The 127,239-nt window shown below is 42.9% G+C and overlaps 4 protein-coding genes across 5 annotated transcripts; 2 read left to right on the top strand and 2 right to left on the bottom strand.

Moving 5' to 3' along the window:
* The first annotated feature begins 13,056 nt into the window (after positions 1 to 13,056).
* On the top strand, positions 13,057 to 17,542 carry ITPRIPL1 (ITPRIP like 1). 2 transcript variants are annotated; one of them, XM_080931583.1, is made up of 3 exons: positions 13,057 to 13,252; positions 14,260 to 14,500; positions 14,748 to 15,150. In XM_080931583.1, the coding sequence occupies exons 2-3, from the start codon at positions 14,274 to 14,276 to the stop codon at positions 15,010 to 15,012; spliced, it is 492 nt and encodes a 163-aa protein (XP_080787709.1). In that variant the 5' UTR covers positions 13,057 to 13,252; positions 14,260 to 14,273; the 3' UTR covers positions 15,013 to 15,150. The 2 variants fall into 2 exon arrangements, with proteins under 2 accessions (XP_080787709.1, XP_080787708.1); XM_080931582.1 differs by having other exon boundaries at positions 14,260 to 17,542.
* A 10,601-nt stretch (positions 17,543 to 28,143) lies between these two features.
* On the top strand, positions 28,144 to 46,254 carry NCAPH (non-SMC condensin I complex subunit H). Its single transcript, XM_080931581.1, has 15 exons — positions 28,144 to 28,206; positions 28,552 to 28,687; positions 29,287 to 29,411; positions 30,527 to 30,716; positions 32,264 to 32,355; positions 33,089 to 33,291; positions 35,469 to 35,617; positions 36,116 to 36,222; positions 37,035 to 37,157; positions 39,170 to 39,283; positions 41,307 to 41,480; positions 42,541 to 42,657; positions 43,795 to 43,886; positions 44,221 to 44,296; positions 45,797 to 46,254. The coding sequence occupies exons 1-15, from the start codon at positions 28,159 to 28,161 to the stop codon at positions 45,854 to 45,856; spliced, it is 1,806 nt and encodes a 601-aa protein (XP_080787707.1). The 5' UTR covers positions 28,144 to 28,158; the 3' UTR covers positions 45,857 to 46,254.
* Positions 46,255 to 47,961: 1,707 nt separating this feature from the next.
* BLVRA (biliverdin reductase A) lies at positions 47,962 to 66,970 on the bottom strand. The gene is made up of 8 exons (XM_080931072.1): positions 66,908 to 66,970; positions 62,898 to 63,023; positions 61,186 to 61,304; positions 59,914 to 60,033; positions 59,108 to 59,205; positions 53,595 to 53,702; positions 49,181 to 49,352; positions 47,962 to 48,319 (listed from the first exon to the last, which is right to left on the bottom strand). The coding sequence occupies exons 2-8, from the start codon at positions 62,907 to 62,909 to the stop codon at positions 48,064 to 48,066; spliced, it is 885 nt and encodes a 294-aa protein (XP_080787198.1). The 5' UTR covers positions 62,910 to 63,023; positions 66,908 to 66,970; the 3' UTR covers positions 47,962 to 48,063.
* A 3,483-nt stretch (positions 66,971 to 70,453) lies between these two features.
* Positions 70,454 to 126,030, bottom strand: AP4E1 (adaptor related protein complex 4 subunit epsilon 1; the record flags this gene model as incomplete). Its single annotated transcript, XM_080931138.1, has 21 exons — positions 70,454 to 71,355; positions 72,791 to 72,948; positions 74,199 to 74,389; positions 75,739 to 76,266; positions 77,080 to 77,338; positions 82,813 to 82,936; positions 84,712 to 84,826; positions 89,200 to 89,502; positions 91,683 to 91,801; positions 91,886 to 91,998; positions 92,499 to 92,638; positions 95,028 to 95,137; positions 95,241 to 95,363; positions 100,279 to 100,352; positions 102,125 to 102,291; positions 103,549 to 103,708; positions 108,752 to 108,873; positions 115,017 to 115,090; positions 119,818 to 119,941; positions 123,118 to 123,189; positions 125,884 to 126,030. The coding sequence occupies 21 exons, from the start codon at positions 126,028 to 126,030 to the stop codon at positions 71,195 to 71,197; spliced, it is 3,384 nt and encodes a 1,127-aa protein (XP_080787264.1). The 3' UTR covers positions 70,454 to 71,194.
* Positions 126,031 to 127,239: the final 1,209 nt, after the last annotated feature.

Below are 127,239 nucleotides of genomic sequence, written 5' to 3'. Positions count from 1 at the left end.
ATCCTGGGTATTTCTAGCTCATAAAATGCAAAAAATAACCAGGTTATTGCACTGGGCCTGCTAGTATGAAGTCAGTCCTCTGAGCGGAGAGTGAGGATGGGTTTAGAAACTCAGAGACAAAAGTTAGAATTGGAAAGGCTGCAAGTCAATACCATGTCAGCCTTGAGTTTACTTTTCCTAGCCTTTTCATACTTTATAGAGGCATGGGGAACAAAATCACAAGCTGGCAGAGAAAATGGCTGATGTACACACAGGACATCTGGTCCCATCTGGAGGCATCCCTCTTCCTCCCTGTTCCTTCCTCCAAGATTAATAGAACGTTCAGCTCCTCACCTTGAGCCTCAAGTTTATCCCCTCTTATCATTCCATGCATTAGCAGACCAGGAAATCTGTCAGCAGAGCCCAATCTGCTTTGTTCTTCCTGGCAGGAAGGCTTTCACAGAAGCAGGTGAAAGAAATGGCTCCCAACAAGGTATAGGTTTGGAGAATTAGCTTGTTGATCAAAATCACTTGATACTCTTGCAGAGGCCCCAGGTTTGCTTTCTAGCACACATTACTAAACTAAGAGAAGCCCCAAGCTCCAGAAAGAACTCACCAACATCTGAGCAATAGGGCACCATGAATGAATGGCCACAGAGCACTAGGTCCCTAGTGCTAATCTGGATGACTTCTCTGGTGAAAATGCATCTCCCCTTGGGGCCTGATGTTCATTTGGGTGCCCAAACTGTCACAATGCTCTTACCTTGAGAGGAATAAGAGAGTTTTTGTTTTGTTTGTTTGTTTTTCGAGACAGGCTTTCTCTGTGTGTCTTAGAGCTTTCTCTGTAGTCCATGTTGGTTTCAAACTCACCTGCCTTTGCCTCTTGAATGCTAAGATTAAAGGCAGGTACCACTGTGCCTGGTTGAAATATTTAATTAAAAAATATTTATTTGATTCTATTTTATATGTGTATGTACATATGGTGAGAGGCCAACCCTACTCTATCTTGGAGCTGACCTCCATCTTAAAAGAAAAAAGAAGCCTGAGAACTTGGCCTGCAGCTGAATCCAAGCTGCACCCAAGTGCCAAGAAGGACCCCATGGCTTGTCCTTGGCCATAGTTACTCTCTAGCTACTTCCTAGCAATAATCAATTATTATTCATTAATCAATCAAAAAATAATCACAGATTAGTCTGATTGTTTCAGATGTGACTTCAGACCATTTGTGATTGTATACAGTCTTGCTTCAGAGCACCACCTGTCAGCTTACAAGAGACATTCAGTTAGATGCTTGCCACACTGGAACCCCTCTTTATCCCCCCGCTTACTTCCATTCCTATAAAACCTTGCCCCATGAGAGTTGGGGCTGCTTTGATAAACTGTTCTTTGGACCAGCAGTGAGTAAGCCCAAACAGGGTTTGTAATAAAGAGACCCTAATACGATTATATCGGAAACTGCTCCTTGGTGGTCTTTTGGGGTTAACGGATGCTTTTTGACTCAACATTGGTGCCTGGGGAGGACACTCAGGCACCCGGGGGGAAGACAGAAAAGAGTATCAGAGTCCCTGGAAGTTGAGTTACAGATGGTTGTGAGCAGTCATATGAGTCCTGGGACCCCAACCTATGTCCTTTGTAAGAGCAGCCAGTGCTCTTAACTGCTGAGCCATCTCTCCAGCGCCTGAATAAAAGTTCTTGTCACCAAAAATGAATGAACATGACCTGGGAATACACACTCAAGTTGTCCCCAAAGCCATGTCTATTCTCTGACTATGTGAGATTTTTACTAGCTTGAGAACAAAGAAATTCATGCATCCCTCCAAGGTATTACCTTGATGGAAACCACAGGCAGATGGACTATATAGTAAGCTGGGAAAACTGCTACATGTTTCACAAGCTGTGTGATGAGTCTTAGCTTTTTCCATTGGAAGAAACTCATGGTCTGCTAAGAATACATTTTAAAGGTTTTAGTAGTCAAAAGGATGTTAGGCCAGATACAAGGGTGGGAAATGGACATCATTCAAGGAGACTAAAAATAGCCCGAAGTGATTACACTCCAGCTCTCCAACATTTAGTTCTCCACAATCAGTGAATTCAATCCAGTCATTTATCCTTTTAGCCTCTTCAGCACAGGTGTGGCTAATTTTGTGGGAGTCTTCTACTCATTCCTTCCTACCATCTAAATTGGTTGCAGACTTTTATGCTAATGGCTTTTATTTATTTCTCACTTTTTAAAATATTTTTTTTATTTATGAGTACACTGTAGCTGTCTTCAGACACACCAGAAGAGGGCATCAGATCTCATTACAGATGGTTGTGAGCCACCAGGTGGTTGCTGGGAATTGAACTCAGGACCTCTGGAAAAGCAGTCAGTGTTCTTAACCACTGAGCCACCTCTCCAGTCCCCTATTTATTTCTTCTTTGAGGAGTGTCTCTATAAACATAAGTACTGCCAATACTGATATTGATCCTCAAACACCTGCTTTTCATTGGAAAATTATTTATGTAATTACATTTATTTATTTTTTCCTAGGCGAGGTTTCTCTGTGTAGCCATGGCTGTTCTGGAACTCAATCCATAGACCAGGCTGGCCTTCAACTCAGAAATCCAACTACCTCTGCCACCTGAATGCTGGGATTGAAGCCACTCCCCAGCTCTATAATGGGTTTTTGATATGTTATTACTTTGCAGACTACATGTTCCTATTTGAAGGTCAGATGGAATCCTCACAATTGCAAAGCAACATTTAGAGTGCAGGATGGTTCTTTTTACCTGGGTGATGTCTGAAGCATACTGCCGGAGCCAGAGCTCAGAAAACAGGAAACACACCGGCTGCAAACTGACATTAGAGTGATGAGGCCTTGCTTATTTACTTTCCACAGTGTCACCAGTGGGTTCAGCAGCTTCACAGTACACGTCAAAAGTTAGTGTTGAAGATGCTTCACCATGGTATAATTTCACCTGTGTGCAGTGTTTTGCTTTGTGTTTTTATTTAAAAAGTATCAAATCTGGCAAGACATGGTATTGCATGCCTGAAATTATAGACAGAATATTTTATGTATTGTACATATTCATCGGTCAATTAAAAAAAAAAAAAAACCTGTGGCCTATAGGAGACGGTAGAATTCTGGGAGCTTTGGGATGGAAGGAAGAACCAGGCTCAACTTCTGCAAACGGTTCCTAACTTATGGTAATTAGAACCCAAAGCTTCCAGCCTGAAAAGGCCTTGGGGGAAAGATGGGAAAAGTTGGCCAGATGACAAGAGGCTTGGTCTATTTAAAAGAGAATGGAAGCAGACCAAAGCCAAAGGGCACAGTAGCTGTGAGTCTCCCAAGCATCCCACATTTAAAGCAGCAAGACCAAGTTCAGTTTAAAGCCACAGACTGAAGCAGCACAGGCTGTGCTCACAACCATCTGTAATGAGATTTGATGCCTTCTTCCGGTGTGTCTGAAGACAGCCACAATGTATTCATATATAATAAATAAATAAATCTTTAAAAATAAACAAATGAACTGGTAATGTATACTGCTAAATACTCCAATGAAAAACTCTGGAACCGACTGGGACATATATATGTCTCCAGCCAGAACTTCAGCTTACATGGCCAGTAAATCTTGTTGGCTACAGGATTCTCATGACTTAGTATTACATTATCATCCTTTCAGATGGTATGAATGGGGACTTATATTACAGTTTGATTACATAGTCAAACTAACTCAAAAAGAAGACAGATGTCTTTCACCTGCTCAGACGGAGATCAGACAGTCACCTTTGGCTAAGCTGTGCACCTTGCACATTCCATACATTGTTAGTACAGAACTATGTACTGCTTGTAAGAAATAATGTTTTTAGAAAATGACAACCAGGGAAGCAGCCAGAACAAGATCTACCCTCAAGGATGCTGGGACACCTGATCCTGCCTCAGACTGCTTCCATGTCATTCCTCAGGAGACTTGCTTCCAAAACAGTTTCAGAAAGCTGCTGACCCCAATCTAGCCTTACAAGCTGATCCAGTCAGGACTTCATTCAAGCCTGAATTTTCTCTGCATTCAGAGACTATGACACCAGCTAGCTTTTTTTCCTTTGCTCCCCCCAAAGTTTCTCACCCAATTCATCAGGAAGCAATTATAAGAAGACCGTCATTCCAGTTCCTTAAGTTGGGGTGGATGGCTTTGATCACTTTATGAATTATAGCTATGTTGTCATTTTAGGACATGATTACAAGTAATTATGATTTTGGACAGAGAGGAAGTGAAGTCAGAAGTCAGAAGGAATATCTGTCTTCCTTTTCTCCATTCTTCTCTCTTTCTTAGATAAAGGGAAGGGGGTTGAGAAGAAAATGAGGGGATATAGAATTATCATATAGAAATAATAGAATAAAGGGGGAGGTTATTGAATCTACTCTTCGATTTAGAGTGATTACTATTCTCAAATAAGGTTATTTTTGTTTACATTGATAGGGATTGTTATATATTGATATAAATTTAAGATTTTCGTTGATATAAATCTTTGTATATTGATACCAAAGTTTTAAGGTTAATTTTGTTATAACATACTATATACTATGTTCCAATTCTTTTTTTAGATTTATTTATTTATTATATATAAGTACACTGTAGCTGTCTTCAGACACACCAGAAGAGGACATCAGATCTCATTACAGATGATTGTGAATATCTGGGATTTGAACTCAGGGCCTCTGGAAGAGCAGTTAGTGCTCTTAACCACTGAGCCATCTCTCTAGCCCATGTTTCAACTCGTAGATAGGCATTGTGCCTGTACAACTTTTTCAAAAATACAAGGTTTAGTTCCTTTAGTTCTAGTCCTTTTGATAGCTGTTATTACAAACGGTTTAAGATAATTAAATAATGCAAATTAGTAATCAATCAAACTCATGGTCTTGTCAGACACTAGTCTAGATTATCACAGAAATACACATTCTCAGTTGAACAGATAATAACTAAAAATAAGCAAAGTTTGCTTGCTCAAATGTGTTATAAATAGATGATCTTCAAAAACCTCAGAGAGCCACAGAATGTGGCATTTAAGCATGTTTCTATTAACTGAAATCTCTTTGACTGTGCGATGGGTCTGTTCCTGACAGTAACCCCATCCAACTTCAAAGAAGATGATGAGCATCAATAACATCAATAACCTCTATATGGAGTTGCTTCAATCATGGCAAGCTAGCCACTGGGCAAAGAAAATGCCCATGCTTCAACTACAGACAAAAAGTTATCCAGAAAGGACAAATGAATACAGGGAAGTTGACTGCCAAGCTCTGCCAAGACAGGGTAGGCAAGTAATTCATAATTCCTGCTTCACAGAAGTCTGTCAGATATACTGGGCCAGAAAGCTAAAAATGGATGCTTCAACATTATAGGGGCAATTCTGGGTAGCTGTCCAGGCATCCAACTGTCTGTCATTTCTATAGTTTTTAGAAGGTGTGTCCCTGTATTTCCTGCATACTCAGTTAATATTTATTCTTTCTCGGGTCTCTGATGGGATTGAAGACTAGATTATCATAGTCTTACTATAAGTTTAAGTTATTTAGGATTTAGGAAGATGTTATAGGTCTAAGAAGATGTATTTAGGTTGATAATGCAACTTAGGATAGAAATTGATTTAGATACAGAACTTTTAGGATAGGTAATAGAATCCTTTCTTCAGACTTGCCAAATACAAACAAACTGGACTTTTGCATGCAACTCTTACTTTATAGTTTCAAATTGCTATAATTGTATTAAGTTCATATTTAAAAGATAAAGAGCCTTCTATTGGACTAAAAGGGGGAATTATAGAGAGAATATCTTGTGTATTGTATGACTGCTACACCTGTCAATTAAAACCTATAGTCTATAGTAAAGGGCAGGATAGAAGGTGGGACACATCCGGGAAGCAGAAAAAATTCTGGGATAGTGCCAGGCATGGGAGAGTCACCCTGGAAGATATGATGAGACAGACACATGGTACCTGAGCACAGGTAACCAGACACATGGCAGGATGTAGGTTAAAATAAATGGGTCGTTTTAGTTATGATTTGTAGGATGATGCCATTATGCAGGAAGGCAGGTCCAGGATAAGGCAAAGTCTATCACTGGATGAGGAGGAAGGTAGGTGGGGAAAAGTCGAGGAAGGAGAGAGAGGAGGAGGAGCAGGAAGAGAATCAAGATGGATCTAAGAAGGAGGATCTAGATCTAGGTGGTCTTAACTGGAGATAGGTAGATATGATTATTTTTAAGGGTTTCTATAGGTCAATTTGTCTTATCTAGGTGGGCAGATTATATCTTTGTCAACTGGTTGTCAGCTTATTGTGTGGATGTACTGTGGATTGAGAATTTAACATATAAATCCAATTGATAAATTATTGATTATTGAGTCATGATTTTACCGGGCTGTGAGAATGGGAGCAAAGTTCCCAGCTAACAGAGAGACATCTGGGAGAGGGCAGCTCGCAGACCACATGATAGAGAAGCAGCCAGGGGAGCAGTTCCAGCTCAGTGGCCAGCAGCACATGGAGTGAGAATGCTTGGGAAGCCACCGATAATTTTTTAATACTTACCACAACAACAATTCTAGTCAGAGAAGAGACTAACTATATGGCCAAGGTATTTATAAATATATTTTGAGTCTGAGTCTTATCTCTGGGAGCATTGGGAGGAAAAACCAGTGCAAACTTCTACATGAGAGATGGCTCAGCGTTCAATTACCAGTAACCACATGGGTGGCTCACAACCATCTGTAATGAAATCTGATGCCCTCTTCTGGTGTGTCTGAAGAGCTACAGTTTACTCACATACATAAAATAAATAATTCCTTCTTAAAAAAAGGACCATAAAACCAAGTCCTGCTTGGTCCGATAAAAGATATGTAAATGAGGAATAAGAAGGCAAAATGGCCTGTAACTTTTTCAGAATATTATTTGCAATTCTAGCAGCATCAAAAGACAAAGGCATTGCATTTCTTACACTTACAACCTCCTTATTCAGGGCTAACAAATCTAAAGAAGGATTAGTGTTATGCCATATACCTTGAAGGTGCCATTTTTTTTACTCTGGTCCGATTATGCTAACTCTTATTATCCATTTTTGGAGTTATACAAATCCAGAGCTATTGAGCATGACATTCCATACGGTTTCTGACTTTCATTCCTGTACCTCATCTCCCATGATCTGCACTCTATCATACAAAGCACTAATTCTTTGTTCTCACTCTCCAAATCCTCTTGTCCACTCAGGGTATTGGCTACATTTTCAGCAAGTTGATTAACAACACCATCTGTCTGTCCCTCTTGTGATAAAGTTAATGCAGTAACGGTGGCACTGGCTGTAAGTGTCATGAGGGTGACAACACGGACAATGATCAGCCCAACCATAAGTCTGCTCCTTGCCAGGGTGTGATCTAATTCTCCCAATATTTGTAAGCCTTTCTCAGAGTACCAGGGTTCAGAGAAATTTACAGGAATCACAATAAAAGCTGGTTGATGCACTACCATTAACAGATAGACCATTGTCCAGTGTTGAAACACAATTGGACAAAAGACAACTAAAACAAGAAACATTGAACTCATTATCAGAGCCAATAACCAAGGTAACATTCCCAACTAATAAAAGATTAGGTGGGGTAACACAGGATGTCACATTTACCTTAATCCCAGAAACTGTTCCATTTATGTCCACAGCAAACACAACATCATACAAGGCAGCTGCCAACTTCTAAATATGTCTCTGAAAATGTCCAGAACCGCCCTCCAAATGCTTGCTGTCCTTTCCTTTTGTCTAATATTGGATTGATTCTCAGACCAGTCCATGATTGAGTTGGAATAACTGGTCACATTAAAGGAAAGAGGAGGCTCATTATAACTTCTCCATGTGGTTGATTTTTCGAAGGCAGGCTCCACAGTGTCCACGTGCTCTGTCCTGCAATGCAAGGCAGCTTGTCCAGTCTGAGATATAGGGGTTTTCATCTTTGCACTACAGTCCAAAGGATACTCTTTTTCCGAGTCTGAGGGTCCACAGAAACACATCCAGGATTGGAACTATTTCTAGCAAAACAAACAGGTAGGCCCTGGCCCGTAGCACTTTAATTCACGAATTTGGAATACTCTTTACTCTCAGACCAAGGAAATCCTAATAGCTGACTGTTATTAGAGGTCACAGTACTTCTAGCACCAGCATGCCTCAACAATGCTCTGGGAGCCACTGCACTCCATCAGCATCCTGCAAAAAAACACACGAACATGCCCTTTTCCCCATACTAATACCAGATCAGGACCATGCCGAATGCCAGTAAGCATATACTTCCATTTCACCTGGGCACATGAATGCTGGCCAACTTGTAGTGTGACACTCAGCAGTAGAGTCCCTTGAAATCCAAGATCAAAATTTTCAAAATAAAATGTTGTGGTGAAGGAGTATACAACTCCTTTTTAAAAAATTATATGTGGCTGATTTTATGAGAGCTCCATGGGCTTGTTTCATAATTTCTTGTCCTTGAGGACATGTGAAATTATGTGCTTTGTGTAGATTATAACTTATATTTTATAGATTTAACTCATATTTAATTCACATTTTAATGTATATAATTAATATTTAATATGGATTTTTCATTTAAAGTATAATTAATATTTAATGCATATTGTTTATATGTATTGTATATAATATATTAATATAAAATATGTGATGTGTATAATTTATATTTAACTTGTATAGTTTACATTTAATGTATACTTTACATTTAATGTGGATAATTTACATATACACATGCATTTCGAACATGTTACAATGTATATAATTTCTAACTTGTATGATATGTTAGTTTATATAAATTATATTTAGGGCCATCTGCTGGATTGGATCAGAACAGACAGGTGTACTTATCTGGAGTCTATTTGACCTCTAATTCTGCTAGACTATGTAACATCTAATTTCTCATTAATTATAAAGTCTGAATTGGTCTCATGGATGAAAAGCAACAACTGAAGAGTACCAATAATCTTTTGATTGAGAACTGAGGAAAACAATACAAATTGCCTTTAAAGCAATCACTTCTTGATATTTTATTGAATGTCTAAGTGACTGTTAGACATTCAAAGGGCAAAGGGATTTAAAACTGAATCAAAGTATTATGTTGGTAGCTACTTCCTGTCCTCCTCCCCCCTTTTTTTTTTTTGCACCGCCATGCCTGTCCTGTTCATATCTTTCATTTAGTGTGGTGTGCTTGTGTATTTGTGTGTGTGTGTGTGTGTGTGTGTCACTGGAAGGGTGTAGAGGTCAGAGGGCAATCTAGAGTGTTAACACATTAGTCCTCACCCTCCACCTTTCTTTGAGACAGGGTCTGTTATTTCTATGCTGTGTTCACCAGGCTAGCTTGCCCCTGAGCACCCAGATATTCCTCTGTCTCTATTTTCCATCTCCCTGAATGAGCAATGGGATTATACACCCCCTCCTAGATTTCTGTTCATTAGGAAGGTCCTGGGATTTAAACTCAGGTTATCATGCTTGCACAACAAGCACTTTTACCAACTGTACCATCTTCCTTCTTTCCCTCCCTCTCCCCTCCCCTCTACTCCCCTCCCCTCTCCTCCCTCCATCCCACCCTCCCTCTGTTGGTCTGTCCGTCCCTCTCTCTCTCTCTCTCTCTCTCTCTCTCTCTCTCTCTCTCTCTCTCTCTGTGTGTGTGTGTGTGTGTGTGTGTGTGTGTGTGTTTGTAGTGGTCTTTGCTAACTCACCACCAGCAAAGTAAGGGTCTACAAGAGGCAAGAAGAAAATCTGGTCCAACACAAGTCAGCAGCTGGTATAAGTTCACAACTTCTAGACACCAACTTCCGGTTCCATTGGGCTCAAGTCTCTCCTAAGCTATGTGTCTCTATCCTCTCAAACCACCATCCCACAAACATGGATCAGGTAATTCCGTTTATAGAGCCAAGTTGACAGTTTGTAAAGGACTCAATTTGGTTAAAAGATGTACCTACCAAACCCAATAGAAAAGAATTCTAGATCACCATGGCCACAGCGATAGGATTTGTTATCATGGGATTCATTGGCTTCTTTGTGAGACTGATCCATAATTACATCAAAGTGCTTCTCAAAGTACTTGTCACTTCTTCCACGAAGATGGGCTCTAAAGATAGGCCGCATGATAGGGGCCTAAGGGGAGGATCTGAAGTGGTCTCAGTCATACAGACAGCACAGAGGTCATGGAGACTATTAGTCACCTCCATTCCCAGCCTTCTGTGCAGAGAACAGTTGTATATCCATGGAGGAGACAGCCCTGCACAGCAGGTAGCACTCCTGCTTTCCCTAACGCTTGTCTGTGAACTCAGGGACCTCTGTGCCCCCAACAACAGCTGTGCAACTTTTGTAGAGGCTCATGTAGCTCAGGCTGGCCTGGAACTTATCCCCTGCCTCTGATCTCCCAGAATTCTGGGGTTACAGTCCTGTGCTATGGTGTCCAGTTTACAATATAAGCATTTAAAGGCCACGGCTGAATTTACTTCACAGAAGATCTGCCGTATTTTCTTTCTTAACAAGGGTTAATACCCAGGGTTAGAGTTCACTTGTTAGAATGAGTAATTTTACCACTTAATTTTAAAAAAGAGATTTGTTTTGAAAGACCAGGATAAATCCTGACCCCCTAACAAGTAAAGTAGAAGACCCCTAGCAGATAGAGTAGAGCCAACAATGTAGGACAGCAGGTTCAGTGACTGTTTCAGGAACTGGCTGACCATAAAGAATTTATGGCCTTAAGGCCAGAGTGACTTTGTTTCAGAAACTAACTGACCATAAAAACATAAAAGTTAAATAACACATTATAAACAATCTTGAGAAACCAGATGGTCCCCTCTCAATTCTTCACTGGTAATTTTCACCTTATAGGCAATCTTAAGAAACCAGGTATTTCCCCTCACAATTCTTCACTGGTATTTTTAGTATTCTCCAATGACATACTCCCCCCCCCATTGTGCTTTGTTTCCTTTAAAACCCCCGTCTCCCAGCCACTTGGGGTCAGACTCCTCTATTCTTGTGTGGGATATGAGTCTCAACCCCAGTGCACTGGTCCATTAAAAAAACCTCATGTAATTGCAGCAAGGACGGTCTCTCGTGAGTTCTTGGGGGGTCGTGTTTTCCTGAGACTTGACTGAGGGTCTCCCCTCTGCGGGGGTCTTTCAGTTTACTTATTATATGTTAGTACACTGTAGCTGTCTTCAGACACACCAGAAGAGGGCATCAGATGTCATCATATTCTGAAAAAGTTACAGACCATTTTTTCTTCATGGCCCTCGTTTACATCTCACTTATTGGGCAAAGCAGGACTTGGTTTTATGATCCTTTTAAAAAAAGAATTGTTTATTTTATGTATGTGAGTATGCAGTAGCTCTTCAAACACACCAGAAGAGGGCATCAGATCCCATTACAGATGGTTGTGAGCCACCACACTAGGTGGTTGCTGGGAATTGAACTCAGGACCTCTGGAAGAGCAGTCAGTGCTCTTAACCGCTGAGCCATCTCTCCAGCCCTACAGCTTACTTTCACTTGCCAATTGTAAAATAATCACCAATTAGCATGAACTATGGAGGGTTTCCTATTTATCCTACTACTAAGTTAACAAAATACAGGCTGGAGCAGGCTGCAGGAACAGCGCAGCTGCCCTGTTGCTCTAGCAGAGGACCTCAGTTTGGTTCCCAGCACCAGTTTCAGGAGATCTGGTTTTTCTTCTGATCTTCGTGGGTACTAGACACCATATGTAGTGATATGTAGTGCACATGAATACACACAGGTAGACATTCATACACATATAAGTAAAAATAGAAATACAACTTGGAGCTGGGTGTGGTGGCACATGCCTATAATCCCAGGACTTGGGCCAGCCAGGGCTAGAACTCAGTGAGACCCTGTCTCCAAAACAAAACAAGTTGGGAGGAAAAGGTAAGGGGGAGGGGAAACAAAAGGTGTTCACTGATAATGAGCTTTTTGTTAATTCAATTGTGATCTTTAAGTGGTGGAATTTCCTTTTTTTTTTTTTTTTTTTTTTTTTTTTAAGATCGATTCACTTTTAAAATCTCTTTGCTAAGGATGTTGGATCAGCAGGGCTGCCTGAAGGCTTAGAAATTTTTGTTTTGTTTTTTGAGAACCAGGTTTCTCTGTGTAGCTCCGGGGCTGTCCTGGTACTCTCTCTTTAGACCATGTTGGTCTTGAACTCAGAAAGGTGCCTGCCTCTGCCTCCTGAGTGATAGGATTAAAGGTATGTGCCACCACTGCCTGGCTAGGTTTAGGATTCTTACTTCTATGTGACTAATGTGTGGCAAACAAGGCTCCAAGGCAGGTCTCTGAGTGATAGATGTTCTTTCCCTAATGATTAGGGAAAGATACCTGATTTTGGGAAGTGATGTCTATAGTGGTGTATACATATACCTGTGTATGTGCATGTGTGTGTGGTATTGCATGAGTATTCGTGTACCTGCCTCCTGTGTACTTGTGAACAACAGACAAGGTCTCTAAATAAAACCTTATACTAGCCACTTAAGCTCCGTGGATCTGCCCAGCTCTAGTGTTTCAACTTTGAGGTTTGAGCTGTGTGGGCATGGGGATCCAAACTCACATCATCATGCTTGGGTAGCAGGCACAATACCCAAATGGGTCATCTTCCCATCGAGCGAGGCTTATGGTGCCTAAAAACATCTCATTTCCGTTTTCACCTTGCATAGAGCCAGAGGGAAGCGAGAATGGCTTTTCCCAGTCAGTTCTTAATTTCTTCATCTTCCCACCCAATTTCTCAGTAAGCATACATTGTCCTGGTAAGAGGAACTTGGTGCAGGGTGGCAGCAGACACTTCAGCTTTGTGCCATGGAGAGAAACAGGGCAGCTGTGAGCAGGTGGCCACAGATGCTCTGCTGTCCCTTCAAACTCTAGAGAGGAAAACTAGAAACAAAAGGTGTGAGCCCTGAGGAAGGGCCCCAGCTCTGGAAGAGTCTCTGCCCGGGGCCCGCCTCTTGGCTTTGAGCAAAGGGGTGGGGCTTGCCGGGGCGGAACCCCCGAGGCGGGAACCGCTGTGGATTGCTGGAGTCCGCCGCGACCAGCACCGCGTGGTAGTCGCAGCAGTCCGCTGCTCGCAGACTTTGGACGGTCGGAGACATGGTCTGTACTCAGAAAGAGCGCGTCGGGACGACTCCCGTAGTTTGTGCGAAGTATGATCTGGAAGCATCGTGTACGCCCGGAAGAAGGCAAAGGCGGCGAGGTCGCGCTGTCTCTTTAAGAACGCTCTCCTGCTGAGACAGTAAGTAAGGTGGCCCCCAGTCCCAGGAGAAACCCTTAAGTGTGGGTTTTTTAGTTGGGCCAGGAGAGATGGGTGGAGTTTGGGGAAATTACTAATGGTAGAGGGGGGCCTTCACTTTGAAGCCGGGCCAGTGGCCGTGGTATTTTGAACAGGGCTCATGGAGAGGGGCTGTTGGGCTTAATTTAAAGCAAGGAGAGCCCCCCTCACCCGGGCTCGATGGCCATGGTGCACTGCCCTTCATGACTCAAGATACCCCACAGCTGGTGAACTACTGGGGTGAGGCCCGGAAGCTTCAGGTTTCAGTGATTGGGCTGTGGGGCCAGGGGATCTCTGCTACTGCCTGTCAGTTGGGTCTTGGCCACTGAATTCTGCAGCCACTTTCCTGGACTGTGCTGGCCTGCCTCAGAAGCTTGTCATAGGAGTACCATGGAGTTGCTGGCATAGTGCCTGTCTGGTGCCTGCAAGGCAGAGTGATGAGGTTAAGTGGTCTAATGACACAAGGTGGGGTTGTGAAGTCACAGAGGAAGTGGGATGCTGCAGCTAGGGACTGAGGCTGGCTACCCAAGGATGGGGGAGACATTGGCCAAACAAGAGTCTGTGTTTTCTGCCTGTGGAAGGGAACCTCTGGGACTGGCAGGGCATATCTGGGGCCCGAGGTGGACCGATAAGTCGGGTGAGGCCACCCCACTGTAAGGGTCTCCCCCTCCCCATCTTCTACTGGAATAAAAACAGTCTCATGTCCACCCTCTGGCAACCTAAACACCACCCACAGTATGTGGAAGGAAAGCGGTTGACTCAGGGTACATCCTACGGTCTCCACTTCCTTTCCCCAAGCCTCTTCCAAGGCAGACCACTCTTGCTAACTCTGCTCTTCGCCCTATGCACTTTCTGTTCCTCTTGAGTAGCTGGCATCCAGGATCTGAGGTACCAGGGCTCTGGGGACTATGTGCTGGAGAACAGATGAGCCCCGAAAATCACCACTGATCCCAACCCTCCTACTCCTCCAGATGCAGAGGCCTCCATGGCTGTGATAAGCCTCATGTTCTTGGCAGTGATGTATGTTGTCCACCACCCCCTGATGGTCAGTGACCGGATGGACCTGGACACACTGGCCAGGAGTCGGCAGCTGGAGAAACGGATGAATGAGGAGATGCGGCAGTTAGACATGGAGTTCGAAGAAAGAAGTCGAGCAGCTGAGCAGAAGCAGAGAGCTGAGAACTTCTGGAGAGGGGACACATCCAATGACCAGTTAGTGCTGGGAAAGAAAGACATGGGATGGCCGTTCCAGGCTAGTGGCCAAGATGGGGGGCCTCTGGGCTGGATCCTGGGAAACCTGTGGAATGCAGGCCTCTTTTGCCTTTTTCTCATCTTTGAGCTCCTGCGACAGAACATGCAGCATGAGCCGGCCTTTGAGTCCAGCAGCGAGGAGGAAGAGGAAGAAATCCGCATTGTGCCTGTCTCCTCTTACACCTGGCTCTCTGATTTTCCCTCCCAGGAAGCCCTGGAATCCTTTTACAAACATTATATCCAAAATGCCATCCGTGACCTGCCCTGCACCTGCGAGTTTGTGGAGAGCTTTGTGGACGATCTCATTGAGGCCTGTCGGGTGCTCAGCCGCCGGGAGGCCCATCCACAGCTGGAGGACTGCCTGGGCATTGGAGCTGCTTTTGAGAAGTGGGGGACCCTCCATGAGACACAGAAGTTTAATGTCCTCGTGCCCATTGTCCCCCCACAGGGCACTATGTTTATCTTGGAGATGAGAGACCCGGCTCTGGGCCGTCGCTGTGGCTGCGTGAAGGTGGACTCTGAATGCATGTGCAAACACGAGAAGCTCTTGGGGGATGTGCTGTGTCTGGTGCACCACAGGGACCACTCGGCCATGTTGAGCAAGCGTACTAGCTCCATCAAGGCAGCTCTCTGCACCAGCTCGTACCTGGACGTGTGTAAGACTGTGCAGTGGTTCCGAACCATGGTGAGCAATGCCTGGGCGCTAGTGGCCCACAAGTACGACTTTAAGCTCACACTCCCACCGTCCACCACCTCCTGCAAGCTCAGGTTGGATTACCGCTCGGGGCGCTCTCTGTCCATCAGCTTGGTTCTAGGGGTGCAACGGGAAGATACCTTGGTCTACCTGGTGAGTCAGGCCCCTGAGCGAGAACAGCTCACCAGCGTGGATTGGCCCGAGTCCTTAGCAGCTTGTGAACACTTGTTTCTGAAGCTGGTGGGGCGCTTCGCCCCCGAAAACACCTGCCACCTCAAGTGCCTGCAGATCATTCTGAGTCTTCAGGACCACCAGATTTTACCCCCGGGAGCCTCCTGCCCCATCCTCACCTCCTACCACTTCAAAACAGCCCTCATGCACTTGCTGCTGAGACTTCCCCTGACAGACTGGCAGCAGAACAGGCTCTCCCAGCGGCTCCAGGACCTTCTCTGGTTCTTAGGCCGAGGCCTCCAGCAAAGGTCTCTCCACCATTTCCTCATTGGTAACACCTACCTGCCCCTAACCATACCAGTTCCTAAGGCGTTTCGGAATGCTGAGCCTGTCAATCTTTTCCAGCACCTGGTACTAAATCCGGTGGCACACTCCCAGGCAGTGGAGGAATTCCACAACCTTTTGGCCCAGGTGAAAACTCTGCCTTGCTCCCCAGTGCATGAAGGACTTTAATGGAAAAAGCCATTAAAAATATATGTATATGTATATATATATATATCTGATTCCTCAGGCTGCAAGCCTGTGGAGCCTGGTCTGGGAGGGCTAGGGGTGGCTAGGGGTTTATCTCCTGGCTTAATTTTAGTCATGACCTAAAGAAAGCAAAAGTTCGTGGAAATAAATTCTATGGGAGGATGGGGGGGTTGCTGCTATGGCATTGAGATCCTGTTAAGCTGCATTTCTGTATCAACACTGGAAGCCAGAGCTCCAGAGCTCCCTCCGTCCTAGCTCAGTTCTTTTTGCGATCGGTTCCGTGTTCCCAATGAAACGGTTTGTTGTACCGTTAGCCTAATTCCCAACCAAGCTGATGCATTCTATCTTTTTCCCTTGGAGCCACAACCACAAGTCTACGTTTTCATGACCCATTTGAAAGAATAACTGAGATGTTTCTTTTACTGTTTGTTTGTTTGTTGTTTTTTGAGACAGGATTTCTCTGTATAGCCCTACCTGTCCTGGAACTCACTCCATAGACAAGCCCGGCATCAAACTTATAGAGATCCACCTGCCTCTGCCTCCCAAGTGTGAGAGTGTGTGCTGCCACTGCCTGGCAAAGATGTGTTTGTATTTCATGTGTGTGAGTGTTTTGTCTGCCTACAAGTCTATGCATCACATGCATGTAATACCTGCGGAGGACAGAAGAGGGCATTAGTTCCCCTGGATTTGGAGTTAAGGATGGTTGTGAGCTGCTGTATGGTTGCTGGGAATTTAACTCGGGTCCTCTGGAAGAGCAGCCAGTGCTCTTAACCACTGAACCAACTTTTCCAGCCCTGTTCTTTTCTTTTTCTTAATCGGTGTACAAATTTATAGCTGTTTTTGTGTGTCTGAGCACCCAAATGTTTGTTAGTTTTGATTCATTATAAGTTAGTGGTGACCCATCCCATATTGAGAGAATGTGTTTCCTATACTTAATGAAATAAGCAGCCCTTGATGACCTTCCTCATTCCTGGAAGCAGTATTAGAAAGCTCTTCCTGGTGATGATTTTCTGGGGGCTTTAGGATGAACAGTTTGTTTCCTAGAGAGTGGCCTATTTGTTAAAGGGAAAGGCTAAGCTGCCCCATGTGCGTTCTGGTGTTTTCAAAGATGACAAAGAGGTTACTTGAATGAGGAGTCATTACAATCCAGGCCCATTGCCAGGGCTGGGCAGGAAGGCCTGTGAAGCCCATCAGCTCTAAGAGCCCTGATTGTAGTCAGTGATTGTCATGTTTCCCTCTTGTTCCAAAACCTGTGTCTTGAGGAGTATTAAAACATAGTTATGGGTGTGGTTGTTTTGAAATACCAAGGCTGTTCTGTACCTGACACTGCCAGGGAATCTGCTGGGAAGGAGACCCTGGCCCTCTGTTTGACTTGCCCGTGCAGTTGGTGAGGAAGGAGGTTTCAAACGTTAGCCTTTGGGGTTTCTGTTATGGAATCCCCACCATAGCAAAAATAAAAGAATTCTAGAAACTGATGTCAATATTTGAAATTCTTGCTATGCAGAGGTACTATATACTCCCATGCTACCTGCTTTCCAGGTAAGAGGATGAGGTAATGGCCCTACACTGGTGGGATTTCTGTTTTTAAGATGTCTGTAGACTTTTTAGAAAACTCTCTGCTTCTATATTAACTTCAATAAAAAAAATTTTGGAGGCTGTTCTTTGTATGAACTGGAATCTGTTCACTAACAACATTGGTACATACCTTTCCCGAGACAATGTGGCTCTAACAACTCTAGCTGGTATATCCTGGTGTTTCTCAATGCACCTTGAACCAGTCTGCCCTGTGGTTTCCAGTGGCATGGCCACTGGCCAGGAAAAAAAAAAAAACTCATAAAGTTAAGGAACTTCTACGTTATTAATTTCCACAGTGCCTAAACCTAGATTTCAACTAAATTAAAAGCTCTTAGTAACTAAAAACAGTATGCTGTAGGAATCTGCTGGGGCAGGAAGACGGTGCTGTGATTGCTACGTCTGCAGGGTTGTTTCTCATCAACAGACAAGAAAGAAAACATGAAATTATGAGTTGGGGGGTGGGGAAGGCTACAAAGGGAATAGTCAGCAAAGTTTGGGTGGGGCAGAAGGTACAGGGTGTGTGTGTGTATGGGGGGGGATGAGTAATGGAAAGAACAGACCTGTAGTGTACTGGGGATATGCTTAACAAATGGGGAACCACTCCAGATAAGAGGCTAAACTTGATTCTGACACAGAACTTGGCAAGCCCTCAGGATATGGCAGCAGCTCCTGTGATGGGATAGGGTTCTCTGAGTGGTGCAGGCACTGCTGTTTTCAGGAGGAACCGACTCTGTCCTTTATGATAGCCCATCACATCACACAGGCTCTGTATTGTGCACGTGAGAGACAGCGGTGCTGAGAGGGCGTGCAACCCTCCTGTGGTCGCACACTTAGCAAGTGGCCGCACCTGGAATAAGGTACGCCCGCCTAGCAACCTTTCACTGTGGGCTTTGGAATGAAACAAGACTAACCGGTCCAATAGCACTGAAAAGCAAATGTATTGTATTGGTTTTAAGAGTTCTAAAAATTAATTGCTAGTTCATAGACCAAAAGAGAGAGGGAGAGAAGAATGTAAAGCAATTTCCTCTTTTTCTTTTCAGTTTTTGGATACAGGGTTTCTCTGTGTAGTTTTGGCTGTCCTGAAACTGGCTCTGTAGACCAGGATGGACTTGAACCCAAAGATCCACCTGCCTCTGCCTCAGGAATGCCGGGATTATATGTCTTGTCTGTCTGTGTATCTATCTATCTATCTATCTATCTATCATCTAGCTAAAGGATTTTTATTTTTATTTTATGTGCATTGACATTTTGACTCCTCACATGGATGGACTAAAGGCACGCACCATCATAGGGCCAGGATATTGAAAAGTAATTTTAACAGCAATCCCTTTTGGTCTCAGTAACTTGATGATTTAAATGAGAAACTGTAAATCTGTAGCCAAAGGTTGCTCTTTTGGCCAATTGGTAACTGTTGTTCCTCACCCAAACAAAGGTTGTTTCTCTTGGATTTTAAGGAAGTAGAATCTGGTATACTGTCTTTCTGGCAGCCTATACGTGGGGGAGGGGCTGAGCACTTCACTTTTGTACAAACAGAGCAACTGAGCTTCACATGCCTCTGATGCTAGTGATAAATCACTTAATCTTTTGGCATCCTTCATAGCCTTAACTCCAAAACAAAGGAGGCATTCAGAGTGGGATGTGAAAGACCTGCCTGGACATGCTTGGCCTATAGACCCTGGGCATGGAGCTGGCACAGAGCCAAGCAGTCAGCTTAGGAGGCTCATTATTGCCCCAGCATAGCCTCCAGCTTCAGCCAGTGGGTCACTTAGCATCTTTCCTTTGTCAGAGGTTCCAACTCACTTCTTCACAGGGCCTCTTGTTCGGAGCTACCCACTCCTCCAATGCTTGTTGCTCTTAGTTTGTTTCCGGGACTGGTAGGAGCTAAAACCTGACTGGAGCTAACTGGAGGAAGATAAAGATAGAGAGATTTCTAAGTGGAAGAGAGCATTCATACAGAAAACTGTCCTAGGAGCAGGCAGGATGAAGACAAGTTTGAAAAAAGGACCGATAGGTGGAGAAGGGAGGTGACAAGCTCAAAACCAGGCTGAAGAGTGTCTCTCTCTCTCTCTCTCTCTCTCTGTGTGTGTGTGTGTGTGTCTGTGTGTGTGTGTGTGTGAGAGAGAGAGAGAGGTCCCTTTGGAAGTTCCCAGAACAATGGGATCTTTGAAGGGGTTTGAGACTTCTTGGCGGATGTGGTAAGCAGACAAATGGAGTGAGGTCAGATTTCACTTGGCAAATGCTACTCTGGGCTCACTGGGAAGGGGATCATGGTCTAGCGAGGTGATGTGGATGAAAAGGTGAGGGGCCTGAAGAGATTTCTTTTTTTCAGAGGCAAAAAGCTCAGTAATGGATAAGGTGGGGGAGTGTCCAGTCTTCCTAGGTGCCTGACAGTAGCATTCAGGAAGGTGAGGAACACTGTAAATCTTTTTCTTTTTTTAAAGATTTATTTATTTTTATTTATATGAGTACACTGCAGCTGTCTTTAGACGTACCAGAAGAGGGTATCAGATCTCATTACAGGTGGTTGTGAGCCACCATGTGGTTGCTGGGAATTGAACTCAGGACCTCTGGAACGGCAGTCTATGATCTTAACCGCTGATCCATCTCTCCAGCCCAGCACTGTAAATCTTTTCTTCCCATTACCCACTGTTGTGGGGCGTCCACCAGAGAGGACTTCGTGGACGTGGTGTAAGTCTTTGTTGGCCGGCTCATACCTCTCCTGAGCATCCTGGATTCCAGTGTAGCCCTGACCCTTTCTCATGGTGAACTTTTAAGAACAAAACCATGTTCTGGGCTGACATACTTCAGTTAACAAGAACTGTTAGCCAGAAGTGGAATTACAGAAACTAAAAAGCCAGATTAGAACATTTAGAGACTTTCCCTAAAGTGGACTTTGATGGATTAGGTCTTTTTTTTCCCTTTTGGCAGGTGCTCCTATCCACAGGACTGAATTGTCATGGAGTCAGTTGTGCTAAGGTCTGGGGCCTGTTACACAACTCTGCTTCGTTCCAAAGTGGTTTTGCAAATTTATGCAAAAAACTAAGTAGCTTTAAAGAGTAGCTTTTGGGGTTAGAGAAGGAGTTTGGTGGTTTGGAGTACTCCTTGCTCTTGCAGAAGACCTGGGTTTCATTCCCAGTACCCAGAGGGTGACTCATAAACATCTGTCACTCCAGTCCCAGGGGATCTGACACCCTTTTCTGATCTTAGGTACTAGCCGTGCATGTGGTAAATGTACACAGAGGAATGACTCATACACATAAAACGAAATCTTTTTTTATGTAGCTTTCAACAAAGGGCAGAGCTTTGGTTACCAAAATGAGAGGCACTGGTGACACTTAGTAGGGCAGGCAAATGATGTAAAGGATGTTAAACAGCTACACCCCAGCCCTCCTTTTAAAAAAAGGATGGTAGGTAGATGGTTTCCAAAAAGCTTTTCACTAGAATCTGGACAAAGATTTCGTTTTAAAATGTGTGTGCATGTATATAGATATATGAACACAATGCTCTGGTGCAAATATACATGCTTACACAATGCTCTGGTATGTGTGTGTGTAGACATACACCCACATGCATACAGAAAGCTCTTTGGAAGTGTGTACACACACACACACACACACACAAACTATTCTAGGCATGTAAACATAATTCTTTGGGTGGAGTATACACACGCATACACAATGCTTTACATTCTCTCTTACCTGCCTGGAACTTCTAATAAGGACACCGTTTTTCTACCCACAAAGAACGTCCTTTAAGGCAAAGAACCTCGATTCCTCAGAAACCCGCCTCCCCATTACAATGCAGATTCTAGGAAAGCACAGCCTTTGCCCGCCCAGATCTACACATCCTACTCCGCACTCGGCGCTCGGCGCCAGGGTTTCCAAACGTCTTCAGCTGGGTGACCGCTGCACCGAGCTCACCAGCTTAGACTTCAATGAAGGACTTTCCGCCAGCTTTCCGCCCGCCACTCTTTTAACCAGACGCTTAGGCGGTCTGCGCAGGCGCACCAAAGGCCACTCCCCCAGTGGCGTCACGCGGCGGTTACCGCGCTTGGCGCTCCGGATTTAAAACTTAAACGTGGAGAGCAAGATGAGAATTCCGCGCCCAGGTGAGCTCGAGTGGGTCGAGGCGCGGCTGGCAGGATCAGGACCAAAGGGTGCTCGCTTGGGCAGGTCCAGAAAGGACGAATGTGTTCGGCGGGGTTCGGCCGGGGGCTTTAGCGGGGGAGGGGAAGAGAAGGCTAGGGAAAGCGGGGCGCTGGGCCAATCAGAGTGCAGCTGCCAGTGGTGGCCGGGCTCTAATGCTCCCCGCGCCCCGGTTCTAATGTAGGATAAGGTAGGGTTTTTTTCCCCTCCTGGACTGGACGTTGAGTGGGGAGCTGTGGAAGCAAAGTGTCGACCCCTCTGTTTTGAGCACCAATACCTGTGTTTTGGAACTAATTCAAAAGTCTTGAGGGCTCCCTTTTGGGACAGACCTTCCGTCATATGCAGATTCTCAACAGAAGAAGCCTGTTGGAAGACTGAGGGATGGAGACTGAGTTGGAGACTGGAGGATCAGCAGTTCAAGGTTATCCTCAGCTCTAGGGACTTCGAGGCCAGCCTGGATGGATTACAGGAGACCCACTCTGAAAAGGGGCTGGTCGGGGGAGGAGAACAAAAAGGATAAATACCCTTTCCTCTTGGAGCTTGTGTCAAGTTGAGACCTACAGGAAATATTTGACAGATAAGGTCTAGTGCTGTGTGTGACTCCTGTCCATTATAGACTCGAGATTTGTAAGCAAACCTCGGGAAGAACGTTAAGGGCAGAACAGTGTACAAGAGAAGAGCCAGGAAGGAATCTGAACTGGTTCAGGAATTAACTGTCGCCATAGGTTTCTCAACTTGTGGGTGGCAGTCCTCATGGGGAGGTGTCAGATGACCTTTTCACAGGGTTCACCTTAGACCAGAAAACACAGATATTTACATTATGATTCATGACAGTAGCAAATGTACAGTTATGAAATAGCAATGAAAATAATTTTATGGTCGGGGGTCAGCACAATATGAGGAACTGTATCAAAGGGTCACAGTGTTAGGAAGGTTGAGAAGCACTGAACTAGACCATCATAGCTACACTTAGTGAGACTGACAGCAGGCAGAACCTGGTAGAGACCTAAGTAAGAGTTTTCAAATAATAGTTTCATTTTGGATTTATTGCCTGTGACTTCCTGGAGAGGCGGGCGCTCAGGTAAAGGGGTCCGTATCAATTGGATGAGTTTGACAGAGGTCCATAGGCTGAGAGGTAGATTTGTTTTTCTCCATCATGGAGATCATAAAGCCATGGGTACAGGTGAGAACACTAGGCTGGCTTTGTAGAGAGTATTCAGGACGAGCAACAGGTGGCCGGGTGAGAGGAGGAAAAACTCAAGTTACTGGCATCACAGGAGCCACGAGTTGCACAAGAAGAAAAAGAGATGAGTCCTGAAGTGTCCAGTTCAGGCTAACAACCAGAGCAGAGGGGGCTGAGTGAGTGGGAGGGGCTGAGTGAGTGGGAGGGGCTGAGTGAGTGGGAGGGGCTGAGTGAGTGGAAGAAGATGGGCAGAGAAAGTGCTCTTCCCGAACAATCTGTTGAATCTCTTGACCTTAGTTAAGTTACTTTCCTGGTTGGTCAGTAAGATCGCTTGTCTCCCTGTGACCTTTTACTTTCTTCCAGGTTCTTAGCAATACCCAGAACCCTGGTTAATTTAAACACCCCGTTCTGCGCACTTGACAGTGGCCGGAGAGAAGTACTCTGGGCTACTGAGTGGTTGGTTTGGGGCCCTTCAAAGCTGTCATCAGCTATGCCACACTCCCCACGTAATTCTTTTCCTAATTCTAAATGGCCACCTCTTCCTTTCCTTAGCTTTCCATTGCCTGCTCCCTCACTGCTGAGTTCACCTGCATTCTAGTCACAAAGACAGTAAAAGCCACAGAGAACATGTGACTTAGTTGGTAGAGCTTTGTTGGTTTTCCCCGACTATGTGTGCTTCCCCGGCCCCTTTCCTGTTGTCTAGTTTTGTGAGTATACTGGGACCCATCTCAGCCCTCAGCTCTCCTCTATTCACTTATTTCGTGAGCTCATCCGGTGTTACATGAATACCCACGGGTGACTCCCAAACTCACCTAGCCAGAAATTGCCCCCTGAAATCTACCATGACACCTCCAGCTGGGTGGCAGCTGGGTGGCTAGGAAATGTGAGAAGTCTAAAACTGTGGCCTTGCCCCTTGCCCCACAGCATGCTTCTTCTGTGGCTTCCTCGGTCAGCTGGTGATGATAACTCGGAGTTAGCCTCAGCCTTCACAATCCATATTTAAACCATTAAGAAGTCATGCTGACATCACAGAGACCTGCCCAGTGTCTGTACACCTCTTATCTTCAGTACTGCTGCCTGTCTGGTCATCTCACTGTCAAGATGGTTGCTTACTGTTAATTCCCTTCTGATTGGTTCTTACTTGGTTCTTACTATGACCACCAGAGGGGTCCTCTGTCATCCAGGAGCTCAGCTTAGCTCATTTTGTTCCTCCTCTCACTGTTACCTGGTCATGTCCTGTCTCCCTGTGTTTAAGATGCAGAGGTAGGGCTGGGGATGTAGCTCAGTTGGTAGAATGCTTGCCTAGCATTGAGTGACCCTGGGTTAGATCCCAGCACCACATAAACCAGGCATGGTGGCATATGCCTATAATGCTGGAATGAAGAAGAGGCAAGAAGACTAGAAGCTGAAGGTCATCCTCTCAGCTGTTGTTGAGTTTGAGGCCAGCCTAAGCTATATGAGACCCTGCCTAAATATTTGGGGGGGTGTGGGGTGGATGTAAAGTCAGTACAGTGGTTGTGTGCTCCTCCTAGTCTGTCTTCCATTGCTCTGACTAGTGTTTTTTCTCCTTGGCCCTGGAGAGTCTGAGACTTTGTTAGTCTCTGGAAGACCTTGCTGCGTCCACAGACTGCTGTATTCAGCCACAGTGGGCCCTGACATGTGCCTGCATGTTCCCACCTTTGGCCTATGCCCCCTGCTTCCATTTGGTTTTTCCAGATGGTCTTCAAGGCTTTGATACTTTCTGGTGTAACCTTTTTTGAAAAGCGTGCCCTGACCACTATATTTAAAGTGACCTCACTCACAGCTTCCATCTTTCTTATTCCTTTCCTGCCTCACGCCCTCCGCAAAATGTGTATATCCATCACACAGACCATCGGATTCCCAACTTTTAGTTGAAGTACCAAGACAGGAAATAATACTCTCTACCCACCACCCGAGTCTAACAATTGCTCATTCACCTTCACTGTGAATGGAAGTTACACTCTGCAGATCACTCCACACCTATGCTGTTTCTCACACATCTCTGAAAAGCAGTGAACTTCTACATCAAAATTTTACCTAAGATAATAAAAATCAATTTCCTAGACTAAGATCTAGACTTTATTCTAGATGGCCAAAATCACCCCCCAGATGTTCTTAGCTAACTGAGCAGGAATTGGCTGAAACCTTCTATGTTCTGCTTTTGGTTTCTGTGACCAGTTGGTTTCTTTTCATCCAAAAGAACTTCCCTAGCTTTTTTTTTTTTTTTTTTTTTTTTTTTTTTTGGATAATTTGCTTGTTACTTTTCATTTGTTTTGAGACTGTATCACTGTGTAGCCCCTGTCTGCCTGGAACATGTTGTACAGACCAGGCTGGCTTTAAACTTACGGTGTCTCAACTCCAGCCTTATAAGCTCTCAGCACTCAGCCCAGCCTGCTTTTCTGTGCTGCGGGGCACTGGTTCAGGCTGTGTCTCAGTACTGTGTATCTGAACCAGTGCCCCTAAAGATGTCAGAGGCACAAGCAGAGGCTGCTGTACCTCTGGCTTGAAGCAGAAGCCTTGTGTTTCAGCCCTTGCCAGCTTGTTTTGGGCATGGGTTCATCGGAAAAGCCTTGCTTCTGTCACAGTTCTCTTTAGTGACTCTTAAGTTTTCGTTTCCTTTTTGAGATGGCCTCATTATGTAGCCCAGGCTGGATTTGAACTCTGCAGTTCTCTTGCCTCAGCTTCCTAGATGCTGGGATTACAGGTGTGATCTAGTTTTCATATACAGTATCCCCATTCTTTTTAAAGTAAATGTGTGTTTGTATCTTTTAACTTATTCCTCTGTTCGTATATTTCTTCCAGGATGGTGGTAAGATCTAAAGTGTTAGTAACATTTAGATTAGATATGTTTGGTAAAGCCATTTCCTAGGTGATTTAAAGAATTTCCTGTAGTTGGGGGCCGGAGAGATGGCCCAGTGGTTAAGAGCACCAGCTGCTTTTCCAGAAGACCAGGGTTTAATTCCCAGCACATGCACACGGTAACTCACAACTGCCTGTAACTCCAGGTCCAGGGGATCTGGCACCTTCACACAGACATTTATGTAGGCAAAACACCAGTGCACATAAAATAAAAACAAGTTATATACAAATTTGGTGTTGAGTTGAGTCACATCAGAGGTAAAGAAACTTCGGTTTCTCATTTTTGCCTGCTTCGTTAATGCAGTCACTTCCCAAAAGCTTTTGCATTAGTATGTGATCTGTGGGCAGTTCTTAGAAAGGAGATGTGTGTCTGTCTGTCCGTCTCCTGTGTTTTACAGATTTCCAATCTTTTTTCTCCATCTTCCTGCCAAGATGTGGAGGAGCCAGGATTAGAGTCCAGCCTGTGTGACTGTAGACTAGCCTCATTGTTGTTTAGCCCCAGTGTCTCCCTGACCTGGGATTATGGATGACATGCTTGTTCTGCCAGTTTGTGAGCTTATCACAGGCAGTAGCATTGTCTCATCCATCGCTCTGTCCTTGGAAATGCTAGGGATGGCTCTCCTCAAGCATGCTCTGCCAGTCAACTCCACCCTCAGTCCTGCCTGCCATTCATATATCCTGTGGTTTGCTTGAATATACAGTAGCTTTGAAGTGGATATGTGTTCCATCATCCGTCTCTTTACCCCTCCACCCGACTCCATCAAGAAACCCAAACTGTAGTCATGAAGTCATGTAGGACTTCAAAGAGAGCATGCAGGGAGCCTCACAGCAGGGTCGGGTCCCTCTTCCATATAGGGCATCATTCTGTTGAAGCTTTCTTGAGCAAGTATTTTAATCTGTCACCAGAAACAATGAGTAACTCTTCTGTGAAGACCTGTGGACAACAGGACATTGTTTCCTCACCTTTGGAACGGGCGCTTCCCATGTCCCGGCCCAGGAAGGCCCCTCTCGGCACCCCTAAAACCCCAGTCCTTCAAGACTTTCCTCAGAATGACGATGAAAGGGAGCGTATGCAGCGGAGACGCTCCAGGGTCTTAGACCTGCAGTTCAGTACAGACTCAGTTCATCTGGCCTCCCCTAACAGGTGAGTGCACTTCTGTATTGGTTTTGTCAGGGTAGCGTGTGTGTGTGTGTGTGTGTGTGTGTCTGTGTGTGTCTGTGTGTGTGTCTGTGTCTGTGTGTCTGTGTGTGTTTATGTGCTCATGCACATGGGTGAGTATGTAAGTCAGAGCAGAAGTTACTCCTCCTCTACTTTGATTTCAGGATCAATCTTAAATCATCAGGTTTGGCAACAAGTGCCTTTACCTCCTGGGTTTGTGTTTTGAAGTAATTGTACTGTGGATCCTTACTAGAATTTTTGTTTTTCATTTAGGAATATTGATGTTTCAACTACCATATCTAAGTTTACAAACACACAGATTACAGAACATTATTCTACCTGTATCAAGCTTTCTACTGAAAATGTGAGTATTTGGGTTTTTGTTGTTGTTGTTGTTATTGTTGGCTTGGTTTTTTTTTTTTTTTTTTTTGCTTTTTGGTTTTTCTTGTTTGCTTTTTTGGCTTTTTGTGACAGGGTTTCTCTGTGTAACCCTGGCTGTCCTGGAACTCACTTTGTAGACCCTGAACTCTTAGAGCTCCTCCTGCCTCTGCCTCCTAAGCTCTGGGATCAAAGGTGTGCGCCACCATGCCCATCATAGTTTATATTTATTTAGGCAGGATCTTGCTATGTAGCTCAGGCTGGCCTTGAACTTGCAATCCTCTTGCCTCTCCTCCCGAGATTTCAGGTGTACACTAGTATGCCCAGTTATGGTTCGGGGCTTTCTTGGTTTAGGTAGGAGATATAGTGGCCTGTTCTCTAGTGTGGCTGTACTGTTTCTGAAAGAGCTTTGATGTTCTTATGAGTGCCTACTACTCAAAGTGCATCTCACACAACAGCATGGCTTCTAGGCACATGGTGTGAGTGTGGAAGCTATTGAGTTCTGGAGTCATTAGAACCTCTCTCTCCCACACATAAACTGACAAATTGCTGACCTCCCTGCTCCAGGTCCGTCCTGTGAAGGGGGAGTGAGGGTGGGGTGGAGGGTAGTTCCTGCCTCACAGTTCCAACGAGACTAAGTCCTCTGAGTGGAGTTCTTAGAGCAAAGCCTTAGAGCTCTCAGGAGGAGGGATCCATACAAGTTAGACTCTGTTATGGGAACTGAGATCAGTGTGTGTATTCGTATGTAAACTTTAGTGGGGTTGTTTACATGATACAGGTAATTTGTATGTAAACTTTATTTACGTGCACTTATAAGCCAAGCCTATGAGTATAAATCTTAAATTTTTTTCACCCTAGAAAATCACTACTAAGAATGCTTTTGGCTTGCATTTGATTGATTTCATGGCAGAGATTCTGAAGCAGAAAGACACAGAACCAACCAACTTTAAGGTAAGGAAAATGCACACTTCCGGGACATCTCACCCAGTGTTTATCTCCAATACTTATTGTAACACACTTGGATTCTGCACACACAGGAGCCCCCTGGTGAGACAGTACCATTAACATACTTGGATTCTGCACACACGGGAGACAGTACCAGGCTCTTTTATATTTATATTGTTTCCTCAAAGGGAAAAATGCAAAGAAAAAAAAGACATGTTTTTGTTTCTTATCATTTATTGAGCACATGTCTTTTTTCTTTTTTTAGAAAGTATTTTGTAAATCTAGCTGGATTTTACTTGTTCAAAGTGCTGTCCTTTCGTCTTCATGATTGTGGCCGTGCTTTTGAACTAGGTGGCTGCTGGCACCTTGGATGCCAGCACCAAGATCTATGCTGTCCGTGTGGATGCCGTTCATGCTGATGTCTACAGAGTCCTTGGAGGGCTGGGCAAAGAAACACCACCTCAAGAAGAAGAGAGCCACAGTGGAGGTACACAGGCTGGGACCTGGATTTAAGGGGCTGCTTCTAGTGTGTACTGGATAATCTTTGAGTGACATCTCAGGACGAGGAGACAAAAATTTGGAAGGCCTTTTTTTAAAAGGCATGGCTATTTCCAGAATGTGGGTTTTCATGAGAAAATACAGGAAAATCTAGTTTTTTTTGCTTCTGTAGAGAATTCTTGATGGATGGTTAATTATTTTATATATCTACTTGTCTCTTGGGATGGGTGGTTTACTGGAAATTGAACTGAGCCTCACCCAACTGACAGCCTTCACTTGTATTTTGAGCTAGGGTTTCTCGGGATGGTTTTCCTGGTTGTTGAGGGCCTTTTACTCTCCTTATAGGAGCTTGCTTTGGCAACACTAGTTCTAAGGACTGTATAAAAGCTTTTAGGAGTTACTTAGGCAAAACTGAGTAAACACTAGCTAGGGAGCTTCTGTGTGGTTTTTATTAGAAGTGAAATGTATTGTCTAGTAATCCAGTTACTCTGAAACAGCAGATTAGATCAGCCTGCCAACGTGAGGGGGTTTCCTGTTTAAGTTATGACTGCCCTAGAGGGTTTTTAAGAACTGATGTTACTCCTTTAGATGGAAGTGCTGTTGAAACAGAAAAGACTAAAAAGACTACAAAACTAAAGAAGAAACAGTCCGGCAAAACCATTGAGCAGAACCTAAGCAACATCAATGTCTCTGAAGCAGATGCAAAGTGTGCGGTGAGGAAGTGTGTGCTTCATGTGGTCTCTGGCAAATTCAGCAGGACAGTCGGCAGGGCCGGTGTTTACGCCTTAGCTGAGCTTTGAAGGAAGGCTAGCTTTGAAGGAAGGATTTGGATCATTAACTGCACACTCAGGACCCGTAGGTCCGGGCTGCACACAGGAGCACAGGACTGGTTACCATGTGAGAAAGGAACCAGCAGTGAGCACACTGGCTCTGGGGAGGTGGGTGTGTGAGTGGCCCTGGGGAGGAAGGGCGAGCTGCTCATGGTGGGCGCTGTGAAGCTGCCTGGATGGGAACATCTGAGAGGGTGGAGGTAGGGAGTGTCCATTTCTGGGACCCAGGATGCTGAGCTGGGATTGTGAAGACAGCAAAATCACACCCTCCTAGGAGGGCCAGGGAGTCACTCCTGTATTATCAGATCCAAGTCCTGCTTTTTCTGTATCCTGAAGTATCAGTGCTCACTGTTCCTTCATCAGGTGATGACCTTTTTTTTTTTGCCTCACATGCATTTGCCTTGCCCTGTCCCTATGCAGGGGATGTGATCTATCTTTGGGTTGGTATCATGTGACTGTTCTTCTTCCTGATCTAGCAGCCTCAGAGCCTCCTTGAAACTTTTGCCAGCTGTTGCTTTGCCACTAGCCCTTCTGACTCTGCCTGTCCTTCACCTAGCAATCCTGGGTGGGTTCTCCTAAATCTTAAAAACTCTGTTCAGAGAAACAGTAATGGGTCAGATGTGGTTTCACACACCTGTAACCCAGCGCTCAGGAGGCTGGGGCAGAAGGCTTCTGAGTAAGATGCCAACCTGGGGTAGAGTAAAACCCGACCTTAAATAGAATCCCCCAGAACAAATAGGAAGGATGGAGCCTGTGACTGCTCCATCCCTGTGGCCTGTTAAGTAAGGCAACAGAATTGGTTGTGATACCATTTATTGTATTGGGACTGTTAGATGTCTCCATTTAGGAACTTGTCCGCGTGTGGTAGATACTCTCTTCTCAACACTCATCCAACTGAGCATGCGCAGACATTGAGCCTTGTAGACAGAGCTGTGGATGAGCTGGTATTTCCTACTGCCACACACCGTCATGCTTTGGTTCCCTGTCCTTGCATGCAGGTGGATCCTTTGTTTCAGAAGACCGCAGCCTCCTTTGACGAGTGCAGCACAGCAGGGGTATTTCTTTCCACCCTCCACTGCCAGGACTATAGAAGTGAGCTGCTCTTTCCTTCCGACATGCAGACTCTCTCCTCGGGAGAACCTCTCGAGTTGCCAGACTTAGGTTTGGTAGACATGACAGATTTAAAAGGTGAGTAAAGTTGTCCTCTCCCAGGGCATCTTAGTCACTAGAGAGGCTTCTCATAGTCATAGGGCGGTATTCAAGTTGCTTCTGATTATACAGGTGGCTCTTCTGGAAAGCCACACTGGGTGTTCTTTGATAGTGCCTAGCAATCCAGTCTCTTCTTCCTTCTTCTGTGGTAAGGATAGACGGTAAGGCACCACTGTGTCTGTGTGCCGTGGTCCTCTGCTCACTGTTTACAACAGCCAACTGTGGCACTCACGGGCTCACCTGCAGGGTCAGTGTCTGAGCTGGGATGCAGGAAAGAGGCATCTGCTTGGCCAGAGACAGCTTGTTCATATTTGCTCCCAGTTCACAGGTCTTTTCAGGACCTGCGGGGTGTTGTGACTTATTCTTATGGCAGTTAAAAACTGACCTGTTCTGTTAGTAGTTAGTAGTTTCCTGATACTTGGCAGGATTTCAACATTTTCTCCTTACCCCCCAGTTCTCTTTCTTTCCTACTGACCCAGGAAGCCTTTTAAGAATGTTATAGGAGGCGCTGGAGAGATGGCTCAGCGGTTAAGAGCACCTTCCAGAGGTCCTGAGTTCAAGTTCCAGCAGCCACATGGTGGCTCACAACCATCCGGGATCTAATGTCCTCTTGTAGTGTGTCTGACAGCTACAGTGTACTCATAGAAATAAAGATAATTTTTTTTAAGAATGTTGTAGGGACAGCGTAAGGGACATGTGCACAGTGTAGTGACTGTGCTTGTGATTCCTTCTGTATGCTGAATGGCACTGATCTCCCTCTGGGCTGACCATACAGATTCTTTGGTACCCATTCTTGTCATTTGTTATTAAAAGGGGTCCTGCTGTTTACCCACACTAGCCTAGTATTTCCCTCCTCTTCCTTCCCCCTCCCGAGTGCTGGAATTATAGGCTCACACTGGTAAGTTTCAGTTGCATTCTTTCTATTTTTTTTTTAATGAGATAGCCATTTATTTTTACATATATGAATACACTGAAGCTGTCCTCAGACACACCAGAAGAGGGCATCAGATCCCATTACAGATGGTTGTGAGCTACCATGTGGCTGCTGGGAATTGAACTCAGGACCTTTGGAAGAGCAGTCGGTGCTCTTAACCTCTGAGCCATCTCTCCGGCCCTCTGTTCCTTCTATTCTTGTAGAAGTTTTGCTCAGCAAACTCTGCTAGCAATTTGTTTTCTGTGTTTATGGCCTCAGCTGGGGCTCTGATCCTCTGAGATATGTCATCTGTACCTGCTTTGGCTTCAGACTGAGAAGGAATACCGTTACATGATTACTGAAGAACTTAGTGTGCTTTTTCGAACTGCTCCTCAGATGAAATGTTCTGGTTTCTCCTTTGCATTTAACTCTGGGAATAGCATTAACTGACTCCGCTGTGAGTGTATTTGGTCTGTTTGTACCTGCAAATGGTCCAGTACCAGGGGGTTGGCAGCTAGCCAACACTGAGGTGACTGCCTCTCCCTATGCGTCATTCTAAAGCGTTGACCTTGGCCCACCTGTAATCGCTCGGTGATCTTGCTGTTGTCCCCAGCTCCTCTGCAGCAGTGTGTGGAGGATCGCCAGCTCTGCCCTTCCCTGGCCGGGTTCCAGTTTACTAAATGGGACAGTGAAACACATAATGAGGTGCGGTCAGCTTGGGGGTTTCTAAGGGCTCAGGGCATTTCCCAGTGGCTGGTGGTTTCAGTTAGCTAGCCCAAGATCAGTTCTGCCAGTGGGAACCAAAGCTGAGACATGGACTTTATTTATTCAGGAGCACAGAGACTATTTCCTTTGGCACTTGTGTAGGGATTCTCAGCCTGGCTGGGATGCTGGGGTTGTGAACCCCAGCTGGACCATCATACAGTTGTGGGTTCTGGGGTCAGTTCCCTGTCTCCTCGTTTGCTTCCCTAGGGTCAGATTTGCCCTTGAACTTGCTTATCACAGTAGCCTCTGGTCTCCAGCTACTGTCAAGCTAGAAGCATTTCCTTTGGGGGGGTTAAGTCCCTTGGCACACTGCTTCCTGAGAAACTGTCATGTTTAAAGCCTTCCTCTGTGTATTTTTAGCAGGGCCCCCTTTAGCCTACTTACTACAACTTCCAACATAAACGGTCTCCATGGAAAACTCTGTCCTCCAAACATGCAGTTAATGAATGCAGATTCCTGTTTAGTGTTCTGCAAAATGTGCCTAACACAATACAGTTTCAATCCGCACTGCACAATGTAAACTTCCCCTGAGGGCGCTGCTTCTGGCAGGTGGGGTGTGGGGGCAGGGTCCAGGAAAAGGAGATGCTGAAAATGGGGGTGGCTGCTTCCCAGGGATGAGCTGGGGCGATCCTGAGAAAGGGGACAGCTGGAGAGCTGTGTCTTCTCCTTGCAGTCTGTGTCGGCTCTGATGGACAAGTTTAAGAAGACTGATCAAGTATTTGATATCAACGCTGAGGTTGAAGATGATAAAGAGGATGTCCCTGATGGGCCCCTGGAGGAAGACTTTGTTGACAATGATGAGCCAGACCCTTCTGCAGCTGGGGACCATGAAGAATTCCGGAGCTGGAAAGAGCTCTGTCAGGTCCCAAGCAGCCAGTAAGGCCCCCAGGGTCCCAGGTTTCTAAATAGGCCTCTGGCTCCAGTTAGCTGGGCTGGTATACCGTGGTGAACACCTGGGCCAAGCCACATGGCTGACTCACGGGGGTCACACCAGCTTTGCATGTTGGGGATGCACTTCATTTTAGAACTGACCCCACCCAGGTAGCGCTCATTCCCACCCTGAGATTAAAGGAGTGAAGCATTCTGCTGGCTGGCAGTTGTCTCTGAGCTGGCTGGCAGGAATCATTAGCTCATGGCATTGGGACAACTACACTTGAAGGGGAGGGGCCCTGTGATGTCAGGAAGATGTGACAGAGATAGCCCCCTAAGAAGTGAAGATTGGGAGGAGCAACCTTAAAATGCAGCTATAGATTTTGTTAATTATAGAGTTGGGTGAGGGGAATCTGTCACCCAGAATGTGTTGAAGGATACTTTGGGTGACTGGAGAGTTCTGTAAGCCTACATGGCTTCAGCATGAAATCAGGCCAGGCTGTTGGGAAGGGAGGCTCCTCCCTTTGTCTGTAAATGCTTAACCTCTAAGAGCTGAGTGCCGGTGGGGACCCAAGAGGGGATGCTCTGAAGCAGTCTTGTTCCCTCTGAAGTTCTTGTGGAACTGCACATGTTAGTCTATGACATGGTCTAGGTCCTTAAAAACATTGATCCAATGGGCTGGAAAAGTGGGGGATTTGTGTTTTAATTTTTTTCTAAAGACTTATTTATTTTATGTATATAAGTACACTGTAGCTGTCCTCAGACACACCAGAAGAGGGCATCAGATCCCATTACAGATGGTTGTGAGCCACCACGTGGTTGCTGGGATTTGAACTCAGGACCTCTGGAAGAGCAGTCAGTGCTCTTAACCACTGAGCCAGCTCTCCAGCCCACATGTTTTCATTTTAAAAATTGACTTTGAAATATGTAGTTTCTTGGGCTTTTGGTTTGTTAGTGTTTTGGTTTATTTTTTATTTTTGTTGTTTTTGAGATTCTATAGAGGAAACCAATCTGCTTTTTACTGTTTTTTGTTTGTTTGTTTTTGTTTCTTTGCTTACCCTGTAGAGTGTGCCATAAGGATTTCTTCTCAGTCAGCTCAATGCCAGTACAAAGTCGCTCTCAGACAAGACTAAGACCTCACTCATCACCTTTATCCTCACAGGCCATCAGAGGTGCCTAGGGAGAGAAGGTTCCCTCACACCGGAGCTGCCCAGCTGGGCCTCTGTGCCGCACATAGCAATGCAGCTGGATGGCACAACAGATTCTATTAAAAAGGGGTCCCAAAGTGTTTGGGAGCTAAATATGTAAAGTGGAACTGAGGTAGTGTCTAGGGGCGGCCATAATCAGTGAGTGAGTGAAAACAAAGATTGTCATGTTGTGTAGCAAAACCCATACGTGTGAGAAGACCCACCCACATCTGGGATTCAGAGCACTGCACTCAGCTCTCAGCTCCGGCATCCTGTGCTTGCTTTTTGAGATTAAATATCACTGTGTTGCCTAGGTTGACTTCAAGATCCTCCTGCCTTATCCTCCCTATGTGATCCCCTACACGCAGCCCAGCATTGCTGTTTTCCTGGTGTAGAGAGTTTCAGGCTCTTTCGAGTTATTTAGGGACCTGCCCCAAAACACAAAAACTTGACTTTTCAAAATGTTGTTTTGTTTTGTCTTTGTCATTTAAATGGGTGCAGTTGTAACCTCTCAACAAGTAGAAACTTGGTGGTTTCCTTTGTTTGTTTGTTTGCTTGTCTCACTGTGTAGCCCTGGCTATTGTGGAATTCACTCTTTAGACCAGGCTAACCCCAAACTCACAGAGATCTGCCTGCGTCTGCCTCGCCTCCTGAGTGCTGAGATTAAAGGCACGCGGTACCATCACCCAGCTAACTCCCTGGTTTCTTGATGAAGTGTTTGCTTGGACTTATTCTTAGAAAGGCTTCTTCTGGGACTGAAGAGTCCCAATGGCTGCTCACACCACCTGTAAATCCAATCCCCGGGAATCAATGCCCTCTTCTGGCCCCAAGAGGTACCAGGCACGTCTGTAATTCATGTAGGCAAAACAGAAGGAAGTGCTCCTTTGTGGTAGAGGAGTGGCTAGCATTTCTGGTTACATCAGCTTCTTTACACATAAGTGTATGTTTTATATTCCATGCAGTATACAGGAACAAATGATTTCATATATGTTACAGGGAAGAAATGATTTCCCTCGGGGACAGAGACATCCAAACCATGTCCTCCTTTTTATCCATGAAACCTGGGGAATACTCCTATTTCAGTCCCCGGACCATGAAGATGTGGGCTGGCCCAGATCACTGGCGCTTTAGGCCTCGACTCAAGCGTAAGTCCTGTGGGTGGGGCTCAAAGACAGGGCTATGCAGCACATGCTGCCTGCAGTCTGCAGTGAGCAGAGAACAGAGATGCTGCTGATTCTGTTTGCATCTCCTGAGGAGGAGCTGAAGCAGGAGAACTGAGCCAGCCTCTGGCTGCACAGTCTGTCAGCTGCTGGAGAGTCAATTAGCACGGAGTCAGGAGAACAGGGCTCATGGCCCTACTCTGCTTCCATGTTCCTGTGCGACTTAAATTATTGGAGTGACACCAGGGAAGTCCCCTTCAGCTCTCTAGGCTCTGTAAGTGTTGAGTACTTGATGTGTGTTGCTAGCCACAACACAAACATTAAGTTTAGATGGGCGTGAGGTGTGATTCTCACTGTAGTGATGTGTAGCTGCCATAAATGCTACCTTGAGCTTGTCGAGGCCGTTGGTAGCTATTGGTAGATGTGAGATGGACAGTGTTGGCACAGAGGTGAAGAGTGTTATAACTGTGTTTGTTTCTGCAGGAGATACTGCCTCCTGCACAGAGAACAAGAAGAAGAGTGGGAAGAAAGACTTTGAAATTAATTTTGATGATGATATTGATTTTGATGAATATTTTAAGACAACAAAGGTTTGTGACAGATCTTCACACCCTTCTTAGATGACTCCACTCCTCTTGCTCTTTCAGAAATTACTGTAGAAGCTGGGTGGTGGTGCACACACCTTCTGCCCAGCAGAGGGGAGGCAGAGGTAGGCAGATTTCTGAGCTTGAGGACAGCCTAGGCTACACAGAGAAACCCTGTCTCAAAAAACCACCACCACCACAACAAAATCATTGTACAGCTTGGTGTAGTGGTGCACGCCTTTAATCTGCACTCAGAGGCAGAGACAGTGGTTCTCTGAGTTCCAGACTAACCCCAGTTTCATAGAGAGACCCACAACAAATGAAACAAGCAGAAAGTTATTGTATAGCAGTTTTTGTTTCTTAGAAATAGGGTTTTATGTTGCAGGCTGTCCTCAAACTTACTATATAGATGAGGCTGGCCTTAAATTCTTGTTCCTCCTGACTGGACTTCCCAAATGTGTCACCATGCCTAGCTATAACTTTAATTGGTAAACAAGTAGTCTGTTCTCTCACTCAGTCCCAAGGGACCATTGAGAAACAAAGTCAGTGGCAGGTTCACAAAAGTTTTAGAGTTTTAGATAGGGTAACACCATGTAGCCCAGTCTCCTGCCCTGTACAGCCCAGGCTGGCCTTGAACTCCTGTCAGTGTGCCTGTCTCAGCTCTCTGAGTACTTGGATTAAATGCCTCTGCTCATGCCTAGTACAACCACCTCATCATTTCACCATACAGACCCGAGGGTTGCAAGTAGTAGAGCAATGCCCAAGCCCTTCCTAAATGCTTTATCATTGTTATAAGATTTTTTTTTTTAAACAAATAGGCTGCTACCATTCTGACCAAGTTCACTTTGGAGAACCAGAACTGGAAAGCCAACACTCTTCCCACAGATTTCCACTATGAACCTGATACTCTGGCCCAGCTTTACCTCAAACCAGGCATAAGGGTAAGGTGGTGCCTCCCTTCCTCTGAGCTCCTGTGAATGGCCTGTGTGGATCAGGTGGCTGTCGTGTTGCTGGTGGGCTGTACCTGGGAGGGAAGGAAGGAGTCCAGGAGGGATCACAGGGGAGCAGATGTGAGGCAGAGCTGAGGAGGGACCGCAGAGTCCTCACTCAGAGCCACCCCTGGTTAGCGCCATTGCAGGGAGCGCTGTGCCTGGGACACTGTTGAACTGGTCTGTAGTTTCATCTGTATTTTGTCTGTTCCTCTGTTTGTGGTACTAGGGATTTTGTTTTCTTCTGTAGCTCAGGCTGGCGTTGAGTTCACTACATATTCCCAGCTTGCCTCTGGCTCCTCATGCTTCAGCATTTGAATTGTATCGTAGGACTTGGCTTTTATTCTTTGGTTGCCCTAACCCCAGTCAGTAGCTGATTTTCTGCAAATTGCTTTTTGTTTCTTGTTCCTGCCCCCCCCCCCACCTCCACTCCCACCCAGGATCTTATCCTGTAGCTCAGACTAGCCTGAAACTCACTGTGTAGCCCGGCTTCCTGTCTCCACCTCCCAATGCTAGGATGAGCCACCACGCCTTGCTTGTAATTGTTTGAGTGTAGGAAAGAACTTGAGGTCATTATTGTACTCAGAATTCCAGGAGTGGCAGGTCCGGCAGCAGGAGCTGGAGAGCCTTTGTTCTTCTGTGGAGCCACACTGTGTGTGAAAAGGACCCTAGAAGCCTAGCCGGGGAGCTCGAACATACCCAGAGAAGGACTTCATGTGTTATAAGAAACAGTGGAAGAAAGTTGGGCATTTCTTTTTCCTTTTTTTCCTTTTGGTTTTTCAAGACTGTTTCTATGCATAGTAGCCCTGGCTGTCCTAGAATTAACTCACAGAGATCTGCCGCCTCTGCCTCATGAGTACTAAGATTAAAGGTGTGTGCCACCACTGCCCAGCTAGTGACCATTTCTTACTCACTAAATGTTTGATATTAGTTTTGAATTTGTATTATAAAAATAGTGTTTCAAGGGGTTGATTTTTATAATTGTATTAGAATAGTCAAGATAATGTTGCAAGCTAAATCTACCTCCAGCCACATCCTCAACTCAAAGACATGTATCCCAGGAATAGCAGACATGGTAAGAGCTCAGATGTTGAGGGCTGTGGTCACTGAGCTCACCCAAAGGGTCACTATTCTGGGTGAGAACTCAGGGATAAGTAGAGTGAGGTGCTTCCTTCTGTGTAGTGAGCAGTGCTTGCTCCAGAAAGTGGTGGCCGCTCTTTTTTATTTGTGTACACACACCCACTCATGCATGTGTATATGCTGGGACAGATGTAGATGCTGGGTGTCTTCCTTGTATATCCTGTGTGGGAACATGAACATTGGTGCCATAGTATGTGTATAGAGGTCAGGGGATAACTTTACGGAGTTTTCTTCTACTACCATATTGACCCTGAGGATTGACCTTGAGTTGTCACGCTTAGTGGCAAGCAGCTGTACCCACTGAGCAATCCTAGCTTTTTCCTGGGAGTCTCTCACTTCACCCTGTAATCAGTTAGCTAAACTGGCTGGCCAGCAGAGTTCTAGGGATCCATGTCTCGGTTTTCCTGAACTAAGGTTAGACATGGGCAGCCACTCCTGCTTTCTTACGTGGGTGTTGGAGATCCAGCCACCTGCCTCATGCTCGCCCTCAAGTCCTCGCCCCAGGCCCAGCAGGCTGCCTTTAAGATAAGTTCTTAGCAGGGTTGTTCAAGTACAAGCTGTAGGCTGGTGGCCAGCTTTGTTTTTAAATAAATCTGCAGCCAATGCAGTTGCAGACCGGAGGAGGAAGTGTTTTGTTTGTGGGGTGAGTAGAGGCCGTGTGTCCTGTACTTCGTGTTCTGTGCAGTAGATACTTGTTTAGGCCCTACTCTAGGCTCATGTCATTCGAAAATGATACTAAAATAGGGAACAAGCTTTATATCCCAGCTTTGTCCAGTAGCTGCTTTTTTAGAATTTTCCTTTGTACACGCCCTCTTTTATTGTAGTCACTTAAGACGGGACAGAACCAGAAGGCAAAGAACCAGGAGCACTATGAGGAAATTGGAGACTACGATTACAACAACCCTAACGACACCTCCAACTATTGCCCTGGCCTGCAGGTAAGGGGAGAGGAGCTCTTGCCTCTTCCAGATGGAGGATGGTCTCCTCCCTGGTTTCTGTTGGCCTCTGTCTCAGTACATCCCGTGAACAGTGCTGATGAGCTCATCGTGGGAGATTTACTCATACTCCGGGTGCAGGAAGCAGTGGGCAGGCCCTTTGTTATGGTTTGTATGTGCTTGGTCCAGGGAGTAGCACATTAGGAGGTGTGTGGCACTGTTGTCTGTCACTGTGGGTGTGGACTTTAAGACCCTCCTCCTAGCTGGTTTGAAACCAGTGTTTTCCTAGCAGTCTTCAGATGAAGATGTAGAACTCTCAGCTCCTCCTGCACCATACCTGCCTGGATGCTGCCATGCTCCTGCCTTGATGATGATGAGCTGAACCTCTGAACCTGTAAGCCAGCCCCAATTAAATGTTGTCTCTATAAGACTTGCCTTGGTCATGGTGTCTGTTCACAGCAGTAAAACCCTAACTAAGACACTCTGCTAACGAATAGACAAGAGGATAGTCTCTGGCCTGTACAACACAGCACTAATCTTGGCTGTTCTGGGATTCCAAAGGAATAGAACTACACTTCCTGTTTATAGGAGCTAATATTATACCTATGAGATAAAACACATAGGCATGTATAAGTGGTCTAGTAGAGCCAAGAACTGTCTGAAGTACCTATCAGGAGGACTTGTACAAGCCATTACTCATCTTCGGACCTTGGTAGGCACTGATAATGTATTTTTCATTGTGAGTCTCCTGAGGGCACAGCAAATGGAAGCAGTGGGGAGGAGGACAGCCCCTGTGACCCTGTGTGCAGGGAGGACAGGCTGCCATCATTTGTTCTGCTTCTTTCCTTACTGTGGGGAGAGACAGACTTGTGTTTTTATGAAAATTGAGTCTGACTTTTTGGATGATGCTTCTCCAACTTCAGTGTTTGTTGAGAGTTCTGCCCCCCCCCCCCCCCCCCCACCTGTCTCACAGTTCAGATCGGTTCACGCTGGGCTTGGTTCTGAGAATGGCTTTCTGTGGGCTGAGACTGTAGACCAGCATGAATGAAGCCATGGGTTTGCTCCCAGCACCTTATAAACCTTATAAAAAGTCCTGTTGCTGTGAAGACCCCATGACCACGGCAACTCTTATAAAGGAAAGCATTTAATGGGCTGGCTTACAGTTGAGAGGTTTGGTCCGTTGTTAGCATTGTGGAAAGCACGAGAACATGCAGGCAGATGTGGTGTTCAAAAGTAACAGAATTTCATATGTCGATGGCAGGAGCAGGGAGAGAGAGGTGGGGAGTGGGGGAAGGTGGGGGGCATGTACACTGGGCCTGGCTTAAGCTTCTAGAAACCTGAAAGCCCACCCTCAGTGGCACACTTCCTCCAACAAGGCCACACCTCCTAATAGTGCTATTCCCTGGGTCTATGGGTGAGGGCATTTTTATTCTAACCATCACACTTGGTGTGGGGGATGCACCTCTCAGTCAGGAGTAGGAAGATCAGAAGTGCCAGCCATCCATTGCTACAGGGCAAGTTTAAGGTGCTCTTGGGATTTAGGAGAATATATCCAAAATATACAAGGGCATTGCTCCTGCTACCAAATTAGACAGTACCTGGGATTTCCTGTACTGTTTTTGGGTGGTAAGGACGGAACCCAGTACCTCACACATTAATGTGTGTGTGCTCTGTACTGAGCTACATGTTCAACCCCTGTTCGGTGCTCTTGTTGGACAAGGGATGCAGGCTTTGCTCCAGCATTTTGGGAAAGCTTTTTGTAAGATAAAATATTCATCTACTGAGCAAAGGACACTGGTCTCTGTGGTCGTTACACTCTTTAAACTCATGCTTCCGAGGTCTCAGACTGATAAGAGATCCCTCTCTTAGTTGGGCTTATGTGAAGCAGGAAGAAGTGAAGCGAGCAGGCCATGTTGGTGGGCCTCTGCTTGCTTTGTGTACATAGTCTTTCCAGTGGTCTCTAAGCTCCATTGACAGCATCTGCCAATGAGGGGTTGAAAGGTTGAAGGGTTGTTTCCTTGACCAGGCTGCTGACAGTGATTATGAAGAGTCAGATGATTTATTTGCGGGACCAGTTGGGACCTTTGATCTTGAATCTGATCCAAAGACAACACAAGAGAATGGTCACATTTCTCCTGAAAGCCAAGGAGTGGATATCACAACTTACGGAGAATTGAACTTGGTGGCTGAGCCTCAGAAGGTAAGGAAGAGACAGCAAGGAATTGTGTGGCTTCCTGGCTATCTGCTTAATGCCTCAGATATGAGTCCTGTCAGCCTGAGCTCCACCTGTTTTCCGTTTCCATCGTATCCTGTCTGAGTTTTCACACCGGGTTGAACTGTCTAAACTATTCACTGGTTAGTAACTTGGCATTGACTACTTAGGTTATCTGGAAGTGACATCTTTCCAAAGACCTTATTTTATCTTATTAACTGTTGTTTACCTTTGCAGTGTTGAGAATCAAAGCCAAGGCTTAAGTAGGAGTGGATTAGTCACACCAATAAGGTACACAAATGAAGGCTGCAGCAGAGAGCATTGCTGTGGGCTCTGAAAGACCTTGGCCAGATTCAGTTCATGTCGTGTTAAACACCTGATGCCCTCCCTATCCCAAGAGCCAGGGTGGGTGCTACCTGTTTCCTCTCTTACACTGCAATTCTTAGTCTTAGCCTAAATCTCCTTTGATTAAAAGAAGTTAGGGTCTGTGGATGTAGCTTTGTTGGTGGAATGTTTGCCTACCATACACAAAGCCCCAGGTTCAATCCCCTGCACTGGCTCCTTAAATTCTGACTCATTAAAATCGGGCATGGTGGTACATACTTATAATCCCAACACTACATCACGTCAGCAAGCAGTTGACATGTATAGGATCTAAATGGTAAACCCAGGCCAGACTTGGCTACATGAGACTAAAAGCAAAACAACAAAATCCAAAAGGTAGAAACAAAAGGAAATGAGGTCTTTTTGCAGGGAACTCTATATATATGAGCTTGAGACTGGCTTTCGTTTTTGCCTTTGTTTTTGAGACAGGGTTTCACTTTGTAGCTCCGGCTGTCCTGGAGCTTGCGATGTAGACCAGGCTGGTGTCTAACTCACAGAGATTCAGTTGCCTCTACCTCGGAGGGCTGGCATCAAAGGTCTGTGCCACTGTGCCTGGCCAGGGTTCCTCCTTGATTTCCAACTTTTTCATTTCAGACTGTGTTACAGTAAATTGGTAGTGAATGTTTTTCTTCTGCCTAATTTTGCTTTGTTACCCTGATTTCAGGTGAATAAAATAGAAATTAATTACGCCAAGACTGCCAAAAAGATGGACATGAAGAGGCTGAAGCAGTGTATGTGGAATCTGCTGACGGAGGTTTCTAGAAAGGACACCGACATAGAGGTAACAGCACGCATCCTCCTTAGGTCCCAGTGTTTGGGGGGGACACTGGGGAGAGCTGAGGTCTGCAGCTCATGATCCCTCAGTGTGGTCTATGCCCCAAAGCAGAGAGATGTGGTTAGCGTTGAAAACACATCCTGGCCTGGAAGAAGAGACTGTCCCAGCAGAGGAGCCGGCAGGTCACACAGCAAGCTAACGCCTTGGCCACTATCTCACCTTACTGGAAATGGAAAGGTGCAGATGGAAGCTTTCTCATGCTACCTTAGCAACTGAATGCTTTACATCCTGATGAGCATTTGGAGTACTTACCCAGTAGCAACTTGACTTACTAAATGACTTTTTGCAAAGTCTTGTGACTACCTTACAAGTATGAGAAAGCGTTTATGCTCTGAGCTGTGTCCATTCTAAGCAGAAACAATGGAGAAGTAATCACACTGCCAGAGTCACTCTACTGAAAGTAAAGCAAACCATGACTAAGTGTTCAGACCTAGAACCTTGATTAGCTGTTCAGATCCATTGGGCTCTAAAACCCCATTCTTGCTTACACATTTTGCTGGCTGTGCAGTGAAATTCATGGTTATCAAGGACCCTAAGTTGTGTGGTCCTGGATATTATCAGAGAAAGTCAGTGTTAGTGTGTGTATTGTAACAGTGTATTGTAACCTCAAAGAAAAGGCATTTTACCTTGGCTGAGTTTTGGAGGTTTCGGTCTGCAGTGAGTTGTCACCATTGCTTTGGTCTCGTACTTTACAGAAGCACAGAGTAGGATCTAATCATATGCTGGCTAGAACATGAAAGAATGAACAAGAACATATGGTCCACTATCCACAGTCCCACCGCAGTGAATCCTAGTAACTCAGCCAGGCACGTTGGCTCATGCCAGAGGCTAGCCTGGTCCACATAGTGTCAGGACTGCTAGGACTACATAGAAAACCAAAATCAAAGCAAAAATCCAAGCACCTCTTAAGAGTGCCAGTGTGGGGAACAAACTGAGACCCCTTAAGGTCTCCAGAGATTCCCCAAGAATTTATCTTTGCTTTGCTCAGTACACTTTTCTTTATGGGATTTACAGTTTTGTAAGTTTTTGTTGTTTCAAACAGGAACTTAAATATTCAATACATAAATACACTTTTTTGGTTAGGCAAACCACACTGACCATGGGAAGGAAGGGGCTCCAGAGGAAGTGGCTGATGAGAAGAAACTCAGTGGACTCACAAAAGACCTGCAGACAAGGTGCGTGCTGACGTAGGGCTGGGGTGCACTGTCCCCTCTGAGCCATAGCCAACCTCTTGGTGGGACTTTTAGCCATTGTCCACATCCTACTTGACATAGACACTTGAAGGAGCTGCCCTCTGACCTGTGTGTGGATAAGCTATGAAAAGCCCTCCTCTGTTGGTGTGTCTGGATACAAACTGGAAAAACCTGCTTACAAATGCGTCTGCTTGTAAAGCCTCGGGAATCCGTTGTTCCCCGGTAGTTTTTAGTTGTATGTGTGATTTGTACTTGATGGAGGAGCCCTGCTCTCTGGGTTGCGTGACCTACTCAGTGCTTGCCTCTTTCTTTCCAGGCTGCCCCCGCTCATGGCTCAGAACCTCTCCATCCCCCTGGCTTTCGCCTGTCTCCTGCACTTAGCAAATGAGAAGGTAGGTCATCCAAGTATGTGTGGGCATTTGAATCTGCCTCTGCCAGCTCACTAGAGCTTTTACAGGAGATCTTCCAAAGGTTGCCACATTAGTGGGTAAGAGCACATACTTCAGTTCCCAGCACCCATACTGGGCAACACACAACTCTCATGACTCCAGCCCAGGGAGACCTGACACCCTCATTTGGCCTTTGACATACACACACACTGAAAGACACAGACACACACATGAATAAAATATTTTTTTTCTAGACAGGGTTTCTCTGTGTAGGCCTGGCTGATTTGGAACTTGCTCTGTAGATCAGGCTGGCCTCAAATTCAGGGATCTGTGTGCCTCTGCCTCCTGAGTGCTGGGATTACGGTATGTGCCACCACCATCACCCAGCTCAGTAAAAACAAAAAAAATTACCAAGGCCCTGGGGGCGAGAGTGGCAGACGCTCAGCACCTGTCTGGTTATGGCAGTAGAAGCGTCTGTTTGGTTCCTGACAGAAGCTGACATATCATGCCAGCATCCCAAAGAAAGACCAAGACAAGCTGAGTAACTGACTAGGGGACTGTTACCACCTTGAGAAGAACAAGTGAACACATCTGCTCTGCAGCTCTGCCCCATTCCCTAGTGAAGGTTTCAGCGGCTTGACTCCCTCTTGCTGCAGTCGAGTCCCCCCTGGACATCTGAAGAATGCAAGATGGCCACAGCCCTTGTGCTGTCAGGTGGATACAGGATTGGATTTGGAACATTTTGACAGTTCCTAAGAGTTGTGATGACTCAGAGCTTAGTATCTCCAAGGGAAACATCCCCGAACACTTTATCCCAGACCTTATCTGTTCTTTTCTCCTTTGGCCTCTCCCATGTGGACCCTATTCATCTTCTGTGTGGTGGTGCTTAGGGACAGGATGGCTGTGCTTCTCCTCCCTCTGCCTCCACAGCCAGCAGCATACAACTGATTGGCCAAACTGGAACCACCACTACCCCACCCCCATGCTAGAGATCAAACTTAGGTCTTACATGTTAGGCAAATCCTCTGCCTCTGAGCCCAGTCTCCATCCTCTCAACAGCTTCCAGAACCTGAGCTACAAAATACCAGGAAGACAAGTTAGGGAAGGGGGTGGAGCGGATGCTGAGTGCCAACAGGTCTCACCACTGCACCTTTGAGGGAAACAGGAAGCCTTCTCTTGGCAGTCAGGTGGCCCTCAGGGAAAGAGAGGTGTGAAATGCTGAGCAGAGGCAGCTGTCAGGGTGTGACAGCTCAGGCCTACGTGAACTAGTTAGTCTTCTGCGGGAGTCTCTTAACTGAAGCAGAGGCAGAGAAGGGTCTTTTCATCTCCCCTGCACCTGGCAAGGCCTGAGAGGCAGCTTTGTGCACACTACTTGCCAGACTTTCCTTATAATGATGAAACAACTCTTTCTCTGTAGTCACCTTGTCCCCTCGATTAAAAAATGTCTCAGGATTCTGTTCTCAAGTCTATCAAAACCTGTGCTTCTTTCTTATCTTCCCTCAGAATCTGAAGCTAGAAGGCAAAGAGGATCTTTCTGATGTTCTGGTGATGCAAGGGGACTGAGTCCACTTTGAGATGTCTGCAGCGGGAGGCCATTGCTTCTTGGTGGACATGGAGAGGTGCTGGGTCTGTAGTGTGGGCTACAGCCAACCACCACAATGTTGGTTTTATGCCCCTCTTGCCTCTTCAGTCTGGATGCCATGCTCTGAAGCCCCATGCTATTGGAAGGCCTCCCGTGGGTACCATCTACCTAAGAGAGAGAGCCCTTTGGTCTGGAGTGTAGCCTGATCTTTTTATCCATGTACTTCTGGTTACTTCTGTGACCTTCCTACTTTCCATTCTGTGCAGTCGAGAATTGTTTCTCTGTAGCCTCTTACTGTCTTTAAAGAGTTCCCTGATCTATGTATATAAAAGTTATTTTTAAACGTGTAAGTGTATATAATACCCCAAAATAAAATGACTCTCGCACAGCATTTGAGCACCCAGTAAACACTCAGCATCATCCCTGGTTATTCCCCTCAGCTTTCCAGGATGCCACACCCATCAAGGCCAGGGTAAGAGCATAACATAAGGGCAAGAGCAAACAGAACACCTGTTTGGAGATCAGATCTGTGTATAAGCACCTATGGGTTCTATGGGAGGGTGGCAGTAGCAAAGGTGATAGAACTGTCCTCTTACTCTCCTGTGACTTAACTTAGCCTCCACCTCACTGTGAGAAGTACCAAGTTAATGAGGATGGGACAGGCCTTGAGCTTCATAGGTTGCATCCCGAGTCTCTGGCAGCCAGCCACCTTGCTGCTGCGTTGCTGTAGTCACAGGCTGAACAGTGACTCCCGATGTCCCTCACACATACCTTGATCTTTCCACTCCTAGTCACCAGCAAGTTCAGACTCCTATTGCCTGCCCTGGAAGACTACAGAGGCCTTTCTGTCTTCTAGATCTACCAGGCTGGGACCATTCGTCCAGTTCCACCAAATTCACACTCCTAGATATAAAGCGTCTTATACCTTTGGGAAATGAGCATAAGGGTTGCTTGCAGTGTGCTTGGGTCCCTGTCACTTACTGTTCAGGTCAGCATCTGGGACGATGGACAAGAAGCAAGAATGTGCAATTGGTAATTCTTATTATTTGCTCTGAGTCCAAACCTGCTCATTTTAAAAAGCAGTAAGTGGTTGGAGAGATGGCTCAGTGGTTAAGAATACTAGCTGTTCTTCCAGAGGTCCTGAGTTCAAATCCCAGCAACCACATGGTGGCTCACAACCATCTGTGCCCTCTTCTGGCATGTTGGTGTACATGCAGACAGGGTACATTTAAAATGGATGAATGAATGAATGAAAAGCAGTTAAGAAACAACTTTGAAGAAGATGCAAGAGATGCAGGTCCCTGAGACTGCTCAACTCAACACAGCAGAGGCTGACAGACAAGAACAGCCAAGGCTTCAGGCACATCCTTGGGGCTGCTGCCAGGACCCTCTTGGCAAACTGTCAGTTCTTTCTGGTGGGCTTCTGAGTGCTTAGCCTCAGCTGAAGAGCACATCAAGCTATTTTAAATAATCTCGGGAGCACGGTGCTACCTGACACCGTCTCCTGTACCTTTATGTGTCACACCACATCATATCTCTCTCCAGGATGCCCTCCTGTGGACCCAGCTGCTCCAGCACACTATTGCCAGGGCTTGTTCTAGGCTACTTCAGTGTCTGTGTCTTCACCCCAAACTTACTTCCTACAAGCTCAAGTAGAGCTATCAGCAGTGCACAGGGATAGACAGCCATGTCCTTCAAATTCTTGTCATTTGTTACCGTTGGCGCCCTTCCACTGAAACCTCTACCTTGACTAACATACAAGCTACCTACTGGTTAGTATAGGATTACCAGCAACTAGTGAGTGTCCCTAGGAGGGACAGACACATTTCCTACAGAATGGATTGCAGCTCAAGGTAAGTGGTTTGGAACATGGGGAACACTTTAAATCCACCTTTTTTTCCTTCCTGGATGATTTCAAGCTGTTCCACAAGAATGAAAATAGCATTGGCTGCATCCTCCTCACAGGGCTGCTACTAGGAAGACAAATGAAACTAAGCTATGACCCATGACCTCAAAAGGTTCTTTCCTTATTCCCACAAGATGGCCCCAGCACCAAATATCACCTCAACACAGCCATTAACACTGATCTCATTCTGTTTATCCAGCGTATTTAGTTGTAAGAGCTAAAGGTGAACTGTGGGTAAGGCCAAACTCTGGCCCTAGTTCAGAGGTACTTGAAGCTTCCTCCTCACTTCTGGTGGCAAAGCTTCTGGATGTCGCTGGCCAGCTGCAAGCAATGCAGGATGCGTTTCTTCTCAGCGGCCAGGTCTTCCGCAGAGACCCGGCCCAGGAGCTTCTGAATAAATAAATCCTGATCTTTCAGGAAAATGTTCTTGTTGACTCCTACATTTGGCACTTCCTCCAGGGACCCAGATTCGAACTGGAAGTTTAAATATCTGGTTCTTTTTAAGCCGGGCGCTTTCTCTTCAATCCACGACAATAGACTGCAAAGGAAAATTCCTCATGTTCAAAATCACACTGGACAGAGCTAGAGAGATGTAAGTTTGTACAAGTTTGTGCAGTGCTAAAAACTGCCTAGTGATTTCAAGCAAATACCTCACTGAATATTGGAAGGTAACCAAAATCTGATCAAACTTTACCCAAAAAGTAGCCCCCATGCATATTTTGCAAAGTTCACAGAACAAGCTGAGTGGTAAGTTTGGCTACAGTATGAAATTGAGTTCGAGGTGTGCTCAACAGTATACAGGACTGAAGCCAGCCCGGGCTTCATAGTCACTATTTTTACTTTAGTTCTGGATAAAATAAATTTGATTTATTCCAGTTTTATCTACTTTAGACAACTTCAGATATCCTTCCAAATAACAGGGTGTTGCAGTTTGTAGAATACCAATCTGTTTCTTGCTCCTCAGTTTTCTCATAGCCAGGAACTCTGCAGTGGTGATAACAGCAGATACTTCTGTGTATGCTACTGCTCAGCGGCTGAGGGGGACTGCCTGATCTGGGAGTCTGGGATTAGCTTGGACAACACAGTGACATCCTACCTCTATGATAAATAGAAAAATAAGTAAACAATAAAGCTTAAATTAGTACTTTATACAACTTAATTACTGGTAACTTGCTTTATTTCTCTAAGCCATTATTTATGTAATGGCAGCTAGACTTACATTGTTCCTTTACACCTGGGAGGGCACAAAGGGTGACAGACAACATAAACAATAGTTCTCTCTCCAGTTCTCTCTCCACATCTGAATGCCTGGCAACAGTCTTTTTAGGTCCTCTTCAGAGTTACCCTTACCAATGCCTGAGGATGTTAAGAAAACTCTCGCTTACTTCTCACAACTCACCCCTTGTTCTGGGTCTCGAGCTGCACGGTCATTTTCATATACTGATCTTCTTTTCGGTTTTCCAAGGTGGCAGAAATAAGAGAAAGCTCCCCAAAGAGGGAGACCAACCAGGTCAGGCGAGAAATGCCACTGAACGCAGGGAAGCCAAATTTCTCTTCTTCCAGTGGGCTGGCTGTAAGGAGTCACAAATGCTAAGAGTTGGGAGAAGGAACTGTCTCACAAGCATCATACCAGGGAAGCTGGGGAAGGGGCCCAGCTGAGTGCTCCAAAAAAGGACATCTTGCCTCATGGCGCACGAATGTACAGTGATCAAGAAAAGGAGGGAAAGCAAGTTGGATGTTGGAATTCTGTAAACCCCACCCCTCAATTACCTGGCAGTAGCCCGGTATGCTCCGCCCCAGTGACCTGACACTATAAAAGGGGCTGCTTGCCCCCTCCTCCCTCTCTCCCTTTCCTTCCCTCCCCCTCCCTCTCCCCCCTCCCCCCCTCTCTGCCTCTACCACCCTCTTAACTCTCCCATGATCTGAATAAACTCTATTCTCTACTATACAGTTGTGTAGCTGGTCCCTCAGGGAAGGGATTCCCAACATGGGCCCCCAGAGGCATCTCCCTTGCCCCCAGGCCTTGCCACACCTCCATGGACCACATGCCCCCCACTCTCTTCATCCTTCCCCTAACATTGGTGCCAAAAGGGATGTCATCTTTTCACAACATTGGTGCCCCATGACTTTTCCTTTTAATGACTTTTCCCATCATCTTTTCCTTTCAGTGGATAAATGGAAATTTTTTTCCTTTTTTAAAAAAATAATATTTTAATTAAATTTTTGAAAATTTTATTTTTTTAATTCAATATTGTTAGTAAAATACAAGCAACCAGAAAGAATTAAAAATGTTGCTCTGTCTTTGTGGAGGAAGACAGGGAAGGAGAGAGTTGGGTAGATATGGTGGGGGGAAACATTGGGGAAAAACCTCAAAATACACTGCACAGATTCTTTTCTAAGAAAAAAATTTTAATGTAGGACTTTTAAATGTAGTGCTGTCTGCATGTACACCTGCATGCCAGAAGAGGGCACCAGACCTCTTTATAAATGGTCATAAGCCACCACAGGGTTGCAAAGAATTCAACTCAAGACCTCTGGAAGAGCAGCCAGTGTTCTTAACAACTTGCTCAGCTATCCCTCCAGCTTGAAAAAAAATGTTTTAGATTTCTATTTCTAATATATAGAATCCAATTATGTACGCATATGAAAATAAATATATGTATACATATGTATATTCTCAATAACTGATTTGAAGACATCTGGTAAATAGAACTATGACTCAGTTTTCTTGTAAGTCTTGCCTGTGCAGAGAGCAGGAGGATGTCACCACGACAACCAGAAATGTAAAGAGAACATGAATGCACTTGGTCTGATTCTGTAGCAAGAACACTGGCCTCGTGAAATGTTTTCATAGAAAGCACGCTCAACATGGAATCTGTATGACAATTCTGTGTGGTTATCACACCAAGTGCCTCGACCCTCCCAATCCTAAACATACCCTAAGTTTGAAGGATTTCTACCTGTGATATTGTGACCAAATCCATCTTCTGTCTTTGGCATTTACACTTAAGATGCTGAGCATGTTCTAAAACAATAGCAGGTGAGGAATAAAAGCAATGAATGGTTCAGTAGACCACAGGAAACAAAGTGTTCACAGGCTCCTTCTGCACTGGCTTTCATCTACTGCAGCCCAGACCAGTCCCACGTGGGTGACCTTTGTCCAGCTACTTGCCTTTCTGGGGTGGTATCTTTAGCCATATCACAAGGACAACAATAATGATAACAGCGTCAAAGGCACAGAAAGCACACACCACATTCTCATAGTTTCTTGCCAAGTTAATAGTTAATACCATTATATATAACTCGCATGTAATTTTCAAGACAGAAGACAGTCTTACCACTCAGTGATGCCCTTCCACACGGAAGGGTCTCCTGTAATAAAAACCTGGGGTAGGAAGGTACACTTGAGTGGGACCAAAGAGGAGTCAATTCAAAGTGACCTTAAGATCTAGGTAACTACCTACTGTTAATACTTAAAGAGTGGCCGACATAAAAATCCAGATTATGGGCTGGAGAAATGGCTCAGTGGTTAAGAGCACTGACTGCTCTTCCAGAGGTCCTGAGTTCAAGTCCCAGCAACTACATGGTGGCTCACAACCACCTGTAATGAGATCTGATGTCCTCTTCTGGTGTGTCTGAGGACAGCTACAGTGTACTTACATATAATAAATAAATAAATCTTTAAAAAAAGAACAAGAAAATTTTACAGAAACTGCATATTAGTGAAAATAAATAAAAAAATCTAGATTACATATGAGAAATGGCTGGTATAGCCAATGTCCTTGTAATCTGAAGGGAGAGAGTAAATGTTCCGTTTTTTCTGTGTAAACTATTTGAAAACATTCTCCTCTCCAAACAGCCACTTCCCAATCCTTTCTGAAAAGTTTTCACCTACAGTATTCTATAGAAAATAAAGCAACCAGGTTGCTTCATTTCGTTTCTGCAGTGGTGAGGACTGAGCCCAGAGCCCGCCTCTGTGCTAGGCCAGCACTCTACCCTGAACCCCCTTCCCACTCTAGTTGAAATATCACCAAAAAAAAAAAAAAAAAAAAAAAAGTGCCTGAAAGATCAGAACAGAAGCATCCTTGAGATTTCTGACTCACCTTTTTAAAACTTGGATGTTAAAACTTTTATTTACATTCCAAATGCTGCCCTCATTCCTGGTCCCCTCTCTTTGAGTTCTTCACCCCTGCCCCCTCCCCTCCACTGCTGGAAGGGTCACTTTAAGTCAGGTCATAACAAGCAAGTCAATCTCATTAAGGGAAGATAAAAATGGGTGATGGTTAATCTTCCCAGTCAGCATGGTTAGACTTGGAAATACCTAGAGTGTGTCTTTGGGTATGTCTTTAAGGGTGTTAAGAGAGTTTTTATCTGAGGAAGAACCATCATGAATGTGGATCACCCACAACTGGGCTGAAGCCCGGGACTGGATAAAAAGTGGAAAAGTACCGGTAGATTGTCCTGAAGCTGTTTGTATTTTAATGTTAATTCCACTTCCTCAAGAAGGGCTGCCTAGTCACGTGACTCCCACTGAACCTTCCCATTTTAATTAGTAAAATAAAGGAAAGCCATTGACTGGGCCAGTGAGGGAAGTGGAGAGAAGGGAGGTCTAAGAGGTTAGAGTTTGAGAGGTCAGAGGACTGAGGGTGAAGGTCATGGCAACATGGAGTTTCCCAAGGACCAGCTAGACCCAGGTGGGATTGATTGGCATTAAATAGCTATGAACATTAAGGATTTTATAGGTCTAACAACTCATATAGAAGGGCAGTTTGTATCTTTGTCTATTTGATGTAATCTTTGTGGATTGAGAGTTGAATATATAAACCTGTACGAAAAGCTATCGGGCTGCAGAGTTGTATTTATGTGGGATTTGGGGTACAGAAACACCCTGGGACCAAGGAGGAGAACAGGCGGTAGAAAACCACCAGGGAAGGGAGTTGAGCCGTGAGGGCAGCTCAGACGGGGCAGCAGAGGTGCTCGAGGCTCCGAACTTAAATTGGGCCTGAGGAGTGAGACCTCAGGGCCCACAGAGAGATAAACAATTTTTATTTTTTAATATTTACTGCGACAGGTACCAGCACTGACTGAGGAGACGTAAGAATCCTGCCACGGGATCTTCAGTCAATGGTGGACTGAATTATCCCCATCGACAGAACTGAACGAATGCTTCCTGAAGCCCCTCTGGCGGGTGTTTTGTCCTAACTAGAAAAGTTATTAATATAGATGTTTTTATTGTTCTTGTAAGAAATGCTCTAAAGACAATTAAAAAAGAATACTTATTAAAAATGGTCAGTGAACTATGCCTTAGATCTAATCTCTTTTTTTAAAAAAATGTCCCTTCATTTTTACTTTATGCATATGGGTGTTTTGCCTGCAGGTGTGTCTGTGCACCACGTAAAGATGGTGTCAGATGGCCCGGGACCGGAGTCCTACACAGGTAGAACCCCACTATGGGGATGCTGAAAATCAAACCTGAGCCAGTGAGTGCCGCCAGAGCCTTTAATCTAGCCTCTTTGTGGCATAAATTATGTGTACAGTTAAGCTGGGGCACTTTGTCTATGCACCTTTCCTAATCTGCACACGACTCTCCTCAACAGCTTCTTTTTCTCCCTTCAGTAACTTACTGACTTTTCCCATTCTGATGACCTGAAATGATACCACAGAAGCCGCGTGAGGTCAAGAACCCAGTTCACCCCGGCAGACGCCTGCTAAGGTAAACACCTCTAACCCAGACGGTTCCTGCTGCCAATGTAAGTACAGAACATGCATCGTCCTGTGTCTCCCCCGAGACCAGCAGCCCTGCCCACACCGACCTGTGAAGTGAAGAGACCCTTTCAGCAGCTCCCTGCCCAGCACTTCTCTTCTCAAGAATGCGAATTCTTCCATCAGGAGTTCCACGTGCTCCTCATGCAGGACTCTCCCTGTTGTGGCAACGCAGAATAAAAGGTGGCCATTACCCAGTGTACAGCTCTGAGCTTCAAGGTTATGCCATTCCTCCTCCGGAACAAGACACAGCATGTCCACACCACTGTACCCTCACACACCACGCCTGACATCAATGTGCAGAGCTTCCTAGCATCTCCAAGTCCTTGTGAATACTTACTTTTCTGGTTAATAGTAGACATCTGTGGGATGAATGGAGGTTCTTGTGCTCATGGGTAAGGGGGACCAGGAATGTTATCTGCCCAGGATGCTGGGAGCAGACCTGGTTAACAGCCTGGTGACCTTGTGCCCACACCCTTATGAGTTTGTCTATCTACAGAACATATCTTTATGGAAGATGCCACATGTACTGAACAAAGAGTTTGATATAGTTCCATAAGCTTTATGAACACATGGGATTAAGTTAATTATCACTAGGAAAACTTCACTAAATTGCACTGTGTTTAAATGTGCCTAAAATAAACTACTCAGGGTCAGACTCCTGAAGTTTGAACCAAACTGGCTACTCAGCTATGTTGGGCTGAACTACCTTCTCACCTTCCATGAGTTACTACGATGCTGGCCCTGGTGGTCACAGAGACCCATGCGATATCACAATGTGGTACCTTTTGGAGTTTTTATTAGCATTTCTTTTGGGACTGGTGACATTTTATTTGTTTGCCACTTTGAAAAATGAGAATTTCTACAAAGTGCCCTTTTTCAGTCAAGTTGTTTGTTTTGTTTTTCAGTGGCGGAATCCTGTAGATATTCTGAATGTGACACTTTCTCAGTGGTGTCATTTGCATACACCTTCCACAGCAAAGGCCCCTTAAAGTCATCTTTCTTGTGAAGCATCAAGCGTCTTCTACATTTTCCGGTTTCACTCTTTTACTTTTCTTGTGCTTTAAATGTCACATGAAAAAACTGCTGCCATATAAAATGAAAGAGTAATTTCTTCAATAAATGACATTTGGAAAAGTAGATAATCACATGCAAGCTACTATACAACATACTTAACAAAGCCAACTCACAATATATTATTAAATAATCATAAGCTGGAAGATTAGGAAACTGCATGAAAACATGGTAAATGCTTGGGAACACTGGAAAAATGCAATCAGCAAAAATAACTTAGCAAGAGTTTAAGATTCCATCACAGGAGGCATTGCAGCAGGCAGCCATCTAAGCAGCAGGCAGCAGGCCTGGTGTAGGCAGCAGGATGACAACAGGCAGCAGGCAAGATGCACAGCAGCAAACATGGCAGCAGGTGGCAGGCACAGCAGCAGGCACTATGCACAGCAGCAGGCACTATGCACAGCAGCAGGCACTATGCACAGCAGCAGGCACAGCAGCAGGCATGGTAGCAGTCTGCAGGCACCAGGCATGGTAGCAAAGCAGGAAGCTGAGAAAGCACATTTTTAATCAACATGAAGCTGAAAGAGGGGTCGGGAGAACTGGGAAAGGACAAGAAGGCTATATAATCTCAAACTTCCAGACTTATCTCTTAAACCTCTCCAAAAAGTGCTACTATGTGGAAACCAAGTGTTCAGTTTGGAGCTTATTTCTTATTCAAGTCACTGTAACTGGACTAGGCAAAGATTCCTTAGGTAAGACACAGAAGTACAGACTACAAAAGCCAAACGACACACATGACATGATAGTAAACTAACATGTATAACAATTAGCAGAATAAAACACCACATACAAAATGAAATAAATACCTACAAAATACAGATTCAGTATGGGGTCCTATCAGTCATATATATATATACACACACACCTACACACACACCACACATCAACAGGAAAAGTGGTAATAATAAAAATTTAAAATAGGCAATATGCATAGAAATTTCTCTAAAGGAGACATACAAATGGCCAGCAGCTACAGGAAGAAAGTTCAGCGTTTATCGTTAAGGAAATGGAAACATAATCCACAAATGAAACATCACCTCATTCCATTTAGAATGGCTATTATAAAAATAAGGCCCAAAAGATGCTGGCAAAGGTGTGAGCTGAAGGAGGGTTACCTTACCCATCTAGCATAGCTTCTGACCTACTGTCATTATGGAAAACACCATGGAAGTTCCTCACAGGGTTCAGAATAGACCAAACACGACCTGCCTATTCCATTACTACTTGTGTGAGCCACAGAAAATGGATTGTCAAAGAGACACCTGCACGTCCTTTGTTCATCTCAGCACTATCCAGACTCCGGGCAAATAAGCTGCAGTGCTTGCCCACAACAGAACTGTTCTTCCATAGTGAGGCTGAGGCACTGCATTCCCACCAGCCTGAGTCAGACTAGTACAACGCAAAACCGAAATGACCCGGTGCAGAAAGAAAATGGCGATGCCATTCACCACGTGCATGTGAGAAGTCAATCTTACAGAACGTGGGGAGGAAGACAGAAGAAGCCAGTCACTGAATACAGATTTAAAAGAAGGGACATCTGATGCACCAGTCCAATCTGATGAGTCCCTTGAACTGAACCATTCATTCCCAGCTTCCAGGCTTAGTCTCGGACCCACGTCCTGTCTAGCAGTTTAGTCTGGTTAGGCCAACAGACTCTTTCCTATCCATGCCAACTTGGCCTAGCCTAGGTTGCATAGTCTGTGCTCTGGTCTACAAAGTTCCCTGGACCTGCCTGCCTGCACTCTCCCTAATCCCCAGTTCTAAACCAGGTCACACACCATGCACCAACTCAGCCGGGTGAGTCCTTGGAACCTAACCTGCCTGCACCATATCCAACACACAAACCTAGCTTTGGTGCCAAACACTGTCTGCCAGCCTAGCTACCCTGTTTAGTGGTCAAGAGCCTGCCCACCCATGCTTAGCCTCACTCCCAGGCCAAACAGATCCAGCCAATACATACTATTTGATTGCTTTCTTTTTTCTTTTCTTTTTTTTAGAGATTTACTTATTATATGTAAGTACACTGTAGCTGTCTTCAGACCAGAAGAGGGCATCAAATCTCATTGCAGATGGTTGTGAGCCACCATGTGGCTGCTGGGAACAGAACTTAGGACCTCTTAACCACAGAGCCGTCTCTACAGCCCTGATTGCTTTCTTATTGCTGCTTTCTAACCAATGCTTTCTTGCTTACTACTGAATTGGAATTACCCCATTCCTCCAATCCAAAACCAACACTGAATCTGAAGGCTTAACTAACTCCTCATACCTGATATAAAATCAACTGAACTTGGGCAACAACAACAAAAACATAGCTTCATTCAACAGAGGCAGCCTTGAATCTCATACCAGACACACGGTCAAGGGAAGTCCACGTGCCCCGGTCTCACTGGGGGAAAAAAAAAAACAAACCAGAATATGAAAGGCTAAGACAGTATGTCCTCTCTTGAAAAAGCCGGCAGTTCTACAGAAGTTTTCTCTGGTGAGAATTACTTACATGAATCCCAGGATACAGAATTAAATTCTTTTATTTTCTGTGTATGGGTGTTTTGAGTGCATGTATGTTATGTCTGTGTACCACAGGTGTGGAGGTCAGAACTGGATACCAAAAGCCCTGTGAGTGGATTTATTGATGGTTATGAGCTGCCATTCAGGTGCTAGGAATCGAACCTAAGTCCTATGGAAGAGTGACCATTTCTCTGGACTGCTGAGTATCTCTCCAGCCACAGGACACAGATTAAAAAGAACAATCAGATGTACATAATTGATAAGAGTTTAAAGAAGACATAAGCAGGGGCTGGAGAGATGGCTCAGGGGTTAAGAGTACCAGCTGCTCTTCCAGAGGACCCGGGTTCAGTTCCCACTCACATGGCAGCTTAATCCGACTCCCTAACACAGGCACACACCGACGCACATACAATAAAAATTAACACAAAAAAGATATAGCAAACAGTTCATTGAACTCGAGGAGCCTAGCGATAAACACCTGAGTGACAGACAAGAAAACACAAACATAATTCTGAACAGAATGACAAGAACAATTAGGGACTTGAAAATGGGATTCAGTGAAGAGGCAGAAACACTGAAGAGAACTCAGTCTAAAGTCAAGATAGAATTGAAAACCGTAAGAAAACCCAATTAGAAAATTCAGGGGAGGGGCTGGAGAGATAGCTCAGGTTAGGAGCACTGACTGCTCTTCCAGAGGTCCTGAGTCCAATTCCCAGCAACAACACGGTGGTTCACAACCATCTGTAATGGGATCCAATGTCTTCCTCTGGTGTGTCTGAGGACAGAGACGGTGTGCTCATAAACGTAAAATAAATAAAATCTTTTAAAATAAAAAGAATAAGAAAACTCAAGGGAAAGCCTTAAAGTGGGATGGGTAAACAGAAGACAGACTATTGGACTACAGAAGCAGGACTTTGGGTCTCTCCAAACTGCTTAGTCCTGCCTATGGAGAACAGGAAACTCTCAAGATACAAATGGATACAGTGGCTTGACTCTGGATTTCCAGCCTCTAGCAGTTTGAGGTATGAGCTATGAAAATCTTTTTTATTCATAAGTTACCAACCTCAGCAAAGACCTCTAATCCCCAAACCTTATGAGAACTGAACATACAATGTTTAAGAGTTTCCTAGCTTTCAGCGAACCTTTAATAAATACTTATTAAATTAGTGTAACAAGGAAACTATATATATATATATATATATATATATATATATATATATATATATATGACAACCAATTACTCTGATTTAGGAATTTTTTCCATTAGTAAGCTGTTCACACTGTGAACCCTGAGATTGTGTTATTTTCTGGGAAAACCTATTTCTAGTTGTGGTGTGGCTTGGCCTTAGCACATACCTTTAATCCATGAGCTTTCTGCTCAAATATTGTCAACAGGATTAAATAAAGTCAACCATAGGTCAAGAGGAGGAACAAGCAACCAGTTGACAGGAAGTTAACATAGGATTATTAAGAAAAAAACAGAAAGTAAGAGGGAATCAGGAGGATGGACAGAAAGATGCACGGAAGTAGAAGGCAGGGACGTTCAGTTTGTACGTTCAGGTTTTGGGAGAGAGAGGATTCATTCTGGGATGTTGGCTGAGGAGGAAGGTTGGCTGGGTGCTTTCTCTAACTTTCTGAGCTAGCAGGCTTTCAACCCAGCATTTGGCCTTCATTGGTAAAACCCATGACTGAGATTTTTGTTAAAAAGCAGAAAACTAATGGTAAGTATCTGAGGTGCAACTAAAATACTCCCATCATGCCACCATGACACGTGCAAACCAATCCACTCTTTCAGGAGAACAAAGCCACGAATCCACAAACTCCTCCTCATTCTCCTCCACACATAGCCTGGGGCAGGAGGGAGATGGGGACTCAGTACTAGTGCACATAAGGCCACTTGCTGGAAAGGCAGAGTGACGGCATCCTAGAAACGCAGGAGGCAGAGATACACAGGTCTGTGTTCCCGAGTCAGAAAATACATCACCTTTCTGGGAAGCCAGCTCCCACAGCTCCTGGGCCGCTGCAAATGACAATGTCATGGGGTATTCTACAAGGACATGCTTGCCAGCCTGAAGAAACTGCCTTTGAAAACAAAAGCACAGGAAAAGGACACTTCAAATAAACACTCAGATGCCTTGTAGGGACACAAATCTGCAAAGGAACAGAGCCCGTGTGGGAATGTGTTAAACAGCCAAGAGCCAGCGCCCCTGCAAAATAACAATCTACAGCAAACTTGTCTAGTTATACGATCATTTCGCTATTCAATATTCAGACTCTAGTTTGCTTTCTATTACTGAGATAAATGCAATGGCAAAAAGCAACTTTGGGAGAAAAGGGTTTATTCCACAGGGTCTCACTATGTAGCTCTGGCTGTCTATAGATCCATCAGATGGACCAGAACTCACAGCTCTGCTGACTCCTGCCTTCCTAGTGCTGGGATTAAAGTTGTACAGGACCACATCCAGCTCTTGACAGTAATTTTTTTTTTTTTTTTTTTTTTTTTTTTTTTTTTTTTTGGTGATTACACTGTTGCTGTCTTCAGACACACCAGATCCCATTATAGAGGTCGTGAGCCACCATGTGTTTGCTAGGACTTGAACTTAGGACCTCTGGACGAGAAGTCAGAGCTCATATCCACTGAGCCATCTCTCCAGCTCTCCTGAGAGTACTTTAAAGGTCACAGGACAACCAGAATTCTCTGTTGACCACCAAGTCCCACTTGCACTGTTTTAGCTTGCTCAGTCCCCTTTCCACACGCAAGGCAAAGCCTGTCTGCATCGAGAGACCTACCTTATATAGTCTTCATGGCTGGAGCTCTCACTGCAAATATAGGCGACATCAATCTCTTGGCTGCAGAGAGCATCTTCCAAAGAAATCTGCTGAACCTCGTCAAGGCTCCCGAGTTCTCGTCTGTTTCAGAATAGCAAGCAGTGCCACAAGTAGGCGGAGCCTATATTAAATGAACAGTACTCTTCTCCTCCCCTCCCAACAATGCCCAGGGATGAGCTTCTGGAAAGTAAGCAATTAGTTTTCTCCTCTCTCTTTCTTGGGTATTTTTCACTGTAGAAGAGAAGCATGCAGCATTAGAGCTGAGTTCAGGAGACCTGGAATAGAAGCCAACGTGGCCACCAATCCTCGGTAGAAACTGATGTTCTTCTGGAGCAGCTGGGACCAGATCTGCCTCAGCTGTCACCGATACACCATCATACCCCTCCGGTACCCGTGTCTACTTCACCGTTAATCTGACGGTGCTTAGAAGGTGAGTAGGGTAGGGGCAGACCTGACCATGAAGCAAGAAAGGAGGAAGGGGATTGAATTTAGTTTCCATTGAGTTATAGTGGAAAAAAATCCATACAGAAAAGTGCCATCGAGGCCGAAAGGGACTCGGAGCAGGGGTGCAGGGAGATGAGAAGTGGAAGGGGAAAAAGCAAGCAAGACAAACTTTGCTTAAAAGATATCATAGTGCGACCTAATAATTTGCATATTAACTTTAAATTTTTAATTAAAAAAAAAAAAGAGAAAAGTTCAGGTCTATTGCCAACCTGAAAAGAACACATAGTATCAGACTCAAACACTTGTCTTTAAGTGTGACTCTTGGGTTTTCCAGTTGTTAAGACCTCAACAAGAGTACTGACTCTTTCTCTGTCTCTGTTTTCTTCTCTGGAACTGGAGTTGGTAGTAGTGCTGAGTGAGAAATGAGGAGTATAACGCACGAAGTCCCAAATAACTGTTTTAAATGACAAACTGATGAGAGGACACACCCAGGCTTCCTTCAGGCCAAACATGCCATTTACTCACTGTACATTCTGTGGTAAACACCATGTTCATTTCATGCCATGTGAGGTCTGCCCTGGGCATCACCCCCTGGACATGCAGCAATAGGCCCCTGACTTTAGTACCCAGTTCTCTCCAAACTAGAGAGTTTCTAGGGACCGCTCTGTGCGGTTCTCTGGAAACACTGGCTCTCCCTTACTCTGGGACTAGAAAACATCCATGCTCTGTGGTGTTACCACTCCCCATTGATTCCCGTGAACCACACAGCACAAACCAAGTGGGCCTTACCTGGACACAAATCCAACCAGGTTCAGGAATTCGGAAGAGCGTGGGTCCTTCAAGTCCCGTATCCTCACAGAGCCAGCTCTGCCAACACCAACCACTACAACACCAAACTTCCTCTTTGGCTGAAATATCAAAGACCAATGTGGGGTTTGAAAACAGACCAGCTATGTCATGAGTGCATCAACACAGGACCAGGTTGGGTCCTGGCAAGCAAAAAATCTGGCAGCCACAGACATAAGAGAGTTGGGGTAAGACTACCCGAGAAACAGACCCAAAGCATACTGGGAAAGGCCTCCTGCCCATTTGGCTCTATCTATAACCACTTTTCCATAGACTAGAGAATTTTCTGCTATAAACCACACCCAACCTGACATGGTGCTTCCACCCTACCTGACCCCAGACTCTAGGGACAAGGGCACTAATCAGCCGGGAGTCATAAGAGGGGAACAGACCAGGACACACTTTATTCAGACTCAAGCCCCATGTTGTTTTAAGTCTTTACCATAGCTAAGTATTTTTAAATATACTGCTAGAGGACAGATGTTAATAAATTATAATGAGAAAAGTCCATTTTAAAAGTTATATAACCACATTATAATCCAAATACAAAAGTTACTGTTACATTAACTAAACCTAGTTCTATTATGTGCATGTGTATATGTATATGTAAAACAATTATAATTAATGAAAAAGAGACTGAATTTGGAGGGATGTGGGAGAGGTTGGAGAGGGAATACAATGCAGTTATATTTTTAAAATCTTTAAAAATTAAATTACAAAAAAGTAAAAATAAAAATAAATTTGAATAAGAAAAAAAAAAGCTGATTTTATCATTACAGTCATAAGCCAAGTCTGGAACCCCATGTGTTATGTGGTGTATATCTTGAGAATTAAGTCAAGGAAGTCAATGGATTCCCAGCGTATAGCCCGTTGTAGGTTGCAATGAGTTTGGAGCCCTTCTGACTAAGGTAAGCCACTGACTAACTCCCGCATGGTCTGCAGTGGAGAAGGAAGACCTGCTCAGACAGACAGAGCCACCTGATCACCACAGCTGTGCGGGCAGATGAGCTCCTGGTCGCTGACCCAGGAAGTCACAGGAAAACATCCACAAAGTGACCAGAGCAGAATGCCGTATCATGGAGAAACTTCCAGAAGAATATACCCAATAGTAACTTAGCACTCTGTGATTATAGCATACATTTGAAATAATCAACATATCTGAACCCTGCTCATTCCAGTCCACGCCCTGCTGCACGACTAACTTAAGTGGGGTGGACACAGATAAGAGCCCAGGAGGTCCTGCTACCTCCTCTATCTCCCTGAGCCACTCGAACATCAGTGACCTAGAGGAAAAAGTTGGCTCGTTTAGACTAATGTTTCTAAACTCTCCGGGGTGTGTGGGGGAGCGGACAGAGGCTATCTTAAGTGGGTGAAATCACTGATTAGCTGCTGTTGTTGCCTGGGCCTGGAGGGCAAGCCCACCATTGCCAGAAGCACACAGCAGAGGAAGATCCTCACCTTATGGATAGGAACTGAAGCGAGAGGGAGAGGCAGCGTAGGGAGCCATAGCAGGCACAGATAAAACTCAAGGGAGACCATTTCCCCCATCACCCACAGCCACGAGCAAGTAGGCAGCTCAGGGGAGATGTTTTTGAAAAATCTTGAGAGGGAAACTGCAGTAAAGGTGTCCCCTAAAGCCTCTGCAGGTGACTCACCTCAGTATTCATTTTGGTCTCTTCAGTGTCCGTGAAGACAGAGACGGGTTCAGGATCCCGGGACACAAACTCTCTATGGATACAGTTTTCACGCTTCCCTTTCAAAGCCAACACTGCAAGAGGGAACTAGGAAGAGGGAACTGTGTGAGAGGCAGATAAGTGTGAGACACAGACATCTACTCAGCCCAAAGGAGAGCCCTGGACACACCAAAGTACAACTGTACCAAAGTCCAATTTGGTGACCCAGCAAGTATTTAATTGGGTCTCTTAAAACCCACTAACAGGGTCTGGAGAGATGGCTTAGCGGTTAACATCACTGACTGGTCTCCCAAAGGTCCTGAGTTCAATTCCCAGCAACCACATGGTGGCTCACAACCATCTGTAATGAGATCTGATGCCCTCTCCTGGTGTGTCTGAAGACAGCTACAGTGTACTCACATAAAATAAATAAATAAATCTTTAAAAACCCTCACTAACAGGAGTACAGATGAGGTATTAATTAATTAGAAGGAGCAGAGGTCATCAACAACAGCCTCCAGATGTACACGGCTTGCAGTGGACCATGACTCCAGTGGACCATGACTCCAGTTAAAAATTTCTTTTTACAGTGTGGCTGATCACAAAATAGCTTCTTCTTTTTCACTGCTGGGTAGGGGCCCTCAAAAATATTTCAAAGTTCCTGTTTTTCTCCCACATTGTTAAAATTTTGTTTGCCTTGTGACCCCCTTTTTTTTTTCCTTCTTGGAGGAAATGTTGCAATTTGGAGAACATGCCTTAGAATAGGAACATCAGCTGCGGTCCCTAGATCAGATTTGTCTTGGCCATGTTGTAGGGCATTTTCTTCATTGCTAATTGCTACTGTCAGTCCACTGTGGGCAGTGCCATCCCTATGCAGGTACACACAGGCTGTCTAAGAAAGGTAACTGCTAGGTGGTGTGGTACATGCCTTTAATCCCAGCACTTGGAATCAGAGGCAGGCAGTCTCTGAGTTCTAGGCCAGCCTGATCTATAGAGAAGCCAGGGCTACACAGAGAGACCCTGTTTTAAAAAAGCAAAAGAGAAAGAAAGGGAGAAAAAAAAGAAAAGAAAAACAAATGAGTAAGCCAGAGGAAGCAACCTGTTTTTAAAAAGCAAAACAAAAGAGAAAGAAAGGGAAAAAAGAAAAAAAAAAAGAAAAGCAAATGAGTAAGCCAGAGGAAGTAAGCCAGGAAACTGCCTTCCTACAGTTCCTGGCTCCAGGCTTCTTCTGCCTCTGTGTTCCTGACCGTACTTCCTTTGATAGACTGTGAAGGGACTCTAACCAGCCCAGGCATAGCAAACAGGGCTCTGACAAGCCTTGCCCTTCTACCCCATTCCCTCTGCCCAGCTAAAAACCCATTAGATGACATTCCTGAAGCTAGCCCACAAAGTCTATTTCCTTAAACGGTCACTTCTTCCTCCTGAGGCTGACTACTGTTTTTTTTCTTAATAATCCTGTGTTCACTTCTTGTCAACTGGTTGCTTGTTCCTCCCCTTGACCTCTGGTTGACTTTTCTTAATCCTGTTTATAATATTTATGCAGACAGCTCTTGAATTAAAGGTGTGTGTTAAGGCTGAGCCAGACAACTAGAAACAGGTTTCTGCAGTAAATAACACAACTTCTCAGGGTTCACAGAGTGATCAAAGATCCTGCAGCAGGCCAGACACTCGGCTTAGATGGCTCCTCTAGTGCTGACATGTTGTTTTGTAATTCTCTTGACTCAATTGCAAGTGTTTGGCTTGGTCTGGTTAACTGAGAGTTCTTAGCATCTCTTCTGTTCCTAGGGGGACAGATAGGTACATGTAAACTAGGCTGAGGTTCAACTAGTCAAAGCCAAGAGACTACTGTCCTCTGGAGCCAACGTGCAAGAATACAAAACGGGTATAATGCCTTCGCTCTTACCTCAGCCATCCAACTCCCCAGCAATAGCTACTCCACCCCAGTCTTTTATACCTGCCCCTCTCATCTGAATCGGGGCTCATTTGTTCTTTCCACCTTCATTTCAAAGGGTCTACCTTCTACCATGGAGCTGAAATGGAATCCTGTCACTTCCAGGCAAGTGGATGGGAAAGAAGATCCTCATGTTACATGAGAAATAAGACAAATCTTTCATCTTTTCTATGTGTAATCTAGATTTATCTATACACATCTAGTAAATGAGGTAACATGCAGTTACCCTGTGGAGAGCTCTTGGTGCTGCTTCTAGAGATTTAGCAAGAATCTGACCTTGGGCTAGGACAAGGACCTAGGGTCAAGATCTTGACTTTGTTTATTGCCTTGACCTAGAACTGACCGTATTCTTTGTATGTACTTATAATGGTATAAAAGCAGTCAGGGAAAAAATAAACCCACTTCAGCCTCAGCACTGGCTGGAGTCATGTTATAATGTTGTCTGTCTTTTTCTTTTCAATCATCACTCCCTCCCTGGAGACCCCACTGACTGACTGAGCTGGCCTGATCATTACCCTTCCTTACCGAGTAAAGAATATCTCAATATATATTTAAAATATATTTATCATAGCTCAAATAGAAGAGCATATCCTTATTTAAGAGAGCTAGTAAGTGAAATAATTTTTTGACATGCAACTCAATTCTAAAGCTGATTTGAATGAATCCAGACATTCTGCAGTCCCATACATGTTCCTATTTTATCTTATTTGTTTTGTGAGATAGGATTTCTCTGTGTAGCCCTGGCTGTCCTAGAATTCGATTTGTAGTTCAGGCTAGCCTCGAACTCACCAAGATCTGCGCTGCCTTTTCCTCTCGAGTGCTGGGATTAAAGGTGTGCTCCACCATGCACAGCTCCCCATCCACCTTCTTAGGCTTGTTCCAGGTCATGATCTCACTTCCCTACGCTACAACTTCTTGGTCTGGTGGTACAGGAAACCATGAGCTACTTGAACCAATAAGAACCTGCTGACCATACCAACCAATATTTCAAAAACAAGGGACCAAAAGAATGGAAACTTCTAAACAAGCAAAGTACCTGTGGGTCTAACTTTGGTTTCTAACATTAAATATTATTTTCTAGAGGTCTCCAGTTAAGGACAGGGGAGATTGCTCAGCGGTTAAAGGATATGTTAACATCCAAAACTCCAAGATTTACAGGTAAAACATATTTTCCTTAGTAACAGCAGCAACACAAGCAAAGGTAATGGACAGGTAGCTCAGCAGTTAAAAGCACTTGCTGTTCTTGCATAGGATCAGAATTCAGTTTCCAGCACCCATGCTAGGTGGTTTACAAATGTCTGTAATTCAGAAGATTTGACACCTTGTTTTGTTACCCTCGGCAAGTATATATCTAAAAATACACACACACACACACACACACACACACACACACACACACACACACACACACGAACACGCACATGCACTCACACACGTGTAGCCCTGGCTGTCCTGGAACTCTGTAGGATTCAAACTCACAGGCATGCTCTATCACCGCAGGGCTTTTAAATTTTTCTTTTAAGTAGGAGCTAAACTCAGACTTATGTCTGAGTTTTTCAGATAGCATGCAACTTACAATTCAACCCTCACACGGTCTTGCAACATTTTTTTTTTCCAAAGAGTAAAGTACAGCTAGGCGATGTTATAAGACACTCCTGGCGCAACCCCTCAGCCGTCAGAGTTGAAAGTCCTCATCTGGATTGGACACTGTCAACCCGGGGTCTCAGTCCCCCTAAAAAATGCAGCATACACCTACCAGCCTCATCTACCTGAGGCCGGAAAACCATCAACTCTTTAAAAATCAGGATGGAGATTTAATTTCTTTACAGTATACTCAGGAACGCCCATTTCCTGGGAGGAGCTTTTGGCTCGCAGCTACGGGCCTGCGAAAGGCTCCGTAGAGAATCTGGCGGCCAGGACGCTGGGGGGTCCCGAAAGGGCGACACGTACCCCCACTCCCACCCCCGGTCAGTCTGGGCCTCCCGCCTCGGCATAGCAGGACCGTGCACCCAGCCCCGCGCCCCTCCCGGTCGGAGCTCACCTCACCAGTCGTCCAGCAGCGCCCGCTGCAGCTCACCCACAGTGCTGCAGCCCCGCTGCTATGTGCAGCAGGCCCGGAAGCTGCTGGGATCCGATTGGCGGTTCAGGTGGTGGGCGGGGCTTGGGCCGAGCAATTCAGCGTGTCCAGATGACTGAGCGGCTGAATGGGGGAAATTACTAGCTGCCTCGGTGGGCCTGTGGAAGATGCCAGTTTTTTGCAGTTTGGTGTGGTGTCACTACTTTTTGTCAGCTCCCTTCGCGCCACATGTAACTGGGGCTTTCTTTTTTCTTCTGGTGGTGGGTACTTTCGGGACCTTTTTTAGTTTCACAGCTGAAACATAACTGATCTGATACAAAAGCTTGTTTCTGTAGAGAGGAAGATTCCGGAAAACCAGTGTTTGTGATTCCCTGCCTTCAGGCCTAGAAAGCAGCATTTTCTCAGGAACAGCCTGGTCTCTCCGTGGGAATGGGAAAGAGGCACTGAGAGGAGTGCTCTGACGGGGGTGTGGGGTTGGTGTACCATCTAACCAAAGGGTAAGGGAGAAAAGTAAGGAAGGCATCTGAAGGACGCTTTGATCTCTAGGGCTGGAGGCTGTTCCAAGATGACTGACATCACCCCCCCCCCCCTTTATTTTACCCCATGACTAGACTGATGAAGTTAGTAGGTGGCGACAAAAATATCTTTCTCATGAGATAAATGTCCTCATTCCAGATAGGGCACAGAGCACAACTGCAAGCATAGCTTGTAGTCTGACCACTTCTTACCTCGTTTCCGTCATCTGCCATCTGAGAAGTCAGAATTGGCCCCTCTCTATCACCCTGTAATTTTCCACCCATACAGCAGCCAGAGTGACCTTAGACATAACAGTAATTAGCTGGGTATGGTAAGACAGATCTGTCTGTACTCCCAGCAGTTGGGAGCCAAAGATCAAGGCTCACCTGTGCTGCCTAAAACCTTGTCTCAAAATAAATGAATGAGGAAGGAAGGAACAGTAGATGCCCGTGAGCTAGGCAGCTCAAATGGCTAAGAGCTCTTCTTGTGCCCACAGAGCACGTGGGTTGAGTTGCCTGCACTCACGTGGCAGCTCACAACCACTTGTTCTTTAACTCCAGTTCCACAGGAACCGATGCCTCTTCTGACCTCTGCTAGCACCAAGCACATATTTATGAATAAGCCATATTTTTTAAGAGTTCAAAACTAATTAGATGGGGGCTGGAGAGATGACTCGGTGACTAAGGTAACTGACTGCTCTTCCAGGTCTTGAGTTCAATTTCCAGCAACCACACGGTGGCTCACAACCATCTGTAATGGGATCCGATGCCCTCTTCTGGTGTGTCTGAGGACAGCGACAGTGTACTCACATACATAAAATAAATAAATAAGTCTTTAAAACAAACAAACAAACAAACAAGATCGTGAGGAAGAAACCTGATGTTTTTCTCTGACCTCTGAAACATGCACGTTTACATGATTATATGTACACAGCCACACAAACATGTACATATAACACACATGCAAAAACATACATACAAGTAACATACAGATTGAGCAAGTAGTATTTATATATTTAGAAACATATATATATATATACTGATTAGATTATTTTCATCTACTTAAATTATAAAGAACATATAGACCCAAAAGAGCACAGATGTTTTTTATTATACATTCAATTAAAAAAATTCAATTTACACAGTTCAACACCAAAAGAAAGTAAAAAAATGCATCATTTATTAAGTTGCTATTCACTTGCATTGTTCTCTCCTAAAATTCTGACATAGGAAAACAGCTTAAAGACACACAAGTAGGTTCAGTGCATTTCTCATGGTTTACCACTCGACAAAGATCATGTTTATCCACAGAAAATAAAAAAAACCTACAGTAAAATGAAAATAAAATACTGTACTTTTATACAATCAGTTTGGAAGAGCTTTGAAGGATGTTAGCTAGTACTCACCTGCAGAGCATATGCTGTTCTGGGCAGACTTGGCTCATTAGCTCTCAGAAACTGCTCAGCTGCCCCTACGTTTCTCCAGTAGGACTGAGGCAGGCTCCTCTCACACCCTGAGCAGTCGCTGACCTCCTGGGGATGGTTCTCAGGGAGCCTAGCGCCTCCTTCCCACTGCTCTCCTGCTCTTCCTGTCTCCCTTTATTTGTCCCTAGCCTTCTCTGCTGCCATCCATCTTCAGTACAGGTGCCTGGCACAGAGCACACAGCCACCCTTCCCCCAAGCCTCACCCCCATTATAAAGACTAGACGTTAAATTCTCCCTATTTTGTGATCAAAAAGGTTGATGATGCCTGATTCAGAATATAATTCAATGAGTTTAGATAGAATATGTACTGGTCCAAAGTTTTAAATATCTACTCTTTTCTATTATTATTAGTTTATTAAAATCATAAACGTTGTAAACATTCTATTAAGCATTGTTGCAGAAACCCGGTTACTCTACATTTTATTCAGTGAGTTCAGAAAGAACAAAAGTGAGACTATGTTCTCTTTGGCAGATCTAAAGTCATGCCTCAACCCCAAGCCTGCCGTTTACACACACACTGCTACACAGGCCAAGTAAGTCCCATGACAAGCACTGCTGCTCTCATGAACAGCCCTTGTGACAAAGCAGCAGGAAAGCAAACGACCATGATCCTCAGGACAGCTGTCACTGTGATTTTACATACCGTACTCCCTGCTCCACAACTGACCAACCTCAGTGATCACAGAAATACACACAAGAGGGAGCCCCTCCTATACACATGCTGCACGGCTTGTTAAGGTGAGAGTGAGGCTGGGCAAGGAGCTGGGAGGCTGTGAATGCAACAATAAAGAGGGAGCTAAGGAAGCGACTGCTTCGGAACCCCTCTATCATGACAGTGCTGAGGCGGGTACTGCATGTCTTCTACTGAAGGGAGAAGCCCAACGTGTAGGACATTCCAGTCACCTACTGCTCAAGGCTTCACTGCGTGCATTAAAGAGAGAAGTTAACAAAATGCTCCATTTACGAATGAATAACCTAAAAGTTAGTTTAGAAAATACTACTTTTGTCTTGTTCTAACTATGGATAACAGCTCTGTAGAATCTTAGCATCTTTTTCCCTCTTTTGGTGTTTTAACACAGGGTTTCTCTGTGTAGCCTTGGCTGTCCTGGAAGTTGCTCTGTAGGCTAGCCTCAAACTCGAGAGATCCGCCTGTCTCTGCCTAGTGCTGGGAATAAAGGTGTGTGCCACCACTACCACCACCTGGCCTCCTCAGCATCTTAATAGCAAGTATTGGTGAGCTGATGTAAAATCAGAGTGCCTGGCCTGGTCATAACCAGTCCTGTGAACTAGAATGATTAACATAATAAGTTGTATGACCTGAATAGTTTCAATGGTGAAATACCAAAAAAGGGTAAAATAAATATTTCCCACAGCACCATTAGTCCTTATAAAATACTATTTCAGTTAATATACAATTTCAAGATTTCGGCCCATCACACATACAAGGCATAAACTCTTCTTTTACTAACAGAGGGCCTATAGACATAAATATAACATGAAAATGTATTTTGCTGAAGTATTTGTAAGATATATTTACATAGTCACTACTCAGTAATATCCACTTAATACTAGTAGATTAAAGGACCAGAAAAAAAAATCAATTGGCCATTTATTCTATGGTCACAAATTTTAACTACCAAAAGGATCTAATAGGAAACAGATATACTTTATGGTCAAATTATTTAAGATTAAGTATAACAAGTCAAAAAGTAAAAAACACAGATTGTGTCTGCCCAATACCCAGCATGCTCATGGTCTTGTACCATGGTCAGTATGTATTAAGCCACCTTAGTTTAACCCTGACCTGAGCAAACCAGAACAGAGAACACAGAATTCCCTTACAGCAAATTCTCACTCTAAAGCCAAGTGATGCAGTGAGGACCAGTCTGTGTCCTCTGCATCAAAGTCTCAGCCTTCCTAGAAATCAGTGAATGCTAGAATAAGTCTGCTATAAAACATTTATAATAAAATAAATATTTTCAGTTCCTCCACATTAAGTGACAAAATCATTAGCATTTTATAACATTAGCTTAGGTCATTTTGGGGGGGACCCAAACACACTGTACAATCCTGAGTAAAAAAATGAATGACACAGTTTCTTGGGGATCACTCAGCAGGAATCAAGAAGAAAACACATGAACCAAAACTTACAAATCCCCATTTCCATCAGAAGTACCATGAGTGCTTTTTACTTTGGTAAGGTTGTAAATGTAAACCACTTATGTGAAAAAAGTAAATTTAACAAAACTTCGCTAGGATGTCTGCACCACTCTCTGACAGTGACATGATAAACAGTCTGAAAGAGCAGAGCTGGAGGATCGGAACCACAGGGCTACCGCGTCCGCGTGCACTCGGCAATGCAGGACACAGGGGGTGGACGGGAGCAGCTTACAGGCCAACAGACCTTCATTGCCTGCAACAGGACAGAAAGGTGAGTTATTTTTAAAAATGGACAATCCTCCGTGGACATCTACAAATGTGCCATAAGCACGTGAAAAGATGTTTGCTATCAATCACCAGAGAAGTGCCAAGCCAGTATTTTAGAGAGAGCACTTCATTCTTGTTTGGAAGACTATTATATATACGAAAACAAACAAACAAACAAAACCCTGAAAAGGTGCTGGAGTGGTGGCGAATGCCTTGAACTGCAGATGAGTGGGAGAATACCAGCAGGCATCCCAACACTCACACCCACGGCACTGCAGCGTGGTACGTGTCAGACAAAAAGTACAAGCACCTCAAATGCTTAGTTGCAAGCTAACAGTATGCTAAAGTAATAATATGTTATATGATAGTAATGTCATATAGTAGTATACTATCGTATATACAGGGTAACATATAGTAATAACATCATAACTGGCCAGAAGTGATAAGGGTCCATTGAGGGGACATCAAGAGGACATTACAATTCTATACATATTTTCACCAAACACAGGTGCTTCCTACTTCATAAAATTATAAATCTGAAACCATAGATTAACCCCATCAATGTGACTTCAGCACTCCACTCTCACCAACAGCACGCCACATAAACAGACGCATCAGTACAATAGAATTGAGCTCCCAGAAATAAGCCCATTCTCCTACAATTCTCTGATTTTTAATAAAGAAGCCAGAAATACACACTGGAAAAAATACAGTATATTTAAAAGATCCTCACCACAAACCTTGTGTATCACTCAATTCTAAATGCATCAAGGATTTCAGCATAAGACTGGTACCCTAACTCTGACAGAGAAGAAAATAGGAAATACACTTCAACAAATTAACTTGAATTTAAGGCAAATTATTTAGTATGCAAATTAAGCTACTTTAATATGCAAGTTAAAATCACTTTGAAATTTTATTCTATCCCAGTCAGAATGGCCAAGGTCGATCAGAATCCAGATTACAAAAAACAAAACAAAACAAAAAAAAACCATATAGAAATCTACTGCTTTATAAACAAACTAAAAGATATGATTAATTTACTTAAAAATCTAAAACAGAAGTACCTCACAAAGATAGAGAATGCTATTCCTAGATGCTATAAGTTTTTAAGTCAAATTCTCAGGTATAAAATATTAGCACGGCATCTTTTGGTGCAACAGAAACATGACTATTTTGAGAGTAATCAATCACTTTCTGATTGAATTTGAAGCCTACTCCATACAAAAGCATTAAAAAGAAAAACAAAGGCTGAATGATAGTTAATTATATACTGTGAATTTTTCAATCAAATATTCCTTAATATAGTCTGGAAAACATACTAACTTTAAAAACAATAAAAGCTTTTGTGATAAGCTCTAAGAAATATGACACTCAGAAGAAAAATCCATATGGGGTTGCCTTTCTGTAATTCTACATACCTATGACATCAATCACATTAAATCTCAGTTTCTGCTGCAGCTCTGTTAGGAGAGAAGCCAGAGTAACTTGAGGCTCTGATATTTTTATAGTTTGCTTCACATCATTTGCAAAGGACAACCAGAGTTTGCCAAAGTCTTCAGTTGAGATCTTTAATGGTCTGAAAAAATTTTAACATTAGTCTATGTTGTTAGGGGTACAATGATGCTGAACAAACACATCTCACATGACTCAAGGAAACAAATACATATTACATATATGGTACACATATCATAGATTATAAACCTGGGTCCCAAAAGATTCATTCTTTTCAACCAGTTATGATTAAAATGGCAAGTGTTACCTTCCAACCTGATGATGTTACAAACAACAAAAGACTTAAACAATTACTTGTCCTTTAATAGCCCATCCAATTTTGTCTTTTAAAAAAAGGATATTAATTACTCCAATAGGATCTTACCAAATAACTACATAAATTCTCAAGTATAAACTATCTGATCATGTGTACTTTGGACTTGGGAAATAATGAGATTTCTGTTAAAGCAATGTATAAAAGAATAAAAATAAAGAACCTTAAATAAATTAACCAAGAACTTAAGACTCTGTTGACAGACACACGCACATACATATATACACACACGCACATGTGCACACACACACGCGCGCGCACACACACACACACACACACACACACGAAATAGTTACATGCTATATAATGTCAGGAACACCTAAGGGATGAATTATAGACAACTTTCATATTCTAGCTACATTTTTATAACATCTGAATTTTCTGATAAGTACTAATTGATTGTATAGTTTTAAAAAAACTACATTTAAAGATACAAAAGAATTGATTACTATGCACAAAATTATGTTGTATATATATATATGTATATATATATATATATTGTGCATTCTCAAATTATGGAATAACAGTGGGAGAGAGTTGAGACTTACTTTGTAGCAAAGGCTGAGCTGGAACTTACTTTGAAGTCTAGTAATGTTTGGACAGATGGTAATCCTCCTGCCTCTGCCTCCTGACTACTGAGATTATAAGCATGACCTACCATGCCTGGCTTGTAAGAACACAAGATTTTAAAAATATGTTTTCATGTATATGTACTGTGTGTGTATGTGTGTGACTATGTGCATGTGCATACAAGTATCCCACAGAAGCCAGAGTGGAGTTACAAACAGTTGTGAGCCACCAGATATGGCTGTTAGGAACCAAACTCCAGTCCTCTGAAAGCCTTAGCCAACAAGTCATCTCTCCAGCCCAAGACTGTCTAACATGTGACTCTTATACTCCCTAATAGCTAGCATGGTATCTCTAGCTAGAAAAAAAGGGAGGGGGCATAACAGATGAATAACAAACAAAATATTTTCTAATAACAATTAGAAAATGGTTACCTAATAAAATCTAATAATGATAAGTTCATGGCAAATTCCAGTTGAACAGAATGTGTATCCATCATTTGATACTTTATTAAACCAGAGAGAGTCCCCTCTACACAAGGGCTTTCCATCTGCATGCCATATTGAAAGGACTTGGTGCTTTCCGTTTCCATCACAGGCAAGGAACATCCAGGTTGCTCGATGATCTGTAAATGAAAGTAATAAAGATATTGAAGAAAGCATCAATAAACAAAAATGTGGATAATAACCTTTTACTTACGAGATAAAGCACTAAAGCACAAAAGCACCTGAATGTGGGAAATTAACAAGCCTCATTATGAAAACTTTTAACCAAAATTTACTAACACATAAATAATACTGTATAGGTTAGAATTATCTAACAGATCAGTATTATAGCTAAAACATACACACAAATATATACATATATACACATACATACATATATATTACAAAATTCTCATCTGGCACCAGAACTCTCTTCTTCATGGTGCCGGGGAACTGCAGCCAGGGTCTGTGTGAGCTAGGTAAGCATCCTTCCTAGCTCCTAGCACCCGACACTGTGCTGGAGGACTTAAAACGGTCATACAGCTGCCCCCATTCTCACTCTCCCTACTCAACTCTGCAGGTAGGATGCCCACAGGTTTCTTCTTTGTTTGTTTTTTAAAGTTCTGCAAGTAGATCAGCCACACGTATGTATTCAAGAATTCCTGCCCTGGTCAATGGCCCACATAATATCTCATTCAACACACTGTAGCTCACAGAAGAAAATGGATAGTTTTCTGACACATGCTTGTCAAATGTCACAACTGTGCCAAGGACACTTGTAATACTGCAGACAAACGAACGTTTGGAAGTTGCCATAGCACCTTTCTGGAGCTGTGGAGGAGGATGACGCCTGAGTACCGGGTAAGAATACAAGACCAGGGAGAGAACGAAGGAAAACTGTGTTTGTCCTTAATATTCTTTTTTTCTTAATGCTCTATTGGTTCTGTTAAATAACCTGAAATGCTTTTATTGAATATGACAAGAGTGAAGACAGCACTTGGAGAGTGGGAGAGAGATCACAGAATAAAACCTGAAAATGCCAAGAGCACAGGATGTGGATTTAATGCAGCAAGCATTCTGCAGAATCAGCTAGTTAACTCCTTACAGGAACTCAATACTAATACCCTTGTTTTCAACAGTAGGGCACAGAAATGAGATTCAATGTATGTGTTCAATGCACTATGTATCCTAGGCTAGCCTGGAACTCACAGAGATCCTCCTGCCTCTTCCTGAGGAAGGGCTTAAAGGAGTGCTCGTGTGGCACCTACAACCTTTATTATGCACTACAGACACTCACTTTATATAATTCCTATAGCTTTTGCAAACACAATATTATTAAACTTCCTTTGTTTCTTTAATATATCCTGAGTCCCGTTCTTAAGGAAGAAAGGAGGATTTGGAACAAATTCATAAGGCACTGGAGCCAAAAGCAGAAACACTAAGTAATCATTATTTACTTAAGGCAGAAATGGAATCTTATGACTCTTACCTTGAAATTTTCCAAAGGAAAAATTTCTAACTGAGCATCTGTGAACTTGGAATCAGTCTTACTAGTGACTGACCAGATCACCAATAAACAATCATCCTTCCAGACTTTGTGAGAAGACACAGACACAGTTTCATTACTACAGATTTCCATGAGACCTGAATGCCTGCACTCAGGAGTTTCTTCCAACAAAGAAGCTGAGCTGATTTCCTTGACAGCTGACGTTGCAGAGGATGAAGGGGGATGAAAGACTTCCATGTTGTTATCAGCAAACAAAGAAAGTGCAGGCAAGCTGACACTTGAGAGGTTTTCTACTGAAGGCAGCTCCGAGAGAGACTCAGAACCCAAAAGCTCCGAACTGAGTTCCCCGTCTCCTCCACCCACAGCGTTCAGACTGCCCTCATCTCCACCAGCCACAGGGCTGAGGGTGGAGGAGGAAGCGGTAAGAGCACTGGGTGTCTTGTCACTTTGGGCTACCTTGAGCTTTGATTTCCTCCTGAACTTGTGAGACACAACATCTGCTTTTCCCAACTGCAAAAACAAAATATAATAATTTTTAAATGAATAATATATTAACACTAAGAACTGCAAAGCAAAGATTAGTAAAACTCAGATGAAAAGGTATAAACCCTACAATTCTGACAGCCATGTTACTTAAAGCTATCTTCCAAATCTTACTTTTCATATAAAACATAAACTTAGAAAAAGAAGTAAGGTCAAAACCCAGTTGTAATTATCCCAAAAAAATGTTTGGTTTCTAAATAGTACATCATAGGCTTAGACAACCCAGCTGGTTTTGTTTCTAGAGCTGTATTTTATAGAATCCCAAGTTACCCTTGACTTCAAAGAGGTTTTAATAATCTATTAATTGTGTTTTCGTGGTCCATGGTAGCAAGGTTAAACTTCAAAACCTAAATGTCAGAGGCTGACCAGAAAATATGATGGGAAGAATTCCGTAACTCGTGATGCTTGCCAAATTTGGCAGCACTAATCTCACTGACGAATACTCTGAGAGGCTCTGCAAACAGATAAGCCACTATGACTAACAATCTTCAATCAAGCCCCTGCCCTCAGAGAACTCTGTCATCTACTCTGGTCATTCTTGTTAGTTATGTAGGTCCTGGGCCTTCCTCTAGCAGACTGGACTTTAGAGAAAACTTACCCGAGGGGACTGTGCATGTCCCCTAGTCCCCTCAGTGGTATGCTACTATGTTAGTGGTAGCTCTAGAGCTCGAAGATGATGTGAGAGCTACAGAAGGCATTTCCCACCATGTAGAGATGAAATCCAGTTCTTGGTACCAGCAGAGGGCACAGATTCTTATATGAATGTAAAAGATAACTTACCAAGTTGATTGTATTTTCTGGTCCTAGCCCAACAAATAGTGATGATGCCAACAGCTGCTTTTTTTTCTCCTCTGTAGAAGGGGTATGGCCTTGAGCTTGGTCCTTTCTAGTCGTGGCTTGGTCTACATTCTCCATTGCTGTACCTTCTGCAGGAACATGCGGGGCTTCTGGTTTATCACCTGTTCCACTCTCCTTCTTGGGGAGATAGCCCTCTTTACCCCATAATTTTTTTATACCTTCCATCTTCAAGCTACTTGTCCTACGGAAATTAAATGATGTTTAAATGATGCTGAGTAAGTTAGATCCTTGATGCAGTTTTTTTTTTTTTTTTTTTTTTTCCTTCAAAACACATTATGCCTTTCAAACAAGCATCTTTCATGCTGGGCTGTAGTAGTGCACACTTTTGATTCCAGTGTCCTGAGTTCAAGGCCAGCCTGGTCTACAGAGTGAGTTCCAGGACAGATAGGACTACACAGATAAACTCTGTTTCATAAAACAAAACCAACCAAACAAAAAGACCAGCTTTCATGTTCATTCAATAGGCTAGAAGGAAACCTAGATTTTTAAGTTTATGTTCATTAGAGCCATCTTCATCCCCCTGGTAAAATAAAGCACCAGAATCCAGATCTGGTGAAAGTTTTCAGATCATTTAATTTCATTTAATTACTTGAGTGAGTTAAAAAAGATGAGAATGGCTTTAGACTGAAACCTCTCCTCTACTTTCAAAGATATCCTGACCTTCAGTTCTGATGATCCAGAGATACAAGATCTTAGTCACACAACGAGATAAAAACCTTGATTCATAAATAGTAATTCATAGGCAAAAATTCATTTTAAAATCCATTGAAAGTAAAACATTCAAATATGCATTAATACATAAATGTGTTTTGAATTGAAAATGTCTTATTAATGTGGCCATTAATTTTATGTTTGATTTTTGTAAAAATGATATAAAAGTTAGCCTGGAAAAGAGATTTAGAACCTCTTCTTTGTAATTTTCTTAATCATATTGGTTTGTTTGTTTGTTGTGTGTCTTATTTAAATGCCACAACCCATGTTTGGAGGCCAGAAGTCAGTTCTCTCTAGGCACCATATGCTTTAAGGACACAGGTGCCTTTACCTGATAAGCCATCATCTATCTGGCCCAGATTTTTTTTTCTTTAATTATATTTACTTACATATTTTGTATCTCTGGTTGGACATGCACACCAAGGCAGTTATCAATTATATGGATCAAGGGGATTAAACTCAGGTTATCAGGCATGGTAACAAGTGCCTTAAGCCTCTGTGCCATCTCATCTGCCCCAAAACCTTTTTAGTAGCTGAGTACCTAACAGACAACCATTGATTGGACTGAGGTCAGGGACCCCTATGGAAGAGTAAGGGGAAGGAATGGAGGAACTGAATAGGATGACAACCCCATAGGAAGAACAACAGCATCAACTAACCGGATCCCTCGGAGCGTCCAGAGATTAAGCCACCAACCAAAGAGCATACATGGCTAGTCTATTGCCCTTGCTACATATGCAACAGAGAACTGCCTTGTCTCACCTCAGCGGGAAAAGATGTGCTTAATCCTATAGAAATTCAATGTCCCAGGGAAGGGGGATGCTAGCAAAGTGAGGTGGGAGTAGACAGGTGAATGGGGGAGCACCCTCTCAGAAGCAAAGGGAAGAGGGGACAGGGAGAAGGTGAGGAACTCGTGGAGGGGAAACCAGGAAGGAGAGCAACATTTAGAATGTAAATAAATAAAATAATTATAATAATAAAAAAAGTACTAGTTAGAAGGTGGGTGTCCAGCCCAAAAAACTCTAGAGAAGACATCCAGGCAAAACAAACAAACAAACAAACAAACAAAAACAAAATAAAGACAAAACATTACCCAGGGTTAAACTAAGAATATGAACTCAGGGGTTGGCACTGTAGCTTAGTAGTTAAGAGGACTGGCTACTCTTCTAGGACATCCAGATTTGTGTGAAGCAGCAGTTTGTCAATCCGATCTGCTTCTCACTACTTCCCCAATGTTCTGCATTTCCCAATGCACATACACAACCTTATATTTTAGATACCTTAAACAGCTCAATGGCTAGGCCATTCTCTAACTCCACACAGCTAACACACGCTCCACTCTGATATTCCTGAGTTAATAATACTAAATCTGTATTTCATCTCTGCTGCCCTGGACCCTGCTGGGCAGCCCTCCTGGCCTGCTTTCCCCCTTATACCTACACGCCGGCTGTCTATCCCTCCACCTTTCCAGTGTGGTCCGTCTCCCATGCCCTCATCATGGCGGAATACCCTCATCCTCCTTCCTCAAACATTTAATTCTTAGCACCCAATGGTAGGTCACAACCATTTGTAACTCTAGTTCCTGAGGATCTAATGCCCTCTTCTGGCCTCTGCAGGCCCCGGGCATGTACATAGTACAGACATGCAGAAAATCATCATATGTGAAATTTTTAAAAATTGAAATAGAATGTGGATTTACATAATGTCACCAAAGCTACAGCTATGAGTCCACAAGTTCATAGTAATTAATACAGCCATCAGTTCTGACTGAAACAGCCAATGATCATCTTTATTGTTCTTCTGTAAAAACCTATATATCTGTTAATTAACTCAAATGTAACTATTTCACAATGCAAATGTTTATCATCATATTGAACACCTTACATGTATACTACCTCTATTGCCAGACACGTCTTTGTAAAGCTGGGGTTCGAGAAGAACTACCAACAACTTAAAAGTAAACAACCTTAAAACTCCATGTCCTTTACTCATTTTAAGCATCTTAGCTCACTGAACTGTCATAGTTCAAAACAACACTTAGATTTATGCTATAAAGTAAGGAAATTAAAGACTTAAAAATATTTACAGACTTAATTTAAAAAAATACATGTATTTATTTATTGTGTGTGTATACATAAGCCACGGCACGTGTGTGGAGGTTAGGTCATGTGACTTGACAACATCTTTACCTGCTGACCTACCCTGACAGCTTTAGATCATTCCTGTGATCTGCTGGGATCATGGCCATTTGGTTTTATAGGTGATTTTACTTCATACTTAGTAAAGAGGTAATACTATTACGCAGTGCATGGCTGAATGAAAACATGACTCTAATAAAGGATTGGTTTCTTTCCCCATGGTTTTAGGGAAAAGTTAGAAATATCCTGTCAGGTACTGCTCCAGTTGCATTTCTACCGCTATGAGAAAATATTCTGACCAAAAGCAGTTTATAAAAGGCAGGACTTTATCTGGCATACAGGTCCAAGTTACAGTCCATAGTTGCAGAGGCAGGTCTTGAAACAGCTGGCCAACCATAGCTACAGTCCATAGAGAAACAAATTCCCCTTTGCTGACTGCTCCCTTCTGCTCTCACCTATTTTCTCCTGTCCAAGAAATGGTGCTGCATTCAACAGGCTGGACCCTCCTATATTAACCAAAGTCAAGAAACTCCCCACAGATATATGCCCACAGGCCACTCTGATCTAAGTAATCCTCTATTAAATCTCTTCACAGATTCACTAATTTAAATATAGCAGCTGCAGGTATCAAACTGTTTTTCTAAGCAGTTTTAGAAGACAAATCTCCAGTTATCTAGTGAGTCTCTCAGAAGAAACAGAGTTGTCCTTGCCACAGGTAGATATATGAGTGGTCATAAGAATCATTGGGGAGATCCTGAGTATCTTTAGGGTGCTTGAAGCACTGAGATGATCTCTAGGAGATGCATGGACAACCAAAGTGGCTATGCTACCTACATGTAGACTTAAACTAAAAGGTTCCTTTTATCTACAAAAATGTACTCAAATTTAGGATTCAATTTTAGTTTAGAGTGTTTTATTCTTTAAAGGCAAGTATGTACTAGGCTGCTCCATTTAGAAACAAGCTGGTGGAAACCTTACCCAGGCAAAGCTCATCTCAGAACTCACCAAAGAACAACTCTTCCCAGTGCAGCCCATTCAATGACAACCAGAAGGATAAAGCCTGGGCTGGGGAGTGGATGGTGTTTGTCATGCAAACACGAGGACCCACAACACCCACACAAAAAGCCAAGTAGGCTTCTTTATCCAGGGTTTCACTGTCTCTGCTTTCCCTAGTGCTGGTATCACAGCACCCACTTGAGTTCCTGTCCTGACTTCCTTTGGGGATAAACAGCAATGTGGAAGTGCAAGCCACATAAACCCTGTCCTCCCCTGTTGCAGTAAATATTAAAGTGAATCTGGCTTATCTCTTTATCTGTGGGCTGCTTCTAGTTGCCTTCCTAGGCACTTTACTCCACACGCCCTGGTGCTTCTGCCCCTGTCCTGGGTGGAATTACCGCCCCAGAGTCTTCTTTCCTCCACCTCCTGGCACAAACATGACTCTAATGCCTGAGAGATTTTCATACAGGTTTATATATTCAATTTTCAATCCACAAATTCTCTATACAATAAGATTACATCCAATTGACAAAGATACAGACTGCCCTTCCATATGAGATAAAAGACCTAGAAAATCTTTAAAATGTTCATAGTTACCTAACGCCAATTAAGTCCACCTGGATCCAGCTCATCCTTCCCAAGCTCCATCTTGATCCTCCTCCGTCCCTCTCTAATCCTCTCTCTCCACCTTCCCTTCCACTCCCCAATCACCAGCTCTAGCCTTTATTTTACAAATTAAAATGGGAAGAAGGTTCTGATGAAGTCACCTGAGTACAAGACTAGGCAGCCCTTCTTGGAGAAGTGGAATTACATAAAAATGCCAACGACTGCAGGACAATCCACAACACTCCCCAACTTGCTTTTCGGTCATGGTCTTTCATCAAAGCAATAAAAAACTCTAATTAGAACAGCTGACTTTACAGCAAGCTCCCAGAATCTGTCTTTACCACCCAAGACTGGGGTTACAGCATACACAGCCATTTCAGTTTTTCATATGGGTGCTGGGACTTGAACCCAGGTTCTCACGCTTGTATAGCAAGCACTAAGTTCTCTCCCCAGAGCTCTGAGCAAAGAACAGGCCTTCCTTAGACAATGTCAGTCATCTTACTTCATGTTCATCTCTGTATCTGTCACAATTCTACTAAGATGATAGAAGTATTTGCCAGAGAAATGATACAGATAATAAGGAATGACAAATATGATTAATACTTATCTGAAAAAAAGTCCCAATGTGCTTCTTAAAATTTTATCATATGTGGCAATAACATGCATTACATGCAAATCTACTTCCTTTTTAAATTAATGCGCATGTGTGTCTATGTGTATGAGCACATGCATATGGGTACCTATAGAGGCCAGAAGAGCATCTGATACCCTAGAGCTAGAGTTATGGGCAGCTGTGAGCTGCCTGATGTGAGTACAGGGAACTCATCCTCTGTAAGACCAACGCAGGCCCCTAACTGCTGGGCCATCTGTGCAAATCTTACCCATGGCTTATTTTATTCTGGAAGACAGATAAGGTCTTAAAGTTTAAGGACATATTAGGTAGTACCAGAAACTTAAAACCAATCACCAGGAGCAAGTAAAAAAAAAATTCATATAGAATATAGCTCTCAGGAACCTTTCAACGATATTAAGCACATAGTCACAAATATGGCTTTCCTTTTGCCTTATTTGAAAATGAAAACTTCTTGGAGAACATCCTAAAATGAGCAAATAATAATCCTGAGGACAACACAGGCAGAAAGCAGGTAGGATGCTGGAGGGAGAGGTAAGCATGCCAAGTTCCCAGCTTTACAAAGAAACTTACTCTTTCAGCCCTGTTTCAGCACTGTTTCCAGATATATCTGAGCCCAGAGAAATGCCAGCAGGAGACTGCCGTCCAGTGAAACCAGATGAAGAAAATGATAATCCATATGGTTCAAAATTGAGACCTATAATTTAAAAACAGTAATAGAAGTTCATATTAAAACATGAGAATATAATTTTTGAGATTCCACTCGATACTGAAATAACTAAAAGGCTGACAATTTTCCAGAAAAAGAGCTTTATGTATAATCTAGCCAGTTACCTACAGTCATGTACAGTCGAGCAAAGCAGGTGCCATTGACTTAAGTCTGCATATATTAGGGTAATCAGAGACAAACTCAGAAGAAGAAAACACAAATGGCCAGGAAATATTTCTTTAAAGTGTCCAACATCCTGCCTGGACATGGTGGTCCATACCTTTAATCCCAGCACTTAGGAAGCAGGGAGGTAAGATTATCTCCAAATCTGAGGCCAGCCTGGTCTACACAGGAATTCTATTCAGGGCTACATAGAAAGTTTATGTTTCAAAAAAGTATTCAATATCCTTAGCCTTCAAGGAAAGGTAAATCAAAAATGCCTCGAGCCTCCATCTCACTCTGGAGAACACAGAGGTTGGTGAGGATGACCTGAACCCTTCAGGTGGGGCAGAGACCATGTTCCACCGTGGAAGACAGGGTGGGAGTCTCCCAACAAGTAAAACATACAACTACCAGATAACCTAGCTGTATTACTCCTGGGCATATACTCAAAGAGACACATGTATATCCACACTTATTGCTGCTCTAGTCACAATACCAAGTATCAGCCTTAATATCCATCAACAGACCAACTGAAACGAAAATGTAGTACATATACACAGTGGAATTTTACTCAGCTGTAAGACGGGTGAAATGAGAACATTTGCAGGAAAAAGGGTCGATTTTTAAAGTACATAAGGTGACCCAGACTCAGAGAGACAAATATTGCATGTTCCTCACACATTGTCTTCAGTGTTATGTATACACACATGTGAATGTCTGAGTCTAGGCTTTGCAACTAGACAGCGGAGCATGAGAGGGAAGAGTTTTGAGGAAGGAGGCCACAACAGAACACACAAAATCAGAAAGGAAGCCACTGGGGTAAAAGGGAGAAAAAAGGTGTGTGGGGATGGTGGTGGTAGGAGAAATACAAATTTGTTTTAAAATATCAAAATAAAACTTAATACTTCATGTATTACTTTAATTGAAAATTACTTTAAATAAATTTAATAAAAAATTTAACCAAAAGCTCTGTAAAAGATAACAATATGCTTAGTTACTCTTTGATCCCACCATTTGTAACAAAATGGTCTGGCACACAGCATAGGAAATGTGCACTCAGCAAAAACAACAACAACAAACTCCCTGAGATCTTTCAGCCTGGAACTGTCAGCAGTGTCAACATCCTGAAATCATCAGGGACAGTCCACCCTTCTCTCCATTTCACAGGAGCAACTTCCAGGCACCACAGAATGACTAAGGGCTCCCTCTCCTCTCCAAGGTCACTGTAGACTCCCTCACAAGCTGTGCTTTCCAAAGTATAAAGTCCTTGAGAGTTCTTCGTGACATAACTAATTAGATATTTTGTTAGAGAATCTAATACATAGACTGTTCACAGTAAAAATAAGTCACTAACCCACAGTGACCGGGTTGCTTCTGGAACCTATCTAGACATGCTTACACGCTCATACTATTCAGTGTCAACCCTCCACAGGTATGGTGACCCATGCTCTTAATCCCAGCACTCTGGAGGCAGAGACAGGTGGATTCTTTATCTCAAATTCTCGACCAGCCTGCACTACACAGTGAGTACACTTTGTCTCAGTAACAACAAAAACTAAAAACAAAACAAACCATTTTATGATAAAGAGATGGAAACATACCTTTTTCCTGAGAGAGCTGTTCCTCTTGGCGTTGGTGATGGGGCTTATAAGGTGCTGCTCCCTGACTGAGTCCTTCAGCTACAAAACCATCCAGAAAAGATAAAGAAGCATCCACCTGCATTAAAGTTAAGCAAAAGTCAGGAATTAACAAACAAACATGTATTTAGAAGACTAGATTGCAAATTCATTTAACTTTGGCACAAAGATCTTTTAAACTTTTTAAGGAGAGACCTTCTCTAGGGTCTAGTAGGGTTAAGTCAGCCTGATTATACCCTCAATAAACCCCCAGGTTTAGTGTAGATTCCACACCCAGTGCCTGGACGAGTCTGGCCACCCTTCCCTGTGCCACTAGTAAGCTCTACACATCTGCCAAGACCTGCCCTACCTGGTCACAACCTTCAGCCCCCCAGCTCCCATGCCACATCCAAACTCTCTGCCTAGCCATAGCGTGCACATTCTTTTCCAGTGTCTAGCCAGGTGGGCCGACTTGATCTTCCTTTCATCACATCCACCCCAGTCCCCAGATCTATCCCCAAAGTTCCAAGCTTGGATCAGGACCCACATCCTGCTCACCAACCTAGCACCCTGTGACTACCTGATTCATCTCATCTAAGCCACATTCAAGTTCTCGGCATAGCCAGATCTGCACATCCTGTGTTCTGCCTCAACTTGCTCTTTCTGTATCAGATATAGAACTAAAAGAAGTCTGTGTATACATACACATATACATACACAGTTTAAGTGAAGTTTTTTCATCTTCACTGACTGTTACTCAAAGAGCCATAGACTATCTAACCAAAGTTAACAGTAAACACGAAGAGCCTCTTTTGAGTTGTTGGTCAGGCTATCCAAGAGACTCCCAGAACACACAAGCTATTATACCATTCTTGGTGCATCTCCAGGTGAGGGTAAATAGAAGACACCATGTGTTTTGGGCATAGGATCCAGAGAACCTATGTTGTATCTGACCTTGTGTTGTATAGTTTTATGTCAACTTGACATAAGACAAATGTCATCTGAGAGGAGGGAGCCTCAATTAAAAAAATGCTTCCATTAGATAAGGCTGTAAGCAAGCCTGTAAGGAATTTTTCTTAAATAGTCAAAGATGGGAGTGCCCAGCTCATTGTGGGTATGCCATCCCTGGGCTGGTGGTCCTGGGTTCTATAAGAAAGCAGAGTGAGCAAGCCATGGGAAATAAGTCACCCCTCCACTGACTCTGCATCAGCTCCTGATTCCAGGTACAAGCTCCATTGCATTCCTGTTCTGACTTCTTTCAATGATGAACAGTGATTTGAAAATGTAAGCTAAATAAACCCTTTCTTCCCCAAGATGCTTTGGTCATGATATTTTACCACAGCAAATAATAACCCTAGCTGAGACAGACCTAAAAGCTGACTGCCTGAGGACTAGATTTCATTATGTCAGACAGTGCCAGTAAACTTCCAGAGGAGGTTACTCAGTAATGACCCCTATGAACCACGACAAACAATCAGCACCGTAAGGGTGTGCAAGTGCCATGCATACTTGGAGGAAGCCAGCTCTATAATCAAGAAATCGTGTCTGGTACTGGAAACATAGCCAGTTATCCCGGGCTAGTGAATTCATGGGTCTTGTAGTGAAACCTACACCCATCACTTTACTAAACCAGCACAAATCTCTAACTACATTTTATAGATTTGTCCTTAAATCCACAGATGAGTGTCATCATTACTCCTCATTGAGGAAACTTCTCTTTGCAAACAATGGACATTACTACAGAAAACCATAACCAATCAAAATGCAAAACTGTAGAGCCTATTCCTAATGGATACATCTACAAAACATTCCCTAAGAAACCTAAGGCTCAAGGAATACTGGGGAAGAGAGGGCAGAAAGATGTAAAAGCCAGAGGATCGGAGTGTTTGCTATGAGAACGTGTCTCTTCAAAATGTCAGGATGCTATACTGACATATAGAGTGTTCCTGTTTGCTTTTTACCTTTCTTCTCCTTTTATAACTATGTGGAGGCTATGTGAGTTTGACTAGAAACAGAACCCCATGCTTCAAACCAGCAAGGTGTTACTAACAACACAAACCAAGACAATGGCCCCCAGTGGCAACCCATTTCTTAGGACCCGTGCTTGCTATACAAAAGCTTTGTCTGCCTTTTTTTTTTTCCTCTTAAAATTCTCTTAAACCTATGATCCATAATAAAACTTACTCTTCTTTTTTTTTTTTTAACAAAACAACTTTATTTTACAAAACAAAGATAAATGTACAGATTTTAAACATTTTTTGCTTAAAATTATACATTTTTTGTCAGTACTTTTTTTCAGATTTTAACATAATTTTTACATAAAACTATATGAATATATTTTTTTAGTCAGTACTTGATTTTTTTCAAGGTTTGATTGTATGCCTTGAAAACTTAATAGTTACAATGAGCTAAAGTACATGTAAAACAAAATGTAACATGGAAATAGTTAAAGTTTTCTTGTTTTGTAAATTTTTTTGTTTTGTTTTGTTTTCTTTATTTCTTGGACTTCATACAGTCTGTGAGTTGTTTCTGGGGGAGTGCAAGCCTCTGGGGTTAGCATCCCACTATCAGTGACTGCATATTATGTCTGTTCTTTTGTGACTGGGTTATCTCACTCAGGATGATATTCTCTAGATGCAGCCATTTTCTTAAGAATTTGTTTAAGTCATTGTTTCTGGTGGCAGAGTAGTATTCCATTGTGTATATGTACCACAATTTTTGTATCCATTCATCTTCTGAAGGACATCTGGGTTCCTTCCAGCTTCTGGCTATTTATAAATAGAGCCGCTATGAACATTGTGGTGCATATATCTTTGTTGTGTATTAAAGTGTCTCTGGGGTATATGCCCAGAAGTGGAATAGCTGGGTCTTCAGGTAGTACTATATCCAATTTTCTGAGGTATCGCCAGACAGATTTCCAGAGTGGTTGTATTAGCTGGCAACCCCACCAACAGTGGAGAAGTGTTCTTCTTTCTCCGCAGCCTTGCCAGCATCTGCTGTCATCTGAGTTTTGGATCTTGGCCAATCTGACTGGTGTGAGGTGGAATCTCAGGGTTGTTTTGATTTGCATTTCCCTGATGGCTAAGGATGTGGAGCACTTCCTCAGATGTTTCTCGGCCATTCGGTGTTCCTCAACTGAAAACGTTTTGTTTAGCTCTGTACCCCATTTTTTAATAGGGTTATTTGATTCTCTGGTGTCTAGCTTTTTGAGTTCCTTGTACACCTTGGATATTAGGCCTCTATCTGATGTGGTGTTGGTAAAGATCTTTTCCCATTCTGTTGGTTGCCGTTTTGTTTTCTTGACGATGTCCTTGGCCTTACAGAAACTTTGCAATCTCATTAAGTCCCATTTGTTAATCTTTGACCTTAGAGCTTGAGCCATTGGTGTTTTGTTCAGGAAATTTTCTCCTGTGCCTATGTGTTCTAAGGTTTTCCCTACTTTCTCATCTAATAGTTTCAGTGTATCTGGTTTAATGTGGAGATCTTTGATCCACTTACACTTGAGCTTTGTACAAGGAGATAAGAAAGGGTCTATTTTCATTCTTTTGCATGCTGAGTGCCAGTTGGACCAGCACCATTTGTTGAATAGGCTGTCCTTTTTCCATTGAATGTTTACTGCTCCTTTGTCAAAAATCAGGTGACCATATACATGAGGGCTCATTTCTGGATCTTCTATTCTATTCCATTGATCCACATGCCTATTTCTGTACCAGTACCATGCAGTTTTCAGCACAATTGCCTTGTAATATAGCTTGAGGTCAGGGATAGTGATTCCCGCAGATGTTTTTTTGTTGTTGAGGATGGATTTCGCTATTCTAGGTCTTTTGTTATTCCATATGAAATTGCACATTGATCTTTCCAATTCCATGAAGAACTGGGTTGGAATTTTGATGGGGATTGCATTGAATCTGTAGATTGCTTTTGGTAGGATGGCCATTTTTAAGATGTTGATTTTTCCAATCCATGAGCATGGGAGATCTTTCCATTTTCTGAGATCCTCCTCAATTTTTTTCTTTAGGGGTTTGAAAAACTTACTCTTCTATTGTCTGTGAATTTCACTGCTCAAATTTCAAAGACAAAGCCCTGGCAGTCACTGACTTGGTGGAAATGTTGTGTGACCTTGACCTTACAGACCCCAACTTCTATGTTAAGCCACACAAGGCTAGAGAGCTGTTACACTCAAAGAACACCATCCCCACCCCACATAGCTTTTCCCAGCCTTTCCCACATCTTAAGACTATCACAAGCTGAAACATCTACACTGCAGTTCTAAGAAAGAGACTCTCCTGCCCTCACTTGAATCAGTATTAAATAGAACCTCTTCAATTCTTTCCCTACCAACATGAGAAAAACTAGAGTTCATCATACATGCAACAGAAACTATATTTTGATATATGCTCCTTATATATCACCTATGCAAGAACTGCTGTTTAGGCAACAGGACTTCAACAAAATGATGCACAGGATTCTTACCACAATGTCTTCACAACTCTGAGCACCCTGAAGCAAGCTCTTCATAAGCTCCTCATTTTCATGAAGATGTTTCAACTCGAATGCATGTTGTCTCAGACAAGTGTTCAAGGATACAGTGAATTCTTGGATTAATTTCTCAACTACATGGGAAGAATGAGCTTGGGGTGCCAGCTTGGTTACCGCAGCAAACAGCCATGCTTTTGTTTCTGAAGAAATGGAGTCACTCATAAGTAACTTGTAGAGCCTGGTTATAATCTCCTCTGGACTTTCCCTATCTAAGAGGTAGGAATACTCTCCTAATACCTAGAGTAAAACAAAAATTAGTGTATATGTAAATACCAAGTCAAATAGTATGCTGACTCAGACCTACAGCTAGAATGAACTTTTACCTATATTACACATATTTTTATGATGAATATTATTAAAGAACACTATAAATTATACCATGACTGTACCTTCAATACAAAAGAACTAGAACTCATCAGTTACAATATATAAAGTAAAATACCTTTATAAGTTATCGTTCTTCTGAACTTCCAGATAGACACTGTTTATTTTCCAGTAAAAAATACAAACAGGTAAGTCTTCAATGTTAGTAAGAATAAGATTTTACAAAATGAAGATTTCTAGCCTACCTTTCTTCCTTGAAACAGGCTTTCTCTATGTAGCCTTGGCTGTCCTGGAACTCCCTCTGTAGACTAGACTGGCCTCAAACTCAGGGATCCACCTGCCTCTGCCTCCCAAGTGCTAGGATTAAAGGCGTGAGCCACCACTGCCCAGAGTTCAGTCATAAAACACAGATTTCTAGTTTCTCTACTAAGCAAGTGTAATTTAATGTGACTGTAGAGAGGAACCAGAGCACACATCTGGAAAAGCATCAGACACAGAGAAACACTGTCCACAGGACTGACATGAAGGCTGGTCACACTACAGATCCTTTTGCTCATATCTAACTTCTCAAGGGACTTACCATTTGACTGGCCTAACAATCATTTTATAAATGTTAAAATTAACATCATATAATTCAAGGAATATAAGATCTTTCCTAAATGGCATTTACTGCATATCTTCTTGTCTTTAGCACAATAGTAGTACCAGCAAAAACCAAAACCAAACAAACAAAAAACTCCCCAGAACTCAGGAGGCAGAGGCAGGAGGATCTTTGTGAGTACAAGGCCAGCCTGGCCTACAGAGCACGTTCCAGGACAGTCAGGCTACACAGAGAAACCCTGTCTCAACAAAAAGAAAAAACAGGATGAGAAGGGAATCATGGCTCGTGCCTATAATCCTGGCACCCGGGAGGCTGAGACAGCAGGCTGCCATGAGTTCCAGGCTAGCTAGTGCTGCATAGTGGGCTACAGTGATAACATGCCTTTAAAAGCCAAAGAGAAGAGAATCTAAGCAACATAGCGAGACACCAGTTTAAAAACAATCAACAATTCTGAATATGGCAGTGCAGGTCTGCAGTCCTACCACTTGGAGGGCTGAAGTACAAGACTCACGCATTCAAGGCCAGCCTAGGCTGCAAAGTGAGATCCTGCTCTTCTCTAAACAAATAACAAAATAGTAATTTTAATGGAAGCTTCAATAGATAAAAGATGGAAAGTCATAGAGGAGCATGTAAGCTGCTCCATCTCAGACATTAATTTTTAATGGAATTCTGTTTGTAAGATCAGTTATTTCCTATTATCCCCATTAAGTACGCTCAAATGCCACTGACATTGTGTGTAAAAATACACACAGAGGGTCTGGGAATGCAGCTCAGTATTTGCCTAGAATACATGAAGGCCAACAAGCCTAAAACAAAGCATGGTGGTACATGCCCACCTAGAAATAGGAAGTAAGCCACGTTCTTAGTCCTAGGAGGAGTAGGCCAAAGAGTTGGAAGTTCAAGGCTTTCCATGGCTACACAGCAAGTTTGAGTCTAGTCTGGGATACATAAGACTATTTAAAAAAACAAACAAACAAACAAACAACAACAATGACAACAAAAAAAACCCAATCTTACTAAAGACCAGACCACTGAGACAGTACAAAGAAAAGGCCCAAAGTGGGATCCAGCCCAAGGAGAGGCCCCAAGGACTGATACCATTACTGACGCTACGGAGCACTCACAAAATATCATAACCCCTTGAAAGACACAACAAGCAGCTGAAAGAGTCAGATGCAGATATTTGCACCCAAACAATGAACAGAAGCTGAGGACCCCTGTGGTTGAATTGGGGAAAAGCTGGAAGAAGCTGAGGAGGAGGGTGACCCTGTAACAGAACCAGCAGTCTCAAGCCTGGACACCCGAGATCTCTCAAATGCTGGCTCACCAACTAGGCAGCACACACCAGCTGCTAGGAGGCCCCCAACACATACACAGCAGAGGACTGCTGGGTCTTGGTTCAGTCAGAGAAGATGCACCTAATCCTCAAGAGACTGGAGGCCCCAGGGAAATATGTTGTTATAATAATTTGTATGCAATACCCTTTGCTCACCCAACTCATAACTTGAAGAAATCTCTGTGGATAGAAAGTATTTTCCATATCTAGTAAAGTAAGATAAGACTGAACTGCATAGAGTCGTAATTGTTGATCTTCTGTTTCATCATCGAAACCTACAAAGAAATTGCAACACCAGTTTAGTGTCCACTCAACTGCCAATGACTGTAATAAAATATAATCATAATTTCTTTACCAACCTTCGGCTAGCAGTCTCAGGAAGTTACTGAGAATATCTGGGTGCATCACATCTCCTCCCACTGAAAACACAGCATTCATTGTCTGAATAAACCACACGTTGTCAGGAGCATATGTGTCCAGTGTTAAGAACAAGTCACTTCCTCATGTCATGCACTGAAACCATCCTCCCTACAAAACAATTCATGCCAGAGTGGCAGCCCAGCTCTACAGCCCAGCCCTACATAAAATGTGTGCTCAGCAAGAGAATAAACAGCCTACATTGCCTTATCACATACTAGGCTTACACACAAGTAGTCAATAAACAAACATGAATGGTTTGAAGAAATGAGCCAGCTCTTCTGGACCACAAATGACGGAAGACTTCTACATATTTCAGAGGGGCTAAAGCTGTGGTGCGTCCACTTGAGCAGACTTTAACCTCTTTCTAATGCCTTTGTTATCAGTTCTATAGCTGATCATTCTGCTAGGTCGACCCCCAAAAAGTTTACCTGAGTTCTGAGACTTAAGAATCAGGAATTAAGAATCACTCAATTGCTGGGTCCCTGAACTCAAGTGGCTGCATCTGTACCAGCATTTTCAGCTCAGTGAAGTCACGAGTGAAGCAAAGGATATTTTTCGGCCAACTCAGCAATTTTGCCAACTAAACTGATGATGATGTACTCTTCTTTGCTCTGATGTAAATATTCAAGCATTTTCTGTACAATAACTACGACATTCTGTGCATTTGTAATTCTGTAAAGAAGTTCCAGAGTCTATCAAGAGAAATAAAAACAGCATTATAAAACCATACATGCAAACACCAATAAATATCACAAATGTGTTTATAATAAGTTAACTGCTCTGCTTTTTTATAGATTTTCAGGACACTGAGCTAATAGGTGATAAGGAAATGCCAATTTTGCTGTGGTTAAATAAAGCTTAATGGTAGAGCATTTGCTTGCCTAGAATATGAGAGGTGCTAGGTCCTATTCTCCAATGCCAAAAAGTAAAAGAAGGAAAAAGTCTGGGAGGGGAGAGGGGTCTTGCAAGATGTGATATGAAGAGGAAATGAGGAAACTAGGGAGGGAACACACCCTGGTGAAAGACAGCTTTGTTTCTACAGCTGAGAGGGAAGGAACACAGATAAAGGAGGTGCTCTCAGCATCTCCACTGTGACCCAAGGGCAGTGGGAGGAGACTGCTGCCCGTGAAAAGACTGCAGTGTGGGCCACATATTAGAGCTGTGGCACTAGTGTGTTTTATTAAAAAGAAAGCTAAAGTTAAAAAGGAAAAGAAATAAGCAATGTAAAAGTTAATAATGACAATGAAACTATGTTGGACAGTGTCCAACTAACTTTGTAACACAAAGATTCATGCTGTAAATTGATAAAACAAAGGAGCTGTATAATTTTTTTTTAACTGCCCTTGGAGTCTTTTTCAATTTTTAAGCTGTTTTAAAATAAATACACATGTACTGTAAATGCACATATGCAATTCATTCATTTTTAAAATACCTTTTAAAATTCATAATCTTTTAAAAACAACTGTTAGGCATAATACAGTGTTTAGTCAAGCTCCATTTTTACCTCTCAGGTTGGAAGTTATAAGGCATTTTAATATCCCTTGTTTAAGAAGTAGGGCTTTTTTTTTTTTTTTTACATATATGCTTTGCCTGCATGTATGTCCGTATACCATGTGTGCCTGGTGCCAAAGCCATAAAAGGGCACTGGATTCCCTGAAACTGGAGTTACAAATGTGAGCCGCCATGTGGGTACTGGGAACCAAACCTGGGTCCTCTGTCAGAGCAGTGGATGCTCTGAGACATCTCTCTAGTTCTACATTCTCTTCAGACTCCTCATAATAACAGCTGGGTATGGTGGCCCAAGCCTTGAATCCCAGCACTCAGAAGGCAGAGGCAGACCTCTGTGAGTTTGAGGCCAGCCCGATCTACAAAGCAAGTTCTAAGACAGCCAGGGCTGTTATACAAAGAAACCCTGTCTCAAACAAAGCAAAACAAAACAAATCCTCATTAAGTTTTAAATCTGAAATGAACTTCACATTTCTTAAACAGGCCCCATATACCACTTTAAATGAAGATAGAGTGATTTCTCTACAAAAGAATGATACAGATACCCAAATGGACACTGGATCAATTTAGTAAAAGGAAGGAAAGAACAGTATTAGGCACATGAGCACAACCTTTCTTCCAAGAAGATCAAATTAATTATAGTTCTGCAGAATTCTATCCCTTTTCCTATTTAGCACTGAGTTCATCTAATAGCCAACATAAATTATGTATCATGCATAACTGGGTGTTCTATTTTATATAAGGATCCAGGAATAAAAAGTAGCCCCATTGTTATAGTACTCACATTGATAAGATAAATAAATACATGACTTCATATACATAACTGGACCTAAACTTTCCAGTTCATAAGTTAAGAACATTCCTGAGAGTTGGCCATGGTGACACACCTATAACCCTGGCATTTGGTGGCAGAGGCAGGGGCATCACAAGTTTGAGTCTAGCCTATGCAAGACCCTGTCTTATAAGACAAAAATCCCAGGTTAGCAGTAGTTAGAAAACAAATAACCTTCCATGAGGGACTACCTGGCAGTTACAGAGGCTGAAGGAGGGCCCCAGCTTCCTTCAGTGATTAGCCATCATGCTCATGCAAGTAATTCTATCTAATTAAACTCATGCACACAGACATGGGGGTGGGGGGGGAAAATGGGTATAAGAGAGGGTAACAGGAGGCAAAAATGACTAACATTCATCATATACACATAATAAAAATGAGATTTTAAAAGCAGTAAGAATTAAGTAGATGCAAATGTTAAAATATACTAGCATACATACACATCCACTGGATATCATTTGACTCTCTCAAGAATATCAAAAAAAAGTTTTAAAAACTTACCACTTTACATACACTATTCAAAATATTTTATCTCTTTTTTTAAAAAAATGATTTTTTTAATGTGGATCTGTATCTGTGTCTGTGTGAATATATGCCACATGTGTGCAGGTGCCTGGAGGCCAGGAGAAGGCAGGGCATGGGACACCCTGCCAGTGGTGGGCAATGGAAACTGAGCTCAGGTCCTCTAGAAGGGCAGCAAGCACTCTTAACTGCTGAGTCATCTCTCTTCAGCCCTAATTTACCTCTCTTTTAATAATGGGATCAGGGTGGTCTAGGCATTCAATTATGGTTATCTGGTGCTGAAGAGCCAGAGAAGGATCCTGCTGGATAACATAGGTAAGAGCCTTCAGTCCTAGAAATAAAGATCACATTATAGTTCAACGACCTGAAATACGGACCCAACACATTTCAAAAGCTCTCTCTCCAATTTCCATCATAAGAACCAGTTACCTTACCTAAATATTTGAGGTTTATTTTAGGTGACAGAACAAATTTTCCAATGCACTTGGCAGCCTTCTCAAGTAATTCTGACTTAGGATAAATAGAATAGATAGTGTGTACACACTCAAACAGAATAGCTAAAGAAAGAAAATACAAAAATGACAGATATATTTAAGTACAATAGAAGAACAAGCTTGTGTAGAATTTACAATAAAATTAACGAGATACATTTTAGTCTAAAATCTTATTTATGAAAAATTTATAAAAGAAAAATCTTCATTTTTATGCTTATATAGTTATTTGGGTTAAATTAACAAAGTACAACTTAAAGAAAATTTTATCACCAGCAAAACCAGAATTATGTATTCATTCATACAAGTATGTACTGAACATCTGTGTGCGCAGAAATGGTTTTGGTACTAAGGATACAACAATGAGTAAAACAGATAAACCCTGCCCGAAGAGGCCCATAATCAAATGTATACATTAAAATACATCAGGCTGGAGAGACGGCTCAGCAGTTAAGAGCACTGACTGCTCTTCAGAGGTTCTGATTTCAATTCCCAGCAACCACATGGTGGCTCACAACCATCTGTAATGGGATCTGATGCCCTCTTCTGGTATCTGAAGGCAGCTACAGTGTACTCACGTACATTAAATGAATAAATAAATCTTAAAAAAAAAATCATTACTTCTGCATAAACAGGTTTTTCCAACACTCCCTGAACACTTTAAAATGATATATGTTTAACCACTTACACAATAATCATTCTAGTATACACAGCCACTTATTTCAAAGGTGGGAGTTTAAGAATCTTCTGGGTACTTCTTTAAATATAATCTTTGATATATAGAGCAGGCGTCTGTATATCTTGAAAATGTCCAAATTTAAGTTTCTGATAAAATCAAAACAATAACTGCAATGATTAAGGAGGATTTGAACCCCTTCAATTCGCTGATGTGGTTTGCTGTGTAAAGAGGGTCACTGAGGCTGAGGTGGTAGCTCAGTGAGTGAAGGGCTGGTTGGGTTCAAACCCTGATGCTTGAAGAAAGGCTGAGCATGGTCATGCAGGAAAGAGGTGGAGACAAGAGGAGGCTCACTAACCAGCTACTCTGAGATGTGAGTTTAGTAAAAAGACCTGGTCTCAAAAAAAAAAAAAAAAAAAAAAAAAAAAAGATAAAGAAGGAGGCTGGGAAGATGGCTTAGAGTTTTAGCTTGCTGCTCTTGCAGAGGATCAGAGTTCAGTTCCCAGCACCCACACTGGGAGGTACCAGCTCCAGAGAAATTTGATGCTCTCTTCTGGCCTCTGAGAGGACCTGCACTCACAAGCACCCCTTCCGAGCGTGGGTGCGTGCGTGCGTGCGTTGGGGGCTAGAGAAATGGCTCAGGGACTAAGAGCACTGGCTGCTGTTTCTAAGGACCCAGGTTCAATTCCCAACACCCACAAGGCAGCTCATAACTGTCTGTAACTCCAGTTCCAAGAGATCCAACACCCTCCAGCAGATATATGAAGGAAAACACCAATTAACATAAAAATAAGAACAATAAATAAAAGTAAATAAAAATAAGGTGAAGACTGACGAGATGACACGAAAAGCCAACCCCGACCTCCACATCTGCACGCACACGCGTTCGCGCACACAAACACACACACACACGCACGCACACACGCACACACACGCACAATAACTATTAGGACATCACTAAGTAGAATAAGGCCCTTGCAATAACAGCGTCTGAAAGGAAACATAAAGCCGAAATGTGGTGGTGGTGCATGCCTGTAACACTAGCATCCCCGGCGTGGATAACTACCTAGGGAGCTCAGGCCAACCAGGAAGACACAGTAAGACTATTACAAAACAAAAATAAGTGAAGAAAAGAATGTGAGACACTGTATCATCTGTAGATTCTGTACACCTGCACAGAGTCAGTGATGTCGAACAGCTACAAGTGAAGGGCAGCAAGTGACAACAGGACCACTTCCTGCCGCAGCCAGACTGCAGCAACCAAACACTTCCGTTACCCAAGCTTGTAAGATGTTCAACACCCGACCAGCAGAATTTCACACTAGATGCCAACATCAATCGACGCACAGATATTCTGCAGGGAAAGATTTCATGTAACATCTTCCTTAACTGAATAAAATAAATCAGAATCTAAATTGCTATTCAAGAAAGGAGCTGATTTTTAACATTACATACTGCACAGTAAGAGAACCTAAAGACACTATGTCCAGATGACCTTTGCATCACTTTACTCAAGTGGGGAGCCACCACAACCCATACCCAGACTACTTTTATAAGCCTATCAACTAAAAATGATTTTTATATTTTACAAAGGTTTAAAGCAAAAAGGGAGAGGAAAGGGACAAGATGGCTCAGTGGGTAACGCACTTGCCATACAAGCTTAGTGACCTGAATTTGGTTCCCAGGGCCCACACAGTGGGAGAGGACAAACTCTAAGTTGTCCTCTGACTCTCACAGGCACGATATGGAATGTAAGCATTTTTATGGGTGTACACACGCAGACAACAGAAAGAAACTATGATTTTTTTTTTTAAAAGGAGACGATGCAATAGAACCTACGTGAAAACCATGGTAGCACATGCTTATAATACCAGCACTGAGAAGGGGGCAGGAGCACCAAGAGTTCAAGGTCACCTTCAGCTGTGAAGGGATCAGAGGCCAGCATAGGCTCTGCGAGATTCTGCTAAGGAAGGAAGGAAGGAGGGAGGGAGGGAGGGAGGGAGGGAGGGAGGAAAGAAGGAAGGAAGGAAGGAAAGAGGGAAGGAAGGGAGGAGGGAAGGAAGGAGGGAGGGAAGGAAGGAAGGAAGGAAGGAAGGAGGGAAGGAAGGAAGGAAGGAGGGAAGGAAGGAGGGAAGGAAGGAGGGAAGGAAGGAAGGAAGGAGGGAAGGAAGGAAGGAAGGAGGGAGGGAAGGAAGGAGGGAAGGAAGGAAGGAAGGAGGGAAGGAAGGAAGGAAGGAAGGAGGGAGGGAGGGAAGGAAGGAAGGAAGGAGGGAGGAAAGGAAGGAGGGAAGGAAAGAGGGAGGGAGGGAAGGAAGGAAGGAAGAAAGGAGGGAAGGAGGGAGGGAGGGAAGGAAGGAAGGAAGGAAGGAAGGAAGGAAGGAGGGAGGGAAGGAAGGAGGGAAGGAGGGAAGGAAGGAGGGAAGGAGGGAAGGAAGGAAGGAAGGAGGGAAGGAGGGAAGGAAGGAGGGAGGGAGGGAAGGAGGGAAGGAGGGAAGGAGGGAGGGAGGGAGGGAGGGAGGGAAGGAAGGGAGGGAGGGAGGGAGGGAGGGAGGGAAGGAAGGAAGGAAGGAAGGGAGGAAGGGAGGGAGGAAGGAAGGAAGGAAGGAAGGAAGGAAGAAAAGCAATCTATATGATTTGAAAAATCTAAAATATTTACTATTATGGTCACTATTTGAAAAAAAAACTTGCTGAACCCTGAACAACAGCTGTAAGATTTTAAATGACATTGTTTTTCTATTTTATAACTAATTTTTTCTTGCCATTCAGAACTCTTCTAGTATCAAATTTATTTTACAAACAAAAAACCCAGTTATCATTCATATAAACTCTAAATTTTATACTTAGACATTCATGAAATTACTGAGATATCAGTATAGAAAATGGGATATTAATACTTTGACATCTGTACTTAGGCTTAATTAGGTTGGAAATTAATTTGATAGTTTTCTTTCTTTTCTTTTTTGGGGAAATGGCACAAAGCCTCATATACCTCAGGCTGACCTTGAACTCACTAATAGTGAAGGATTACCTTGAACCTCAAGGGTCCTCTCGTCAACTCCCATGCCCCACTGCCCACATGCTGGGATTACAGCAGTGGCCTACACAGCTTACACCCAGAATTCCATGCACGCTAGACAGGCACTTTAGTGACTTCTAAATTTTACTTTCCCACCCAGAGCAGTCCAACACTGCACACGTCTGAATACACACTCATACGTGAAAGAACAGTCATTGTACTACGATAGTCCTTCCCTTCTCTGCAGGGGTTTTCACAAAACATGTTTCTGCAGGTTTCTAAACTTAAAAATGCATCAGGACCAAGGAGAGAGCTTGTGGGTAAAGGCACCCGCCACAAAATCCTGGCAACCTGAGTTCCGTTACTGAAACCAACATGAGATAGAGAGAATGACACACAAAGTTGTTCCAATTCTACATGCAAAGCTACATATAACCAACCACACATCCAAACACCTTAACAGTAACAAAGCATTATGCTGTCTACTCTTCAATAACAATCAAAACCTAATCCAAATACCAAGTGTAAATTACAAAGTTAAAAATTATAGCATTCTAACATTCATGACACTAGTTTTAACTTTAGTATTTTAGGTTGGATTATGCTCAAGCAAAATTCAGAGCTCTTTAGACTTGATTTTACTTTCATCTTATCTCTAACAGATCAGAGAAATTTAATAAATACTTGGCAACTGTTAACTGGTTTAAGAACTTCAAATATTTTTACAAAATATGTCACAGACTTAATGAATTATCCTTAAAATTAGATGGGTGTTTTCACAATTATAATAAAGAATTTAAATATTTAAATACATATTTAGAAGACTTCACAATTTCACAGCTACAGAAATAAGGCAATTGGTAAAGTGCTTGTCAAACAAGCATAAGGAACAAATATGAGGACTTGTTAGTTCCCTTAAACCCACAGAAAAAGCCAGACACAGTGGCACATGCCTGCAGTTCCAGAGTAGGAAAGGATGCCTAGCACACACTGGTCAGCCAGCCTCATCTAATCAGCAAGCCCTCGGTCCCGACCAAAGGCCTGTCTCAAGAGAGTACAATGTGCATAAACATGCATGTGTACCTACACACACGTGTTATCTATATTCACACACACAAAGCCACAATTTCAAATTACCACTATTTTCAGTGCTTATATTAACCCAAAGATCCATCTTAAAATTAATGCACAAAAATGTCTTTAGAAGTTGTGGTATTCTAACACATACTTAGTTCTAACACTGAAAAGCACTATTAGTCATTAAGAACACGTGGTCATATTTTACCTACCATAAGTGACATTGTGATTTAACTCGGCTCTTCGTAAGGATTCATCAAGGACATCATACATTAATTCACTTGTCCTGTTTAAGAGATATTTTATTTGCGGGAGAATTATAGTATTCTAACCCAACAAAACAGTTTTTCAAATTTCTCTCTTTAAAACTGAGGATCTACAGAAGACAAGTGAAAAAAATTCATTTTACAGTAAAGTTATACAAATTTTCACACCAAAAAAACTCATTCGGTCTTCCCATGAGATAAACTTCCTACTTTACCAAAAGGAACTGATTCAGCCAATAAGGAGACACATGGAGGTCAATCAACACTGTCCCAGCCTGGTGCTAATTTACAAACCAGATAGTTATTTGATTGCCCCCATGCCTTCTTAATAATCTTATTTGCAACAAAGTATTTGTGTCTTAAGTTACAAAATTAATACTTCACATATCTAGATTATTTCAGACACTACACACACACACACACACACACACACACACATTTGACTGTTCTGTATATATATGTATACAAGTGTATATATGTGTGTGGGCACACAGACTATCACCCAAGTGTAGGTGAGGGAACAACTTAAAGGGCTAGCTCTGTCATCAGGCCTTTACCTCCTCAGCAGCCATCTTGCCAGTCCAGGACCCATACATTTTCACTGGCTGCTAATTCTTTTAAATTTCTTTAATCTGTATATTCTCACCTTTCCTTTCATTTTTTAAAATTTAATTAAATAGCTGCTGGCCATTTCTCCTCTTCCTCCTTTTTCTTTTCTTTCTTTTGTTTGTTTGTTTTCAAGGTAGGGTTTTTCTGCATAACTCTGGATATTCTAGAACTGGCTCTGTAGATCAGGCTAATCTGAGAATTCAGAGATTTGCCTGCCTCTGCTTCCCGATTACTGAGATAAAAGGCATTTATCTTTTTTTATTTTTATTTTATGTGATCTGGTGTTTTGCCTGCATGTATGCCTGTGTGAGGAAGTCGGATCCCCTGGAACTGGAGTTACAGATGGTTGTGATTTGCTGTGTGGGTGCTGGGAATTGAACTCAGGTCCTCTGGAAGAGCACCAGTGCTGAGCCATCTCTCAGCCCTATTCCCACACTTCAATTTTCTCTTCCATCTAATTGTTGATGAGGGTCATTTGTCTGCTGTTTCTCTGCAGCCTGTGTGCTGGAGCTAGTGTCACCAATACATCACTCTTAGTGCTTCTTATCAAACGATAACAGCTCTAAAAGGCTGCTGAGCTTTAGTTACATTTCAGCACAGTTTCCACGAAATCACTGTCTTTGATTTGTTGTTTGTTAATATAATGAATATTATGTTTTCTGCTTTTATTTTTGTGACTTTTGTCTTTTGTTTTTTATTAGCATCTATTAATAATAATGAGCTTCATATTGACACTTTCATAATATTCATAATGTATTTTGGTCACATTCACCCTATTTATGACTACAAATGGTGAATAGTTTCTATATGTTGAACAAAAAAATAATATCTAATGAAATGTGCGATCATCTGAAACGCAAGCTTTAATTTTTATAAAATTTTTTTTTTCTGGAACACAGCTATGTTCGGTAAATTATGTGCTCTCTATGGTTGCTTTCAAACTCTAACAACAGAGCTCAACAGCTACAGCAGACAGCCTGTGACCCAAAGGTGAATGTTTGTTTCTGGCTTACCCTCTCTTCCAATGATGAAGCAAGTGCATTTTAAAGGGGAGAATATGGATAAGCTGGGAATGCCCAGTAACCACCAGTAAGGCAGCAAGTGCTGGAAACTTGTGGGTGACCAAGCAAAGCTATGACATGGTGTGTCACTCTGTGTCACGCTGTGACTTGGGAGGGGTTACCTTTCATCGTCTTTTCCCAGCAGTCCCAGGATTCTCAAGAGCTGAATCTGTAACCACGGTGCTGGCACACTGTGGTAACTGAACTCTGCTGGGAGCTTTCCTCCCACCACCTGCTTTAAAATTGTTACAAAACTCTCTGTCAAGTCTTTATATCCAGAAGAATTTTCCTGTATTGAAAAAACAAAACAAAAAATTCTTAACAATAATGTCTTTTCTTTTTCTTGAGACAAAGTCTAGGTCATATAACCCAGAGCTAACCTCAAATTTGCTATGTAGCCAAGTTATTCTTTTATATCATCCATATATATATATATATATATATATATATATATATATGTATATATGTATGTATGCATTTTAAAACTTCATACATAAGTACTACATTTACCTCATTTCCATCCCTCCATTACCATGCCAACTCCCCCCATGTCCCTCTCCTCCTCCCCCACAAATTCATGACTAATTTTAAATTATCATAAATGTACACACATACAAATATATAAAAATCTGCTGAGTCCATTTAGAGTTGCTCACATGTATACATGCTTAAGCTGACCACCTAGTATTAGATCTAATCAGGGGCTCATCCCTGGAGAAGATGGATTCTCCCTCTCTTGGCGGCCATTAATTGCCTCCCCTTCATGGGGAGGGGGCTTGGAGATTTCTCTTATCCATAATGGGATGTCACCTGGGATGTCATCAGGTTTTTAGGTGACCACACTGTTGAGATTTCATGAGAGTAATTCTGTCACATTACAGAAGACACTATCTCACAGCAGATGTCCTAAACTGTTGGCTCCTTCTTCAGGACGTTCCCTGAACCTAAGGTGTATCTACTGTGGGTGGGTGCCCCACAGTCAGCTGTCCTCTAAATTTTGACCAGCTGTAGATTTGAAATCTTGATCTTTCTTCCATATAACTCATATTATCAACAACTTACAAAAGTTACATTTAGAAGTAAAACATAGCATAAAATATATTTATATGTGTGTGGGTGTAGTAAATGTGTTGGTATATGCACACGTGTGCATGAGTGTGTGCCTACACACATGCAGAGTCCAGAGGAGGATTCCGGGTGTCCTGCTCTATTACCCCGCCTTATTTCCTTGAGACAGGGTCTCTCAATGAACCAAGAACAAGACTGTCAGTCAAGAAGACCTAGAACCCTTTGTCTCTGCCCCCCTCAGCACTAGGGTACAGGCATACATGGATGGACACACCCAGCTTTTTACATGGATGCTAGGACCGGATCTCAGGTCTTCCTCCGTATATACCAAGCATTCTCACCTACAGGGCCATCTCTCTAGCCTAATAATGGTATAAAATATCAATCATTTTATTGACATATCTGAGTTTTCTTCTAATTCCATAGGGATATTGTTACAGTGGTAGCTACAGAGCACATGCTGAAATTGCCAACTTACCTTAATCATCCTAAGGTATATATGCAAAGAGGCAGCCATGACCCCAACATCTCTGTCACAGAGTGCTTTCCGAAATTTAGTATGGATATGCTGTACTTGATTAGGGGCAATGAGGTAAAATTTGTATAATGCCAGAACTGCTTTTCTTCGTATAATTTCCCTAAGGATAAAAAAGGGAATTTAAACAAGGCAACCTGGGCCATCACATATCTATTACTAATTATTTTACTCTAATACAACAAAGTAGAAAAAAGATAAAAATCTTATTTCTGGCTAGGAAGTATGATCTCAAGATGTTTCTGTATCTCAAGTATGTCTTCTGTAGGGGGAGAGGTTAGTGTGCATACATCCACGTCTGTGCGTGTGGAGGCCATGCAGATGCATGCATGTCTGTGTGTGTGGAGGCCATGCAGATGCATGCATGTCTGTGTGTGTGGAGGCCATGCAGATGCATGCATGTCTGTGCGTGTGGAGGCCATGCAGATGCATGCATGTCTGTGCGTGTGGAGGCCATGCAGATGCATGTCTGTGCGTGTGGAGGCTAGGATGATGTCAGTATCTTCCTCTATCACTCTGGACCTTCTTTTCTGAGACAAGGTCACATACTTAATCCAGAGCAGACTGGCTGGCCAGAAAGCCCGGGATCGCCCTTCCCCATCTCAGCACTGGTATTGCAGATGTGTGCTGACACAGATGGCTTTTATGAAGGTTCTAGGGATCCAAACTCATATTCACACTTCACAATCACACCCCAAGCACACTGTCAACCAAGCCGTCTCTTCCGTCCCTTTTTTAAGTGTTGTTTTATGAGACAGGGTCTCACTATGATCTTCCTGCCTCGGGCTCCAAAGTACTGCAAACACAGGTGTGGACCACTGTGCCTAAAAAACCTTAACTGCCTATCAGTTATAAATGTCTCTAATTACAGAAATTTAAGTAACATGCATAGATTACTTTTCTAATCCATTAAAAGATAAGTAAATTTTATAATTCCTTGATTCCATTTTGTCTCTTTATTAGGATAAAAACTGTTTTCTATAAAAGGTAAATATCCTCCAAATATTGCTGGGACAGGGAAGCACAGGGGCAGTGAGGAAAAGATGCTACTCTTCCTCCTGGGATGTGTTTTTCAAGCTTTGTGATAATAAAGAGTTAAAGTGTAAGCCAGTCTCACACTTCATCTGTAGCAGATTATGTCTAGTCAACATGCAGCAAAAATGAAAAGATGACATCATACACCCTAGTTTTTATTCCTTTAGTTGGTTTTGATTTCGTGTTTGTTGTTTTGTTTCAGTGTGGGGACTGACCTTAGAGAATCATACATACCACACAAGCAAAAGATCCAAGTTCAAATCCCAGCACCCAAGGTTGGGGGCTCACAACCACCTGTAACCTCAGCTCTAGAGGCATCGAATGCCTCTGTGGACCTCTGCACTCAGTGCACAAACACACACAGGACACACATGCATACACATAATTTTAAATTAAAAAAAGGAACGGGATAAACATAAATATATACTGACACTTTAACAAAAACAACAGTAAGTTCTCCCATAAGGTCAACAGGAGCTTTTGACCAGGTTTATGGTTCCAGGAAGGAATTCTCCTATTCAAGACTATGGAAACCTACAACCTTCTAAACTAATTAAAATATATAGTTTAAAAGAAAGGGCTTGAACTGAGTTACCTTGCAGCAGTGGGCAACACTTTTCCAGAAAACATGACTATTAGATGAGTTATTAGTCAGGAAGGTCCTAAAGGCTCCCAAAACGACACAGGTAACTGCCATTGCTCCTGGTTGTCCATCATAATAACTACGTGGTAAGCCCTGCTGATGGCGGCACCGCACATGTCGGTTACAGGAATTCGTGTTTGCTTCTGTGCCCGGCTTTTTACCTGAGTCTGGGGTCTGAGCTTAGGCCCTCGGCCTGCTCATCATGCTGCCTAATCAGCTCCCACTCCTACACGCGCTTGATAAATCACTTTTACATTCAGGATTGTTCGAGAATCGGTTTTTTTTTCCTCTTATACATCATTTATTTCATGTTTTAAAAAACATATGAACATTCTAAATAATAACACATTGTGTTGTAGTATATACAAATACTAAACTATTAATAAGCTGGAAATGACCTGGAAACATTCCCCCCGATGGCCAGCTTCCATCGTTGTTATAGTTGGTTTTGATGTCCACTTGCCACACATTGTAATTACCACAGTAAGGAGCTGCATCTGAAGAAGTGTCCTGCTAGCCTTGACTGATGTGGGAAGGACCCACCCAACTCTGGGCAACAACTTCTGGTAGCCTACATCAAAAAATACAGCAAAAGGACAATCATCCTGCCTTTTGCTGGCTTGGCCTCCCTCTTGCCACAGAGTTGATTTGCCCAGTTGCTGCTGCTGCTGCTGCTGCTGCTGCTGATGATGATGATGATGATTCCCTTGCCGACAACAGAATCAGCATCTCCAAACTTTCATAGTAAACTAAGGACCAGGGGTAATCCAGGAAACTTCTGGGCTTCCAGCGCCAGACTGGGACTGCTAAGGCAATCTGCCTTTTGACACAAGAGATTACTATTGTGTCTCATGTCTATCCTTTCCTATAGTTCCACAGAGACAATGTGGAACCATTCTGACTGATGAAGAGCCCAGCCTCAAGGACTGAGTAATTATGAGGTTCTCAACTCTTGGGTGTGATATTGTTACTATTTTAAAGCTGACTTATTAAATTCTTTAATAATTTTCTAATTATATAGATATATACACATACATATGTGTGTGTGTGTGTGTGTGTGTGTGTGTGTGTGTAAATATATGGCTGGAGAAATGCATGTGCTGACCATAACCTCTTCCTAAGGACTCAAGTTCAATACCTGGTACCCATGTCAGGCAGTTAGCTCTTAACGGATTGTGATTCCAGCTCCAGGACATCTAGCACCTTTGGTCTCTATGAGCACCTGCATTCATGTGCACATACATACATACATACATACATACATACATACATACAAACATACATACACATATACATATACATGCACACACATAATTAAAATAATAAAATAAATAATTAAAATACAGGCACACATATATACCTCCTCGAGACCAGACCCTTTATGCAACAAGACTGACCTGTCACGCACGATGCACCAGTGCAATAGTGACTATGACAGGGTGACCAATCACTCTCTAACTGGATATGTGGCCTGCTCCACAGGAGGGAGACCTGTCAAAGTCTGTTTGGGGGTCAAGGCCCTATGAGAGAACCTACTACTGCTATTTTGCTAAATAGACACATTGCCAAGTTGTCTTCTAAATATTTATGTCTATACCCATAAATCAGTGCTTTTCTCAACCTTAGTCGGAGAAACATCGGCCAGAAGTCATCTAAGAAAGACCATGGCAAACAAGCGAGTTTTCTGGAGATGGCCCACCGTTTTGCGTGGCCGCAATGATTGCACTCTGGGATGCAAGTTCCTCAGAGACTTCATCCCAGGATTGCTCCTTGCTGCTTATATGCCTTTCTGTCATGATTGCGTAACCTAATGATTCCTGGGCATCAGCACACCCTATTGGGCAAATTTCCTGCTGATCAACATGAGGATGAGCTTCCATGAATTAATGGTGTTCAGATAAACTAATGACTTTATACCATTCCTGATCTGAGTCAAATAATTTTAAAATGAAAGTTTAAGGAGACGGTTTTAGTTATTTTGCCAGAAAAATGTAATAAAGTTAGAATCAAGAACAGAATGTGCCCCCTCCTCATAGAATAGTAAGTAAAGGCTGAAAAATAAGGAATACAATGAGGTTTTATAAATTGTACTAAGGAGAGCATGAGGCTTGGGACAGATTTGTGATCAAAGAAAAACATTCATTCCAGGTAAGGTCCAAGGATGAAGTCACAGGTGTGCACTATGATAAGGCAAGGACACGTGAAACTGCTGCTTTGAACATATAATGAACTTATAGAATGAAACACTGTTTTGAACTTACTACTGACACCCTTCCATAACTCCCCTTTTGTGTAACATTTTATCTAGGAGGTAATTTTATAAAGAATTTGTCTAACAAGGTATAAATTGCCAGAGAGAAGAAGTAAAGTGTGGCTTTTGGGACTCTACTTCATTCACCAAATGTATGTGCATATATATGTATATAGGTATATGTGTATGTAAATAACTATTCAAGTGCACTTGTGAAACTGATGAAACAGGTGGTTGGGTCCAGGGTCTTATTAAATTGTGTGTGAGTATGCTCACACATGTGAGTGCGCACCTGAATTTCTTCTCTTCTTCCTTTTCTTATTTTCTCTGGCTCTCAAACTCCAAGCCTCTCACTTAGCCAGAGGAAAGTGCCCAGGCTACTAGACGTTTTTCTTAATCCCCTGCTGCTATCAGCAGGAGTTAAATTGCCAGAAGCCAGAGGCTTTTGGCCACAGACTAGCAAAGAGTTAAAGAGAGATATATTACCAGAAGTAAACAACTTCTGCCCTGCAACTGCAGACATCACCCTCCTCCCTTCCTTAGAGAACTGGGTACAGAGCTAGAACCTCGGCAAATGTCTTTCTGCAGTGGGGCAGTAGTTAATGCAGAGACTCATAACTGGTCGCTGTGGGGAGAAAAGTAACTGATGAGTGCTCAGCCTTAAACAGGACTAACACCTTTCCCTCAAAGCTCAGGGGACTTCCTGGTAAAGGGGAAAATCATGTAAGGGCTGGAGGAAGGGGAGCCACGAGAGACTGTCTTATGGACACGGCATGGTCATTGCCTATGAACTCACTGAAGCTTCGGTTACCAACACAAAACCTGAACAAAATGAAGTCAGTTAACATTCCAGCATGAATAGCAGGAAGACTCAAAAGCTTCTAGTCCTCGTTGAGAAATTACTGGCTGTTGATGACTGTTAGAGAAATGAGTGTCATCTTTCTCTGGTTGCTCATGTTTGGTAGATGGGTCAACACCCTTGCATATGTGAGCAACACTAACTGGACTCAGTGGGTTGTTGTTATTATCAGACAGAAGGAAAAAAGGCATGAAGGTGAAGAGGATGTGTTGGGAAGGGTCTAAGGCATCAGATGTGGATATGATCAAGTTCACCGTACAGATGTATAAAATCGTAAAAAAGTAAATGAAATAGACAAACGAATCTGCTTTGAAATATATAGTATAGACATCTAATCTGTGTCAAATCATCTACTTACTTAGAGTGTTGAAGTTTATCTTCTATCAGTGGAAGAACAGCTGGAATCATCTCCCGAGGGAAAATCTGGCTGACGACAGTGAGCGCCATGCACACTTCTACCAGGTTAGTGCTCTGCAGGTCCTGCCGGGAGCGAGCAGAGAAGACAGTCTGCACAGAGTCAGTAACTTCCCCATACGTTCACACCCGCCTCCGATACAAAATATCCCCGCGGGTTTCATCTGCTTTGAGGCAAAGGCAACTGACCAGCTACAGGACAAGAGAGTCTCCTTTTTTTACAGCTCTTAAACTTTTGAAAACTAATGAAACAACTTTATGAAATTTTCTAGTTAATATAAGTAAAGCTTTAGAATTTATACAATGCTCATACATACTTATATATGCATATGATCTATAAAGTGATCTACTATAACTCCTATATATATATATACATATATATATATTTTTAAATTTATCATTATATCTAAGTACACTGTAGCTGTTGTCAGACACACCAGAAGAGGGCACCAGGTCTCATTGCAGATGGTTATGAGCCACCATGCGGTTGCTGGGATTTGAACTCAGGACCTCTGGAAGAGCAGTCAGTGCTCCTAACCACTGAGCCATCTCTCAAGCCCCTTAAATATATTTCTAAAACAAAGGCTGGTAAGATGGTTCAGCAAGTTAAAAAAAAAAAAAAAAGTTTGCCAAGCAAGCCCCTCCAGAGCCCACAGAAAAAGCCAGACATGTGGCAAGCATCTTTAGTACCAGTACTGTGGTAAAATGGGACACTGAAATGGAAGTGCCCAAAAGCTCATAGGCCAGCGAGCCTGGGGTCTGCAGCATGACAAGTCAAGAGACTCTGCCTCAGCAACGCAGGAGAGCCAGCTCTCAAAGGCTGTCCTTTGAGCTCCAGGTGCATGCCATGTACACATGAAACAAGTGGTTGGGTCCGGCCAGGGGCTGGGGAGAGATTTGGGGGAGTGTTTGCTGTACAAGCATGAGGACTTAGGACTGCTCTCCAGCACCCAGGTAAAAGCCAGGCACATTTGTCTGTTACCCCATAATCCCTGGAGTTCGCTGGCTAGCCAGCCTAGCTAAATCAATGAACTCCGTATTCAGTGAAAGATCTTATCTCAATAAGGGAGCCACTATGATCTCCACATGCATACACATTCATGTATAAACACACATTTTATATATGTATATATTTTACATATACGTTTATGCATATAGTAGGACGTAAAATTCAGAAAAAATTACACACACATTATCACATATCAAAAGTCTGATAGAGGCTGGAGAGATGGCTCAGTGGTTAAAAGCACTAACTGCTCTTCCAGAGGTTCTGAGTTCAAATCCCAGCAACCACATGGTGGCTCACAACCATCTAATGTGATCTGGTGCCCTCTTCTGGTGTATCTGAGGACAGCTGCAGTGTACTTACATATAATAAATAAATAGATCTTTAAAAAGGAAAGCCACCTTTAGTTAACACTGTCCACCCCCGTCTAATCTTGTCTACTGCCTCTCACTTCCATTTATTTTTCCCTCCCTTATTTTTTCTATAACCCCAATACTGATTGATAACCATACAGCTTTTATTTTCTATTCACAGTTACAGTAACTACTACAGTAATCTACGTAGGACTCTGTGATTTTTGACTACTGTGTACTCATGGTACTATCCACTGTTTTAAAAGCAGACACAGATAATGACTGTTTTTGCACATGAACTTCTTCAAGGTGAGAGCTGAGAACTGACTAGCACAGAGGAAAACGGACACTTCAGCCTTTCTATGCTGTCTAGTCTCTACTGAGAACTGACTAGCGCAGAGGAATACGGACACTTGTACCCTTCCATGCTGTCTAGTCTCTACTGAGAACTGACTAGCGCAGAGGAAAACGGACACTTGAGCCCTTCCATGCTGTCTAGTCTCTCCTGAACACTGCAAGCATTTCAGTTTAAATAGGGAGATTTAAAATCAGAAATCCCATCACTGATCTGACTCTGCAAAACTCCAGAAACATGAGGAGCCGAGGTAACAAAACTCCAAAAGCTGCAAAGCCCACATTTAGTGTCCTGGAAATGGGGTGGATTAGATGAAACAACAAGCAAAGAATTCAAAAGGATTTTTAAAACCTTGAAGAGGACAAATGTAAACTGTGATTGAATCTCAAGAGAACCCAGGGTACAAAAGTGGAATTCTGAAAACACACTAACCTGAAATACTGCAAATGCAGAATGTAGTAAGTCAAATAAAAGGTTTCATGGTAAGTTTCACTGAATGAAAGGATACAGGATGAAAAGAATGCCAGGGCCTGAAGACTGACAGGGTAGAGGTAGAGGAACTTAAACATTCAGATTACAACAAATATAAAATGACAAGTACAAACAGAACATTATCTATTGATTACTATGTAATGATAAAATCTATAAATTATAGGCATTAAAAGGAGAATTTCATGGCAAAGGTATAGAAACATAGTCAATACAATTGAAGCAGAAAATTTCCCAAATCTAAGGAAAAAGATTGCCCGTCCAAGTATAGGAGGCATTTAGGATACCAAATGAATTAGACCACAAAAAATCCTGATTTCATCTGACACCTCAAACACCAAGTATGCAGGTGTACTGAATGCTCTACGAACACGGTGGTGGTTTGGATGAGAATGGTCCCCACAGGCTCAGATATTTGATTGGTTAGTCCCCACTTGGTGAAACTGTTGGGGAAGGATTAGGAGGTGTGGCCTTGTTGGAAGAGGAGTGTCACTGGGGGGTGTGCAGTGAGTCTTCAAAAGCCCATCCCATTCCCAGTGCACTTTCTGCCTCCTAGTAGTGGGTGAAGATGTGAGCCCTCAGCTGTTCCTACCTCCATGCCTTTGCTCTGTTATCACAGACTCTAATCCTCTAAACTATAAACCCAGTTAAATGCTTTCTTCACAAGTTGTCTGGGTCATGTTTTATCACAGCAATAGAAAAGTAACAAATTCCAAGCCATAGGTCAGGCTGGGCTCATTAAGATAACAATAGATTTTTAACAAACACTTTTAAAGTCAGTAGCACTTGGAGTCGTATTTCAAACTCTGAAAGCCAAGTGCCAGGCAGCCACATGCAGCAAGGCTATCTGTAAACCGAAGGATTAAAATCCAAAGCAACAGAAGCAGGCTAATGGTGACCACAAATAACTGGCAAACGTGAAAATGAATGACAGCAGAATGCCAGGCCATAGCTGGAACACCTTCATCGCCCTCCAAGGCTCGGGGAACATCATGAGGAAGAGGCAGAAAGAATGTAAGAGCCAAGGAGAAGTTGGGAAGGAGTCTGGAATGTTAACCTTCAGCCATGAGGTCATGTGCTCCTGAACTCATAGCTGTAACTTCCGCACAGAATCTACACAAGATTGGAGCATCAACAGCCTGTCCTGAAAGAGAAAAGATCCCATGGGACTGCAGCCCTCCCTGAGGATGTACATGGAGTTGTCTGAGAGAGGCAGTGAAGCCATCAGTAAGCTGCCCCTGCTCCCGTCAATATCCTTTACCTACTCTCCTGTAAACAGCACTAGTGAAACCCATTAGGTTCTACAAGAAAAAGGACATAAACATAGCAGGGGAAAGCTGGGAGACCAGGAGGCCTACAGGAGGGGCAGGAGGGAGTCAGAGTGAGCATGGCCAAACTGCATTGTATACAGGAATAAAGATGCCCCAATGAAACCCACCTTATCTACAAATGACACACATTTTAAAAAGCTTTTTGAAAAGGCTGAAGAAATTAAAAACCACTAAATCGGTTCTACAGAAGATACCTGAAGAAATCCTTCAGACTGAAAAACGAATCTTCAAAAATGATCATGAAGACCAGGAAAATAAACCACACACACACACACACACACACACACACACACACACACACACACACCAAAGATCAAGAAAACACCCAACACTACAAAAGCAAGAGAATGGCAGGAATTAATATACACCTTACAATAATAGCTCTGCACTACCAATTGCCTCAACTCACCCATCCTAAGACTCAGAATAACACAGTGTAGAAAAGGCCAGCATGGGTCTCTCTGTGTCCTCTACAGCCTGCATCTCACATTCAAAGACAGACTCAGCCTTAGGGAGACAGGAAGGGAAGGGTAGCCAAGGAAATGGAATTAGGAGCAAACATCCTCCTAACCAACAAATAGACTTAAACCAAAATCGGTCATTAGAGTTGAAGAAGGAATGACCTTGTTCAGCTTGTACAGGAAAGTGCTTCACAGGCCTGACTACTTCACTGAATCCTTGGAATCCACAGTGGAAGGAAGAACCAACTCCTCAACGCTGCCCTCCAACCTTCACACAGCACATAATAAATTCAATATACAATTTTTAACCAGAGATGATGAAAATAAACAATGTAAAGATATACCTTAGAGTACACAAGAATAGCCAAATCTAAAACCAGTAGGTTAAAAAATAATCAGAACACAAATTAATAAAAACAAAAATGAAAAACCCTCTGGTTCTTTGAAAGGGTAAATGAGATCAACCCTTAGGCACAACCAAAGAGAAGAGGGACCCAAATTAATAAAATTAGAGGCGAAAAGGGAAACATTCCAACAGACACCAACAAAATTCAGAAAATCATTACAATGTTTTAAAACTTGTATTACACTAAACTGGAAAATCTAAAATAAATTTCTAGATCCATATGGTCTATAAAAAAAAAACAAATCAAAATGAGATGGTTTAAATATATCTACAATAAGCAACAGGACTGAAGCAGTAATAAATAAAATCTTCCGATTAAAAAAATCCAGATCTGAAGGATTCATAGAGTAGATAAGTTCTACTAGAACTTTAACTAAGTAGGACCAAACTTTCTCAAATTAGTCCACAGATGAAAAAAGGAACATGCTACCAGCACTCTTTCCAAAACCTAACCGGGACACAAAAAGAAATTAAAGACTAATTCCTCTGACAAACATAGATGTCAAAATTCTCAATAAAACACTCCAGAGAGAGAAGCAAGCAAAACTCTGTGACCAGGCCAGTCAAGGGAGCATGGGAAGACCTGTCTAAAAACAAACAAACAAGCAAAACTTACACACCAAACTAAAAAACAAATCAAAAGATCATGCACCATAATCAAGTCAGTTTCATTCCAGGGGTGCAGAATGATCAACATATGCAAATTAAGACTTAACCCATCACAGAGAAGGAAGACATAGATAACAGTCTCAAGACACTGTTAACAGAAGGAACATAATAAAAGACTATATATGGCAATATTATATACTAAACATGAAAAACCTCAAAACAATAAAACAAAAATAAAAACATAAAGGAAGACCCAAGTACCCTTATTTACAGATATGGTTCTATTCATAATTGAACGTGAAAACTCTTAAGATTGATAAACATGTTTATGCTCGGCATACAATATGTACTTGTATGAAAATGTCCTGAGCCCGGCAGCGCAAGCCCGTATTCCTAGCCCTACAGGCAGGAGAATCAGGAGTTCAGTGCTGTCTTTGACTGCATAATGAGTTTGAGGTTAGTCTGAGATACATAAGATCCTGTTTCAGAAAGTTAAAGGGGAGAGAATAGAAAAGGTCCTTAACCCTCTCCCCCCACACATAGGAGTTAAGAAAAATAAAAGAGAGTTGAGGATGCAGTTGTCTAACACACATGAAGTCCAAATTTAGTCTTCACGATGTCATAACCCAACTGTAACAGTGCACACTGCAATCTCATCACTCAGGAGGGGTGGATCAGAAGCTCAAGGACAACCTTTGTTTATAGGAGATTTTGTCTCAAAAAATAAAGCCAAGCCTGTAGGTCATACCTTTAATACCAGCCCTCAGTAGGAAGATCTCTAAGTCAGCCTGGTTGGTCTACATACAAGCTCCAAACCAGCTAGAGTCTTCCAAAAACAAAAAACAAAAAACGCTTCTTGAGGTTAAAGTGATTGCTCAGTGGTTAGAGCAACTGTAGCTCCTGCAAAGGACTAAAGTTTGAGTCCCAGTACCTATGCAAGGCAGCCCACAATTGCAGCAACTCCAGCGCCAAGGGATCTGATATCATCTTCTGACCCCCATAGGTTCTCAGACTCACACATTTCTATTACTAAAAAAAAAAAAAAAAAATAAGCCTTTAAAAATAACAATATCTTTTTAAGGTGATTTTGTAGGTAAACCTATAGTTTTAAAACTGTTTAAGTAACTGACTGAAGAGAAATGTCATGTGATAGCAGAAACACGGGTTCATGTTAAGCAGCACACAGTATGGTACAGTACCTTCACCACTGTGTTCACAAGGAGAAGCAAAAGTTCATGACTTTCATGTAGAAATAAAGAAACAGCCAAATAACCTATTAAAAAATGAAGAGAAAGTTTTCATTACTACATAATTTCCCCAAAATTCCTTCCTAATAAATTAAAGTCATATTTCAAGTTTAAAGTGTGAAACATCAGTTACAGGTAACATTAAAGACAAAGTGTAAAATACAAGGTTAACAAACTTTACTGAAGATCTCAGGTATCCTTCATCCTGCATATTCAGTACGACAGATTCTACAAGATATTTCAATTAAACCCCTGTGGATGACAGAGTTCTAGTACAATTCTGCATTATCAATCAAAATAATCTCTATCTTAGAACCGACATACAATCATCAAAGCCCTTAGTTATCACATCAGCATCGAATCACTGATGAGCGTGCGGTCACTTTCTCATACGAGCTTCTAAACTAGCCTGACAGTCATGCTACTCACAGCTTGTTGTTTCTCCACTGAGACAACGTTGAGGAAGTAACATGAGAGAGACGTCTACCGCAGTAAGTGCATCCACCGGCTTAACCAAGCATTTCTACTTCAAACGTCATGCTTTAGAACTGTGGAGTGTATGTACTGTCATCATGACAAATGCCACAAACATGGAATCCACTGCTCTATGGCATTTCTGGCCACTTCTCACATTGCCAATAATACCCATTAGTTACTATGTGTCGATAACTCTATAACCCTTGCCTCACTGAATTCTCCAGACAACCCCATGATGTCAGCATGGCTACCATGCCAGTACAGTGCTGAGGTCAAGAGAGAGGTTAACACCCAAAGCCTATGGCTATTACATGGTGGACCAGGACTCAAACCCAGAGTCAGTCCCTGTGAACTGTCTAATCTGGGCCTGGCCACCCAGTTCTCACCTCATTTTGCCTTCTCACCCTTTTTAGCCCCTTCAGCACAGATACAAATGTTAATTATCCTTACCATGACTCAGGAACCACGCATCGTGTCTAGTGCACATCATGGGAAACCAGTTAGAAGCTTCTAGTCTCACAGCCACAGGGAGCAGCATAACTGATTACAATTTTTTCAATGACAGAGGAACAAAGCTGTTACTCCCACGAGGGTGGAGAAAGCTGAGGAGGCCAGGGAGCACTTACAGCAGAGCTAAGTCTTCTCACCGAGGCCTCACCTGTTCAGCTAAGGTATCACCCACACTCAACTCACCAATACCAAAGTCAATAAACAGGTTCAAAGGTTAAAGAAACCTTAATTCTGTTACAATAAACACTTGTTTTGACAGAGAATAAAGAAAAAAACACTCTAATTAACAAACAGATGTAACATAGAACAATCAAGTATGACTGCAGAGAATACCTGATATGTCTAAGAATGAGGTACTGGGCTAGGGATGCGGTTGAGTTGGCAGAGTGCTTGCCTAGCATACACAAAGTCCTCACATACATGCAAACAAAACTCACACATGGTCCTGAGTTCAACTCCCACAACCACATGGTGGCTCACAACCATCTGTAATGAGATCTGATGCCCTCTTATAGCCTGTAGGCATATATGCAGGCAGAACAGTGTATACATAATAGATAAGGCTTTAAAAAAAAACACATAACATAAAATTTTAAAAAAGAAAGTTACTTAAAGCTGGGGGCAAAGCATCTAATAAAGCAATCTAAAGCTGGGTGTGTGGGTGCACACCTTTAATCCCAACACTCAGGAGGCAGAGGCAGGTGGATAGCTATGAATAGTTCAAGGACAGCCTGGTCTATACAGCAAGTTCCAGACCAGTCAGGTCTACAAAGTGAGACTATGTCTCACAAAACACACAAACAAAAAAGCAAAGGAAGGAAAAAGAGTTTGTTTGGGCTTATGGTAGAGAAGACATGGTGGGGGTAGCTGATCATAGTTATCCTTAGGCAAGAAGCAGAGATCAATAAACAATACAAAAATATAACTGAAATAAAAAATAGAATTATGTTAAGTCTAAAAATCAAACTGTAGCAACAGCTATTCTAAGTAATCACACCACCAATCCTGGCTAGTCTTTCTGTCAACTTTCTGTCAAATCTAGAGTCTGGAAAAAGAACACCAATTGAGAGAAAACCTCCACCAGATGGGTCTCTAAGCAAGCTGTTGGTGAATTTTCTTAATTAATAGTTGACGTGGAAGCACACAGCCTACTGGGGCAGTGGCACCCTTGGGCAGGTGGTACTGAGTGCAGTAAGAAAGCAGAGTGAGCAAGCCAGTAAACAGTAGACTGTAGCCTGGGAGTTATAAGCTAAAACAGACCCTTTTCTTCCAACTTGCTTTTGATTAGTATGATGGCTAATCTTTGTGGTCAACCTGACTGTACCTGTAATCAACTAAAACCCAAGTAGCTGGCCACACTGTGAAGGATTTTCTTGACTGGAGCACAGGAGATGAGAAGACCACCCTGAAGCTGGCCACACCTCCCAGTAGCAGCCTATACAAAAGGAGACTGAAGAAGGAAGTTTTGGCTTTTGCCAGCCTGTCCTCACTATCTCTGGCAGGCTCATCAATCCTGTTGCTAAGCATTACTTGGATGGTATTAGAACCTATTTCTTTGGGATTCCAACACAGACATTCCAGCCTTGTGAGTTGAACAATTACCAGAATCTTGGCCTTTCTGGCAGGAGGCAGGAGGCTGCCATTATTAAACTAGCTGGACTATAGCCTGAAAGCCACTCTAACAAATCCCACCTATATATTCATCCTACCAATTCTGTTCTTCTAGAGAACCCAACTAACTGTCAGTGATTTACTACAGCATAAGAAGCAAATTAAGGCACCACAATTACCTAGTATATCCTTCCTTCCTTCCTTCCTTTCCTTTCCGTGTTTTTGAGATAGGGTTTCTCTGTGTAACACAGCCCTGGCTGTTCTGGAATCACTCTGTAGAGCAGGCTGGCCTCAAACCCACAGAGATCTGCCTGCCTCTGCCTCCTGGGATTAAAGACCTGTGCACCATCACAGCCAGACCCAGTATTTTCAATTATCTATGTTCAATTATCTCCTGCCAATGCCAACACAATACAGAAGTCAGTCAAGTAGCAAAAGACAGCAGGCTGAAGTCCTATGTTTATGCCAAAGGAAGCAAAAATAAAAAAGATTATATATATATATATATTTATATATATACACATATGTATGTATATATACACACACACACACACACGTGAGAACATATATGTGTGTATATATAGTGCTGGACCAAAGCCAAGTCTAGCCATCAATATTTAAAGAAGTTCTATAGAACTCTATCTATATCTGAGATATATATATATATATATATATATATATATATATATATATATCCCCCACACACACAGACACAGAGATTAGGGAAACTGAGATTTCCCACTTAGGCTTGACCATATACAAATAACACATGGCCATGGTCATACAAGTAATTTTAACATAATAACTACAAACTTCTATGTTTGTTTCTATTCTCTCCCCTACAATTGCGCAGAGTCTCAAACTGGAGCAACGTAAGTTATCCACGGGTATATGTGACTATAGTGTATGGCATTCAATAGGCAACCACCTGGATCTGTTTTCTGGGTCCTTAACAAATTAGCTGAGATGAATAAGTGCTTCACAGCTGTGAAGAGGGCCAACTCTGACCTCCGCAAGTGTACTGCAGCATGTGCACACTCAGACACAATAAAGACACTAAAACTGTTTTAAAAGGGGTATCACTATTTTCTCAACTAAAAAGGTAATAATATACAAAGGGAATAAAGAAAAATACCTCAATGTTGAAAAAATTATTAGGAAGGAAAGAGACAGCGAAGGTAGAGAAATGAAAAAGTAAAGGAAAAGAAAGACACAGAAGAAAGGAAAGAAACATCAGACTTTCGCTTGAATCTGGACTCTAATGTCATTTCCTCCCTGGACTGAATTCTAGACATTTCAAACACATTCATCTCTAATACACCTTCCTATACAAGTAAAAAAAGATGAAGTTGCTTTTCACTTCTCCTATAATGTTTTTCAGACAGGCATGTTGGCGCATGCCTTTAATCCCAGAACTTCGGAAGCAGATGCAGATGGATTTCTGTGAGCTCAAGGCCTGTCCCAAAAAGAAAACAAACAACAACCTCAACAACCTTAAGAAACCAAACCAAGCAAAACAAGAAAAACGCTCCGAATATGACCATGTGGATGCTAAATGACACTCATCACACGAAACTCTCAGCAGGGGGAGCACCAGAAGGCACGGAAGCCTAGGTTCACACAGGCCAGGGTGGTGGTGTGATCCCAGCATCTGGGAAGTGAAAACAGGAAGATGATCCCAGGCTATGCAATAAATCTGAGGCCAGTCTGGACTGCATGAGACTATCTCCACGAAGAAAACAACAACAAGAACAAACGAAAAGGATCCTCCTGCCGAAGGGAATTCTAGGGAGCAGTTTGACAGCTAAGCACAGTGTCGGAGGGACTGAATTCTAGACATTTCAAACGCACTCATCTCTAATACACCTTCCTGTACAAGTGAAAAAAGATGAAGTTGCTTTTCACTTCTCCTATCATGTTTTTCCTATAATGTATAGGTTTTGTGTTTCCAAAGTGCTGGCTTTGGAAACTTGGGCTGGAGTGTAGCTCAGTGGTAGAGAAGCTGCCTTAGCATGTCAGGGTCTACATTTAGTCCAATATAAAAGAAAAGTACATACGCAAAGCTCTAGGAACATAATATCTACCAGATATCATATTATATAGTGGTTAAAACCTTAAAAACAACAGTCAGGACAGAAGTCTTAAACATACGTACCCACTCTTTTTTCTAAGAGGTTTCCTTGTTGGGCCAACTTGATTGCATGTATATAACCAAAAGAAGCATCATATCCAAGCATCTCACAGTATATAAGTCTCACCATGCATTCCTTCATCATTTTCTGAAAAGTAAAACACCAATCACCGTGTAAACAAATGGAATGCTTTCCTTTTTCCATGTCACACTCAGTTAGCAAGGGAGCCATCTACCCTAGTTATGAAGAAGCAATTGCCTGATATCAGAATATAGAAATAAAAGCTGCTTCTAACAATTACCAACACCAGTCACATCAAAAAATGAGTTCAGATATTTTACTGATACCGACGGTATAAACTACCTAATGCTACTTTTCATTCCATGTGCACAGGTAAGTTTGATTAGAGGTGGTGCTCAGACAAAATGTCATCCATGATGGCTTTTAAAATCAACCTGAATGTGTTCCATCAGATGCAAACATCGAGAGAAATTGCCACAGGTTGGTAATATATTTGTATCTGCAAGCCAGCTGGTTTCCTGTCTTTCCAGCATCCAGGACCTGGGGCAGGAGGCTGACTCAGAGGACTGTGTGAGCCTAGGAGTTGGAGACTATTATTCTAAAGAGCACATCTCAAGAAACAAGAGCTTTAAAAAAAACCTAAATATAAGCTTTTTCTTCAGCATTATTATATTACAAATATGTAATTGTCTGCTACATAAGTACTCTTTTCCTCTTCTTAAATAACCCACAATATTGTAAACTGAGAGGCAGAATTTCAAGAACACAGTAGCCATTACAAACTAAAACTCTTTGAGAGATTCTATGAATGTTTTATCAGAATGACATTTGCATTATCAATATTTATAGCAAAATTTTATTAGTAATAAAAACATAATGTTTCAAAACAGAAAAGTTTAGACTATTTAATATCTAAAATTAAAATATGGCAGTGATACTGCATGCCCTGTTCTGGGTTCAATCCCAGGATCATAGAAAAAAATATATATATAATTCAGTGTTCTATAAACAACTATCTGTAATCTCAGCATCAGATGTAGAGTCAAGAGGGTTAGCACAGGTCATCCTCAGTTACACAGTGGTAAGTTCCAGGCCAGCCTAGTAGTTATCAGGTATGTCTCAAAAATATATTAAAAATATAGCTGGGCATGGTGGTACATGCATTTAACCCCAGCCCTTGGTTGGCAGAGGCAGGAGGGCTCCTATGAGCTAGAGGCCAGCTTAGGTATACAGTCACCAACCCTCCTCCCCCCCCCTCTGTGTCTCTGTATGTGTGTGTGTGAGTATGTGTGTGTTTATTAAAGTTAACTGTAATTAGATTATCAGATAACCAAAGGCTTAGGGAACTTTAAACCATCTTAACAAAATGGAGTATGGTAGTGTATACCTGTAATCTTAGTACTTGGGATAGCAAAGCAGGAGGATCCAAAGCTATATAAGTTGGAGGCTAGCCTGGGCTATATGAGATCTTGTCACAAAAACAAAACAAAACTTTAAAGCAAGACAGAATTATTTAGTGTGTGTGTGTGTGTGTGTGTGTGTGTGTGTGTGTGTGTGTGTGAATCTTAAAAAAATATTAGGGAAATATAGTTTAGTTCAAATCATTTATGTTTAAAGCAAAAAAAGATAATTTATTAACATATTAATTAGGACTACTAAGTTTGTTTTTAACATTTGTTAGTGTATCTATTGTTTTTAATTAAACCACAGTGGGAGTCCCTTTGTAAAGATTTTATATAAATTAGGAACAAAATTGTTGTTGATTCATGCCATTAAGTTTCAACCCTAGGTTTGTATTACGAGTTTTATTAGAGTTTTATCTAAGCAAAATTGTTATATACGTTACTATTCCTTCGTCTAAAGAAAGCACACTCCTGATGTGGGGCAGGCTTCCTTCCAGTTGTCCCGGCTCTGTGAGTCCTTAGAAACACAGACTATGAGGTATGCCAGGCCTGTCTGGATGGCTATAGTCATATAATCCTCCTACTAAACTCTGAGTATCCAACGATCAGTTTTATCCAACACCAAATTTATGCCTTATAGCAATAAAAATTGTATTCAATGATACTCATCATAGGAAATGAAAACCTAACATGGTAAAAAGAGAAAAAGTATTTCTGCTTAACATTTCTATTATCACAGAGCGTGCACAAAGACATACATATAACACACATATACACATACAAAGACACAAGATTAATGTCTTAAATTTTATTTCCATGAATATTATGACTACAAAAAATATTTACCTTCTCTTAGACTTTGCATATTCATGTTGATGACAATGTATTCATGCAAAATTATTACCCTGGAATTCACTAGGGGAGAAACATTCCCATAATGACTTACACATAAAAGGACTCAACTGGCTGAGTTCAGTGGTGCACACCTTTGATCCCAGCACATCAGAGGCAGAGGCAAGTGGATCCCTGTGACTTTAAAACCCACCTGATCTACATAACAAGTTCTAGGCCAGCCAGGGCTACACAAAACAAGACCCTGCCTCAAAAATAAATGAATAAGAATGGATATAATTTTTTAAAAAAGGAACCACCCACTAAACTGTTGATGAACAAATGTTAGTTGGAGTTGGTCAGCTAAAAGTGCCAAGTCAGCAAGATGGCTCAGTGAGTCAAAGGACACAGGACAAAGGAATCAGGCCACCAAGCCTGATGATATGACTCAATCCTACAGATACAGGTAGTGGAGAGAACCAACTCCTACGACTTGTCTTCTCCTTTCCACACACATGCTATGGCACCCACACAGCAGGCAGGCTTACACACATACAGGCACTAAAAGTTTTAAATAGAATAAATGCTAAGTAGCCTTTATTTAAACTGTGTGCATTTTGTGTTGAACTGACACAAAGTACCACATAAAGATACAGTTAGTACATGTCAATAAAAAACTACAACAGGGGCTGGGGAGATGGCTCAGAGGTTAAGAGCACTGACTGCTCTTCCAGAGGTCCTGAGTTCAAATCCCAGCAACCACATGGTGGCTCACAACCATCTGTAATGGGATCTGAAGCCCTTCTCTGGTATCTGAAGACATAAATCTTGAAAGAAAGAAAGAAAGAAAGAAAGAAAGAAAGAAAGAAAGAAAGAAAGGAAGGAAGGAAGGAAGGAAGGAAGGAAGGAAGGAAGGAAGGAAGAAATACAGACAGACTACATCTTAATCTGAAGACTTGCAAATCGCCTCACAGTGGCCAGCAGAGAGAAGCTGAGCGAATGCTGCTTGAAAAACCACTGTACGGAGCCAGGCTTCAAATGCAAGTGCGTCGGACTCTGCAGACCTACCAGTGTTGTAGTAGGAGCAGAAACAGTTGACTTCAGACTACTCAGTTCCTGCTGGATTAATTTCTCTTCTTCCTGAAAAAAAAAAGTAATTTCCAATTAAAATCATTCGTAAAGCTACATTCCCTGACCCACAGACCCCTCCCTGGGAAGAATAACTATTTCCAGGTTAAGCTCATGCTCCTCTTCATTTCATTTGGTTGGCAGAAAAGACTGGCAGACATTTGTTTTTTAGGCTTCAAAATGAGGGGCTGCTGGAGAGGTGGCTCAACGGTGAAGAGCACTGGCTCTTCCAAAGGACACTGGTTCAATTCCCAGCACAACAGGACAGCGCACAACTGTCTATAATTCCAGTTCCAGGGGATCGGACACCCTCCCAGAGTCACAGATGTAAGAAGAAAAATCAATGTACATAAAACATAAATTACTTTAAAAAAAAAAAAAAAAAAAACCTTCAAGCTGGGCCCAGCAGTGGTAGCCCCCACCTTTAATCCCAGCACTTGGAAAGTAGAAGCAGGTGGATCTCTGAGTTTCACACCAGACCAGCCAGGGCTGCATAGAAAAACCTGTCTCAAAGAAACATAAAAAGCAACCCCCACCCCAAGAAAAGGAAAAGCTTCAAAATCAGGATGGGTGAGATGATGCCTCAGTGGGTGGAGGGACACGCTGCCAAGCCTGATGACCCGAGTTCAATCCCTGGAACCCACGTGATCCCACCACACAACCCTCACTAGCAGTTCTCCATTAGCCACTTAACGTCGGGTGTTCGTATAAAGACGTGCACGTTTTAAAAATCCAAAACAGCTGGGCCTGGTGGTGTGCACCATTAGTCACAGCACACTGAAGGCAGGGGCAGCCGGCTCTATACAGGAAGCTCCAGGACAACCAGGCCTACATAAGATCTCATCTCAAAACAAACACAAAGATTCTAAATGGAAAAGAGAGTAGTAAAAAGCAGTGTGAATCTGGGGTGAGTGTAACGTCTTCCCTGAAGCAGAAAGTGTTCGTGGAATAAAATAAAAAGTCTTCATGGACACAGAAATAAGACAGTCCTTTTCCTAACCTCTATTCCTCCCCACCCCCATCTTCCCTCTCATTTTCTACTGCACACACCAGTGTGGTCAACTCTGATGCCTGCCTTGTACTGGACCACAGTGAGCACTTAGGGCCCGACTACACTGGCTAACACAATGCTATCACACACCCAGTCACTGATACTAGTGGCTATTTAAGAACTGCTTGTGAAAGCTACCGAGATGTTGTTGCAGGTGAGACTACACACTGTTCTTGCAGAAGACAGAATCTGGTTCCTGGCAGCCACTCTGGTAGCTCACAACTGCCTCAAAGTCCAACTCCAAGGGGTCACACACGCTCTTCTGGACTCTAAGGGCATCTGCATTCATGGACACCCCCCATCCCCCACACACAATTTAAAGCAAATTAAATCTAAAAACAAAACAAAACAAAAACTTAGAAGTAATGCCACACCTCCTGGCAGTCTGTGTCCTTTCAAACTAAGCCAAATATATATATACACTCTTTAAATTTTCTTTCAGGAGTTCAGGAGCAGGGGTAGATGTCTCAATGTGTAAAAGCGCTTGCTCCATAAACCTAGGGATTAGAAGCCATCATGTAAAAAGCCAGGTGTGGTGAGGTGTATCTGTGATCCTTGCATTCCTGTGGTGAGACAGGAGGCAGAGACAGAACACTCCAGAAGCTCCCTGGCCGGAGCACAGAAACAAACGTCAAGAGAGATCTTACCTCCAACGAGGTGGAAGGTAAGGACTAAGATCCAAAGCTGTCCTCTGAAGCCTATACATGTGCCAGGGATCCGTGCACGCGCGTGCGCGCGCGCGCGCACACACACACACACACACACACACACACACGCACAGTCATTCTCTCAGTCTATACATGTACACATAAAATACTTACTTGTCCTCTCCTCTCATACAAATTAGCAAAAGAAAAGCAGGAAGATATGTTAAGTACACGAATAAATTATGGGATGTCAGCAAGCCCTGTTCAATACAGCATTGCTACATACCAGCTTACAGTTAGAACACAAGCTCGTTTTAAACCTTTAAAGGATTCTTGTTTCTCTTTCTCCTCTCTGCTGGCATTTACATTACACTGTAGTTACTTAATAAAAAAAAAAAAAATGGATGATCAAGTTTTTGATAGAAGTGTTTTGCTAGTCTCGTTACCTAACGTATAGCTGTGCTTGATATATTTGCTGAAGAGAGTACGACACAATATTATACTCTCAAGACATACACTCCTTGAGTCAGTACCATCCACAATCCGTGGGAACCTAATAACTTCTACTGTAACTACTAGTTCTCAAGCGGGTCTTTGCCCAACTCGTTGGACTAGCCTAAACCTCAAGCTCTGCAAAGATTGACAGCTCTGTCAGGGGTGGGAGTGAGGGTTGTCTGTCGGAGTACGTGATGCTTCCAAATAGAAGGAACTAAATTAAAACTCAATAGGGGAGAGAAACTTCGTAGGAGTCTATAGCTCGGGCTTTAAAACGCACTGGCTATTTTCACTCGATTGACAGCTCGTGCAATTCTCAAAGCATCCCCCAGGAAATTTACACCGGCTTAACTAACACTGAGAAAACACACGGCGTGTCTTCGGACCTCCCTGTGGTCGGTGCAGGTAACAAACCCAAGCTCGGGGCGGACGCCGGGCTGCGTCCATCCAGCCGACCTAGGTCCCCGGCCCCGCCGCCCCACCCCATCCCTCCCTGCCGACACCTCCGCATACGTGCTTGGAGGAGAGCGCAGTGACGCCACGGATGAGGCCGCCCAGCCTGGAGAAGAAGGGTGCTCTGGAGGCCGCAGGCCCTCCCAGCTGGTTCTGCAGGAAGAGCCCCGGCAGTGCGGTCAGCGTCCTCTCCACCATGTCGCTCATCGCTGCCCTCCCTGCGAGGCTACTTCACGCCGAGCCTCCCGGCCTCCGTAGTCACTTCCGGCGTTTTGAATAAGAAATCTTTATTCGCGCCGGGGCCGTGCGAGCAGGATGAAGTTCCGGGAGAGACCGCCTGGGGGCGAACGAGTCTAGGAGGAGAGCGGAGTTCTCAGGAGATCCTTCTATTCGAGGTAAAATGTGTGTGCATGATTATTCTTGTATTTTCTAGAATCTCCCAAGTAGAAGGTTGGTGAATTCGTTCCATTCCCCGTCTCAGTCTCCAAGTGCTGGGATTACAGACCTGACCCACCATCTTCTTTACAGTGTTCTTAACACCTGTCCGAGCTCTTATCTCTGAACCTTTTGTCTGTAATAAGTGGATTTTCCCCCTTAAATCTTGAAGCTGTTCTTGTACCAATACCTCAACAAAAAAAAAAGTTTGCCTGACAGAGTAGTTATGAAAAGATAAGTTTTAATTTATTGAAAATTTCTCAATATTTAAATTATTTAAAACAAATTTTCTTTAGAATTTAATATTTTATGCCTAGGTAAATTTTACTTTTTTTTTTTAACTTTAGGTTCCTTCATTAGCCTAAATTAGAAAATTTATTTTCCAGCCATGTATAGTGCTTGCTGCCCATAATCTCGGCACAAGAGCGTGAAAGGAGGAGCAAGAAAAATTCAAGGGCATCATCTGCTCCGTATTAAGTTTAAAGCAAACCTGGGTTATACGAAACCCTGCCTTAACTTTCCCCATCTTTTTCTTCTACCTAAAACGTGCTGGGAAAGCTGATACTTTTCTGACGCGGAGGAAAGGAATGTGGTAACATTGCTAAAAGGTAAAATGAAAAGTTCTTTGTCCTGGCCTGGGTGATGTTCATTATTCCCCTTAGCATATCTTATCCAGTAGAACATTTTCAAATTGTAGTGTGGTGCCAGTAAAACGGGGTCATTGTTTGGACAGCAGTCTAAAAGAAGAAAAACAATACATTTGAAACAGAGACGTGATAAGCTTTAAAAAAAAAGCAAAACTCTGTTGTTAGCGCTTTCGGGCAGCACTACAGCTTCGTACGCAGCTTTTATTGTTGTTCCGAATCGGCTAGAAATGATGCAACGGCGTGAAAGGCTCAAAACTGAAGCCTGTAGGTCATGGCCATGGAACAGCTTTAGAAACAAGGAGGCGGTCAGTGACCCGAGAGGCCAGCGGATAGG

Source organism: Micromys minutus (genome assembly GCF_963924665.1).
Source record: "Micromys minutus genome assembly, chromosome: 17".
NCBI lineage: Eukaryota > Metazoa > Chordata > Mammalia > Rodentia > Muridae > Micromys > Micromys minutus.
The sequence above is the reverse complement of the archived record's forward strand: the minus strand, read 5'-3'. Positions and strand labels throughout refer to the sequence as shown.

Bases quoted from the DNA above. Each gene is read 5' to 3' on its own strand.
- ITPRIPL1 (XM_080931582.1), top strand. From the start codon at position 14,274: ATGGCTGTGATAAGCCTCATGTTCTTGGCAGTGATGTATGTTGTCCAC.
- NCAPH (XM_080931581.1), top strand. From the start codon at position 28,159: ATGGCAGAGATTCTGAAGCAGAAAGACACAGAACCAACCAACTTTAAG. The intron at 29,412-30,526 runs GTGAGGAAGTGT...CCTTGCATGCAG, and splicing joins AAGCAGATGCAAAGTGTGCG to GTGGATCCTTTGTTTCAGAA. The intron at 43,887-44,220 runs GTGCGTGCTGAC...CTTTCTTTCCAG, and splicing joins ACAAAAGACCTGCAGACAAG to GCTGCCCCCGCTCATGGCTC.
- BLVRA (XM_080931072.1), bottom strand. The intron at 60,034-61,185 runs GTAAGGCCCACT...ATTCTGAAACAG, and splicing joins CTGGTTGGATTTGTGTCCAG to ACGAGAACTCGGGAGCCTTG. The intron at 49,353-53,594 runs GTCGGTGTGGGC...GACTCCTTACAG, and splicing joins AGGGTCTCTTCACTTCACAG to CCAGCCCACTGGAAGAAGAG.